Source organism: Piliocolobus tephrosceles, chromosome 18 (genome assembly GCF_002776525.5).
Source record: "Piliocolobus tephrosceles isolate RC106 chromosome 18, ASM277652v3, whole genome shotgun sequence".
Classification (NCBI taxonomy): Eukaryota; Metazoa; Chordata; class Mammalia; order Primates; family Cercopithecidae; genus Piliocolobus; species Piliocolobus tephrosceles.
The window spans coordinates 63,402,506-63,515,956 of record NC_045451.1 but is presented as its reverse complement, the minus strand read 5'-3'; the positions used below and the strand labels follow the sequence as shown (position 1 = coordinate 63,515,956).

General features: G+C 37.9%; 2 protein-coding genes, 1 long non-coding RNA gene, 1 other non-coding gene and 2 pseudogenes across 5 annotated transcripts in view; 3 read left to right on the top strand and 3 right to left on the bottom strand.

The window, feature by feature from the left end:
* Positions 1-7,811: 7,811 nt before the first annotated feature.
* Positions 7,812-51,590, bottom strand: NDC80 (NDC80 kinetochore complex component). The gene is made up of 17 exons (XM_023228471.1): positions 51,418-51,590; positions 50,021-50,130; positions 48,026-48,103; positions 45,220-45,343; positions 44,937-45,109; positions 44,047-44,149; positions 37,340-37,429; positions 33,375-33,468; positions 31,986-32,092; positions 31,140-31,284; positions 25,729-25,934; positions 22,781-22,933; positions 20,457-20,546; positions 15,638-15,730; positions 13,059-13,189; positions 11,020-11,122; positions 7,812-8,010 (listed from the first exon to the last, which is right to left on the bottom strand). The coding sequence occupies exons 2-17, from the start codon at positions 50,119-50,121 to the stop codon at positions 7,873-7,875; spliced, it is 1,929 nt and encodes a 642-aa protein (XP_023084239.1). The 5' UTR covers positions 50,122-50,130; positions 51,418-51,590; the 3' UTR covers positions 7,812-7,872.
* On the top strand, positions 26,470-27,642 carry LOC111553526 (annotated as a pseudogene).
* A 6-nt stretch (positions 51,591-51,596) lies between the features above and the next one.
* METTL4 (methyltransferase like 4) lies at positions 51,597-88,097 on the top strand. 2 transcript variants are annotated; one of them, XM_023228472.2, is made up of 9 exons: positions 51,597-51,975; positions 55,771-56,592; positions 59,283-59,345; positions 70,698-71,067; positions 73,022-73,091; positions 77,407-77,581; positions 80,199-80,305; positions 80,673-80,764; positions 86,452-88,097. In XM_023228472.2, exons 2-9 carry the CDS (start codon positions 56,197-56,199, stop codon positions 86,595-86,597), a joined length of 1,419 nt encoding a protein of 472 aa, XP_023084240.1. In that variant the 5' UTR covers positions 51,597-51,975; positions 55,771-56,196; the 3' UTR covers positions 86,598-88,097. The 2 variants fall into 2 exon arrangements, with proteins under 2 accessions (XP_023084240.1, XP_023084241.1); XM_023228473.3 differs by lacking the exon at positions 80,673-80,764 and having other exon boundaries at positions 86,452-86,530.
* On the bottom strand, positions 53,990-55,036 carry LOC111553563 (annotated as a pseudogene).
* Positions 70,239-70,373, bottom strand: LOC111553639. Its single transcript, XR_002735020.1, has one exon. It is a non-coding gene; the product is annotated as a small nucleolar RNA U109 (small nucleolar RNA).
* A 22,168-nt stretch (positions 88,098-110,265) lies between the features above and the next one.
* Positions 110,266-113,451, top strand: part of LOC111553564 — a 7,484-nt gene continuing 4,298 nt past the window's right edge. Inside the window, exon 1 of the long non-coding RNA XR_002734984.1 lies at positions 110,266-110,972. This is a non-coding gene — a long non-coding RNA (uncharacterized LOC111553564). The remainder of the gene's footprint in view (positions 110,973-113,451) is intronic.

Sequence of the window (113,451 nt, the reverse complement as noted above, 5' to 3'; positions counted from 1 at the left end):
TTTCTTTCTTTCTTTCTTTCTTTCTTTCTTTCTTTCTTTCTTTCTTTTTTTTTTTTTTAAAGTACAGATGAGGTCTCTGTGCCCAGGCTGGTCTCGAACTCCTGGGCTCAGGTAATCCTCCTGCCTCAGCCTCCCAAAATGCTGGAATTACAGGCATGAGCCACTCTGCTTGACCCAAATTTTGGTTTCTAAACATTATTGTCCCCTGAAAGGAACCAGGGATTGTTGGAGGATTGGCTGATTCCAGGGGTGGGTCATGGACAGTACGGGATGGGACTGGAACATCATATTGGGTCAGAGAGTAAGGAAATGCTCAAAGAATGATGGCAAAATGTCAAGAAAGGACACAGAAGCCAGCCTGATGGGCTCCCGCTGGCCAAATCTGGGATGATTTAAACATAAAAATAAATAGTGATAGTTACAGATTACAACCCATTGTTTGAAATAAGAATCCATAGGTCCATACTGACATAAATGAATAAATGGTGTGGAAGGGAAAGTTCTTCCTTTAGTAGAATGCCAACTAATAAGAAAGAATTATAGAAAGAATATAGACATTTAAAAAATCATTTTTTGGCAACCAACACAGTAATAACTCATTCAAGAGACACAGATGTTAAGTAAAAGCTTGAAGAGAAATATTATATTTACATGGTCTCAAAGTATCCTTCCTGTGAGATACTTATTAATTACAAAGGTGAAGATATTAACCTTACAGACACCACCACAATCAGCTGATTAAAGTTAACAAAACCATGTACCTTCTGGTAGGATGCACTGAAAAGAATGTGACATGACTTCTGTGGATATCCTATCGAATCATGAGATCCATTAGGCAAAAACGGAGAAATACTCTATAAATTACTATTCAAAAATACCAAAGTCATAAAAGTCAAAGTCAGAATGAGAAACTCATCCAGTGTAAAGGAGATTAAATAGATTTGGGCCAGGTGCGGTGGCTCATGACTGTAATCCCAGCACTTCGGGAGGCCGAGGTGGGCAGGTCACTTGAGGGCAGAAATTCAAGACCAGCCTGGCCAACATGGTGAAGCCTCTTCTCTATTAAAAACACAAAAATCAGTCAGGCGTCATGGCATGCATCTGTAATCCCCGCTACTTGGGAGGCTGAGGCAGGAGAATTGCTTGAACCCAGGAGGCGGAGGTTGCAGTGAGCCGAGATTGCACCATTGCACTCCAGCCTGGGTGAAAGTGAGACCGTCTCCAGCAAATAAATAAATAAATAAATAAATAAATAAATAAATAAATAAATAAATAAATAAAAGAAAAGATTTGACAACTAAATGCGATGTGTGTACTGGATTGGATCCTGCGCCAGGAAAAAAAAAATCCTAATAAAGAACATTTTGGGGTTAACTGGCAACATTTGAGTGCTTTCTATAGATTAAGTAGTAATGTACCAAAATTAATTTCCTGATTTTGATAATTATATTATGATTATATGAGACTGACATTGTTTTAAGGAAATACGTACTGAATTATTTAAAGTTAAAAAGGTATCATGTCTGCAACTTATAAGTGAGTCAAGATAAGAAAAAAGGCAATGCGCGGTGATGATGCCTTTAATCCTATCTCTTTGAGAGGTCAAGGCTAAAGGAATACTTGAGTCTAGGACTTTGAGACCAGCCCAGGCAGCATAGCTACACTCTGTCTCTGCAAAAAATAATACAAAAATTAGCTGCATGTGGTGGTGTACACCTGTAATTCCAGCTACCCAAAAGGCTGAGGCAGGAGGATTACATGAGCCCAGGAGTTTGAGGCTGCAGTGAGCCATGATCACACCATTGCATTCCAGCCAGGGCGATAGAGCAAGATCCTATCTCTAAAACAGATATTGATAAATAAATAGAAAGGAGAGGAGCGAGAATGATAAATAAATGTTTGTAGTGAAATATTAGTTAAGGAATTTGTATGAGGGGGACTATTGAATTACTTTTGCAACCTTTTAAAAAGTAAAATTCTTCCAAAATTTAAAATTAAATGAAATTTTAAAAAACACTTCCCACAGAAGAAAGACTTAAATAACAACCCTGAAAGTGAGGAAAAATGACAAAGAGATTAAAACAATTGGGAAATAATTGATTTAATCAAACATATAATCAAACATAAGATGGATTATAAAAAATAAAGATAATTGATGTCCCTCAATGGAATTAGAAAGCGTGATAACCCAACTACTCAGTGGTAAAAACATGGAACTAGAGAAGTTGCAAAGAAGCAGATTTTGGTCCAGTAGAAGACCAAACTTGATGACAAGCAGCATCCTCAAACATCAAATGTTTTAAAGTGATGAGCAGTTTGGAAGAAGTCCTGTCATACCAAGTGTCAGTCAGGATTCGGACCAGCTGGAACCCTCACTGCAGGCAGGACTATAGTATAGTATAACCATTTAGAAAACAAATATTTTGTGAGTTGTCTTCTCCTTTTCTTTCTTTCTTTCTTTCTTTCTTTCTTTCTTTCTTTCTTTCTTTCTTTCTTTCTTTCTTTCTTTCTTTCTTTCTCTCTCTTTCTTTCTTTCTCTCTTTTTTCCCTTTCTTTCGTTCTTCTTTCTTTCTCTCTTTTCTTTCTTTTTTCTTTCTCTTTTCTTTCTTTCTCTCTCTGTCTCTTTCTCCTTCTCTCTTTCTTTCCTTTTCTTTCTCTTTCTTTTCTCTTTCTTTCTTTTTTTTTCTTTCTCTCTCTTTTCTTTTTCTCCTTCCTTCCTTCCTTCTTTCTTTCTTTCTTTCTTTCTTTCTTTCTTTCTTTCTTTCTTTCTTTCTTTCTTTCTTTCTTTCTTTCTTTCTTTCTTTCTTTCTTCTTTTTTTTAGACTAGTCAAGTGTAGTAGTGAGAAGAGGGAAAGAGTAGAACAAGGAGTTTGATCTGTAACTGAATATGAACAATCAATTGAGATAATGTACTACCTTTGGACAAGCCAGTGATTTTTTTTTTTTTTTTTTTTTTCTGAGATGGAGTCTCACTCTGTCGCCCAGGCTGGAGTGTAATGGTATGATCTTGGTTCACTGCAACCTCCAACTCCTGGGTTCAAGCGACTCTCCTGCCTCACCCTCCCAAGTGGCTGGGATTACAGGCACCCACCATCATGCCTGGCTAATTTTTGTATTTCTGTAAAGACGGGGTTTCACCAGGTTGGCCAGGCTGGTCTTGAACTCCTGACCTCAGATGATCTACCCACCTCGGCCTCCCAAAGTGCTGGAATTACAGGTGTGAGCCACCATGCCTGGCCGCCAGTGAGTATCTTAAAAGTTAAGTTTGCATCTATGCTACATGGACTAGCTATTCCACTCCAAGGTTTCTAACTAAGAGTAATGAAAAAGCATGGGTCCATATGAACATTTATACATGAATGTTCATAATTGCTTTTTATTTGTAAGAGTCAAAAACTATAAACAACCCAATGACCATGAACAGGTGAATGGATGAACACACTCAGCATGTTCATATAATGGAATATTACTTGACAATAAAAAGGAATAAACTATTGATAGACTGAACATGTGTGAGTCTCAAAAGAATTATTCTGAGTGAAAGAAGCCATACAGAAGTATAATACTACATCATATATTTATGTAAAATTCTAGAAAATTGTAAATTTCTTTGTTATCAACTTACTGTTTTTGTTGCCCATTTACTAATTGGTCTGCAGTAACAGAAAGGTGACTGATCAGTGCTTTCCTGGAGATTGGTGTGATGTGGGGGGTGAGAGAATGTATGGCAAAGGGCTATAAGGAAACTCTTGGTGGTGATGGATATATTCATTAGCTTGATTGTGATGATGGTTTTACAGATATAGATGTCAACACTTATGAAAGTTTTAAATATGTAGTCTATGTTAATACACTATAAAAAGTATGGATTCTGATTCAGTAGGTTTGGGGTGGGATCAAGAGTATGCATTTCTGGACCAGGCACAGTGGCTTACACCTGCAATCCTAGAGTTTGGGAGGCCAAGCTGGGAGGATTGCTTGACTCCAGGAGTTTGAGACCAACCTGGACAACATAGTGAGACACTGTCTCTAAAAAAAAAAAAAAAAAAAAAAAAAAAAATTAGGCCAGGTGTGGTGGCTCATGCCTGTAATCCCAGCACTTTGGGTGGCTGAGGTGGGACAGATCACTTCAGGTCAGGAGTTCAAAACCAACCTAGCCAACATGGTGAAACCCCATCTCTACTAAAATACACAAATTAGCCGGGCTTGGTGGCGCATGCCTGTAATTCCAGCTACTTGGGAGGCTGAGGCATGAGAATTGCTTGAACCTGGGAGGCAGAGGTTAAGGTGAGCCAATATGGTACCACTGCACTCTAGCCTGGGTGATAGAGTGAGACTCTGTCAAAACAAAAACAAAAACAAAAACAAACACAAACAAAAAACACAACCAAATTAGATGTGGTGGCCTGAGCCTGTGGTCCTAGCTGCTTGGGAGGCTGAGATGGTGGAATTGCTTGAGACCAGGAGTTTGAAAGTGTAGTGAGCTATGATCACACCAGTGCACTCCAGACTGGGCGACAGAGCGAGACTCTGTCTCTTAAAACAGAGTCTGCGTTTCTAACAAGCTCACGGGTGATGGCGATGCTGCTGTTTCTGTACCAGGTTTTGAGTGGCAAAGATCTTGAGTCTTTTTATTTTTTAAACAATTTTATTTTAGATTCAAGGGTTACTTGTATGTTACATAGGTATACTGCATATTGGTGGGGCTTCCAGGTAAAATAGGTAATTTTTCAACCCTCGGCTCCTTTCCACCCTCCCCCACTTTTAGAGTCCCCAGTGTCTATTATTTCCATCTTTATGTCCATGTGTACATTTAACTCCCAGTTATAAATGAGAAATATGGTGTGTGGTTTATTTCTGAGTCAATTCACTTGCATGTTTAACTCCCAATTATAAATGAGAAAATATGGTATGTGGTTTCTTATTTCTGAGTCAGTTAACTCAGGATAATGGCCTCCAGCTCTATCAATATTGTTGCGAAGGATATGATTTCATTTATGACTGTGGCAGTTTTATTTTTTATTGATACATAATAGATGTGCATTATTTCTGGAGTACATGTGATATTTTGATGTTATTAATATAATGTATAATAACCAAATCAGGGTAAATGGAACATCCACCACCTTAAACATTTATCTTTTCTTTATGCTGGAAACATTTGAATTATTCTCTACTATTTTGAAATATACAATAGATGTTTGTTCACTATAGTCACTCTACTGACTTATCGAACACTAGGTCTATTTTTCTATCTACCTGTATTTTTTGTACCCATTTATTGACCTCTCTTCATCCCTTCATCCCCCCCCCCCCCCCCCCTCCCCCCCTCCCCCTACCCATTCCTGCCTCTGGTAACCACAAATCTTCATGAGATCCACATTCATAACTCCTACTTATGAGCGAGGACATGTGATATCTGTGTTTCTGTGCTTAGCTTACTTCACTTAAAAGTGACCTTCAGTTCCATCCATGTTGCTGCAAATAATAGGATTTCATTTTTTTTAATGATGGAATAGTCCATTGTGTATATATATCACAGTTTATCTGCTTACCCACTGAGGGGCACTTGGGTTGATTCCATATTTTGGTTATTGTGAGCAGTGCACCAATAAACATGGGTGTGCAGATATCTCTTCAATATATTGATTTCTTTTCTTTTGGATATATACCCAGCAGTGGGATTGCTGGAACATATGATAGTTCTATTTCTAATTTTTTCAGCAACCTCCAGTTTTCCACAGTGGCTGCGCTAATTTACATTCCCATCAACAGCGGAGGAGGGTTCCCTTTTGTCCACATCCTTGCCAGGAACCCTATTCCCTTTTTGATAAAAGCCATTTTAACTGGTGTGAGGTATGTCATTGTGGTTTTGATTTGCATTTCTCTGAATAGTGATGTTCAGCATTTTTTCACATACCCATTGGCCATTTGTATGTCTGATTTTGAGAAATGTCCATTCAGATCTTTGAGTCTCTTTCTTCATGTGTCACTTGAGTGCACATTAACTACATGTGGCTGGTACCACGCTGGATAGTGCAGATAGAACATTTCTATCAAAGAAAGTTCTATTAGATGTCAGAAGTCAAGATTTTTCAATACATTAGTAACTACTAATCTTGTCTTTTTTTTTTTTTGAGACTGAGTCTTGCTCTGCCACCCAGGCTGGAGTGCAGTGTCGCCATCTCGGCTCACTGCAAGCTCTGCCTCCCGGGTTCATGCCATCCTCCTGCCTCAGCCTCCCGAGTAGCTGGGACTACAGGCACCTGCCACCATGCCCGGCTAATTTTTTTTTTCTTTGTATTTTTTAGAGAAGATGGGGCTTCAGCGTGTTAGCCAGGATGGTCTTGATCTCCTGACCTCGTGATCCACTTGCCTCGGCCTCCCAAAGTGTTGGGATTACAGGCGTGAGCCACCGCGCCCGGCCTATTCTTGTCATTATTAGTTATCCCTAAACTGTAACCTCTTTTCATTCCACTGTAAATGCTCTTCTCTTCATAAAGCCTTGCTGTAATTCCATTCCAACTTTTTATCGTATATTACTTACATTTCTTTTTATGTTCTTCATTCTGACTCACATTTGAAAGAACAGAAATTTAAACCTCACATTCTAACATCCTGAATATTCATTTGTCATGGCTCCTGCGGCTGTAGCAGAATTGTGCACCAGCTCAAGTTAAGTTCCACTGTGGCTTCCAGCACTACTAAGAGGTGTAATCTGAAGGAAATCAGAGCTTCTCTAGACATAAACTCCCATCTCTAAAATGAGGGGGTTGAACTCTTTTATTATTTCTTATGTTTCTCACATTCTACATTCTTCGTTTCAGAGTAAAGATGGCATGAAGCCAGAAAGAACTTTATCTTCTTGGAAAACCACAGTGCTCTGGATTAGGAGTGGGTTGTACTATATGCCTAGAGTCATTAAAAAGTTTAGTTAGTACCAACCTTTGTATAATTTGTACAAGGGATGAGCAAACTTTCTGTAAAGGGCCAGAAAGTAAACATTTCTAAACATCTCTGGCTTTGTAGGCCACATGGTCTCTTTGGAATATACTCAACTCGGCCACTGGAGTAAGAAAGCAGTCATAGACAATACGCAAATAAATGGGTGCAACTGGATTTGGCCCACATGATGCAGGTTGAGAACATCTCTAATCCAAAATGTTTCAAAATCTGAAACTTTTCTTTTTTTCTTTTTTGGAGATAGGGTCTTGCTCTGCCACCCAGGCTGGTGTGCAGAACTGTGGCATGATCACAGTTCACTGCAGCCCCAACCTCCTGGGCTCAAGGTAGACTCCTACCTCAGTCTCCCCTGTAGCTGGGACTGCAGGTGTGTGCCACCACGCCTGGCTTATTTTTAAACTTTTTGTACGGTCTCACACCTTGGTCTCCCAAAGTGCTTGGATTACACGCATGAGCCACTGCAAACAGCCTAATATCTGAACTTTTTGAGCTCTGACATAATGCCAATTGGAAAATGCCACACTTGGCCCCATGAAGGATTGTAGTCAAACTTGTTTCATGCACATATTTATTAAAAATATTGTATAAAATAACCTTCAGCCTATGTTATGAGGTGTATAAATAAATCTCATGTTTAGACATGAGTCCTGTCCTCAAGATATCACAAAAATTCCAAAATCTGAAAACAAAACAAAACACCCAACCCCCAAAAATCCAATTTCAAAACAATTCTGGGCCCAAGCATTTTGGGCAAGGGATCCTCAACCTGTGTTTTGCCAACTTCTGGTTTAAATCATACTACCTTGTCTTGTCACCATTTGAAGTTAGTAAGAAATGAGAGAGAAAAATACACTTTACTGAGACAATTTTATTCATTATGGATATATATACATGATCAACATTTTATCTTCATTCTTCAGAAGACTTAATTAGAGCAGCTTTCTTCTCATACTTATCTCTAATCTCTTTAATATTTTCCGAGAGATCTTCTGACATGCATTCTTCATATTCTCTATCAGCTTTAGCAATCTGCTCCTCAAGATGTTTCTAGTGAAGATAATTAACAATTGTTAAAGTAAAAAAATATTAATTTCTTTAAAAATGGTTAATTGTAAAATTTACAAACAAGAGGATAACATTTTTAAGTTAAGAATAAAAAGGGCTGGGCGTGCTGGTTCACTCCTGTAATTCCAACACTTTATGAGGCTGAGGCGGGCGGATCACTTGAGGTCAGGAGTTTGAGACCTGCCTGACCAACATGGTGAAACACACTCTCTACTAAAAATACAAAAATTAGCCAGGTGTGGTGGTGTGTGCCTGTAATTCCAACTATGCAAAAGCTGAGACAGGAGGATCACCTGAGATTGGGACGTGGAGGTTGCAGTGGGCCAAGATTGGACCACTGCACTCCAACCTGGGTCACAGAGCAAGATGCCAGCTCAAAAAAAAAAAAAAAAAAAGTAAAAAGAATATATTTGTATTCACCACGTAGGCTCTCTTTCTGTGCCCTTTCCTAATTGTATCTTCTTTTTTCTCCCCAAGATATAACCTCTTGCCTGAATGGTGTTTTGCTTTTCTTTACATTATACCTTTATTACACACACACACACACAGAGATGAATGTATCTCTAAATAATATATTGATTTAATAGTACCTGGTTTTAACCTTCATATTTATCAAATGATATTAAATATAATGTTCTATGACTTTTTCATCCAGTATTTTAAAATTCATTCATGTTACTACATATGGCTGCAGTTTATTCAATGTACTGCTGCATAGTATTCTAGAATGAATATATCAACATTTACTTATTTTGCTGGTAATGAAGTTTTGTTTGTTCCCAGGTGTGGTAGGCTGAGTAACAGCCTTTCCAAAAATGTCCATGCCCTAATTCCAGAAAGGAACCTGTGACTGTTAGCTTGCATAGCAAAATAAACTGTAGATGTAACTAAGTTAAGGATCTTGAGAAAAGGAGATTATTCTGCAGTATCCAGGTGGGTCCTTAGAAGAGGAAATCACCAGCGTCAGAGTCAGAGAAGGAATTTAAGGGCAGCGGCAGAGGGCAGAGAGGAGAGAAGATGCCATGCATAAATTTTGCATACTGCAAAGTAAGTGCTTAGTGTTTGCTGAATTTGGTCTAATTTTCCCAATAACACCAAACTGTACAGAAACTAAAAAATAATAGTAACTTACCATTAGGTTTTCAATTCTAACTTTAACTGATTAAAACATTAATAACTGTGATTACTTTACAGAAATCTCTAGTGATAAGTTACTACTGAATTAACACAGAGGACAGACAGTAGAGCGGCAGATAATAGAAAATCACGGCCCAGCGCAGCGGCTCACGCTGCAATCCCAGCACTTTGGGAGGTCAAGGCAGGCAGATCACTTGAGGTCAGGAGTTTGAGACCAGCCTGGCCAACATGGTGAAACCCTGTCTCCACTAAAAATACAAATATTAGCTGGGCATGGTGGCAAGCCTGTAATCCCAGCTACTTGGGAGGCTGAGGCAGGAGAATCCCTTGAACCTGGGAGGCGAAGTTGCAGTGAGCCGAGATCGCGCCATTGCAGTCCTACCTGGCGACAGAATGAGGCTCTGTCTCAAAAAAAAAAAAAAAAAGAAAGAAAGAAAGAAAAGAAAGTCAGAGGTGCTAAGGATGTTCACAACTATTTAGCACAACTGCCTCATTTTTCCAGATGAAGAAACTAAAGACCCAAAGATGTAAAATGATATATACAAACAGGCTCTGTCAACCTAAGCCATCAATTGTATGCTATGAATAAACTTTTCTCTTATGCATCTAGAATAGAATTATTGTATACTATCCTTGGGAAAATGAAAACACACTCACTCAGATAATTTTTTGTCATATGGTTCAGATGAATAACACTGGATGAAAAGGATCAGGCAAGGTTATAGAACCACTAAGTGCTTGAATTAGAAAGTGGGTAGAACCCACGTTTTTTGACATAGTATCTAAGATGCTTTTCTTAGTTCTTCACACTAAAAAGTGAAGACCATTGACACCAAGAAAGCAGCAGTTCAATGTCTTTCAGGAGAGAGGATGGGTAGTAGGGTATCATATGCTCATGTTTTCAATAAATGGAAGTCTATTAATATGACAAAGTGAATTTTTTTCTTAAACTGGAAATATATTACCACCTAATACATTAACCAGGAATTTTATAGCTCAGCAATTTATCTTAGCTTCTGAGGCTTCGTGCAGCAGGTTGGAGGGATAGTTTTACTGGTGAACTTCAGCTGTGTGAAGAGTGAGGATAAGGTAAATAAACCTCATGCTTCTGAAATACTTTACTTTGTGCTTATATGAAATCACAGAAAGGAATAACAATCATCATAAGATATGCCCTTTCATCTTAAACTTAATGAAATCCTAAATGCATGAATGTAAATGTACTAATATGCTTCCAGTATGTAGAACATGGCCTGGCATAGCATCATCATACATTGTCGATGTAATACATAACATGATATGTTGTTTATGCAAATACAACAGATTACTTTATAAAATGCACAAGTGGGCTGGGCGCAGTGGCTCAAGTCTGTAATCCTAGCACTTTGGGAGGCGGAGAAGGGTGAATGGCCTGAGGTCAGGAATTTGAGACCAGCCTGGCCAACATGGTGAAACCCTGTCTCTACTAAAAATACAAAACTTAGCTGGGCGTGGTGACAGAATCCTGTAATTGCAGCTATTTGGGAGGCTGAGACAGGAGAATCACTTGAACCTGGGAGGTGGAGGTTGCAGTGAGTCAAGACCATGCCATTGGACTCTAGCCTGGGTGACGAGAGTTAAACTCTGTCTCAAAAAATAAATAAAAATAAATAAAAATAAATAAAATAAAATGCACAAATGTTCCCCTGCATCATGTTGCCATACCACTAGACAAGATTATTCTGATAAATTTTTGCTAGATCATACTTTAAATAGAAATAAAATTCATCATTCAATTTCTATGGAAGAAAGCAGAAATATATCAAACTTTTAAAAACCTTTCTTGGAATGTAGGAAAGACCATCACACACTTACCTCTACCGACCCGACATGTGTAGCAACCATCTCTAACAGACGTTGTAAGTTATTTCCCACTTTTCGTCTTTCTTCAGTCGTGGTTTGCACAACTAGTTGGTATCTGCAGAACAAAAACTCTTGTTTAAGGTGTCCAGGAAAAAAATGAATACATCAGTTCTACTTAGCTCACTTCCCATTTCCACATTCAATAAAACCAAACTGTGATGGATTTGTGTGCTGCATGCTATATGTATAATCTGTAGAGGTCCTATTATCAATCATTAAAAGAGAAATATAAACATTTTCAAAGATTCTTTGCAAGCAACAAAACAAAAGAGCGCCAAAACTTCATGTTTTAATGTATTTGGAGCGAAGGGTTGTAACTGAGTCTCCAAAGGGATTGTAAACTCAAATGCTTTCTGGGCAAGACAAAAATTTGCAAATAGGAGAGTAGAAGTCTTACTTGTAGGTATTCAAATTCAAATTAAAACCAATAAAATTGCAGGCCAAATAAATCTCAACTGAGTTTCCCACCCTTGGCCTACAAATCAAGAAGTGAAGAGAAATGACTTTCACAAGGCTTGTACTTGCAGTCTCAAAGTAGGAAATTTTTCAGTTTTTTGAGGGCAACTTAAGACTTAAAAAATGTATATTCTACATAAATGTACACAAAGCCTATGGATTAACTGTTCAGTATATTGATTTTATATAAGTTGCACAAGAGCATTATATACACAGAGACAGAATATTATTTAAAGAAAGGATGCCACTGTTTGTAGTTGTAGTTATTATATAGTGTGGCTAAAGTTTTTCCTTTGTAAGTTTTAAAAATTGTAAGGGAACCCGAGAATGAGGAGATCCTGACAATGTACAATTTGATTATAAAGTACTTCTAAGAAATACAACAAAATATATAGGCAGGCAGTTCTGTTATGTTTGTTTGGAAATATAAGCATAATCTGGCAAATTTCATGTTTGCTTATGCCAATTTCTTCCCTGAGAAATACTTGATGAATGCAGAAAACTGCACCCAGCTGAATCTGGATGCAAAGGAATACACAAACGTAAGCACACACATCAAATGTACACTAGCCACTCAGGGCAATGCATATGTAATGAGCCACATGCATCCACTACTGATGGTGCAATTTCCGTCCCACTTCAGATAACCCACTTTCTACCCTTTACAGTAACTCAGTCTGCCGCCTTCTGAATGCCCGTTTCTCAAATCAAACTAGAGGTCTTTTTAATACAAAGGGTCCCATATTGATCGTAGCATTATGTATTTCTTGACCATTAAATATGTGTATCATTGTGCTAACATTTTTGTTTGATTCTTATCTTTTGTTTATATGTGTCAGCGATGGAGTTTTAAATTTTTTTTTAGGATGGAGTCTTGCTATGGTGCCCAGGATGGCCTTGAACGTCTATGCTCAAGTGATTCTCCTGTCTCGGCCTTGTGAGTAGCTGGGACTACAGGTGTGTGCCACTGAGCCTGACCACTGATGAAATTTTTTAATGCTGTGCCTCAGTATCGGTTTTCCCATAGGTCCTGTGATTTTTATGGCATGATTTTGCATAGCACGGTAACTACTTAGAAGGCATATGTTGTGTTATAGTAGACTAACTATAATTTATAGTATAATTACATTTTATTATATAATATACATAATTTCTAGGAAATAAAAACATGAGCTCAGTGGAGTTTATTAAAGCTTAGTGAAATTTTATTAAAATTCACTAACAAATAGCCAAATTTATTTGAATTGATTTAAAATTTTTTATGTTGTTTTCAGGGATTAAAAGCCATGTATTAACTAGATCTAAAGATTAATGATTTCGTGGTAGACAGTAACTGTAATACTAACAGAATGTATCTGTTGATAGGGAAAGTTCTCAGGTTATAAGCAGTTGTACTTAAGTTCTATACACCATTCTTTCCATCCTAAATTCCTGTATACTATAAATTAAAGCAAATAAAAATAGATCTAATTTTACAGAACTGTTAAATTAATAATCTGAAAAGAAACGTATAAATCTTGGTGGTATAGACTTACTCCCGCTGAACAGCATCTAATTCATTCATAGCTTCACTGAGCCCCTGGTTAACAGTACTTTCTAGCAGGTGCTTGTGTTTCTCCAAGGACTCAAGTTCACTGGCACATTTTTCATCCTCTTCCTCTGCTTCCTATCAGGATAAAGTCATGGTTATGGGTTTCTTGATATTCACATTCTGTATACTCTAGATGGATTTAAAACAATTATAAAAAGCACTTAAGTAAAATCAGGTTGCATCACTTGTATTCTCAAGATGCTTACTGTTTTACACGCAAGAGACTTTAAAGTGCTCCTTTGGGAATTCCGTATTATAAAAACAAATGTGGCTGGGCGTGGTGGCTCATGCCCGTAATACCAGCACTTTGGGAGGCCGAGGTGGGAAGATCACTTGAAGTAAAGAGTTTGAGACCAGCCTGGCCAGCAGGGTGAGACCCCATCTCTACTGAAAACACAAAAATTAGTTGGGCATGGTGGCTTGTGCCTGTAATCCCAGTTACTCAGGAAGCTGAGGCATGAGAATCGCTTGAACCCAGGAGATGGAGGTTGCAGTGAGCTCAGACCGTGCCACTGCATTCCAGCCTGGGCGACAGAGAGAGACACTGTCTCAAAAAAAAGGCCGGGCACGGTGGCTCAAGCCTGTAATCCCAGCACTTCGGGAGGCCAAGACGGGCGGATCACGAGGTCAGGAGATCGAGACCATCCTGGCTAACACAGTGAAACCCCGTCTCTACTAAAATACAAAAAACTAGCTGGGCGAGATGGCGGGCACCTGTAGTCCCAGCTACTCGGGAGGCTGAGGCAGGAGAATGGCGTGAACCCGGGAGATGGAGCTTGCAGTGAGCTGAGATCCGGCCACTGCACTCCAATCTGGGTGACAGAGCGAGACTCCGTCTCAAAAAAGAAAAAAAAAAAAAAAAAGTGATTTTATTATTATTTTTAAATTTGAAAACATTTATTAAAATTTAAAATATATATAACCTTTAACTCAATGGTTCTGCTTCAGAAATTTATCAAAGGAAGGAATGGACAAATACGTAAAGATATACAAAGATATTCACAGCAACATTATTTGTCAGTTGAAAATTTAGGGAAAAAATTAATAAGGGGCTAGCTAAATAAGTTATATATATACTTATGTATATATGTAAAATAAAAACACAATAGAAGGATTGCTCTCTCTACATTTGTATGAAAAGGTATCCATAATATCTTTTCCTGAGAAAGACAGATTATGAAAAACTGCATAATTTGGTACCATTAAAAAAATATATGTTTGTATATCTGGAAGACACTCCCTAAACTTTAACCATTGTTTCTAGTGATGGCATTATGGTAGATTATAAGGTACATTTCAGTTCCCATTCTATACTTTTCTCTCTTGAGTCTCTACTGTTTGTAAGGAGCATTTATATTATGAACAAAAAATACTTTTTCCTTTAAAAAATTAAAAGTCATTTTATTCTCAAAGATGCAGAAACTAAATAAAATTGGTTCAGTTTTTAGGGTGCCAAGGTCAACTGGCTGGAATTTAGGAAGTGAAGTTTTTTAGTTTTTTGGTGAGTTGGAAGTATTTACCAAATGTGACCTTTTCAAAAAGCTTGCATAGGATTCATTCAGCAGTATTTTCCAGTTTGAACAACAGGAAATTTTATAATATTTTAATTAAGATTTTTTCTCAAGAGCTTCGAGGCCTTATCTAGGTCCTTATTTCACAGATGTATTAACTATGCACAGGCAAAGTAGCCCAAATTCATCATTTCTAAGGTTTGTGAAGATGAACTATCATAAAGCCTTTCATTTAAGTGCATCAGAGAGTAAACTCAAGCATTGTCATGGAGGATGTGTGAAAAAATAAAAATGATTACCAATGTCTTGTATTTCACATTTACATCATATTATGTGGTGTATTTTCTAAACATTTCACACTGTTTAAGAAAACAAATAGGTCCTAAATACAATACAGGCCAAGAGAAAAGTTTTCAGTTCCTCATACTTCGTTGACATAAGTAAAAAATATTGGCGTAGTTAAAATTTTCACATGAATTGTGTAAGTGGTAACAAATAGAGTCATCTGAATATTTTAAAATGCTGGTCAGACAGTAGAATGGTGGAGAGTCAGTCTTTTTATTTTACCCACCTTCTAGATTGCATGTAAACGGTCTTTGCAATGTGACCAGGATAGTCAATTTACAATGACTCTTGGCAAGCAACTACATATTCAAAAGACCTTATTGGGGTTCAGGCTTTAGCAGTACATAACCCTAAATCTCTATAAAAAGGTAGGAGAGATTCTGTTTAGTTTTGCAAGGATATTGAGTCACATATGAAAGTATAAAATATCAGATAAAGGAACAGTAAATGTGTTCTATGGTAAAATAGCTCTAATCCAGAAAAATGTCCTTTAAAGAAAATAAAATGACTCCTTACCATAAACTTTGGCAGAGAAAACTAACCTAAGATACAAGTTATAGGATGTATATAGCTTAAAGATTTTGGTTTTGATGTCAGAATACATGACTCATCAAGCAATCATGACATAGCTTTGGATAACCCACACAAACGGTAGCAAAGTTCTTACCTTAATTTTTTGTTGGTAAAGATCATCCAGCTTTTGAACTTCTTCTTTCAGAGTTCTCACACTTCTCTTACTTTCTGTTATCATTGCATTCAACTGGGGAAATAAAACCTTGGTTGAGAAATCTTAACTATACATCAAAGTTATTTTAACAAGTTATAGAGTTTTTATACTATCAATCAACTAACCGAACAATGTTATTTCTTCTAGTCCTTTTGGACTCTCACTTATCATTTGTCCAAAAATTTTATTATTCTCCAAAGAGAAATTAATTTCAAAGAAACCTCAAAGTTAAGGATGTTAATATCTGTTTTTCCACTAGTTGTTGTGTGAGTGCTTTTTAAGCTCTCATATATATTACATATATTATTAATATTGTTATATTACTTTATTCATATATAAATAATTTTTGCCTCTGGATTTGAAATCTAGCTTTATTTAGACTATATCTACTATAGCTATTTAGCTTTTCATTTTTATGTTCATTTTCTAAAATGTTCAAAAACAATTGTTTGTATTAATTTTATTAGACGTTTGCTATTAGTTATAGTCATGCTTTCCTTCAAAAAGTAATAAGGTAACCACATTTAATCTTGTTAAAGCTTGAACTTTAAGATCAGTTGAAACCAAAACTGAAAGAAAAAAGTGTTTTTCAAGTTCATTTCCTGTTGGCAAGTGCTGATACCAGTTGATGTCAGCAATTAATAGAGAATGTTCTTCAGCTATACCAAGAGGAAACTGTTTCCTGCAGGAAACATAAAATAGTAAAACGTATAAATAGCTGACTTTTTAAAAAAGGATAATTCTACACACATATGAAATTAAAAAAAAATCTAGGGGTTAAAATTTAGTGAAGCTATTGTTATTTGCTACAACACAGGGTAGTGACACATACAACTAGCATACACCCAGAACTCGAAACCAGATCTAACACCAAGGACTTTTTCTAAAGGTATGTTATATCTGCAGTAACTAACAAGTTAAACAAGTTGTTTTAAATTCACCTGTAATAACACCAACAGATACGCAAGCAACCAGAACTTCCACTGATCCTCATGGTTGGTCAAAACCATGTTCACTCATCTCTGAGCAGCTTCCACTTTCCATGTCAGCATTACTAAAGCTGCATCAATTACTTAAACATGTTTTTCTGATTCCCAAAGTACACATTTCCATTATACACACACACACACACACACACACACACACACACACACACAGCCCAGCTCCAATTACCTACTGGACATTCTCCACTTTGATGCCCCAGAGACCTGAAACTCAGCATATCCCAACCTACAATTCTCTCTTCTGTATGCTTCTCTTTTAATTCTCTATCAATCACCACATACTCATCTGCCAAAGATAAGACATCTGGGCATTCTCGGTTTCTTTCTTGACCTTCACATACAAACGGACAACCAAACTGTTGTTTCCATCTTTAAATCTCCTTTCTCCATCTTCACTGTAATAGCTTTGCTTTGGGTCCCTACCATTTATTATTCACTGTACAGGATATTGATACGTCTCTTAATTGCACGGTCCAGTCTCATGCACCTCTAATCTATTCTTCCAAAGGCCAACAGTGTGAAATCACTAAAATAATAATTATTGTTATTTCCTTACTTAAAAATCTTCAATGATCTCTACTGCCTATAGAATAAAAAAAATTTAATCACTAAGCAAGCCCCTTCATAATTAGGTTCTTGTCTCTCCAGGCTTCTCCCTTATCTCACTTACACTCATGATAATTTATTAATATGCTGTGCTCTTTGTTTTTTCTTTTTGGAGAAGGGGTCTCACTTTGTCACCTAGGCTGGAGTGCAGTGGCACAATCTCAGCTCACTGCAGCCTCCACCTCCAGGGCTCAAGCAATCCTCCCACCTCAGCCTCCGGAGGAAGTTGGGACTACAGGTGCATGCCACTACACCCAGTTAATTTTTATATTTTTTGTAGTGGCCGGGTTTTGCCATGTTGCCCGGCTGGTCTTGAACTCCTTGAGCTCAAGCAATCCACCTGCCTTGGCCTCCCAAAGTGCTAGGATTACAGGCGTGAGCCACCACGCCCGGTCCATGCTGTAGTATGTATGTGTGCATGCATGTGGATGAGCACGAGCATCCTTTGGTGTATCCATTGGCCAACTCCTACTTTTATTCACAACTCAGCTACGCTATCACTTCTCTCAGAAGGAGCCTGTACTTAAGTGTATTATGAGAATCCATAGTGTGCTGTATTCATATTACAAAAAGTTATGAGAGAAGAAATTGTTTTCATGCCTATCTTCCCACTTAAAATGAAGTTCACGGCCAGGCCCGGTGGCTCAAGCCTGTAGCCCGGTGGCTCAAGCCAGCACTTTGGGAGGCCGAGACGGGCGGATCACGAGGTCAGGAGATCGAGACCATCCTGGCTAACACGGTGAAACCCCGTCTCTACTAAAAAAAAAAAAAAATACAAAAAACTAGCCGGGCGTGGTGTGGGCACCTGTACTCCCAGCTACTCGGGAGGCTGAGGCGGGAGAATGGCGTAAACCCAGGAGGCGGAGCTTGCAGTGAGCTGAGATCTGGCCACTGCACTCCAGCCTGGGAGACAGAGTGAGACTCTGTCTCAAAAAAAAAAAAAAAAAAAGAAGTTCACAAAGGCAGATGCCACACTGTACTACAATCACCATCTATTCCGGTACTAGGCACATAAGCACTCAAAAAACATTTGCTGCATAAATTTCAGTTTCAAATATTTAACTTTAACCTTTATTTACATTCATATTCACAAGTGTGATTAGCTTAATTTCTTCTTTCTGTGATATCTTTGTCATGTTATAGCATGAGGCCTACATTAGCCTTATAAATGAATTCGGTCTCTTTATGCTCTATGATAATTTACATGTCACAGAAATCATCCAGTCTTCAGTATTTGAAAACACTGACCTGTGAAATTATCCATTATTGGAGTCTTTTGAAGAGCAAATTATTTTTTTTTACTTTGGTTTCTGGTTACTTTCATATTTTGACTTTCTTGGGATTTCTATTGTTCAGGTTATAATCCATTTCATCAAAAAATTTTAAATATAAATTTGTTTATACTATATTACTTCATAATTCAAATAAATTTCCACTATCTCTATAAACCATTTCTCATTTTATATTTTCCTGCTTTTTCTTAAATGGTTTTGGCAATTATTTTAAAATACTTTTCAGGTTAAATGTTTTGTTACTCTAATTCATTAATTTCTCTATAACCTTTATTATTTCCAGTTGCATTTTACCCCATCTCATCTTAACTTAGTTAAACTATTTGTCCAACAGGAAAAACAATTTTAGTTGTTAGTCTCTGTATGACATTACTGATCTCTCCCTTCTTGACAAGTTTTCCCTACTTTGGCTTATATATATTACATATACACATAAACATATTCTCTTCTGTTGTTTTCCAACTAACTTTGTCCACTTTTCTAAGAGTTTTTCCCAGAATCTCCTTCCTTTGCCAGTCTCTTAAATGTTGTTACTCTTTAGGATTCAATCCTCTGCCACTTTCCCCTCCACATTCATCCACATATATGGCTTCAACTATTCCATACGCTCTAATGACCCTCAGGTCTCTATTTTCAGCGCTGATCTCCTTCTTACACTCTGAATCTATAGCTTCTGCTTCCTCCTGGATATCCCACAGACGGCAAGCTCAACATCTCCAACACTGGCCCCACCACACCCTGCTCTCAGTTCTCCTCCTCTAGGTTAACAGCACTAAGATCCACTCAGCTGCCCACATCAAAAATATGGAGGGCATGTTGATATTTCTTTCTCCTCAAGCTTGCACATTCAGCCATGAAATCCTTGGGTTCTACCTCCTTAACATTTCCTAAACCGGTTTCCTTCCCTCTAGTTCTACTATACATTGGTTTAAGTCTCCCAACATTTTCAAGAAAGAAATCGAGAATGCCCAGGTAGTCTTATCTTTGGCAGATGGGTATGTGCATCCCCTCTAAGCTATGTTTTCCTGTAGCCCAAAGGGTTTTGTAAACCTAAAAATCTGATGAGCATAACTGTATCTATGTCAGCCTTTTTCTCTAAATGGGAGTGCCTGAAGGATGTATTTATCTTTAGGACACTAACATGGGGCCTAGTCTATAGTAGTCATTTTATAACTTTCCCCCATCTGTAGCCTTTAAAAAGTCCAAGTCAGTCTGAAAGATGTTTTGGACATGAAGTTCCTGTTGTTTGGAATTCATACCTTTTGAGAATCTCCAGGTTTTAGCACCCATTCCAACAAAAAACAGAAATCAAAATGAAGCAGGCTAAAGGAAGACTTCACTGCAAATCATCATCATTCCCAGGGTGCAGTCCAAATTCCTCATCTTTTCTCCATAGATATTTTAGAAACCTCAAATTACAGTAATAGTATGATGTGATGAAACTCTTCACTTATCTAATGTTACAAATTTTTCCATTTTTCTAAAAATTCTAATACAAACGAAGTCTTGATAGAATTTATTAACATTGGAAAAATGTCTTTCTGTGAGTTACTAGCATAATTATTTGTGAAATGCTACACGTTTTGTTTCCAGATGAGAAAAAATAAATAAGCTTCTCTTCTGAGAAAAAGTAAAATTTCATTTTATACCTTGAAGTCTATTAGCCAGATCATAGTAGTTCCTAAAGAGCTGAATTAACAAGGGGTTTCCTTTAACTGCTTGGTGTCCAATTCTCATTTTTTCATAGTTTTATTAAAAAATTAATTCCTTAGCAATCAGAAACCACAAATAACATTTAATTTTAGGTTTTAAAATCTAATTTTTGCTTTTTATGACTTTTTATGTTTTATTACTTACTTGTTCTAAAGTATCCTCCAAACCCATTTTTTTATTTCGAGCTTTATTAATTTCTTCTTCAGTTTCATTCAGGAGTTCCTTAAGAGGTACCTATAAAATACATAGGAATGTGGGTGACATAGAACATTTAATTACAAAATATCTGTTCTGAGGATTCTGCACATTGTGATAGGAGGAGTCACTTTTGGAGAAAAAGTGAAGCTACAACGTTTAAAATCTAACATACTGTCAAACAGAAAACAAAGCTAGTTTTTAATCAAATTAATCAAAGTGTAGACTATATCCTGCTTTTGGTTTCGAGTACTTGCAAAATTCGAGATTTGCTCATCTATCCTGGAAATTCATTGCTATTATTTAAACATTTTATAAGTACACTTAGCTTACTGCAGTATTTTTTTTGAAAAGAATTTATATGGAGGTTGTATTTTTATGCTATGCTATCCAGAAGTATCCATTTCTCTTAATCCTTTTCGACTGTTTAGTCTTAGGATTCTCTGCTTGTATTTCTTATGTTTATACTGTTCTACTGACTTTAACACAGCACTTCATTGCTTGTAATTTTTTTAAATTGAGGTGAAATTCACACTTTAAAATAGTTAAACAGAAATACTTAGGTTAAAATGACGTTAACATAAAATTAAACATACAACATAAAATAAACATAAAGTTCAACATAAAATTATAGTGTGTAATTCAGTGGCATTTAATACAGTAACCATCACATCACCTCTAGTTCCAAAACATTTCATTATGCTGAAAGAAAATCCCATATGCCATTATGTTTTAAGTAGGTCTTTTGAAGTTACTGCTGAGTTTTAATTTTGGCTTGCTCCTTTCAAAAGATGCAATGGCCTCTTTAATCTCTCTCTTTCTCTCTGTTTTTTTTTTTTTATTTTTGAGACGGAATCTCACTCTGTTGCCTGGGCTGGAGTGTAGTGGCATGATCTTGGCTCACTGCAACCTCTGTCTTCGGGTTCAAGCAGATTCCTCTGCCTCAGCCTCCCGAGTAGCTGGGACTACAGGTGCGTGCCACCACGCATGGCTAATTTTTGTATTTTTAGTAGAGATAGGGTTTCACCACATTGGTCAGGCTGCTCTCGGACTCCTGACCTCATGATCTGCCCACCTTGGCCTCCTAAAGTGCTGGGATTATAGGCCTGAGCCACCGTGCCCAGCCTCTTTAATCTGTTAAAGAACTTTTCACTAAGTACTACTTATAACACTTGGCTTTGTACCTTTTTGATTCTATTTTATTGTTCTATTATTATGTAAAACTATTTCTAGAGATGAAAGCAAAATTTCTCCTTGAACATATTCATTCTTCTTTTTGCATTGTGTAATCTTTTCTACAAGAATGTGATTCATGTAATTATTTTCTTGCATCAGCCATGTCAAACTACTCAAAACAGTGTTGAGCAAACTCTGCCTACCTATCTATAGATAGATTAGTAATAGACTAAATGTTTACTGTATGTATTTTTTCTATTGAAAATGAATATAGCTTGATTTAATCAATGTCTGTCCATTCACAAATTGTTATCTCTGGGAAAGCAGGGATGTATGTTTCTTGATATTTTATCTGTAACACGTACCTGGTCTGGAACATATTATATACTTAATAAATACTTGTTAAATGAATAATTCTCAAGGGAAAAATGTATAGCTTTTGACTTTAATATTCTTCTATTAAAAACTGAAGTATTTTGAAAACTGGCATTTTTAGGAGCAACTCAAATACTAAAATCTATAAATAACTGACAAGTTACAATAGAGCTATTTAAAAATTTTCTTCCCCAAATTACTGCCTTGGCCATATTTTAAAATTAGGCACGGATTTCTCCTTGTCGATTACCAGTGTTCTTAGTACTCTAACACATTTTATGCCTTCATGTGTGCCCTTGTGCCTGGAATTCTTTCTACAGACCATTCCCATAAATGTCTCATCTTTCAAGATTTCATTTCACGGTTACCATCTCCAAAGTCTTTTTTGCTACATGGGAAGAACTGATCTTTTCGTTACAACTTGTAAAGATTTCTCATGAAGCACATATATAGCATTTGATGTCTTTCTCCTCTGGGGGGATCATTAGCAACCTGACAATAAGGGTTAGGCCCTCTGTCTTTATAGTACTGGTATCTATTTTACATGTAATCAATTTTTTTTTACTGGATAGTTGAAGATTTCTGTGATCAAGAAGAAAGAAGATACAGCTTCAGTGTTTTATTCCTTTGTTTAGTACCGGGTTATGAACATGCCAAAGTTCAAATTCTAGAGATATCAATCATAGAATTAAAAAATCTTAAAAGTAGTCATGATTACTTACATAAACTTGAGCCCTGTATTTGACAAGGCAGTTGGCACCAGCCTCGGGATTAAACTTAATTTCAAAATCATAACCTTTGGAATTCTCAGCACCTTTAGGAATAAGTTTTAACTTTCTAGCCAATTTGTGATACTCTGCTAATTGTGTTTCAATCTGTAAGAAAAGAACACAAAAAGAAATGTTAAAGCAGCCCCATTCCATATGTTTTTTACAATTGGCATTTCTGCAAATTTTTTTTTTTGAGATGGAGTCTCGCTCTGTCGCCTAGGCTGGAGTGCAGTGGCCGGACCTCAGCTCATCGCAAGCTCCGCCTTCCGGGTTTAAGCCATTCGCTGCCTCAGCCTCCCGAGTAGCTGGGACTACAGGTGCTTGCCACCTCGCCCAGCTAGTTTTTTTTTTTTGTATTTTTTAGTAGAGACGGGGTTCCACTGGGTTAGTCAGGATGGTCTCGATCTCCTGACCTCGTGATTCGCCCGTCTCGGCCTCCCAAAGTGTTGGGATTACAGGCTTGAGCCACCACGCCCGGCCTCAATTGGCATTTCTGCAATTTTATACAAAACATATTACACCTATTTTTAGTAGTTTAGTAATTCAGTAATCTTCAGTAGTAAGAGTAGCAGTTTTAAAATATACAAAGAAGATAAGGTTTTAGTAACACTTAAATTTACAGAATAATTAAGACTATCAATTGGTGTGTAATATACTAGTATCTTCCATTTATCTGATAGCTTGGAATAAGAGTCCATATTTAGGTATTAACTAAAATTTACTTTTTTAAGTGCCAGATAAATTATGAAACCTGCAAAACAAACAACCTTAGTTTTGTCAATGTACAAATTAAATTTATTTCATGTATCCAAAATAAGTAGAAGGTAATCATTTATGTCTGAAAATGTTATTTTAACTCTATTGATAAAAATATTTTAGTAACATATTTCACATTTCCTGCTCTCCTTTCTTCTTCCTTCAGGGCTCTGTTCAAATAAGGTCATCGGAAAGGCTTTCTCCTAATATAACCCCCTAATTCTTCTAAATGCTTATTTTGTTCTATTTTTTTTCATCAATCATCACTACCTGACATATATTTGTTCATCTCCACTTCCTTAATATAAGTTCCATGAAAGCAGCTCTATCCTCAGCACCCAGAACAGTGCTTGGCATATAGTAGATACTTAATATTTGATCGAATAAATGAATTTGCAGAGTCTAGGCAACTTGTTTTTAATCTGCTTCCTCCATTAAACGCATACTTCGTTTCTCATTGTTATTACTCATCCATAAAAATCAATTTGAGTGAAGGAATGCAACGGTAAGAGGACACATTGGAACTTGCTTAACCAATTTGCAATTTCCAAAAATGCATTAGCTCTCAAAAGCAATATTACTTATACATTAAAATTTGGGCTTATTACTTATACATTAAACGTTGGCTAAATTGGTAATGTATTACCCATAACATTGAAATTAAGTTGAATAATTGGCTTCTCTCATGCCAAGGCCCAGACCCAAATATATAACAGCCTATTACCTATTTTCACTTAGACATGGATATAATACATCCATCCCCATTCCTGTCTCAAAACTTCTTCCTTCTCTTCTCTCCCTGAGTGAGTGGCACCTGCCCAGTTATCCAAGCCAGACAGGGCAACCACTTCCTCCCTCCTTCATCAAGTCTCATTCACTCTACCTCCTAAGTTGTCAGAATCTACTTACTTCTTTGAATTTTTACTATCTTTAACTTTTTTTTTTTTTTTTTTTGAGACAGAGTTTTGCTATTTTTGCCCAGGCTGGAGTGCAATAGTACGATCTTGGCTCACTGTAACTTCTGCCTCGTGGGTTCAAGTGATTCTCTGCCTCAGCCTCCCAAGTAGCTGGGATTACAGGCACGTGCCACCACACCTGGTTTCTTTTTGTATTTTTTGTAAAGACGGGGTTTCACCATGTTGGCCAGGCTGGTCTCGAATTCATAACTTCTGATGATCCACCTGCCTCGGCCTCCTAAAGTGCTGGGATTACAGGCGTGTGCCACTGCACCCGGCCCGGATCCTTACTATCTTTTAGAGGATGATAGTAATTTCTTACTAGATTGCTGCCACAGATTTTCACATTATCAGAAATAAGATCTTTCTAAGATGTAACCACATCTGTTTAAAAATTTTCAGGCCTTCTTAGAGCTTTCTGGATAAAGTCCAATCTTCTAAACAAGAAAAGACTCCTCATCCTCCGGTCTATTCTTATCTCTTGATTCTCATCTCTTGCTCTGTCCCACTTGCTATTAAGCTCCAGCTGTATGAAAAACTTACACATCAGACTGTTTTATCTCTGAACTTTCCCATACACAATTCTTCAGCAAATCCCCTACCTGTGCCATGCTAACCCTTCCCTATACTTCCCAATTCAGTTGTTTTTCCCTCTTTAAGAAATTCTCTTCTAAAAACCTCTCAGCCATCTCCCCATACCATGTACACTAAATTTGGTACCTTGTGCACCAAACATCTATTAAAGGTCTCATTTCATGGCAGTAAATGCAAACTCAGCTGGAAGTTTTTGAGGGGAAAGCCAATGTTTTATCTTTATTTCCTCTATGCCCAGCGCACGTGACACAAAGCAGATGTTCAATCTTAATGTTTAAGTAGTGAATAGGTGTATGAAGGACTCATTTCCTCTTCTACAGAGGAAAAGGAGTGGGACCTAAGAACATTATTTTCATAGTTTTAGACTTTTGCTTACTTTTTGGTTGAGTTATGAAATATAAGTTAACTTAAATTTGAGAGAAATTGGGATGTTACTGAATTGACATAAAGGGATGAGCGTTTCATTAAAATGCCAATGCTAATGTTTTACCTCTTAAGCCAATTTACTCTACCCACTGACTTCTTCTTAATTGGGACAGACCTTTAGAAAGGTCAGCTATGATGACTTGCCACTCTGGAAATGGTATGACATACCGCTTCTTTGCCTCTGGCATATTTTAACTCCTCATTCCACAACTTCTGTTGTTCAGCTTCCAGGTCCTTGGTTAATTTATTAATAGTCTGCTGCAATTCATTTCTTTCATGATTTATTCGCTCAATGTCTGCAACTGAGTACTTCTGGTTGTCAATAATATTCTGTAGTCGAGTGTTCTCCTGTTTTATTGTTTCACATTCTAGTTCTGTGTTGGAAAAAAACAAATTTTTAATGTATCTTCAATTACTACAAAGAAACAGATGCCATCATGTAATAGAGCTAAGATAGCTAAATTTCCAAATCATATATATGTGTGTATATATAATATACATATGTTTTTATATATACTTCACATATATATATAAATTTCCAAGTCTCATTTACAAATATATATATAAATTTCCAAGTCATATATATACATATATATGTATGTTCTCTTTTTAGGATAATTCTTTTTGATATTTCATAAAAGATTTGTTATAAACAAATGTTTTATTTGTTTATAACATTCTGGAAGATAGTAGAATTAAAGTTTTACGTTAAGAAACTTATTTCCCAATTAGCTTGCAATGGTTTTCAAAAAGTACTACATGAAAAAAAATGTGGCTTCATAAATAATGACTGTCATGAAGAATTCTGGGTTCATGCATGCATCTACATTTGAATGGCCCCGCCCGGGACCAAGGGACATTCTAGACTGAGGCTCCATGATACCACAAGGTGTCAATATTTAAGAGAATATGACACTTGAAACTCACAATGTGAACAAAATGAAACTTTCGTAATATCGAGGATCACTCCATTGACCTTCCTAGAAAAAGGATCTCTAATTTCACTAACAAAACATGAAGAAGGTTAAGAAATATCGAAAACAGCTGACTGCTTACATAAACAGAACAGTTGGACAAGGTGAAAAGTCCAGATGAAACCACATAAGGCAGTCTATTTCAGAAAGTTAAACATCCCTTTCTAAATTCTTGTTACAGAAAAAACAGTCCCCTAGAAGTGGGGATTGTGCCATGGCAAATAAGAAAATGAAGTGACTTGTGTAGGTTACCTGCCTGAAAAACTAAGCCATGACAGTTGAGTCACACATATTTGGTTAATCCCAGTGATTCCGGTTCTTCCCAAACAGAAAACTCATCATCAAAATATGTGGTTTTTTTTCCTAAGGTTTCTCAGGACCATGAAACAATGGCCAAAATTTTGTTCAGCAGGAAAACTTCTGATTTTTTTCTGAAAAGGCTCATTGAAGGTAGTTTTAACTTTCTGGAGAAAAAAAGTATAAGTGAAGAGCTTGGAGTTGCAGTAGATTGCCTTCCTGGGCTTACCAACAGTTTACAGAAGAAAGCCAGTACACTTGTTATTTCTAGTAAAGTCACTGCTTTAAAGCAAATTTGAAAAGTATGTAATAGTAGATTAAACTGGCTTCAGTGGCCAGGTGCAGTGGCTCATGCCTGTAATCCCAGCGCTTTGGGTAGCCCCGAGGCAGGTGGATCACCTGAGGTCAGGAGTTCGAGACCAGCCTGGCCAACATGGCGAAACCCTGTCTCTACTAAATTAGCTGGGCATGGTGGCACTTGCCTCTAATCCCAGCTACTCGGGTGGTTGAGGCACGTGAATCACTTGAATCTGGGAGGCGGAGGCTGCTGTGAGCCGAGATCGCGCCACTGCACGCCAGCCTGGGGGACAGAGTGAGACTCTGTCTTGGGAAAATAAAGTAAAATAAAATAAAATAAACTAGCTTCAAGCAGTCATAAAAAGGTTGTGGTCAGAATTATCACCCGAACAGAAATTATAAATGACAGAAATATTCTGATTTTAAAACAATTAAGTGGACTGTAGGAGATACGTAGGAAAATCATCTTACTTTGGTTCCAGGATATATGTATATGATGAGACGCCATAAATAAGAATCAGGATACAGATGCTTATTTATTACGGTCACGTTGAGAGATTTCATCTACTAAAGAGCATCTGGTTATTCAAAACGTAGTTAGACTATATGATTTACAAAAAAGGTTACTGTCTGAGAACTGTGAATTGTAGAATTGTCGAAACCATTTTTTCTTTAAAAGGACACATAATTAAACCCCTAATGAAACCTTAACAATCTACTTCACATTGAAGTGGAAAAATATAGTAAAGGAACAGCTTCAACTTCAATGAGATAAAAGTACACTGTGAAGACTGTCTGCCTTTGGGATATGTGGTTATTTGGTAACATTGTTTAAGAACTACTGGGTCTTAATGTCGTCCTGCATAATAATATGATTTATACTATGTGAAAAAATGAGATAAGACTTATTATGGCCGAGGCAGGTGGATCACCTGAGGTCAGGAGTTTGAGACCAGTCTGGCCAACATGGTGAAACCCTGTCTCCACTAAAAATACAAAATTAGCCAGGTATGGTGGCACATATCTGTTGTCCCAGCTACTTGGGAGGCTGAAGCAGGAGAATCGCTTGAACACAGGAGACAGAGGTTGCAGTGAGCTGAGATCGTGCCATTGCACTCCAGGCTGGGTGACAGAGTGAGACTCCAACTCAAAAAAAAAAAAAAAAATACACACACACACACACACACACCAGAGTTTATTCATATTTTACTGACATTTTCAGTGATAACTATACCAAACTGGTTAGGTTTTTGCGTTCTCTGTTTACCAATAGTGTTTTCCAACCTTCTGTGACTCATGACCTATATAGAATATGATAGCATTTTTATAGTAGGCTGGGACAAAAGGATGAAGATGACCAAGGGGTCAAGAGAGTCATCCTGAAGGTGGAGAGGATTGGTATTTTGGTATATTGGTTTCTTACAACCTATCTGCAGCACAGAGAGCTTAAAGTAAATTAATGGTTAAAGTCAAACTTTATGCATTGATCACAGGCATCTGCACAAAAAAATCCACAACATATGATACCTATAAAATTTATGGTTGGGCACGGTGGCTCATGCCTATAACCCCAGCACTTTGGGAGGCTGAGGCGGGCGGATCACCTGAAGTCAGGAGTTTGAGACCAGCTTGGTCAACATATAGTGAAACTCTGTCTCTACTAAAAAAGATGAAAATTAGCTGGGCCTGGTGGTGCATGCCTGTAGTCCCAGCTACCTGGGAAATTGAGGGAGGAGACTCGCTTGAACCCAGGAGGCAGGGGTTGCAGTGGGCCAAGATTGAGCCACTCTACTCCAGCCTGGGCGACAAAGTGACACTCTGTCTCTTAAACAAAACAAAACAAAAACAAAATAAAATTTAAATACGCCTCATCTACTCAAGCCATGAATGGCTTTACATAATCAAAAAAGTTAAAACACTCATAGGATAGAAACATCTTAGATTAACAGTTATAAAATTAATGTCTCAAACTAAATCACTCTGGAATGGCAAATGATTAAGTGTTTCTCTCTCACCTACTGAGTTTGCAGCTATCAGAAAAAGTTCTCACAAGAACAAGAAGGATATATGACAGTTCTCTTGATCATACGCTGACAAGACAGATAAAGTATTAGTATTAGAAAGTATTGATTAAAGGCCAGGTGCTGTGGCTCACGCCTGCAATCCCAGCACTTTGGGAGGCTGAGGTGGGCGGATCACGAGGTCAGGAGTTTGAGACCAGCATGGCCAGCATGGTGAAACACCGTCTCTACTAAAAATACAAAAAATTAGCCGGGCATGGTGGCACGTGCCTGTAATCCCAGCTACTTGGGAGGCTGAGGCAGGAGAATTATTTGAACCCGGGAGGCAGAGGTTACAGTGAGCCGAGATGGTGCCACTGCACTCCAGCCTGGGTGGCAGAGCAAGACCACATCTCAAAAAAAAAAAAAAAGAAAAAAAGAAAAAGTATTAATTGCATTATAAAAATTGTTATAATAATAATTTAGTACAAGCTTCTTTGTCATCATGGAGAATAAAAAAAGGACATGATGGGGTGAAGTGTAAAGTAGTTAATATATTTAAAGAGTTGGTTTAGAGCAAATCATATATATACATATAAATAAATCAGAGTTATTTGGGAAAAAAAAACAGAATCAGCAAATAACCCTGGTAATTACTAGTCTTGAGTTGACAATCAATACTCCATAGATTAAGAGTTAAATCAAATATCCTAAGGGCCATATATACAACTCCCACATGGGACAGACACAGCCTGCAAAATCCCAAAAGAAACAAACAGAAGTAGGCAAAGTCCCGGGAGAATAGTACAGTTGTCAATAAATTTATTTTGAAAACTACAGCCCAGTGGCTCTGTGACTTGTAGATACCTTTCTTTACTCTCCTTCAGGCACTGCAGAAGGATCAAACAACTGCATGTGCCACAGTGTTTTACAGAATTTTATGATTAAGATTGCTGTGTTTATGAAAATAAGCTTACAAGACATAAAAGAGCTTTCTCTAGTTGTTCTTTTCCCCAAGAACTGTAGTACCTGCAGCTTTAAATCAGTTTCAGCTGCTGAGCTGCTTAGGCGGAAGTGATGGAGGATAGCCAGTTACAGCCGACTGAGACAGGCAGAGATCAAGAATCTGGCTTATTAGAGCCAAGCACGGTGGAGCCCACCTATAGTCCCAGCTACGTGGGAGGCTGAAGTGGGGGGATTATTTGAACCCAGGAGTTCAAGATCGGCCTGGGCAAAATAACAAGACTTCATCTCAAAAAAACAAAAGAATTTGGTTTATCTGGTTTATTAATTACAACACGGAATACAGCATATATTTGTATAGAATATTTTATATATTTCTATATTCAGGCAGCATGTTTTCTTAGGTTAGGCCCTTCTTGGCTTCAAAAAGCCAAATGCTTGAAAACATGTAAGGAGTTGTAGGCTGAACAATGGCCACCTAAATATATAAAGTTGTGTCTCTGGCAACTGTGACATGACCTTATTTGAGAAAAGGGTCTTTGCAGATGTGATTAAGTATCTTGAGATAAAGAGATAGCCCTGTATTATTATCCAGGTGGGCCCTGAATCTCATCCTAAATGTCCTTGTAAGACAGAGGCAGAGGTAGATATTTCACACAGGTAGTAGAATACAAACACACAGAGGAGAAGGCAATATGAAGATGGAGGCAGAGATCGGAGTGATGTGAACATAGCTCAGTAATGCTGCCAGCCACTAAAAGCTGCAAGAGGCAAGGAATAGATCCTGAGTCATTGGAGGGATGCAGATCTGCTGGAACAGCCTCTAGAACTCTGTGAGAATACATTTCTGTGGTTTTAAGCCATCCAAACTTGCAGTCATTTGTGACAGCAGCCTTAGGAAACAAATATGAAACACACTGAAAACTTGGTAGCCTGCTCTAGGCATGTACCACAGAAGAACAAAAGATACGGATAACAAAGCTGTTTTGACACGTGGTAAATCCCACATGGGTTCGCATCCCAGTCTTTCAGCATTAGCTCGGCTTACCTACTCTAGCAATTTCCTCATTGAGACCATTTAATTTCTGGTCAAGAATGGCTGAATGAGACTCCAAATTGCTCATGTATGCCTGATACTTTTGAACATCTCCTTGTAAGGAAGCCTTCAGTTTTCTCAACGACTCTAGACGATTCTTTAAGAGAAAAGAATATCACTTCAGTTATTTTCAATAATCATTCCATATTTTATTTTAAAGTAAAGCAATATTATTTAAATTTATTTTAGAGAAAGGTAGATCTGAGTTTTCCTTTCACTTTTAGAGGGAGTCAAAATAACTAAAAGGGGACTATACTGTCAGTTTGAAATAGGAAAAAAAACAATGGCTACAGTTGAAAGAGCACAAACATTTAAAATCTGGTATTTTACAACAGCAGTTTGAGTGCTTCACTAATAATGCAGAAAATAAAGTTAGATATCTGGATATTAATATTTAGCTTTTAGAAAACTCAGGATATAATATACTATATAAACCCATTTATTAACCATTCCTTTTGCACTATCTCCAAAACTCAGGGCTTCTTGTGACTAATGCTCCCTAGAGGTATATAATACAGCGCCTTTATTCAAAAGTACTTTTGGTCTTATGTAAGTAGGTAAGAATCTTTCATCATATTCAGAGCACCATTACTCTAAGACTGATAGACCACAAGGGAAAACAAGGCTTCACAGATACCAAACATGTTTTCATTGGGAGTTCGCTATGTGAAAATTTAACTTTTAAGAAGCTTAATTTGTTAATCTATTTTTGAAAAATTTTGATAAAGACAGCTGATATCAAGGACACCCAAAAGTCTAAAGGAGCTTTCAAGTAAGTGTGTAAACATGTTTACTAACCGGTTCTTTTTCTCTTTCTTGTTCCAATCTTGCAATCTGTTCATTCAATGCTCTGTTTTTTGCTTCTAATGATTCCAGCTTAAAAGCATCCACATTAAATAAATCCTCTGGAGACAAAATTCAAAAGCTTTTTAAGACCTCAAATTTGCCTAGAACATTCCTACCCAAGTTTTCAGCATTATTCCCTCCCTCACTTCTTTCTGGTCTCTGCCCAAAACACTATTAGTGAAGTACATCCCATTCCTGCAAAATAGCAAATGCTTTCCATTACTTCACTGTACTTCGACTCTCCTTGTCCTGCTTGATTTTTCTCCAAAGCACTTATCAACATTTGACTTAAAGTTGCTCACTTCATTATTTTCCTCTTTCTGTCTACTAAAACGTAAGCTCATAAGGGCAGAGGTTTTTATCTTATTCATTACTGTATCCTCAGTGCCTAAATGGTGGCTGGTGCATAGTAGGTATACAATAAATATTTATTTGAATGAATGAATGCAGTTTTTATGCTTGGTTAATTATATACAGAGCTATCAAATTTCTCACTAGATGCTTGGATCACTCTAAATTTTCCTCTCTTCAAGCCATTTATTTTGCTCCCTTTCCCATGTGAACAAGCTGAAATTGTCCAGTTTACTCTTTAGGAAGATACAGATCCAGGGGACTATAAGGGAATGCTTTCAACCTTTTGTGCTAATACTGTGCAAGGTGATTGATTCCATTGCCTTTGGAGGAATAGCTTCACCTCCATTTATCTACTTTATCCTCCATTTTGGCATTTTATATACAAAACTATTTCAATAGAAAGAACGAAAATGTAAAATAATACCTCTGGAATGTTTTACAGTCAGCTAGTAAATACTGTATGTCACTAGGTTGTAAATGAGTAAAAAAAAAAAAAAAAAAAAAAAGATTTTCCTTACATATTTGGAAGTATAATGTCTTGTTAACTTTTGCCACAAATTTTGAAAGAGACCTTAGGTCTTTGGACTAATTGGTGCTTTAATTTCTCAAATAGTAAGCAAGGACAACATAGGGATATTATTCCCTAAGAGGAATAACATTTGCGAATTATCGTCTGTGCTTCTGGTAGCGTGTTTGGTACTTTATTACACTGACATCTACTGCTGCTAAACTTTGTCAGATAGGTCAAATATTTTATTAAGGCCTCACAGACAGTAAGAGGTTCTGCCTCAGGTCTGGCTCCAACACTAGTATTCTTTTAGCTTAACTTCTCTCCACCAAAGAAACCACAAAGATAAAAATCAGTAGGCATCGAGATACATTTAAAGTAAGTAACTCATGTGAACGTTGGATATGGTACATAAATTACCACTCCATGAGCTGAGTCAAATGACCAAAAGCAAGCACCCTAAGAACGAGATCACTTACTCAGTTTTGACTGCAACTCTGCATTCATCTCATCAAAGCTGTCGGCACCACTCATAAAACTCTCATAGCATTTTATGGTGTAGTCCAAAAACAACTATGGGGTTAAGCAGATTATAAAAACAAAGTCATGATTCTCTATTTGGTTTGTTTCACTTTTCTAGGTGGAAATTTAAATTTGAATTTAAAAAATAGTCAGAAATACTAAGTAGTCAGATGAACCTATAAATAAGAGACAAAAACCTAGGCTATATAATTATGCTATACAGATGTATTTAGTCTGCTACTTCTAAATATAAATAATGAGGATAAAATAACACTTAAATTTGGATAAAGGCAATATTTAAAAACCGTAAGCCAGACCTTCAGAGTTTTGAGAAGGTCAAACAAACAAGGAAGCTTATTAATACATGTAATTCAACATGAAATGCACAAACTTAATCATCTTTAGGAATAAAGCACCTGATGAAAAATTTAAACAAACTGCTGATCATCTAAGTCCAACTGAATTGAGGTCTAATTGTAAAAACCCAAATGTAATTAATGAAGGCTACAATTACATTGTAACTTCAGTCTACAAAATGAGTTGCACAATGAGTAGCAATCCAAACAGCACAATACTAGAATTCTTAACATTTATCCAAGAGAAAATAACACTATATTTTGCATTCATGAGATGTTTTGGTCACTGAGAATGTAGATTTTATGAGAAGGCAAGAATGGATGATCAGAATTTTCCATAGCCTAGATGAAGTAAATATCCCTTAAGACAAACCAATTCCCTTTTATGCTAATTTGTTGCTTTTTTTTTTTTTTTGAGATGGAGTCTCGCTCTGTCGCCCAGGCTGGAGTGCAGTGGCCGGATCTCAGCTCACTGCAAGCTCCGCCTCCCAGGTTTACGCCATTCTCCTGCCTCAGCCTCCCGAGTAGCTGGGACTACAGGCGCCCGCCACCTCGCCCGGCTAGTTTTTATATATATATATATATATTTTTAGTAGAGACGGGGTTTCACCGTGTTAACCAGGATGGTCTCGATCTCCTGACCTCGTGATCCGCCCGTCTCGGCCTCCCAAAGTGCTGGGATTACAGGCTTGAGCCACCGCGCCCAGCCTATTTGTTGCTTATTAAGGTGACTTTGAAGTGATCCTGAATAGGTAGTCTAAGTATTCCTGTAACTGGAAAGGTGTATCACTGATGGTAAATTAATACATTTTCATTCTCCTTCAGATCAGTTGCTGTGAATTTGGTAAGACTGAATCAGTTTCCTTAAGCTTGGTCAATTTTGATCTTATAGGTTTAAAAATATCGAGTTTGTGGACTCACAAAACTGAGTATCAGAATCTTGTGAAGACAGATACTCTGACAACTTTAATTACAAACAGTACTTCATAGTTTCCCATGTGCTGCTTTATATATTGTCATTTGAAATAATAGCTATAATAGCTCAGATAGCAAGAATAATTTTTAACCTTTAGGATGGATGTCAAGACATTTAATACTTTTTTTTTTTTTGAGATAGGGTCTCACTTTGTCCCTCAGGCTGGAGTACAGTGACATGATCTTGGCTCACTGTAGCCTTGACCTCCTGGGCTCAAGTGATCCTGCAGCCTCAGCCTCCCGAGTAGCTGGGACCACAGGTATGCACCACCATACCCGGTTAATTTTTGTAGTTTTTGTAGAGATGGGTTTTCGTCATATTGCCTAGGCTGGTCTTGAACTCCGGAGCTCAAGCAATCTGCCCACCTCGGCCTCCCAAAGTGCTAGAATTACAGGTGTGAGCCACTGTGTCTGGCAAGACATTTAATATTTATTTTGTTTTGTTTTTTTTTTGAGACGCAGTCCCGCTCTGTCGCCCAGGCTGGAGTGTAGTGGCCGGATCTCAGCTCACTGCAAGCTCCGCCTCCCGGGTTTAAGCCATTCTCCTGCCTCAGCCTCCCCAGCAGCTGGGACCACAGGCGCCTGCCACCTCGCCCGGCTAGTTTTTTGTATTTTTTAGTAGAAACGGGGTTTCACCGTGTTAGCCAGGATGGTCTCGATGTCCTGACTTCGCGATCCGCCCGTCTCGGCCTCCCAAAGTGCTGGGATTACAGGCTTGAGCCACCGCGCCCGGCCTGACATTTAATATTTAATAGATGTTGTAATGTACTTGGGTGAAAACTGAGGTGCAATTAGAGGCAGCCCAATGACACATATTGCAATGTGGGAGGATAATTTTCTCAAGGGTAGGATCAAAGTCTAGCTGGGATCATTGTTGAAGTAGTAAAGGTGTGTGTTTATTTTTTGTGAAAAAGAAAAAAGCAATGATGCCAACACTAGTCGGTTGATGTATCTTTGAACTATATCTCAGGCAGTCATAAAAGATGGGACTGAAATTATTCCCACTTTTCTTTTGTGACAAAAGTTTCAAAGAACGAAGGTTAGAATTAGAACAGAGAATAGTTTTTCTTCTAAGTGGCCTGTGTGATGACTGGTTTTTTATGTATGCTAGGAAATATTAATGTATAATCTTAATGTTTCTTTCTTTTTTTTTTTTTTTTTTTTGAGACGGAGTCTCGCTCTGTGGCCCAGGCTGGAGTGCAGTGGCCGGATCTCACCTCACTGCAAGCTCCGCCTCCCGGGTTCACGCCATTCTCCTGCCTCAGCCTCCCGAGTAGCTGGGACTACAGGCGCCCGCCACCTCGCCCAGCTAGTTTTTTGTATTTTTAGTAGAGATGGGGTTTCACCGTGTTAGCCAGGATGGTCTTGATCTCCTGACCTCGTGATCCGCCCGTCTGGGCCTCCCAAAGTGCTGGGATTACAGGCTTGAGCCACCGCGCCCGGCTTAATGTTTCTTTTATCTCAACCACTTTTGGAAGTGGTGACTCTGAGCTAAGTGGCAATATGACTAATGAAAAAGGTCAAAACAAAATAACCTACCCACGTGCAATATCTTAAGACTCAATCTATTATGTTTTGTATTGACAAAGAATTATATTAAAATAATGTTGCCATTATTGATATCTTCAGTCTACAACATAAAGGAGGAAAAGAAACATTACGTCTATAACATGTAACATGTTATGATTTAATTCAATCCTCTTCCATTTTTTACTTAGTTAACATTTTCAAATTTTTGTGCCTAGTTAATTTTAAGAAATTGTAATGTGATTCAAACAGATTCATTAATATTTAAAAAAATCAATGGCCGGGTGCGGTGGCTCAAGCCTGTAATCCCAGCACTTTGGGAGGCTGAGACGGGCGGATCACGAGGTCAGGAGATCGAGACCATCCTGGCTAACCCGGTGAAACCCCCTCTCTACTAAAAAATACAAAAAACTAGCCGGGCGAGGTGGCGGGTGCCTGTAGTCCCAGCTACTGGGGAGGCTGAGGCAAGAGAATGGCGTGAACCCGGGAGGTGGAGCTTGCAGTGAGCTGAGATCAGGCCACTGCACTCCAGCCTGGGAGACAGAGCAAGACTCCGTCTCAAAAAAAAAAAAAAAAAAAAAAAAAATCAAATTTAGAATGTTTTCAGGAAGCAAAAAGACAACTCTACAAATGAATATACAGACAATCCCTGACTTAACGATGGTTTGACTTCAGATTTTTCAGCTTTCTGATGGTTCAAAAGCAATGGAGTAGAAACCATCCTTCAAGTATCCATACAACCTTTTTGTTTTTCACTGTTAGTATAGTATTCAATAAATTACAAGAGCTATTCAATACTTTATTATAAAAATACACTTTGTGTTAGATAATTTTGCCCAACTGTAAGCTAGTTTAATTGTTCTGAGAATGTTTAAGGTAGGCTAGGCTAAGCTATGACGTTTGGCAGGGTAGGTGTATTAAATGCATTTTTGACATGATATTTTCACTTCATCATAGTCGGTTTATTACTCTATCATGAGTTGAGGGGCATCTGTATTAAATCTAATACTGATACAATAATATCAAGGCGATTCATCATTACAGTTTATGATAATACATGGTACCTTATTATGCATAATTCCATCTTCAGTTTCTTCTCCCCAAGGCTGCCCATCATCAAATAAAGGTGAACTTTCTTTCATGGCAGTATGTATCTAATTAGTACACAAGCAAGAAAAGCAAGTTGATTTGAAAAATGCAACTTTCATATTTTGGCAAATTCTGATTTTAGTGTCAATTTTAGAAGCATTTACATTATTGTGTAACTAAAAGTCTCTTTTGATAGGTCATTATATTGAACATTAACACTTTTGACTTTATTTTGAATAAAACAATTTGAAGGTATCCTTTTGATAATTTCAAAACCCTTTCGTTTAGTAACTAAACTCTTCAGGATCTACAAAGGACGGACTCTATATTTACTTCCGTTCTACAGGGAAAAATGTTGACCTTTATGCTGTTATTAACCCACTGAGAGCAAACAGACACATTTTAATGCAACTTTAAGAATCCAAAACAGAATTGTCACATAAAAGGTGAGCCAATAATAATTTTTCTCTTTGAGCTCAGTTTTGGTGCTCAAATGTTAATCAAGTAACCCATTCAGTATGTAAAATATGAACTTTAGATGAAATTTTATAATAGAAAATCTTTAGAAATACAATAGTTCCAATTGAAAGTGATAACATAAATTGTAGCAAAACATTCAGATGTTTAAAATTGACAAGCTAAAAGGAAAATAGTTAAAGCTTTTTAAGGCATAGAAATTCCATTTTGGAATGCCTGTTTTTATATCTTCTTTTAAAAATATAACATTTAAAGCATGAAAAAATAGAAAATTTAAATGAAATTGCTATAAATATACATAAATGTAGATATAAATACAGATATACTAGATATAAATATATCTATTAATATCTATTATTAACTTGATATATAGATATCTAGATATAAATATGTATTTTTTTTTTGAGACGGAGTCTCACTTTGTCACCCAGGATGGAGTGCAGTGATGCAATCTCAGCTCACTGCAACCTCTGCCTCCCAAGTTCAGGTGATTCTCCTGTCTCAGCCTCCGGAGTAGCTGGAATTACAGGCATGAGCCACCATGCCTGGCTAATTTTTATATTTGCAGTAGAGACGGGGTTTCACCATGTTGGCCAGGCTGGTCTCAAACTCCTGACCTCAGGTGATCCAACCGCCTTGGCCTCCCAAAGTACAGGGAATAACAACAATAACAAAAACTGGGAATAATACGGCACCTGGCCAAGATATAAATATGTATCTAATAGTATAATGAACACTAAGTATAAGAATACTAACTTCTAAGATAAGGATTATGCAGTAGGAGTACATAAAAGAAGAATGGGGTTTCGAAAAACAATTAAGTTTTGTCATCTTGGAACTCACATACAGGATTTCTCAGGGAGACAATGTCCTTAGCCTAGAGTTGTTTGCCCTGCTACCCCTTTCCTATTCTAAAGGCACTCAGAAGATCTAAGGTGGATGCAGAAGAGCTCTAACAACTGGGTCTTTTATCTTGTCTTTGTTTTGACAAGGCCTCAGGTGGCAGACAGATTTTTTTTTTGAGACAGAGTCTCCCTTTGTCGCCCACCCTGGAGTGCAGTGGCTGAGATCTTGGCTCACTGCAACCTCCGCCTCCTGGGTTCAAGCGATTCTTCTGCCTCAGCCTCCCGAGTAGCTGGGATTACAGGCACCCGTCGCCATGCCTACGTTTTGCATTTTTAGTAGAGATAGCGTTTCACTATATTGGCCAGGCTGGTCTCAAACTCCTGACCTCAGGTGATCCACCCACCTCGGCCTCCCAAAGTGCTGGGATTACAGGCATGAGCCACCGTGCCCGGCCAACACACAGATTTAATAAAGTCTGAAAGACATGTAGGGCAGAACCCAAGATAAGGAACAGAATCTTGTATCTTGTCATCAGGGTAAAGACAGTTTCTGTCACCTTGTCAAGGTCCTTATGAAAACTCTTGCTACTTTGCAAGATTCAAGGAGAGCCTTACACCGGGACATACAGGGACATACAGATCCCCAAGAGCTATAGAAAAGACTACTGAAAGGATTGAACAATTATGAACTAGGAAGACTGGTTGAAATAGTTTCAACCTATAATTGTAGATATAAAAAGTATAGATTTGGATCATGTTTTCAACTAAAGGTGGCATTTTCTACTATAACACCACTTCTTAATATTGTGAGACATCAGAGGAGGAAAAGGACACAGAGGGATCTGGGATAAGTCAGGCCCAAGTCCACTTTGATCACTAACCAAAAGGCTAACAAGACGCTCCTGAAGTGTATGCAACCCTCCTATTTATGGTCCTTAGTAGAGAAGACATGGTAACTTTGGCTAAATTATTATCACTTAGACACTGTAATAAGGACTGATTATTTGCCAAGTTCTGTGCAAGGAGGCATAGTGAGATAGGAAATCAAAGTTTATTTACAAAGCATGAACAAACAATTCAGGAGCATAACGAATAATAAACAATGAACAAATAGAGGTCATTAGGAAATCAACCTATTAGATCAACAGGTCAAGACAACAACAATAATTTCAATACATCCTGCAAAAGCATAGGATAACCTTCAAAGATCATTCTTGATAAAAGTGAATAAACTTCAACATGAAAAACATTATTTTCTACTGAATACATCATATTAAATGATAAAATGAAAAATATTTAATTTAAAAATAGTGGTCAGTAATAGAAATCAACTGAGAACAGTAGTTGTAATAAAGCAATTCAATAAGGGTAGTAAACACAAAAAACTCTTTTAGTAATAATCACCATAGAAATAGAACTAAAAAAAGAGAAACCTGTTCATCATAGTAACAAAACACATGGCATTGATTAAAAAATATGTTGTTTGATATTAAGAAAACTACATGGCCAGGTATGGTGACTCATGCCTGTAATCCCAGCACTTTGGGAAGCTGTGGCAGGTGGATCACCTTAGGTCAGGAGTTCAAGACCAGCCTGGCCAACATGGTGACACCCTGTCTCTACTGAAAATACAAAAATTAGCCGGGCATTGTGGTGGGCACCTGTAATCCTAGCTACTTGGGAGGCTGAGGCACGAGAATTGCTTGAACCTGGGAGGTGGAGGTTGCAGTGAGCTGAGATCACACCACTGCATTCCCGCCTGGGCGACAAAGCAAAACTCTGTCTCAAAACAAACAAACAAAAAAAAACCAAAATAAAAAAACCCCATAAAACGAAAAAACAAAAAACAAAAACAAAATCTTACTGAAGGAACAAAAGAGATGACTAAATGAGATTTAACACTTTCCCAAATGACAAGATTAAACACTGACAGGATGGAAATTTCCCCTTATATATCATGAATTCAATGTTATATCAATAATAACAAAATCACAAGATTTTGTTAAAATCTGAAAAAATAGAGAGTGAGGATATGACAATAACTAACACTGTGAAAAGAAGTAAGAATGTTCCTCCTCTAGATAAAATATATTAGAAAGTGACAGGAATTAGTGTGGTCATGAAGCAGGGATAGAAAAAAAAGAGCAGAGAAATAGGTTTAATTAAGAACATACTGGTGACAGTTCAAACTGTGGGGAAAATATCAGTTATTTATTTCTGAGATGGAGTTTTGCTGTGTTGCCTAGGCTGGAGGGCAGTGGTGTGATACTGGCTCACTGCAACCTCCACCTCCTGGGTTCAAATGATTCTCGTGCCTCAGCTTCCAAAGTAGCCGGGACTTCAGGCATGCACCATCACACCCGGCTAATAATTTTGTATTTTTAGTAGAGACGGGGTTTTGTCATGTTGACCAGGCTGGTCTCTAACTCCTGACCTCAGGTGATCTACCTGCCTCCATCTCCCAAAGTGCTGGGATTACAGGCATGAGACACAGCACCTGGCCAATATCAGTTATTCCATAAATGGGACTGAGATACATCAGTGAATCATTTAAAAAAGAAGGCCTTCTCTTTCTTATACTAACATCAATTGGAGATGAATTAAGATTTAAACACAGCACAAAGATTTACATACACATAAAAATACTAGGAGAAAATTTGAAAAATTGTGTTTTAAAAAACATTGGGGAGGAAAAGAGGCCTTCCTAAACGTGGCTAAATTTCTAGGCTTATGTTAAGTGAGAGAGAAAATTAGAAAAAGAAACCTGCAGTCTCTCATGGATTAATACATCACATCATGCAAAGCAATATAAAAGGGAGGGGATTCCAACTTAAATAATGGGCTTGGAGGGCCGGGCGCGGTGACTCACGCCATTTAATCAATGCCATGTTTAATCTCAGCACTTTGGGAGGCTGAGGTGGGCGGATCACAAGGTCAGGAGATTGAGACCAGCCTGGCTAACATGGTGAAACTCCATCTCTACTAAAAACACAAAAAATTAGCTGGATGTGATGGCGGGTGCCTATAATTGCTGCTACTCCGGAGGCTGAGGCAGAGAATTGCTTGAACCTGGGAGGCGAAGGTTGCAGTGAGCTGAGATTGCACCACTGCACTCTAACCTGGGCGAAAGAGTGAGACACGTCTCAAAAAAAAAAAAAAAAAAAAAAAAAAAGAGGGGCTTGGAGGTATCGCAAGAGGCCCCTCCCCAAGTGAAGCTACTGTAGGTAATCCACGAGCTCCACATGCTATCTCCCAACCACACAATATCATAAGCTGCTTAGGCAAACAAGGGTTAAGTGTTCTAGTGACAATGGGGATATCTGATGGTGAGAGCAAAAAAGTAGTTATCAAATGTCCATGGGCATCACTGGAGAGAAACAAGTTGAATGCATAAATGTTATATAAAAAGTCCAATGAAACTTGGATTTTTATTAATGGGCTATGGCATTGGAATTCTGCTGTCTTGACAATGGGTGGTACTAGATGTATCAGCATGGCTCTGGGGTCAAAATCCATACACCCAGTGCCTGACTTCATTTAGTTAAAGGCTTGCTGATGGCCAAGACAGTGTCAGGGGAATAGTATTAGCTTTAGGAATTCTAGCACTAAGTAGGACAGGAAACTCAGAAGCTACAACAGGAGAGACTGCATTAAATTAGATAAAAACTCACATTTCTGAACAGACAAAACAGCACATGAAATTAAAAAACAAAGAAAGAGAGAAAAAAATTACTTGCACCATATAGACGGGAGCTAATTTCTCTGACTCAACCATTTTTGACTTACAAAATGGCATTCTTGCAAATCAATACAAAAAGAGAAAAATATCAAGAGAGTACATATTGTAATAAATGTAAAAAATTCACCTTTAAAAACAAAAAATGTAAATAAGAAAAAATTAACTGTCAATTTTTTTTGCTTGTTGTGTTGCCAACTATTAAAACTATCAGTAAGTTTAATAAAGATTCAAATTCACAGCAAAAAGCAAATGGTGAAATATAAACTTGCCTAAAAAACCATGTACAAGCAAGTTAAAAGAAAAATAATGGTAAAAACATAAATTGTTTAAATATATATATACACACACACATATATACACATATACATACATATTTCTATATAAACAGCCATCTGTCACCTCCTAAACTGATAAAGGTTTGAAAACAGCAATGCTTATGGTTTGGAAAAATAGGTGTGTTCAAATATTGTTGAGCTTTTAATTGATACAAGTTTTCTAGAGAAAAATTTCTCAGTATATATCAAAAGTTTAAAAAATATACATAGAGTACTTTGCACAGCAATACACACTTTTAAAACTGTATCACAAGGGGCTGTTCATGGTGGCTCATGGCTGTAATCCCAGCACTTTGGGAAGCTGAGGTGGACAGATCACCTGAGGTCAGGAGTTTGAGACTAGCCTGGCTAACGAGGTGGAACCCTGTCCTCACTAAAAACACAAAATAAGCTGGGCGTGGTGGTGCATGCCTGTAATCCCAGCTACTCAGGAGGCTGAGGCAGGAGAATTTCTTGAACTTGGGAGGCGGAGGTTGCAGTGAGCTGAAATCATGCCACTGCCCTCCAGCCTGGGCAACAGAGTGAGACTCCGTCTCAAAAACAAAACAAAAGAAAACAAAGCAAAAAAAAACTATCACAAGGAAATGTTTTATGTTATTGTCTCTGAGTTTGGAGATTATGGTTATATCACTGCATTCTCCACACTTCTTGCAGTGAATATGGATTTTAATTAAAAAGGGTAAAAATGGGCCAGGCACGGTGGTTCACACTTGTAATCCCAGCACTTTGGGAGGCTGAGACGGGCGGATCACGAGGTCAGGAGATTGAGACCACCCTGACTAACACGGTGAAACCCCATCTCTACTAAAAAAAAAAAAAAAAAAAAAATTAGCCAGGCGTGGTGGTGGGCGCCTGTAGTCCCAGCTACTTGGGAGGCTGAGGCAGGAGAAGGGTGTGAACCCGGGAGGCAGAGGTTGCAGTGAGCCAAGATTGCACCACTGCACTCCAGCCTGGGTGGCAGAGCAAGACTGTCTCAAAAAAAAAAAAAAAAAAAAGGTGGGGGGTGAAAATGAATTTCATGAGGGAAAATAAATAATGAATTTCCTATTGATTCATTTTTTGAGTTGTAAAGCCTCATGATAATAAATAATCTCCTTGTCAATTTGGTACTTTCTTCCTTTTACCTCGTGATAATAGTTTGAAAAACTTAAAATTAAATGTGCTTTGAAAAATGAAAACTCTGAAACAGACTTTGAGAATACTGTCAAAAGACTGGGATATAAAAATATCTTTTTGAGGAAAAAACCCTTTCCCATGTATACATTTCAAAAGAACAAATCAAATACCTTGATGCAGTCTATTAGCCAAACTAAGGCTGCCACAATGTGAGGCCACGTATGAGGAGCCCCCACTGTATACATGGAGCTTTTGGATAGTGCAAAAGGATACCTATGAGAAATCAGAAAAACATAAGCTAATTTGATGTTACTATAATCTACTAAACATAATGGTTAATCAAGAAGCTACATTTAAACAATTCCACATATACACCCAGTCTTGACTTGTTTAGAGGTAAGATATGTTGGGATTCTATCCTTAGTCATCTTAATCTCTGTGTATTTCTCTGTAGATTACTTTGTACATCTATCCCCCAAGCTGCAGAACTTGATCTATACAACCAAAACGCTGGACTACTCTCCCAAAGGATCTTTTGTTCCCTCAAATTCAATATACCCCCCAATAAACAACAAGTATGTACACCTCCAAATCCATTCTTCCCTCTTTCAATTTCATCACACTCTGTTTTCACCAGGCGTGAATCCTGGTTTTTATTTTTTTTTGGCCTCTGTAAAATCTGTGGTATCCAGCCTGTCTTTTCTACTCTCTGTCACTTCAGCAGTTCAGGGCTTTATATTCTATCTTCTCTTGCTCTGTAATAACCTACGAGTAGTTTTTTTTTAACAAAGAAAAGTGTATTTAATCCATCTGTACCCATCATCAAACTTCATCAGTTACTAACAATTTGTTAATCCTTCCTGCTTCTACACCAGCAATTTTTATTTGTTTTTTTTTGTAAGCAGTTGTTTTTTTTCTCTTCAATTTATCCTACATATATTTTTCACAGTGGTCAACCTAAAACATATTATTTCTGTAACTCAAACTTTTTACAAATTGATTTAATTTGTTTCGTCTCTGTGTGCCAGTCACATCTCTAACTAATGAGAAATATACATACCCAAGGTCTTTAAAGATTCTTGGAACCTCTTCTTCAAACTTTGTGTCAGGAAGTTCGTATGAGGGACACAGGAAGCCATAAAGAAATGTGAAGATCTTCAGGAAGTCTTTAACAGAGGGAGCTTGTAGAGATTTCATGGACACATTATATGCATAACCATTTTCTGTAAGAAACTACAATAATTTTTATGAAACACCAAACATTTTGTAATGGAAAATTATTGGAAAATAATTTTCCAATAATTTTGACAACAATCACAGTTGAGATTAAAATCCTAAAGTACCTCACAGAGTTGTCGAATACATTGCTGAATGAATGCTTTGTCATTAAGTGGTCTCGGGTCCTTGATTTTCTCAGAACTGGAAAATATACCAAGTTGACTATTCCGGGATCCATGTCCACTAGTTCTGGAAATATATTTTTAAAAAGCCAGTTAAAACTATTTCCTTCTGTGATCAAGACTAAATTATTTCAAGGCAGTTTTGCATTTTAATATCAACATCAAACATTACATTCTTATAACTAAACAGATTTATCTCATTTAAAGCAGAGAAAAAGAGCAAATAATGAAGAGTAAAACATGAGGTTACAGCAGTTAAACATAAGGATATAAAACAAGGCAAGAATAAACACACACTTGGCTGGGCACAGTGGCTCATGCCTGTGATCCCAGCACTTTGGGAGGCCGACATGGGTGAATCATGAGGTCAGGAGTTTAAGACCAGTCTGGCCAAGATGGTGAAACCTCGTCTCTACTAAAAATACAAAGACATTAGCTGGATGTGTTGGCAGGTACCTGTAATCCTAGCTACTTGGGAGGTTGAGGCAGGAGAATTGCTTGAACCGGGGAGGTGGAGGTTGCAGTGAGCCAAGATCGCGCCACTGCATTCCAGCCTGGGCGACAGAGTGAGACTCCATCTCAAAAAAAAAAAAAAAAAAAAAAAAAATGCAGACAATATCACTATCTTCTCACAGGGCAGTTGTGAGGATTGATTGAAAGATTTCACATAGATAAAACACTTAATGTCTGGCCTATAGGAATGCTCCATAAATATTAGATTTCATTACTATCACCTCTAAAGTTTAGCTCTGAGATGAGTTACCTTACAAAAATACCTTAAGATTTTTTTATCAACTGAAATAAATACCAAAAATGGAAGTTTAAACCAATAAAACCAAATTGGTTTCACGGCAGAGACTTTTTTAAAAGGTGACAAGTACTTCACCTCTAAATATTTTCGAAACAATGGAAGAAACAGGTTTGTCTTAAAGTTTTGCTTTGGCGAGACAACAACATAATTTATCACCTTAATTTTGGGGTTGAACAATTTAAAAAAAATATCTATTTTATTGACATAATTTGTTGATAATAAAATGCACCTGTTTAAAGCATACAGTTTGATGAAGTTTGACAATATACGCATTTGTGTCACCTCTGCCAATCAAAATATGACCATTTCTATCATCCCCCAAAGTCTCCTTATGCCCATTAACAGTCAATCCTTCTCCAACCTGCAGCCTAGACAACTACGGACCTACTCCAGATACAGGGTTGTTCTCAAAGTGTTGTCTAGGGATCACTGAGAAGTCAAAACTAGTTTTATGATAAAACTAAGATGTTATTTGCTCTTTTCATTTTCAATCTTCCCTCATGAGCGTACAGTGGAGTTTTCCAAAGGCTGGTAACATGATGTATGATACTGTAACTGATTAAATGCAGAAGCAAGTATTAGAATCTAGCTGTCTGCTATTAAGCCGTAAGAGATCTGCAAAAACATAAAACAATGTCACTATTCTTACTGAAATTGTTATATTTTTCAAAATATGTTTTTTAAAAGTTGAAAAGATGCTATTTATGTTACCATGTAATGGACTGTTATTTTAAATTGAATATATATTTTAAATTTTTCTCAGTTTTACTTTCTACTACAGTTAATTTCGACAGATATAGCCCATAAAACAAAAGCTCTGTGGAGTTCTCATTAACCTTTTAGACTGTTAAAAAAAGACTAAAATGTTGGACTAGATGATGTTTTTTCATTTTACATTTATTTTTTTGAGACAGGGCGTTTCTCTGTTGCTGCCTAGGCTGGAGTGCAGTGGCACTAACAAGGCTCACTGGAGCCTCGACCTTCTGGGCTCAAGCAAACTTGCCTAAGCCTCTTGAGTAGCTAGGATTATAGCTGTGCGCTATGATGCTTGGCTAATTTTTAAATTAAAAAAAGTTTTTTTTTGAGACAGAGTTTCACTATCACCCAGGGTGGAGTTCACTGGTACGATCTCAGCTCACGGCACCCTCCGCCTCCTGGGTTCACATGATCCTCTTGCCTCAGCCTCCCAAGTAAATGGGATTACAGGCATGTGCCACTGCCCCCAGCTAATAATTGTATTTTTTGTAGAGACAGGGTTTCACCATGTTGCCCAGCTGGGTCTTGAACTCCTGAACTCAAGTGATCTGCCCGCCTTGGCCTCCCAAAGTGTTGGGATTACAGGTGTGAGCCACGACACCTGGCTAATTAAAAACAATTTTTTTTTGTAAAAACGGGGTCTTGCAATGTTGCCCAGGGTGGTCTTGAACTCTTGGACTCAAGATCATCTCAGCCTCCCATCTCAGCCTCCCAAAGTGCTGGGATTACAGGTGTGAGCCACTGTACCTGGTCTACATGCCTGCCTGGCTAATTAAAAAAATGTAGGGTCAGAGTCTTGTCATGTTGCCCAGGCTGGCCTTGGACTCTTGAACTCAAGCAATCCTCTCATCTCGGCCTCCCACAGTGCTGGGATTACAGGTGTGGCCACCATGCCTGGCCACTCCTTATTTTAAAATGCGATGACTCCATTGTGTCTGAAAGCTAGGTATAGAATTTTCGATCAACTATTTACTTGTAACAATGAAACAGTGGTCTGAATGTGTTAGCTATACTGTCTAAAGCAGATATGACCTAAAATTTTAACCATTTAAAATCAGAGGAAAACTAGATTATAACTTTTCTCTCGAAAGGAACCATGTCATCTAATGTATTTGTTCTCTGAGGGCAACAATGTATGGCTATAAGAATCCCTTTATTAGAGCTAATAAAAAATATAATTACCTTTTGCCAAATAGTGAGACTTTTCTTTCAGATGTTGGTTTGTTTATACTCAACTTTCCAAAGGTTGGTTTCTCTTTGCTTTCAAGAAAAATAGAAAACAACTCTTTAAAATAAAAATAAAAATTAACTTGAGAAACTTTCAGAAATATATTAGAATCAACAACTCTTCCCCACTACCTATAAAAATAATTCAAAAATCATAAAAATGTTTAGCAGTCATGAAAGCTGTTACAAACAGGATGGGCTACACACGGTACTATAAGTTATAATGCTTGTAATGTTGGGGGGACCAGCAGAGGTCCCTCTGGCGTATGTACCCTTTGGTAGATTTAGTCTTTGTTTTAACCTCAGCACGCTCTGTTTTACTCATCTCATTTTTAATAACTATCTAAACATTTTCTACCCTAAATTTGCATTTCCAAAGGGTAAAAACAAGGTGAAAAAACACCCCTGAAGGTAAAGAACAAGATAGAAAATTTGTAGCTCAGAGACACAGAACATACTTTCAGGCCTAAATATCATTATTATTATTACTTTCTAATTTTAAATTAACAGAAAAAACTAAAAATTGACACATAATTGTACCGATTTATGGGGTAGATAGTGATGCTGTGATACATATAATGTACAGTGATCAGATCAGGGTAATTACCATATCCATCATCTCAAACATTTATCATTTCTTTGTGTTGGGAACAGTCAATATTCTCCTAGCTATTTAAAACTATACAATATGTTATTGTTAACTATAGTCATTATACAGTGCTATAGAACAACAGAACTTATTCCTCCTATTTAGCTATAATTTTGTGTCCTTTTACAGATCTCTCCCTATTTCCCTCTTCTCTTTACCCTTCCCAGCCAGTAGCATCCATTTTATTTTTTACTTCTATGAGATAAACTTTTTTCAGCTTCTACCTATGAGAACATGTGCTGTTTAATTGTCTATTCCCGGCTTATTTCACTTATTTGCCAAGACAAAGAAAAGTGTAGGTAAGAAGTCCAGTTAAGACAAAATGGTCAAAGGTAAGGCTTGTTACACAGATTTAAGTCTTTGGCTTCTCTGCAGAACAAAAATCCTATCTACATTATGATTCCCACTATCTTAACCACATTTACATTTTTTTTTTCTTTTAGAACCTACTCTGTATCAGAATGTAGCTGCACTTATTACATTATCTAAACTGCAGGCAAAAAACATTGACAATGGTGACCTTTTAGCTTATAATACAATTAAAGGCATAATGTCTTTTTGGCATAAGTAACGTATAACAGCACAAAAATTTTCCTGGTTTACAGTATTCAAAAGGAAAAATATATAAATATTTCAAATTTCTAAAAGTAGCACAGGCTCATGTTATGTAAATCCAACTAATTTAAAAACAGTTAGCAAGTAATTTGTACCTCAGTCCTAGAGAAGAATTTACACAGCTCTACAATGGCTTACAGATAGCCTTCTCTTATCTGGAAGATAATCACTCATAATGAAAAACTATAGTTTTATGATAGCAAGTTCTTTCAGATATTTTTTCCAGCAGATCTTGAGGGATGAGTTTGGGGGAGTGGTGTTTTGTAGGCTGCTACTATATTATACGTTATTACGAGAGCAAATAATTTTGCTCTGATTTGATTGAAGCTTTGCTAATTGGAGATATCTCAGTGAACTCTAAGTTACAGCACAGAGTCTGCTTAAACAAGTAGCTCTAGAATAAAAGAGAAATATAAGAGAGTACTGAAGAAGAATTAACAGTCCTTTTAGGGGGTGCCTGGTAAAGCATTTGGCTTTGGGAATTTAAGAAATAAATGAGACACACAACACCTAGCAGAGTATCATGTCCACTTTTAGATTTCATTGATCTAAAATTAGGTACCCCTGGGAACAGACAAGATTCACCAAGACATCACTCATATTACATATTTGTATTAATTATTTTGATGATTTCTTTGCTTAAGATGATAAAGCATGCAAGCTGGAACCACAAGGGAAATACTCACGTTTGAGGGGTATAGAGGCCTTGTTTATTTACATCCTGGGATCTCAGCTCCTGCATGGAGAGGCGGCCAGCACCACCGGTGGACACTGAACTGCGCTTCATGCTGATGACCTACATTCACGAATTCAGTATTAAAAAAAAACTTTCCAGACAGAGATGGTACATTAAGCAACTATTTATCCTTAAACAGAAAAGCAGTCAGGTTTCATTGTTTCTTCAAGATCATCATCTTTCCCCTGGGGTATCTGTATTAGTCAATGAGCACTGAAGTTCTCATTTGCAGGGAACATCTATTTAATTCCATTTAAAAATATTCAACATAAACATTTATTAACTGCCCACTATGTGTAAGGGAGTGTGCTAGGCAATGCAGGAGAAGCAAAGATGAGTAAGTTACGGTTTTTGCCTTCACAAAGGTATCCGTGGTAGCTAAAGCCCTGTCTATTACCCACACCACATCACTGCTGTTGGCTGTGCCTACTTCAACAGGAAGACAAAAAAATTACCTCAAATTCTCTTTTTCACCTCAAAATGTTTCCTTTTCTTTGGTTTCAGAGAATGGAACTATTCTGTTTTCCTAATGTCAATCTCTCCTGCTCTATCCTTAACCCACTGTTTCCTCAATTACTGCCCTTTTGGCATGAATCTCCCCTTCAACAAGGATAAATCATCTGGTCCATAAAATGGTCTATAGGCTGCCTCCATTTACAAAGCACAATAACAGGTCACTCCCTTCACATCTGCTAAAAAGGTTGTCTCCTAGGATACACATGATTGACAAAACTTTTGATCCTGTCTCATCTCTGCACCCAGACTTCTCAGGTCCTGCCCTGGCTTTCAGGAAGGCGACAATCCTTTTACTTCTCTGGGTACTCCTTAGTCTTTTACACTGATTACACTCTTCTTGGTTTTGGCCGCCTATTCCTTCTTCAATGTGCGCTTTTTCATCTATTCAACTTTTCCACCCACACCTGTGTGTCCACGTTTAATCTCCACTTATAATGTGCTCTCATGATTTAAGATGAAGACTTCTACGCAATCCTACACGGCCACTAAGAAGCTACACTAGTATTAGGATGCAACCCATCCAACGGATCCTCTCTTGTCCGTCTCTTTCCGCCCCCTTCAATTCTTCCCCGTTTCCTCTCCCGAGCCTCCAATCCTCATCAGTGTCCCCCAGGGCCTCCCCTTTCCTCCTTGGGAAATCCTTGCCACCAGAAATTTAACGGACCCCGTGAAACCAGCGCCTCGCACAGTTTTGGCCTGGAGGCTTCTCTCAACAGCAAACAAACACCAAAACATTGCCCCAGGACCTCTAAATTGAAGTCATTTGCGCCATTACTTTCTTCATCCAGAACACTTCTGCAGAAACAAAGTTAATTCAATGTCATCAGTCACCTTTTATCCAGTTTCCTGATACGACCCAGGGACCAAATTTCTGTAAACCGTGCAAGTATCCGCTAGATAGGACAGCAGTCATCAAAACACCAGCTCCTTCCTCCGCCCGCCAAGGCCGTTCGAATTTGAAATTCTCCGCCGGCGCTGACGTCATTACGCACGACGCGCTCCGTAACTTTCATGCGACCGCCTGGTCGCTGGAAGTCTGTGTGCTGGTCGTGCCCCGCCGCCTCACCCAGGAACTGGTGTCTGTGGGCCAGTTTAAGCGTCCCTTCGAAATCGGATCCCGTCTTTAGGGCACGACCCCTAAAGTTTGGTCTGAAGACTCGTGAGCAGCCTGAGCGCCGAGGAGCGCCCTGAGCGCTCCAACTAGCCCTGGAAACGTTTTTCCGTACAGCAACATGGCGGCGCCCATGGACTCTTAGAAAAAGAGAGGTTTTTTCCTGTCTCTTTCTGAAGGACTGAAAGGGGAGTTTTTCTTGATCACTATTTAGATGGGTGCTGTTTTCATAAGGAGAGTCTGGGAAGGCGGCGTCCGCTTTTCTGACAAGGGAAGAGGTGAGGTGGGAGAGGGGCTGCGGAGTGAGGGCGGTGGGCTCCAAGGATTGCGTTAGTACGGCTGCCGCCGAAATTCGGGGTCAGTATTTGATCGCTTGTAGGAGTCTCATGGTCCTCTAGTGGTGGCTGACCTGTGAGAGGCTAGGAAGAATCCGAGTGGTTGGGGGCGGGCGGCGAGGGAGTGGATGTGAAGCAGAGACGCAGGAGAGGGGTACCCTGACAACGGTAACAGTAAATCACTTTGCTAAAATAGGATTTCCTCGCTGCTGTGAGTTTGAACCCAGAAACAGGCACTGCCCGGTACCTGGAGAGTGGTGGTGATGAAAGATCTCACAGCTCCAGGAAGTCTGGATACTTGGGTCTGGTAGCAATTGTGCCATTAACTAGCGTTGTTATTTTTGGGCAGGTTGCCTTTCTGCTCTGAGTTTCAATTTTCCCTTCTGAATTTCTGGCTCTCAGTAGCCATTCCAGGACTATTTGACATCAGCTGTGGCCTATGAAGGGGATGGGGAGGAACCAAGGATTATATTAATATAAAAATTATATTAAAATTAGGCAACAGTCCGATAATAGAAAGTCTCCTTGTGGAATACTGTTAGCTTAAACTTTACCTACAGATTGTTAAATCCTTAGCACTAATGTTTTCCCCAGAAAATATTAATGGAAACATCGTTTGCTTTTCAGACTAGATAGTTGTTGCTTCAAAAGGTGGTTTTACACAAATACGAAATTTAAAAAAACTTTAGTACAGAAAGAATTGCTTATATTTCGGTATACATCCACAGTTCAGCATTTAGTGGTCCTGGCAGCAATTTGCCAGGAAGTCAAGCCTGACAATTTCCTGATATTCCTGCTGTGCACCCCAAGTTCTTAATCACTGCTGAGGATCTTGAGAAGCAGCAGCACCAAAACCAAAGTAGGCACCAAATTCAAGGTTCTTTTGGTTCCAGTTGTCACATTTCAAGCTAGACTCCAATAGATTGCAAGGGTGATCAAATGAGAGCCCTTTTTAAAACTTCAATTTTTAAGAGCAAGCACAATTTCAGGAAAAGAAAACAATTCAGAGGGATCATGTGTGCTTATAGTTGTCTTCATGTGGCCTTTTCCCAGGTTTAACTACCAAGGACCCTGAGAGCCGGGGTGTCTGAATAACCCTGGTGACTCTTCTTTTCACCATATCAAAACCTGAGTTAAAAGGCTGATGATAACAGCAGAAAGTGGCAGGGCTGAGGACCCAATATTCATTTCCTAGGCTGGTGGAGAGTGAATAAATGTGCTAGCAACCTTACCTTATGGCTTCTGGTCAAAGCAAGGACGTGTTGGGTGGTGACAGTGCAAAAAGAGACTTGACGGGGAGGGAGCAGCATCTCTTGATAAAGGTGGGGAAGAGAAGATATGGGGAAAGCCCTGAATTCCTCATGGAAGGCCAATCTCAGAGGGGAGCAGAGTGGAGGGCTTATGATCTGTGCTTTGGCCAAGGTGGGAGTGGAAGAGGTGGGGACAGGACAGTGATTTGGAAGGAGTATCATTGAATGCTTAAACTGAGTGCCCGCACACTCAGCAGTGGTCCCACAGACTTCGATCTTGGCATCTACTCTAACAAGCCTCCCAGGCTAGAGGGCTGTTGCAGGGGGTGGGGGTGGGAGGCAGGGAGAGCGGTAAGGGGAGAAGGCAGAGACCCTAGGCCTTGTAAGGAGCAGCAAGGTGATTGTGTGATGTCTTTCCACACTTGAATTAGATGTACCTCACCAGTTATGATGGGGATCAATTTAAATATACTTTCTTGATCCTGTCGCTTGACAGGATGATGTGTTATAGCACAACTTACATATTTCAAATGGACAAAAGTTTGTATCATTCACAGTATCTTAAGATATATTTCTTTTGAATAGGAGCAGCCTTTCTAGTACTTTGAGGTCTACAAGATGTATCTAGAAAATTTACTACTGTTGAAAATGAAGACTGCTTAAATTGAATGGGGGTGGGGAAAAGGGACTGTGGTTTTTCTTTTTGATTAATTGCTGTAACACTGTCTTTCAGGCTGCTGAGGGAGTTTCATGTTTTCTTTAGATGTCATTAGGTGTCCAACTTCTTCTAAGACAACTTTGATGCTATGTGAATTCTACTATTTTGCTGGCACTGAAATGGCTCTTGAGCCCACCACTCCTTTAGAACAGCTAATTCCATATTAATTTTTGTTACACATCTTACAGAGGGGAGTGCTGCTGAGTATTTAGGTCCACATTCTATTTTTTTTTTTTTTTCGAGACGGAGTCCCGCTCTGTCGCCCAGGCTGGAGTGCAGTGGCCAGATCTCAGCTCACTGCAAGCTCCGCCTCCCGGGTTTACGCCATTCTCCTGCCTCAGCCTCCGGAGTAGCTGGGACTACAGGCGCCCGCCACCTCGCCCGGCTAGTTTTTTTGTATTTTTAGTAGAGACGGGGTTTCACCGTGTTAGCCAGGATGGTCTCGATCTCCTGATCTCGTGATCCGCCCGTCTCGGCCTCCCAAAGTGCTGGGATTACAGGCTTGAGCCACCGCGCCCGGCCACATTCTATTTTAAGGCTGCATATTCAGTTTTCGTAAATTGTTCTTGGAGGCCCAGTTATCATCCCTGTCCATTTGGTAAGGGTCATGTCTTTATCGTCTTCAAGACTCTAGCTAACTGTGCCATCTCATACTCCTTTTTTTTTTTTTGAAACGTAGTTTCACTCTTACTGCCCTGGCTGGAGTGTAGTGGTGCAATCTCGGCTCACTGCAACCTCTCCCTCCTGGGTTCAAGTGATTCTCATGCCTCAGCCTCCCAAGTAGCTGGGATTACAGGTGCATGCCGCCATGCCCAGCTAATTTTTGTACCATTAGTAGAGACAGGGTTTCACCACGTTGGCCAGGCTGGTCTCGAACTCCCAACATCAGGCCATCAGCCCGCCCCGGCCTCCCAAAGTGCTGGGATTACAGGCGTGAGCCACCATGCCTGGCCATCCCTTTCTAACCTTCTTCAGATTCTTCCAACAGTTGGAAATTGAGAGGTACTCCTACTCTTGAGCCTGTCGTGGCTGCCATCATGTGTCACTGTCACTCTTAGGCTGGCCCTTTCTTCCCTCTAATTTATTTCTGACACTATTTGTATCTTGAGATAGTGCACATCTCCCAGATTCATTGTATAGACATGAATGATTATATCATTGGTCAGTGGTGATCAACTCAGCCTCCATCCCTGCACTCAGTAAGGCTACAGGGGCTCTGAGCCAGGAACTGTGGATGAAAACCAATGTACATCACAATATCACTTATGGAGTTAGAAATTTGAATCTAAATGCTATGATTATTAATTGTGCCATTAGTCACTCATTTATTTATTATTCTGTCCCCTCTTAAGTTCTCTACCACACTGGATTTAGAAAGCAATATCTAGAACTCTAATCCATCTTTTGAACAAAGGTTGGTTCTGAGAAACCTAGTTATCCAAGTGGTATCGCTCAGAACCAATTACAGATCTAGACTCTTAACCTTGCAGTTTTGGTAGGGTTTAGTGCTTCTGATGTGCTGTTAAAATTGCATTTTCTCTGACTAGAACAATTTTTTCTTTTTACCTTATTACTCCATTGGTAGTAGTGATTAAGCAGGGCAGCTGATACTGGAGAGTGGGCTGACTTACTATGACAAGTGTAGTTTGAGAAAACGAGGGATTACCTGCTAACAGCACCTTCTGAAATTCTGTGCCCCTCTCTAGATAGGTTTATCTCATTAAAACGGGTGAATTCACATAGCTAATATAGTGTTCTTTGCTTTTACAGGATACTTTGTCCTTTTAAGGATTCAGTGACTTCCTGACTTGGAGGATAGTGGCTAGACCCAAGGACCAAAGCAAGAAGTCGTGGGGGCCCCAGAAAGACAGGAGGATCACATTGAGATTCCAGATATAAGATCAGGTTTTAACCCCCTTTGGCCAAATTTTGGCTGAAAATGTTGAATTATCAACTCTGAAATTAAAAAGAGTTTATATTAAAACATTGCAATTTTCCTTAGAATTTCTGTATATATTAACATATCATGAATGCTAAATTCTCTTCAATGTTCATGTCAGGTTTATGTACTTGTACATCACATCTTTGTGTATGAAGTGTATGTTTATTGAAATACAAGACATTGAAGAAGCTGATCTGGAAAGTTAGATTTTACTTCTAGTTCCTAATTCCCAGAGGCTTTTTTAAGGGAAGGGAATGTCTGTGGTACACCAGTTGTCAGCTGGGTGGTTACTGGATCATCTTTCTTTTATCAACAAGATAAACTATCAACTTCACCAGCATCATGAACCTTGTTGCAGTAAAAATGAGTTCACCACTTCTGTTCACTTTGAGTCTCTTCAAATGGATTCTGTGTCCTCTTCTGGAGCCTGTGCTGCATTTATTGCTTCTGACCCTACCACTAAGCCAGAGAATGATGATGGAGGAAATTACGAAAGGTTCACACAAAAATTTGTTTTTCGACCTGAACTGTTTGATGTCACCAAACCTTATATAACTCCAGCTGTTCACAAAGAATGCCAGCAAAGTAATGAAAAGGAAGATCTGATGAATGGTGTTAAAAAAGAAATCTCCATTTCTATTATTGGGAAGGTAGAATGTTTAAAGAAATATTTATTTTTCTGCAGAAAACATAATTGAGATTTATCATCTAAATGTCTTAAATATCTGGTGATTCATTAAGTATAAAGAAGAATAAGGCTTTAGCATATCCAAAATAATTTGTAGCTTTTTTCTAGCTTCAACTATTCTTAGAAGACCAAATTGCATAGCATTTCAAAAATAAGCAAAGTTGGCTGGGAAGTGAATTCTCTGTAAATTAAGCAAAGAAAATAAACCCAGAAAGCAAAAAAAAAAAAAAAAAAACCAAACAAAAAACTCCCAAAAAATCCTTTTCTTGATTAGGCATTTGTATTAATGAATATGTTTATAACTGTTTTTGCTTTAAAAAAAAAAAAGTTTTTCTGCAAAATTTCTAAGCCATAAGTGGTTTTTTGGAGGTTTTTAGAGAGCTATCCCTTGGAGATATGTAATACAAGTTTGTAAGAAGAGTGATTGTTTTAAAAATTTCTAGTGATACAAGTAGAAAGCTCCTGTGGTAAATATACCCGTTTGTAAAGTATATGTATTTGTATATCCACACTGGTGCAGTCTTTTAGTAGAGTTTTGAGAATGCCATACAGGATCAAATTAATTATGCTTTAATACTTCTTATATCTTTCAGGAGTTTAGAGGTGATTTTACAAAGTCCATTTTAGATAGATGATAATCAGCATTTTCTTTTTTTAAATTTTTTTTATTATACTTTATGTTCTAGGGTACATGTGCATTTTCTTTTTTAGTGATAGGATTAACATTCATTACTCAGGGAACAAACATTTGAGCTCTTTCGATGTGCCATTGTATGCATAGTGATAAAACAAGATGAACATAATCCCTCCCTCATGGATCTTATAATTAGGTGGAGAAGAAAGATATTAAATATGAAAGTTTGTTGAGAATTAGAATAAGGGAAGTAATAAGGAAAATACATTTTCTGAAGTAGAACTTTTTAATGTTGCGACTTTTGTGCATATTTTTCTTTTTTTAATTTTAATTTTAATTTTTAACTTTTAAGTTCACAGGTACATGTATAGGGTTGTTATATAGATAAACTTGTGTCATGGGGGTTCGTTGTACAAATTATTTCATCACCCAGGTGTTAAGCCTAGTACCCATTAGTTATTTGTCCTGATCCTTCCCCTCCTCCCATCCTCTGACCTTTACCCTCCAGTAGGCCCCAGTGTCTGTTGTTCCCCTGTATGTGTTCATGTGTTGATCCCCCCCTTTTTTTTTTGAGACGGAGTCTTGCTGCCAGGCTGGAGTGCAGTGGTGTGATCTCGGTTCACTAAAACCTCTGCCTACCAGGTTCAAGCAATTCTCCTCTCTCAGCCTCCCGAGTAGCTGGGATTACATGCGTCCACCACCATACCCGGCCAATTTTTTGTATTTTTAGTAGACACCTTGTTGGCCAGGCTGGTCTTGAACTCCTGATCTCTGGTGATCCACCTGCCTCGGCCTCCCAAAGTGCTGAGATTATAGGCGTGAGCCACCAGGCCCAGCCCCCTTTTTTCTCCCATCAAATATTTATTGGTCATCTACTGTGTGTCATGCACAGAAAAGAAAATATTTAGTGTTGTCTGAGCTCTTAGTAAAATAGTCTGTTGTGATATAAGTAATTCAGATAATAACAAGCCTTTGTAAAGGACTTTATAGTTTGCAGGGTATGGGCATTAATTTTTAATGTTTAATCTCTTAGGCTGGGTAAATTTCTCATAACATGGAAAAAAATAAATGAGCCTATGTAATAAATGTAATCTTGATGACACTGTCTGATATGCTAAAGCAAATTATACAATATTAAGTCAATTTATTTATTTAGCCAACAAACATTTATTGTTAGCTTGCTAAGAGTTTGACACAAGGTAAACACTGGGGTTTCAGCAGGACAAAGTACAAAGTCCTTACTCTATATTGCATGGCCTTATGTGTTCTTTTCTATGGAATTGTTAGATATAGAACAGTGTTAATATAAATCTGATTCATACCTAACCCTCAGATCAGTCATAAGTGCATTGGAATTTCTTTTGATAATAGCATCTGGCTAGTTCCTCTTCTCAGAAATGAAGGAAATTGAGAATAATTATACCATATAAAAAGTGATAGATGACACTAGTAACTTCATACAGTGTCATAGATTCCTTGTATTTCATGGGCGCTGAGGCTACACTTCATCATGTGGAACTAGTTCTTTTTTTTTTTTGAGACGGAGTCTCACACGCCATTCTCCTGCCTCAGCCTCCCAAGTAGCTGGGACTACAGGCGCCTAACACCACGCCCGGCTAATTTTTTTTTTTTTTTGTATTTTTAGTAGAGACGGGGTTTCACCATGTTAGCTGGGAAGGTCTTGATCTCCTGACCTTGTGATCCGCCTGCCTCGGCCTCCTAAAATGCTGGGATTACAGGTGTGAGACACTGCGCCCGGCCGGAACTACTTCTTATTAATAGCAGATAAAGCTGAGGTGACCTTTTACAATCCATTTTGTTTATGTCATTTTTAATTTACTTTGGGAAAGCTTGCCCCCTCAGTCTATACCCTTTGCATTGATTTTGACCTCAGTAGACAATTATTACTATTATTAATTATTATTAGACTGCGATATAAGACATAAATAATGTTACAATGAAAAAGCAAAATATCAACGGCAACATAACTTTTCCCCTGTAATTGATCTACCCTTTAGAAGCGTAAAAGATGTGTTGTTTTCAATCAAGGTGAATTGGATGCGATGGAATACCATACAAAGGTAAGTGTAAAATGTTCATTGATCACATTGGAAGATTAATATGAAGTAGTAGAGAATAAATGAACAACATAAATAAGGATTTTTTTCCAAAATCAAGCAATCATTTTGATCAGGCTTGGCATTTAATATATTTATTGTTAATTTTATAGTGATGAACACTTTAAACCAGTTTTGTCTGGTTTTTTTTTTTTTTTTTTTTTTTTTTTTGAGACAGTCTCATTTTGTTGCCCAGGCTGGGGTGGAGTGGTTGTGGTGCAATCTCAGCTCACTGTAGCCTCCGCCTCCTGGGATCAAGCAGTCTCATGCCTTGGCCTCCTGAGTAGCTGGGATTATAGGCATGTGCCACCATGCCCTGCTAATTTTTTGTATTTTTAGTAGAGGTGGTGTTTCACCGTGTTGGCCAGGCTGGTCTCGAACTCCTGAGCTCAGGCAATCTGCCAGCCTCAGCCTCCCAAAGTGCTAGGATTTTACAGGAGAGAGTGACTGCATCCAGCCTAAACCAGTTTTTATTGAAACTTCATGTACTTCTATTAGTTTAAATATTTAACAAAGTAAACTTATGCTATATTGGTTAAGTTTAGAGATTTTAGATATTATAAAATCCTATTGTCTATAGTATACACAACATATAGACAATATAATAAAACAATATAATATAAACAATATAAACAATATAATAAAGCAATATATTAAGATAGTGGCAGAAGAGAGCATGAGTAATGTGAAGGATATGTTTCTAGAACTTAGCGATAAATGAGATCAGATAGTTAAAGAAATGAGAAGAAACAGAATGAGCACAAATATTTTAAGCTTAATTTCTTTTTTTTTTTTTCCATGGGGCACCTTGGAAATGGCAAAATTCAATCTGGAGTTCCGTCTTGTTGAATTAATGTGATGGTAGAACACTGGGTTTTTTTTCCCTTTCTTTCTTGTAGTAGAATATACATAAAATTTTCCATTTTTAACCATTTTTAGGTGTAAAATTCTGTGGCATTAAATGCATTCACAATGTTGTACCACACCACTGCTGTTCATCTCTAGTACTTTTTCATCATCCCAAACTGGAACTCTACCATTATTTAATAACTCCCCCTTCCGCCTGTCCCCCAGCTGCTGGTATCCTTTATTCTACTCACTGTCTCTGTGAATTTGCCTATAGTAGGTATTTCATAAAAGTGGAATCATACAATGTTTATCTTTTTGTATCTAGCTAATTTCACTTAGCATAATGTCTTCAAGTTTCATCCATGTTGTAGCATTTATCAGAATTTCCTTTTCAGGGTGAGTAATATTTCATTGTTTGTATAGGCTACATTTTGTTTATTCATTTATTTGTTCATGGTCATTTGGGTTGTTTCCACAATTTGGCTATTATGAATAATGGTTTTGTGAACATTGGTGTACAGATGTCTGAGTCCCTGCTTTTTTTAGGTATATACCCAGAAGTGGAATTGTTGGATTAGCTTTTATGTTTAACTTTCGTTTTTTTCTTTTGAGACAGGGTCTCACTGTGTTCCCCAGGCTGCAGTGCAGTGGTGCAATCACAGCTCACTGCATCTTTAAACTCCTGGGCTCGAGTGATCCTCTTGCCTCAGCCTCCTGAATAGATGGGACTATAGGCATGTGCCACTACGCTTGGCTAATTTTTCATTTTTTGTGGAGATAAGGTCTTACTATGTTGCCCAGGCTGGTCTTGAACTCCTGGGCTCAGGCAGTCCTCCTGCCTCAGCCTCCCAAAGTGCTGGGAATACAGGCAAGAGCCACTGTATGCAGCCCCCTGCACCCCCTTTTTTTTTATTTTTAATCGTAGCCGTTATGATGGATATAAAGTGGTATCTTATTGTGGTTTTCGTAAAGACATTGGTTTTTAAATGTTCTGAAGACAGCTGAATATACAAATGTTAAATCCCTCAATGTGAGCGGTTTACTCTGTTAATTTTGGAAATATACCTATTTTTCTGGAAATGCCACTTGCAAGGTTAACGGCAGAAATATCAGGAAAGTCCAGGGTGTTTATATCTACAAAAAAATTAATAAGATTTACTTTCACTTTAAAGTTTACATAAAATTAGAGAATAGAATTTCTTGAATTCGTGTATATTCTAATTACTAAATACATGTGTTAATCATAAATACAAATTATGAAACGTGCTTCAAAATGGAATCAAACTCTTAAAAAGTAGTGGGATAGAATATTTGCTGAATCAGATTTAGAGCCCTTTTAGCTTCTGTACCAAATTTGAATGAAGGTGATATATGGCCATTTTATTGCCAATTAACAATATCAAAAATTAGAATCTTATTTGCTGTGATTTAGTATTCAGGAATTTATTAAAAGGGTTGGTATAAAGACTATTAATAATAAAAGACTATTAATATAAAGACTAATAATAATAAAATTTATAGGTGACTTTAAGGAGCATATATTAAGAAGAAACGTGGAGTACAACTTGCCTTATTTTCTTCCCTGAATCTGTCTTATCTGTGTGCCCCCACTTCCTTCCTATCTATTCATCTATATATTTCTACATTAATTAAATTAATTGAATTTACTGACACATATTCATTGAATACCAGCTGTATCCCAGACACCATGTCAGCTCCAGGACTTCATTAGAAGTTGAGATAGATAAAATCCTTATGATTTTGTGATTTTCTTGAAAAACACAGACAGTTGAACTAAATTACTAGGTAGCGTAAAAAGCACTATCATAGGAGAATTCTAGGAGACTATGGTGGCATACAGGACAGATCTTCCACTCATACTTGAGGATGGAGTATCAAGGACAGTTCTATGCAGGCAGTGATTTTGTTTAAGCTAGTCCTTACAGTAAGCATTAAGCATATGAAGAGGGTGATGAAGAGTGTTCGAGGCTTAGAAATAATAGCATTTCCTAAGTTCAGAAGCAAGATGGAAAAAGGCTTGTTGAAAGAACTGGAAAATGTTCAGGATGATCGGACTATGGAATGCAAATAAGAGAGTGGCTAGAGATGAAAGTGGGGAGATAAGAAGCAGCAGATCATGTAAGATTTTTATAAGCCCATCATACGACATTTAGATGTAATTTAAAGGGTAGTGGGAAGCTTTTTTTTTTTTTTTTTTTAAGAGATAGGGTCTTACTCTTTCACTCAGGCTGGGGTGCAGTGACACAGTCATAGCTGGCTGCAACCTTAAACTCCTGGGCTTTAGTGATCTTCCTGCCTCTGCCTCCCAATTAGCTGATACTACAGGCATGCACCACCGTGCCTGGCTAGTGGGAAGCTTTTGAAAGCACATGGCATGATCAGATTTACTTTTTATTTAATTTAATATTTATTTGTTTTTGGATAGATAATACATTTATGTAGTAAAGTTTAAAATGTGCAAAAACTATACAGTGAAATCTTCATCTAATCTCTATCCTTCAGTCACCAGTTTTCTCTTCCCAGTATATCTGTCCAATGTTGTACATATGTAAAAGACAGTGTGTATGTATTCTCCCCCTTTTTTTGTTTAGATGGTAGCATATTTCAAACACTTTTGCACCTTGTTCTTTTCCCTTAACTTAAACATACTTTCTTATTTTTATATCTCATTGTGTTTCATAGTTTTATTTACTTAATCTTTAACTGCTGACGTTAGGTGTATATGCACCTACCACTTTCCACATGTATATGTGTATCTGCAGGATAAATTTCAAGAAGTTGAATTGCTGGGTCAGAGGATACTGCTAAATTGCTGCTGTAAAGTTTTTGTTATCAGCTTATTGGCAACCAGAAATGTATAATTTTACCTGTTTTCCCACATCTTTACCATCATGGTGTGTCATCAATGCTTATGTCTTTGCCAACTGATAGCTTAAAAACATAATATTTCAGTATGGTTTTAATTTGCATTTCTCTTTTTATGAATGTAGGAGGCATTTTTACATATGTTTTAAAAACTATTTATATTTCTTTTTAGGTGAATTGTTTGTTTCTATCAGACATTGAAGAAGCTGGGTTGTTCTTTTCCTTACTGATTTATAAGACCTATTTATTTATTTGTTTGTTTGTTTGTTTAGAGACCAGGTCTTGCTTTGTCACCCAGGCTGGAGTGCAATAGTGCAAGGCTTACTGCAGCCTTGACCTTCCGGGCTCAAGTGATCTTCCCACCTCAGCTTCCTGAAGAGCTGGGACTAAAAGCACGCCACCATGCCTGGCTAATTCTTTTAAATTCTTTGATAGAGATAGGATCTTCCTGTGTTTCCCAGGCTGGTCTTGAAGTGCTGGGCTCCATCCATCCTCCTGCCTTGGCCTCTGAAAGTGCTAGGAGTACAGACATGAGCCTTTGTGCCTGGCCGGAGCCCTTTATATGCTAGGGAATTTGTCCTTTGTCTATGATACAAATTGCAAATATATTTTATTCAGTTTGTCACATAAATTTTAATTATGATTGGTTCTTTGCTTTTACCACACAGACAATATTATATTTTTATTTGGTTGAATTTATTAATTTTTTTCCCTTATGATTTCTGGATTTTGGAGTCATAATTAGAAAGATATTCCTTCTGCAAGGTTTTAAAAAATTTTTTTCTTCTGGAACATTTGTGGTTTTATTTTACATGTATATCACTGATCTATTTAGAGTTCTGGATAAAGTATGAGATATGAATCCAACTTTTTTTTTTTCTGGATGACTGTCGTTCATTTGTTCCACTATCATTTGAGTTTTTCCTTGCTGATATGAGATGCTAACTATGTAAAATTCACATATGTATTTGAGTTGATCTCTGGACTTTAAGACTTATTTGTCTCTATTTGCTAGTGTCTTGAGGTTTGGAGGTTTGACTGTCCGGTAATGCCAGTCCTGTCTGTTCCCATCCTTTTCTCATTATTCCTCTTTTTAATAAATTTGTTTTATTTCCCCATATAAATTTTAGGATCAATGATAATATCTAGTTAGAAAACGTATTGCTATTTTTATGGCATCAAGTTAAATTTCTAAATTAAGTTAGGTCATGTTGACATCTTTAAGATGTTGGTGATTCTGCCCCAAAACATGAATGTATTTTTCCATTTGTTCATGTTGTGTTGTGTCGTTGTGTAAAATTTTCTTTATAGAGGCCTTGAAGGTTTCTGGTTAAGCTGTAGTAATTTTTTGTTGTTGTATCTCTTGGATTTTCCAGATATATAACTCTTTCAAATAGTAGTAATTTTACTTATACCTTTCCAATTATCGTTATTTCTGATTTCTTCTCTAATTCTATAGGGTGGAAATTATAATACAATATTAGAGAATATTTGTGTGCATAATAAACATAAATAATATATGTGAGCATAGTTACTTTGTCTTGTCCTTGACAAGGGGGATAATTTCATCATTAAGCATAATACTGGGTTTCAAGTGAGTTGGAAATAACATGTTAGGCATATATGGAGATTGAATAGATTTTTTTTTTCCTTTTTAAAAAATTTTTTTCCATGAACCTATTAATCCTGTTGAAGGAGACTGAATAGATTTTTCCTATGATTCTTCCTCATATTAACCATCCTTGCATTTGCAGAATATATTCCAAATCATCATGATGTTACTATTTTTTAAATGTTCTACTGTTTTTTTTTTTTTTTTTTTTTGGGACGGAGTCTCACTCTCACCCAGGCTGGAGTGCAGTGGCATGATCTCGGCTCACTGCAAGCTCTGCCTCCCGGGTTCACGCCATTCTCCTGCCTCAGCCTCCTGAGTAGCTGGGACTACAGGCGCCTGCCACCACACCCGGCTAATGTTTTGCATTTTTTTTTAGTAGAGACGGGGTTTCACCATGTTAGTTGGATGGTCTCAATCTCCTGACCTCGTGATATGCCCACTTCGGCCTCCCAGAGTGCTGGGATTACAGGCGTGAGCCACCGCGCCCAGCCTCTACTGGATTTTATTTGCTAATACTTTATTTGGGACAGTCATAAGAGAGATTGGTCTGATATATTTGCTTCTTTGGCCTTATATATAATTATGTATGTAAATATGTAGGATGTTTGCACACTGGAGAACTTATTAGCCCTCTCGTGTTGAAAGCTAGAAGTTTTCCTTCTTTTTACTTTCCAATTTTCTGGAGCAATAGAAAAAGAATTGGGATAATTTATTCTATAAAAGTTTGATAAAGTTTGATAGAACCCCCTCTTTGTAACCATCTCAGTGTGTTGCTTTTTGTGGTGGATACTTTTTTGGCAGCTTTACATTTTTTCTCTTTTCTTTTTTCTTTATTTATTGATAGAAGAATTTAATGGTGAGGCTTTTTCTCTGGGCACTGCTTTAGCAACATCCTGTAAGTTCTGATGTGTTGTGTTTTAATTGTCATGGGGGAAGGTTTTTAGTAACAAAATCAGGTTTTTAAATAGAGAACAGGATTTTCAGGTTTTTTTGTTTCTGTTGATGTCAGTTTTCACAAGTTTTATTTTCTAAAAAGTGCGTCCATTTCAGGCCAGACATGGTGGTTCATGCCTGTAATCGCAGCACTTTGGGAGGCCAAGGCGGGCGGATCACTTGATGTTAGGAATTGGAGACCAGTCTGGCCAACATGGTGAAATCCCATCTCTACTAAAAATATAAAAAAATTAGCCAGGTGCATTAGTGGGCTCCTATAATCCCAGCTACTCGGGAGGCTGAGGGAGGAGAGTTGTTGGAACCTGGGAGACGGAGATTGCAGGGAGCCGAGATACTGCAACTCCATTCTAGCCTGGCTGACTGACAGACTCCCTCTCAAAAAAATAATAAACAAAAAACAGAAATGTGTTCATTTCATCCTAGTTGTTAAATTTGTTAACATGAAGTCATGTTATCTTCTGCTTTCTTTTAATGTCTGTAGGATCTGTGGCGATAATAACTTTTTCATTGCTTTTATTGGTAATCTGTGTTTTTTTTTAAATAGGTAAAATATACATATCATAAAATTTACTGTTTTAACCATTTTTAGATGTACAATTTAGTGGTACTAAGTACATTCAGAGTGTCATGCCATCATTACCACATCCATCTTCAGAACATGTTCATCATTCCAAACTGAAACTATACATTGAATAGTAACTCCCCACTCCCCCTTCCTTTGCTGCCTAGTAAGTAGTTTTCTACTTTCTGTCTCTCTGAATTTGCCTGTACCTCATATAAGTGAAATCACATAATACTTGTCCTTTTGCATCTAGCTGATTTCACTGTGTCTTCAAGGTTTGTCCATGTAGCATAAATCAGAATTTCCTTCCTTTTTAAGGCTGAAAAATATTCCATTTTATGTAAATATTACATTTTGTTTATCCATTTGTTTATGGACTTTTGGGTAGTTTCTACCTTTGGCTATTGTGAATAATGCTTCTCTGAAAATAGGTGTACAAATATATCTATTCTAGTTCTTGCTTTTAATTCTTTTGGATATATGCCCAGAAGTGGAATTGCTGGATTTTATCGTAATTCTGTGATTAATTTTTGGAGGAACCACCACGCTGCCTTCCGCAGTGGATCTGTCATTTCACATTCCTACCGGAAATACTCAAGGGCTCCAGTTTCTCCACATCCTTGCCAACACTGAATAGCTATCCCAGTAGGTGTGGAGTAGTATTTCATTGTGGTTTTGATTTGTATTTACCTAATGGTTAGTAATGTTGAGCATCTTTTTATGTGCTTGTTGGCCATTTGTATATTTTCTTGAGAGAAATGTCTGTTCGTATCCTTTGTTCATTTTACAATTGGGCTGTTTGTTTTTTTTTTTCTTGTTGAATTTTAGAAGTTCTTTATATATTCTGTATGTTACCCCCCTATCAAATATATGATTTACAAATATTGAAAGAACCAGCTTTTAATTTAGTTAATTTTCCTTATTATCTCTGTGTTTTCCATTTTATTGATTTCTGTTTTTTTGTTATTTCTTTTGGTTTACTTTGCTCTTCTTTTTCTAACTTTTTTAATTTTTAATTTCCTTGGGTATTTTCTTAAAGTGGAATGTTATGTCAGTTAACTTATATCTTTTTTCTTTTCTAACTTAAGCACTTGAAGCTGTAAGTTTTCCTCTAAATCACTGCTTTGGTTGCCTTCCACCTATTTTGATATTTTGTATTTTCACCTTGATTCAATAAAAAGTATTTTCTGATTGTCCTTACTATTTCATCTTTGACCTATATGAATTATTTAGAGTTGTTCTATTTCATTTCCAGATAATGAGTTTATCTCAGTGTCTTCTTGTTCTTGATTTCTAATTTAAATCCAATGGGGCATAGAGCATACTCTTAGGATTTCAGTCCTTTTACGTTTATCGACCTTGTTTTATGGCCCAGCATATGAGTTATCTTTGTGCCTGTGTTATATACTTTTGAGAAGAATATGTATTGTCTATACATATTCTTTCCAAAAATTGTTAGATGCAGTGTTCTATGAATGTCAGATGCAGTGTTAGATGCATTGTTCTATGAATGTCAGATAAAGTTAGTTGATAGTGTTTTTCAGGACTTCTGTGTCTTTAGAGACTTTTGCATTAATTAATCTCTCACTTGCTGGGTAGCTTTTTAAGGTTGGTTTAGAATAGTGTTTAAGGCTAATTATGCCCCTATACTGATGCAAGATCCATCTAATTACCCAATACCCCGTCAAGAACTGTGAAGTGTCTGCAATTTTACCCTATTTGGAAGCTAACAAGTTAGTTTGCCTTAGTTTCATGGATGCTTGCAGAAGATAGGAGACTCCTAGGTCAGGGACAAAGGACTTTATTGCTTCTGGCAAAGCATGTGCTTTATGCTCACAGGGTCCCTTTGCGCCCCATGTCCCCTGACAACAATGGCAATCAACCTAGTTGGATGCTGTGCATGCAGTGGGTTTGCTATGCATGGAGCGATTCTTTGGTTCACAGTTAAGGGATTCCAAGCTTAAGGAACTCTCGTCTTTTAAGTGGGTTGTGAACAAACCTGTCTGGCTTTTTGCCCCAGAGGGAGACTTTATTAACCTGGACAACATACAAGTCTGTCCTCTGCCTTGGGGAGGCACTACTCCATCTTCCATGTTGTATACATATCCTTGGAAATTTTTTCTGGAACAAGAGCTGTCAGTGCCTCTGCTCAGAGACTCAGGATGAATTGTCTCCTAATTGCCCTGTGAATCATGAGGTGTTCCCATCTGAGTGGTGGAAGCGGGCACTATTCTTGGCCCTAGGGAACATCAGACACTTTTAAAAAATTTTTTTATTTTTAAAATTTTTGGGGTACTCCTTTTCCCAGCTTCTGATAGTTCCTTCACACACTTGTACTGATCAGTACGTACGTAAATTTCTCTAGTGTGCCTACCTGCAGATCTCTTGAGTTCTCTCTCTGTGGAGCACTTTCCTCTCTGATAGTCTGTCCTGTGAACTATTTTTTTTTTTTTTTTTTTTGAGAGGAGTCTCCCTCTGTCGCCCAGGCTGGAGTGCAGTGACCGGATCTCAGCTCACTGCAAGCTCTGCCTCCCGGGTTCATGCCATTCTCCTGCCTCAGCCTCCTGAGTACCTGGGACTACAGGCGCCCGCCACCTCGCCCGGCTAGTTTTTTTGTATTTTTAGTAGAGACGGGGTTTCACTGTGTTAGCCAGGATGGTCTCGATCTCCTGACCTCGTGATCCGCCCGTCTCGGCCTCCCAAAGTGCTGGGATTACAGGCTTGAGCCACCGCGCCCGGCCTTCTCTATGTCACTTCTTTCTCTGCTCATTTTTTCCTTTACATCTTTGTAGATATGAATATAGTATAAATACTTGAATATCCTTTTCTACTTTTATTCCCAATATATTTATTTGGATTGCAAGTAAACGTACCTGACCTTTTCTACTAATTTTATCATCTGTGTCATTCCTATGTGTTTCCATTTGGTGATTTTGTTCCTTTTATAATAAATTTTTCTGCTTCTTTACGTTCCTGGTAATTTTAATTTTTTTGTAAGATATTTCTACTTTAGCTTTTTGGGTAGTTCATATTTTCATATTCCTGTAAATATTCTTGAGCTTTGTTCTCAGAAAACGTTTCTTTGCAACTGGTTGATCTTTCTGAAACTCTATGTGAGCTTATTTAGTTATGATCGGAGCAGACTTTGGTCTAGAGCTATTTTTTTTTTTCTCCCAGTTGCCAAGGCAATACCCTTGTGAACTGATGTTCTGTGAGTTATGAGGTTTTCCACTTTGGCGTTGGGGAGCACTAACTATTCTCAGCCCTGGGTGAGCCCTGGGCATTGTTTCCTCTAGTCATTTCTTCTGGTTCTTCCTTCCTTGGCGCTTGGTAGTTTCATCCCATGCATGTGTTGATCCTGAGTCGGCTGGAATTTTGGGCAGATCGCCTGCAGCTCTTAGAAGCTCTGTCTGTGCTCTCTCCTCTCTGACACCTTCCTTGGCCTTTCTAGACTCCAAGCTCCATCTCCTCAACTCAGAGAGACTGTTGGACTCTGCATGTGTCTTCCCTGTGCCTGGGAACTTTCTGAAGGCAGTAAGCTGGGGCAGTCCTTTGTTTTTGCTGTTTAGGGACCACTGTTCTACACTGCATGGCATCCGAAGTCTGAAAGCCTTTTTTTTTTTTTTTTTTTTAAACCAACCAACCAACCAACCAACCAGTCAACCACCCAACCAACCAACCAACCAAACAAACATATTCTGTGTCTTTAAAAAAAGTAATTTCAGTTGCAAGGGTAAATCTGATCCATGATACTCCTTCTTGTCCAGAAGGGTAACTTGGGTTTTATTTTTGTAATTATTTTAGTTGTATTTTTACAAACCTTTGTTTATATGTTTATTTTACAGAGTTATGTTTTTCTTTATAATTCAAACTATGTTTTATGAAAGAAAAGATATGTTTATTTTAAAATTAGATAACCAGAAAAATCTAAGATTAAATGTTGTGATTTAAACTCAATTCTCTCTATAGATTATTATTATTATTATTTTTCTTATATAGGAGTAACATACTACCACTCAACCTCTATTGAAACGTTGGCAGCCCTGAGACCTCCTTTTGTAATTTAGCATGTTATGGGTGTATTTCTGCTCCCAAAGGAATGAAGAGCAGATACTTCCTCATGCAATCCCCATAGAATAGAAGTCCCATTTTCTTCTAGAAACATTCAGATTATCAAATTTACCTTATACATGTTTGAGGATATATTTTCTTACATATATTGTTTCGTTGTTTAATTGTCAGTGAATTTGTGACGGTTGTTTCACTCTACAGTTGGAAAACAGCAGTTCAAAGGTGTGCTCACACATTATCTTTTCATTGTAATACAGAATTATTTTACCGTAAGCATTAAGGATATTGATTTCGATTTATAAACTCAGATATTCAAAGCACAGTCAATGTTCTTTTTTAATGTCAATATTCTTTTAACGTACTTAAAATTCTCTTTCAGATCAGGGAGCTGATTTTGGATGGATCTTTACAGTTAATCCAGGAAGGTCTCAAAAGTGGTTTTCTTTATCCACTTTTTGAAAAACAGGACAAGTGTAGTAAGCCCATTACTTTACCATTTGATACCTGCAACTTGCCAGAATTATGTGAAATGGCAAAACATTTGCCTTCTCTAAATGAAATGGAACATCAGACATTACAATTGCTGGAAGAGGATACATCTGTTGCAGAACAGGATTTATTTTTGCGAGTTGTTGAAAACAACTCTAGCTTTACAAAAGTGATTACTTTAATGGGACAAAAATACCTGCTACCACCGAAAAGCAGTTTTCTTTTATCTGACATTTGTTGTATGCAACCACTTCTGAACTGTAAGTAATTATTGTTTGTTGTTAGAAAAATATAATTTTTCTGTGGGCTGAAAGTTAAGAACTAGTTTGAAATTTGAATATGGGTCATCATTTATGAGGATAGGGTGAACACTTTTTCTTGTGTTATTTCTCTCTTAGGTTTAATTTTAAGGTGCTGACTTTTGCTTTTTTTAAAAATAAATTTTTATTATGAATAAAGAGTCAAAAGCTTATTTCAAAGAGAGCAAATATGGTTATTTCTCTGTAGTTAGGAGTTCAGTATGCAGTTGTGTTTAACCAAATCACTTTTTTTTAACTTCTTCATAGCAAAGTAGAAACGCTTCAGTTATGAATATCAATTCCCGAATCATTCCTAGCCTTGTATAAAGGATACATTTTAAGCTAGTGTTCAAGCTCATTGTCTAAAATTTCTTGAAACGTTTTCCTGTACAAAGTTAAAAAATTTACGTATTGAAGTCCACAGTCACACAGACCTGTATTTGACTTTACATCCTGAAACTTATTTAACTGTGAGTCTTAGGGGTATTCATTTCACAAAACTCAGCCCCAGTCTCCTAATCTATAAAATGGACCTGATAATACCTGCTTCTTAGGGTCATTTTGAGGTATATTGATCAAATTGAGGTAGATTGGTCAAATTGAATTTAATTTCCTGTTTATTGTTATTTGGACATTTTAAAGCAAAATTGTAAGTTATTCGGCAACTACAACACAACTTACTAATGGAAAGCTTCTTTTAATTGCTATCAAGCCTTCTTACACATGAGTGGTTATCTGTGTAGCAGTGCCATAAATTCTTCAGAGGAAATGACAGGATAACAAATTAATGAGAAAACCATGCTATGCATGAACATTTTTTCTCTTCTTTTTGGTCTTTGTTACTCTAATAGCTTAAAAAGTGTCACTTCTTTATTTTAATTTGCATTCTTTTGATTACTTATGAGATTGCACACATTTATAAAAACATACCTATGTTTATAAAAGGGGGAGAAAGGATAGCTCTTCCTTACAGTATTGGAATTATTCCTTACATAGTTGGAATTATTGATTCCAATTAATAAATTAATGGAATGATGGAGCTAGAGAATTTCCATTTGATAAACACCATAAGAAATGGATGTCAAAATAGTGGGTGAAAAGATGAGACAGGCTATTTTCATGGTCTTAAAGTATCTTCTCCCAAGATACTTGTTAATTACAAGGGAAAAACTGGTGGAACTCAGCAGATAACACTTTAACCAAAGACTTTTTAACATCCTTTACCTCCTGATATGTTGCACTGTTTGGGCATGGCAGGCATTACTTGGTGGTTCTCCTGCCAAAAACAAATACCCTAAATTTAGTCATGAGAAAATACTAGACCCAGATTGAGGGACATCCTATAAAATAATTGGTAGCATTTAAAAGTTTCAAAATCATGAAAGATGAAGAAAGACCGAGGAACTTTTTCAGGTTGGAGTAGAGTTAGGAGGGATGGCAGCTAAATGCAATGTTTGATCCTGGCTTTGATACTGAGTCTGAAAAAGTACATTAGTAAATAATTGGGGAAGTTTCATTATGGTCAATATGTCAGTTATAAAGGGTGAAATTGTTTTAAAATAAAAAGTAAAAAAAATGACCTAGATTTCTTAGGACTATATTAATGTGGCTGCCAAGATGCATAGGTAATTCACAGATCATCAGGTTCCGCTTACTGAGCTATGGTCATCTGCAGGTAGTCTCTGTAAAAATTGCAGTAGGTGAAAATTATGATACAATGCTAGAGGTCAGGGAAACATCTAGTATTTAATGGTAAATTACTCTGTTTGAATAAATGCTATGTATACAGATCCTTTCGGTGCATTCCATTGTATTCATGTCCATAGTTAAATCACTTGAGTTTTGAAGAACATGTTTAATTTTTAAAGTGATCACGTAGAGAAAGTATTTTCTGAAATTGTGTCTTTGTTTTCAGATAGGAAAGCATTTGATGTAATTGTGATAGATCCGCCATGGCAGAACAAATCAGTTAAAAGAAGTAATAGGTAAGTGGAAATGAATTAACTGTTAGAAGTGCTTTCTAAAAAGCCTGTAGTCCTTTGTACATAATAGTTTAATATACTATTGGTATTACTTCATGATATAGGTTATCTGAAACTCCTAAAATGCTTTCAATAGTTTTAACAGTTTAATTTCCTTAACTAGTTAATTCTCTTGAACTGTAACTATATATAAGTGTAACAACGTCAAAAGTAGTGCATTTATTAATCACCAGAAGCAGTTCAGGGCTGTTTCTGTTAACACCAAAGGACAACATATCTGTCTTCTTTAATATTAAATTCTAAAGTTTAGAAATATGTGCCAAAATATTTGTAGTTTTCCTTAATAATGTGTTATGAATGAATTTATCTAATTCATTCTTAAATTTGTTTTTATTTTTAATTTTTTAGTTTATATTACATCTTAGGGTGATAAGTTCAATTAGTTACTAAGATGATATTTCCTTTCAATAGCATTAAACATTTTTTTCCTTTCAATTTTTTTTTTTTTTTGAGACGGAGTCTCACTCTGTCGCCAGGCTGGAGTGCAGTGGTGCAATCTCAGCTTACTGGAACCATCTCCTAGGTTCAAGCCATTCTTCTGCGTCAACCTCCCGAGTAACTGGGACTACAGGCACATACCACCATGCCTGGCTTATTTTTGTTTTTTTAGTAGATATGGAGTTTCACTATATTGGCCAGGCTGGTCTCGAACTCCTGACCTCATGATCCGTCTGCCTCAGCCTCCCAAAGTGACTGGGATTACAGGCGTGAGCCGCCGCGCCTAGCCTTTTCCTTTCAATTTTAATGAATGTCTTCAGTTACGTTTTCTCTCACTTTTCAGTTTTCTAGACTGAAAAATTTGAATTTCCTTGACTTAAACTTCGTATGAAATTTCTTCTTCTCCACAGTGATCCTCACCTTTCTTATGCTTCTTATGAGCTGTGCCAGTAGGATTTGTTTCTTTTGTTTTCTTTTTCTTCTTCTTCTTCTTCTTTTTTTTTTTTTGAGATAGAGCCTCACTCCATTGCCCTTGCTGGAATGCAGTGGTGCAATCGCAGCTTACTGCAGCCTCAAACTTCTGGTTCAAATGTGCCTGCTGCCTCAGCCTCCTGAGTAGCTGGGACTGCAGGTGTGTGCCACTACACTTGGCTATTTAAAACATTTTTTTTGTAGAGACAGTGTCTTGCCATGTTGCCCAGGTTGGTCTTGAACTCCTAGTCTCAAACGATCCTCCTGCCTCAGCCTCCCATAGTGCTGAGACTACACATGTGAGCCATCATGCCTGGCCAGGTTTGTTTCTTTTAAAGTTGCAAGAATCATACAAAGAATTCATGTATCTGTTTTCTGTATGTGTAGATATCTATATCTTTATATAATTTTTTTGTGAGTCACTTGAGAATGGATTAAGAGAAAGGGTAAGTTACCCTTGAATATTTCAGTATGTATTTCCTAAAAACAAAGATAATTGTCTTACATAACGTAATTATCAAAATAGGTAATCAACATTGATAAATATTATGTACAGGTATTTTTCAGGTTACACTGATTGTCCCAGGAATGTTCTTTGTAGCAAATAAAATTCTGGATTATACATGTTCAGTTGTCATATTTCTTTAGTATCTTTTAACTCTCTTTCTTTGGCTGATTTTAATTTGTATCCTTACCTTTGAGAAATTGTAACTGAATATAAAAGCTTTCAGTAAGTTTTGTTCGTTTAGCAAATTTTTGATTCTGTGGGTCGCTTTGGAAACTACCTTAACTTGTAGTTGGTTTTTGAAGTAAGGTGTCTTGAGGACTGGGCCTTCGAACTTTGCAGTTTGGCTAACTCTGGGCAATACATTTTTATTAATAGTTCTCTTGGATGTGCACGTAGGAGTAGAATTACTGCACCATGTAATTGTATCTTTAAGTTTTTGAGGAGCTATCAAACTATTTTCTACAGTGCCTGCAGCATTTTATATTCCCACCAGCAATGAGGGGTCTAGTTTTTCTACATTCTCACCATTTTCTTTTTGTTTTTTGCATACTGTCCATTGCATCACATTAATATGCATGTTTTAGAATTTGCTCAGTGATTTCCATGAAATTAGAGCTAGAAGAGGCGATATGAATATTGCCTCTTTCTCCACACAAATCAACCCAATTAAATTAAGATAATCAAGGAATCTGCAGTTATTGAAACCAGGTAACTTTAAATGTTTCACCTGACGTTCTTCATACTGTAGCAAAATTAGTTCTTTCATCACTTTGACTATGAAGAGTACTTGTTTAGATGGCAGGAAACGTGGGTGCTTGAGATGTGAATTCCTTTGCTCTTTTTTTTGAGACAGAGTTTCGCTCTTGTCACCCTGAGGGAATTTCTCTTCTGTATTCTCTGTCCCCTTCTTTCTCCTCTCCTCCCCTCCACACCTTTTCCTCTCCTTTTCTTTCTCTTCCTATTTTCTCCATTCTCCTTTTCTCATCTTCTTTTCAAATGAGATGGGATAATCATAGGTTGATGGTAAAGAACTACTAGAGAAGTTGAAAATACAGAAGGAGAGGATGATTGGTATTACAAGTTACTAGTATACAGGAATAAGAGAATACAACTGGAGGGATAAGCTTTAATGGGTGAAATCATGCCATTTCCTTTAAGAGGAAATGTATGGAAATAGATAAGTAAAGGTGTATAAAGGAGAGGGGTTAGGGTTGGGTAATTGAAGGAGGTTGGTGGCCTTGTTGTGCTGATGTATGAGAGAGTTTGGGTAAGGGATCTGAACGGGGTGAGCATTTGTGGTACTTGACCAAGGATAAGTAAAGGAATTGCTGAGTAGTTTGAGATCTTGAGAGTGGATTTAATAAACTTTTAATACCCAGTTCTTCTGCATTTTCTTCACCTGATTTTCCCTATACAAACAAATTGAATAAAATTGTGATATTGATTTAAGATTGGAGGTTTGCAGGAACTGTGAGGTTGCAGGGTAAAGGGAGGATGGGAACTGAAGGTGCTAGTGAGAAGGCAATGAAGCGATTGGTGGTCCACGGGCAAGAAGAGTAAGTGTGGTCAGGAATAAACTGCTAGATAAGGTCAAAGAGTAGGTGAGGCATATGAAGTTATTGCCAAAGATTGATGTTTATGGTTTCAGAGAGGGAGCAAGTGTGAGTGATGATAGGGTCCAGGTTATGGCATTGGAGTGGATTATAGAAGTGGGATGAAGGCAGTTGTATTTGTTTAGGTGAAAAATAGTTGAAGTATGTACATTATATGAATTGTGCTTTGAAATTATTCAGAATAATGGCCAGTTTTGTGTTGGTGAGGTAGAGGGATCTCAGAGCTTAAGTTCTTATTGAATATGTTGAGGATGAAATGGATTCAATAAGCAACAGTAGAGGCTAACATAGCTGGATAGCATACCTCTCAAAGAGAAAGCGTTTTTTGCAAAGGTGGATGAGTTACACCCTAGAAACAGCCATGGGGGAGCCAGGAGAATAATGACTTCTCCCCTCCCACTGAATGTTGGAGAAAGGGCCATATTCATTTGATTGAATATTGTAGAGCAGGTAGTATTTTTGCAGGACAAACTAGACATTATACTCTATGGCCAGGAGGTACAAGATTATAGATTTTGTTTTACACAATGAAAACATGAGGGCTTCAGAGAACCCAGTGGAATTGGCTGGGAAGGCAGGAAGCGAGATGATAGATTGGGGGTTGTAAATGCAGTGGAATTGACTGGGAGGCAGAAAGCGAGATGGTAGGTGGGGGGTTGGAAATGCAGTGGGATGGAGATGAGGACGGGTGAGATGTTAGATGACACAGGGAGTCAGCATTTTGTGCAGGGTCTGAGGATTCTAGGGCTAGGAGAAGCTTCATTGGAATAGATTGGCTTTAGCATTACCAATTTTGCAACACTGATTTGGTGCCAGGTAAGGCTTGTAGGGTTTGACTTAGGTTATTGAGAGACTAGTTTCAAGACTCACTGTGACGGGGCTCCTGTGTAATACAGAGGATGGGATCTAAACAACAGTATTTGCTTAATTTTGAATTGGAAAAAGCGTATTGTAAATAGTAAAATTACAGAAAAGTAATGCATTTAGAAATGACTAAAAAAAAAAATACAGCCTGACGTTTTTAAACTAGTAAAAAAAAAAAGGTGATTTTTGACTTGTGTGTAATAATGTGTCCACTGGGTGGCACTGTGGCTTTATATTTTGCTACGCAAATAAATAGCAGTAAGAGCTTTGCATTTGTGGAGTCAGTGTTTTGCATGTCTTCTCCCTGCTTATTTTTCTTTTTTTGCAGTGAATTTTGCTCATTCTTTTTTCTGTTTATTTTTAGGTACAGTTATTTGTCACCCCTGCAAATAAAGCAAATACCTATCCGTAAATTGGCTGCTCCAAACTGTCTTCTTGTTACTTGGGTGACCAATAGACAGAAGCACCTACGTTTTATAAAGGAAGAACTTTATCCCTCTTGGTCTGTGGAGGTAGTTGCTGAGTGGCACTGGGTAAAAGTAAGTTCAGAAGTTAGCTTACTTGTTAATACAACTTGATAGAAGTCACGTAAAGGTAGCATCTATTTTGTAATGCTCAACATGTCACTCCTTCAACATGGGCTAAGTCAGACTTTTGCTTCGCTGCTTAGCACTTTTATTTTTTTATTCTCAAGGCTATTTTTTTTTTTTTTTGTATGTCTTTTTGTAATGGGGCCTCAAACTGCTGGCTTTGGGAAATCAGTCAGGAAGATATCAGGATGAAAATTTTAAAAGCTCTGATTATATCTTGTTTAAAAAACAACAAACAAAAACTTTGGGGAATTATGTGTCACCAAACATAGAAATAGTCTTACCCTTCATCTTCTTCCCCTTTATATACTCACAATTTCAACCACCCTTTGTGATTTCTTTTTCTTATTTCGTCAGGGATGAGGGCAAGGAATAGCAAAGTAACCCATTGTAGGGAAGTAACCCATAGCAAAGTAACCCATTGATGGGAAGATGCCAGAACCAAGAACCTTTTATGCTCTAAATCTTGTTAACTTAGGTCCTCAGTGCCTTTTATGCTGCTGTGCGTATTTTTGAAAGAAATGATTCAAACTCTAGAATTGGTTGAATGATCTTTAATATCTCTGCATGCTACAAGATTACCAAAAAATACAGAAAAATAAGGCATCAATTTAGAGTTCATCAGGCTTCCTTTTAAAGATACATTGACTATTTAGATGACCTATAAAAACCTTCCTAAATTTTGAAAAGATAAGCCAAGCTATTATTTTAGTGTTTAATGTTTATATTGCAGGCATATTCATTTTTAACACAGTGGAGTTGTACTTTTCATGGCTTTGTGTATACTTTTTCATCTACTGGAATATCTTCTAAAAGCTGTGTACAGTAGTTCTTCCTTATGCTTGGGGGATACATTCCAGGACCCCTAATGGATGCCTGAAACCATGGATGGTACTGAACCCCATACATAATTTTTTTTCTATAATACCTACCTATGAGAAAGTTTATTTATAAATGGAGAGATAAACAATAATAACTAATAATAAAATAGAATATTATAGCAATATACTGTAAATGTTATGTAAATGTGGTCTCTCTCTCTCAAAATATCTTACTGTCCTGTAGTTACCTATCTCTGGACTGCGGTTGACCATGAGTACCTGAAACCCTGGAAAGTGAAACTGTGGATAAGGGGGGACAAGTATATATTGTTTATACTTATGTTATGGGACTTGACAAAGACTTACAGTTGTATCTTTGTTTTCATGCTGTACTTTGGTCTTAGTGTTGGTTAATTTGGTATAGGACCATGATAGGAGTATACTACCCCATTCCGTCTTGCCTCTTATGATAGTTCTTTTATCGTCAGAACCTGGGACCAAAGTCAGGAGGAAGTCATCTTTTGAAATCAAACCCAGTAAAATGTTAATACATAAAAATAAGATTATTAATTTGTAGTAGTAATCAGTTCTAAGAGATGGTATAAGACCAGAATTCAAAACATAAATATTATCTATTATGTTATATGAAGCATTTATTAGGTAATTATACATATTGTTCTGATAGGAGGAGTAATGTGCATTGAGTATAAAGGCTACCCAATGTGCCAGTATTTATACAGCACTTTTTGTAGGAGATGCTGTGTCTGATTGGCCCTAGAGGAGATAAAAGACTTTCTGATTACTGATTGGGTTGTTTAGGTACATTGATATAGGATAAAGGGTTTCCCAGATAGCAGTGTTCTGACAGTGAAAATATATATTCCCCTGGTAAATTAATGAATTGATATTTTAAATTATTTTTGAGTTTGATTAGCTTAAATGAATCTTTGAGAGTATGATCATCCCAGGGTGAAATGATGAAATTGAATTTCTGAATTTATAATGCCCAGGGCCAGTCTCTGAACTAGGTATTGTCTATCAGCCACTCAGTTTCTATCCTTATTAATTTTGGCTTTGACAATGTTTAATGATACTATTTCCTATAACTAAAGGGAACTGTGTATTATGATCTACTTAGTCATATTGCTAATTCATTTATTAGTTCATTCATTAGTAATTCATTTGTTAGTTCATTTGCATGAACTAATAAATTACTGATGTCATGGTTTCCAGGAATCAATTTTAGTTAAGAGTAGAGATTGTTTTACGTGCAAGATGATAATGAAGTTATATTTGAAATATTTATATGATATTTAAAAAAATCTCTTATAGAAGCAATGTCTACTATGGTAGCCACTAACACATGTGACACTTCAGCACTTGAAATGTGGCTAGTCCAAACTGAAATGTACTGTTAAGTATAAACTATACTTTGGATTTCAGGCATAGTACAAACGAAAGAATGTAACATATCTCAATAACTTTTCTGAATTGATTACATATTGAAATGATAGTATTTCAGGTATGTTAGATTGAATTAAATATATAATTAAAATTGAGTTCATTGCATTTTTTTTTTTACTTCTTTAGGTGTTTCTGTTAGAAAATTTAAAATGATAAATGTGGCTCACATAATATTTGTACTGAACAGCACTAGCCTGGAGGTTTAATTTCTGTTGTGTGTGTGTGGAAGCTCTATAGTGATGGGAAAAAATAACCCTCTTTTGTTGGCTCCTTTCTATCAGATCACCAATTCAGGAGAGTTCGTGTTCCCATTAGATTCTCCACACAAAAAGCCTTATGAAGGTCTTATACTGGGGAGAGTTCAAGAAAAAACTGCTCTACCATTGAGGTAGGAAAGGCGATTTTTCAAAATTGTATACATGTATTAATTTTTACGCTTTTAAAAATGATCATCTTAGTAATCATTGACTTTTTAAAATTTTTATGTTTTTGAAAATCTGAAAATGGCCCAGTGTAGAAAAGAATGGGTGGTATGGCACAGGAAACTTTATATTTTATCTAGTGTGTACTTGTCATTATTATAGAAAATGAAATGATAAGAATGTCTCAATACTTAAATTGTTAATTTCTTTCATTGATTGTAAAATTTGTTTTAAAATCAGATACAGAAAGAGAAAGAAATCAATGCAGCTGTGGCTTATATATAAAAAATTGTTTTTGAAAATATAGTTTACTTTCTTGTTCTGTTTAATTAGGAATGCAGATGTAAACGCGCTCCCCATTCCAGACCACAAATTAATTGTCAGCGTGCCCTGTACTCTTCACTCACATAAGCCACCGCTTGCTGGTATGTTTTTATAAAATAGAATTGTTATCACTTTTGTCAAATTTGAAAAAAAGAGTACGTTTAGTATTTAAATGGCCTACAGATTCGGAAATTAAGTCAGATGTGGGTTAATGAATATTCTAAAACTATTTCTCTATCTCTATAGAATAGAGAATAGATTAGTTTTGTGTTACTCAGCTTTTCCAGTTATACCATTTTTCAGATTCCCCTTGCTATCAGTTGCTTCCCATCACTGGGCTGCCACAATGAATGCTGATGGGCATCTGACAACGTCGTTCAGATAGACCCTTTCTTTTACTACCAGGGCTCTATCTCTTGCTTGTCCTAAAACCAGGAACTCAGAATAGTAGTCAGAGGGATAGAAGTCCCTTGATATTTGGTTATGTGGTTAGTGGCTCTCACTTTTCCGTGTTTTCTAAAAGGTAGTGTTGCTTTTCTGGAACATTGACAGCTAATTGCTGCAGCGTGCAAATTCTCACTAGTCTTAATACTTTAGTATAATGTCAATCATTCAATGAAACTAAGCAGCAGGGAATAGTGGGGAGTTTGGCTTTAGAAATGGACTAACATGAGTTTGAATCCTGGCTTCGGGAGTTGGGCAAGTCACTCAAATATTTTTCTATATCGAAGTCCTCATTTAAAGAGGGAATAGTGATATTTAGTCTTCTAGAGTTGTGAGAATTAGTTATATTTAAAGTTCTGTAGCATGTGGTAGAAGCTTACTGAATGCTAAATTTTTCAAGTCAGAGTTTAAAAACATCGAAATGTAAAGTCCTTGAGACACACTGAATTTAATATTCAAAGTTTATATGAACAGATACTTCTCAAAAGAAGACATTTATGCAGCCAACAGACACATGAAAAAATGCTCATCATCACTAAGAAATGCAAATCAAAACCACAATGAGATACCATCTCACACCAGTTAAAATGGCGATCATTAAAAAGTCAGGAAACAACAGGTGCTGGAGAGGATGTGGAGAAATAGGAACACTTTTACACTGTTGGTGGGACTATAAACTAGTTCAACCATTGTGGAAGGCAGTGTGGTGATTCCTCAAGGATCTAGAACTAGAAATACCATTTGACCCAGGCATCCCATTACTAGATGTATACCCAAAGGATTATAAATCATGCTGTTACAAAGACACATGCACACGTGTGTTCATTGCAGCACTATTCACAATAGCAAAGACTTGGAACCAACCCAAATGTCCATCAATGACAGACTGGATTAAGAAAATGTGGCACATGTACACCATGGAATACTATGCAGCCATAAAAAAGGATGAGTTCATGTCCTTTGTAGGGACATGGATGCAGCTGGAAACCATCATTCTCAGCAAACTATCACAAGGACAGAAAACCAAACACTACATGTTCTCACTCATAGGTAGGAATTGAACAATGAGAACACTTGGACACAGGAAGGGGAACATCACACACTGGGGCCTGTTGTGGGGTCGGGGGAGGGAGGAGGGATAGCATTAGGAGATATACCTAATGTAAATGACGAGTTAATGGGTACAGCACACCAACATGGCACATGTATACATATGTAACAAACCTGCACATTGTGCACATGTGCCCTAGAACTTAAAGTATAATAAAAATAAATAAAAATAAAAAACAAAAAAAACTTCAGGAATATATATTTCGTTAGTTTGGTAATTTCTACCAACAACAACAACTACAAAACTCCTATAAGTTGCCACTCAGGAAAACTACAGGGAGCTTATGTTACCTTGCAGAATATGAGGCAGTTCATGAACTGGGATATGTAGAAAGTGAACACAAATTCCCAGAGAAGTTTTGTTGCTAGCACTTAGGATTTCTGTAATCTTAAATGGCTTATGCAGAAGGGTCTTCTTTTAATGTTTTTTTTTTGAAACAGAGTCTCACTCTGTCACATACAGTGTGGCCTGATCTTGGGTCACTGCAGCCTCCGCCTCCTGGTTTCAAGTGATTCTCCTGCCTCAGCCTCCTGAGAGGCTGGGCCTGCAGACATGTGCCACTATGCCTGGCTGATTTTCGTGTTTTTAGTAGAGATGAGGTTTCGCCATGTTGGCCAGGCTGGTCTCGAACTCCTGACCTCAAGTGATCCACCTGCCTCAGCCTCCAAAAGTGCTGGAATTACAGGCATGAGCCACTGCACCCAGCCTCTAGAAGGGTGTTTATAGTATTACTTCATTTGAGACATGTACAGATGTCTACCTGACAATCTGTTCTTTCACCTGATAATCTGTTCTTTGACTAAGAAGGATTCTCAGTGAATAATCGATTGCCTAACACTTTGTACTGTCATAGACCTTTAATGCTTTAATATATAACTCAAATGGAAAGTGAGATTGCATTGTTCCTTGTGAAAAAAAATTACACTTGGCACTAGTAATACCTGATTATATATGTATATGTATTCCTCTCATTTGAATTTTGTTTATCATTTGGTAACAAAGCTTAATTTAGTGTTTGTCTCAAACCTTATTTTTTTCTTTTAAAAATTCAAAAGCTAAGACCGTAAACTTTTCGTTCTGAAATGATTGTAAACTATGTATCAATTCCTTTAAAATAAAATAAAATTATATTTAAAGATGAGCCTCAGGAGACAGGTTTTAAAATAGTGAATAAAAATGAGTCTTGGCCTAAAGCGTTACAGCTTTTATCTTTGAGATGCAGTTCTTCCTCATTCCCTGTAGAGAGCAGCACAAACACACTTTTAGGATTGAAAACTTTTAAAAACAAAAGTTAGATTCTGGAGGAAACATCTGAATAACTCTCTCTATATAAAATCTTATGTTTTGGTTAAGTAGTGATAGGAAATATTGTAATATTTTATTTTTGAGTTCATGTTACTGTATGTATATTTAGTATAGTTCACCTTTCTATATATTTCAGAAAGCATCTCTCAGATTTCTGCAGTATATTTTACCCTGAAATCATAACTCTAGGAGTTTGGGATGTTATATATTCTGTATATAATGCTTACAACTTTTACATTTAAATGTTCTTAAACTGTTTTATGCAAATTCATAAAATGAAATGTTTTCTCTTTGGTATCTAGAAACACCCCGATTTTTTTTTTAAAGTTTAATTGGTTATTTCTGCTGCAAAATGTAGGAGACCACATTGGTAGCATATGGCATTTCAAAATGATACATTTGCATAAGTTTTGAAATTTTGTCCGATAGATTGAAAGATAAGCTATCAATAGCTATGGTTTACAACCTAACATTATACAGTGATATTGTTTGAAGATTTAAGGTAGGAAAATCATGAAATGAAATATTTAAATCAAAATTTTAGCTTTCACATTTTACCTTAGAGGAATTTCCACTTCTTTTTACTGCTTTACATACTGTTTCCATCTGAAGAGTGAAGTTTAGTTGACGGGATTATATGCACTGATGTTTGGGCCACCTCTCTCTTACTCCTGCCCCATGCTTTCAGAACAAAAAGGAAATGACTAGCTCTGCACGGATTGCATCCTCTCCATTGGTTAAAGTGTGTTTTACTAACTCCAGATATTTATGTAATTGTGAAAGTTTATGTGTCATACTCATGTTTAAATTTATACATTCACATTTATTTTTAAAGTAATAGTTAAAAACCGGAATAATACATTTTCATTAATTTGCCTTTATTTCTTCTACCTTATTTTGAAATAAAATAATTGTAGTTAACATTATAAAAACACAGTATTCTGGTTTAACTAGAAAGGAGAAGAACCATGCAAAAATTTATTACATTGAGAAAATAGGATGGTAGTAAATGGGTTTAGGTTGTATATATTTTTCCACTCCATCCAAGTACCTGGCCATCATTTTCTATTAGATTGTAAACGCTCATAAAACATGGATATTCTGCTTCTTTTGTTAAGTTTTATAAGACTGATTATAGTGGATGCTCAGAAAAGGAAACATTTTTTGACTGGCTGACTCCAGTTTAAATTTCTAAAATAGTGTTGCTAACCTCTTTGTACCAAAAATCTGAACAAATGAAACAAAAACAAACAAAACCTTTCTTAAATGTAACCTTAGAGCACATTAAAAGGGAATTGAGGCTGGTAAGACATTAAATTCATGGGAAGAAAATGGAAAAGTGATGTAGGGTTATTGTCCTCTAAGACTCTAGGGAAATCTTTCTTTCAAGGTTAGTAGCATTTAATTTATGTACTTTTGAAAGGGTTAGAAGCCTTCATGCCAGCATCTCCTAGAACCCATCAAAGCCCAAATTTGAGTTCACTTGAATTATAGACAGTGAACCTTTTAATTCTTCTTTGATTTTTGCTAAACAGGACCAGTGCTTTCTGACAGATGAACAAGTATTTTGCTGTGGGGAGTAACTGAAGAACATGATGAAACCTAAAATGATATATTCTCTTTTAAACCTTACCTATCTCTAGTATTCTTAAAGAACCCTTATCATTCCTAAAGGAAATTTGATAGGTTTCTTCCAAGCTCAATCTTACATAGCAATTATGAACCATATTTTACCTTTTCTAGTGATTTTTCTTATCTGAATTTTATACCAAATTCCTATTAGGTGGTTAGCATAGCTAACCAGCAGCATGATCAAGATTAAATTGATTTAAGTATTTGTCATCCAATTGGGTGAGAACATGTGCTTTTCAAAAGTTTCTGTGTCCTTCTTTTCTCTCTTTTAGCGTAGACAACAGCTCTTTAGCCTACAGCTCTTTCCCCAACAAAATACAATGTTCAGTAGTTATTAATACATTGAATAATACAAGGAATACTTAACTGTGGAAATACCATGATGAAATCTTAGGTAAAGCAGGATCTATGATTTGAAAATGAAGAAATGTTCTTAGTGCTACCAACTTATTGCTAAGGGGGCTAGTTATTTAAATGTTAGTTATTCTCAGTATTTCTGTTTATATCCAGCTCTTCATTTATTATTATTTTATTGAAGTTTATATTGCAGAGAGACTTTTATTTTATCTTGTTTTTTAAAAATGGGTTGTTTTTGAATTTTTGTAGAGCTCTTTTTCATGTATGGATTATATTTATTAAAAATAAATTGGCTGGGTGCAGTGGCTCCCGCCTGTAATCCTAGCACTTTGGGAGGCCGAGGCGAGTGGATTGCCTGAGCTCAGGAGTTTGAGACCAGCCTGGGGAACACCGTGAAACCCCTTCTCTACTAAAATACAAAAAATTAGCCAGGAGTGGCGATGTGTGCCTGTAATCTCAGCTACTTGGGAGGCTGAGATAGGAGAATTGCTTGAACCTGGGAGGTGGAGATTGCAGTGAGCTGAGATTGCACCATTGCACTCCAGCCTGGGTGACAGTGCGAGACTCTGTCTCAAAAAAAAAAAATAATAAAAATAAAAAATAAATAAATAAATAAAGTTAGTACTCAGGAGATATATCAGCAGTATCAGAAAACTGAAAAGTCACCTATGTAGGTGTTAAAGTCCTCATTTCTCATCTGCAAATGAAAACCAGTAAACTAGGACTATGGAAGTTCAGAGGGTATTTTTCCCATTCTCAAGTGTACTTATTTTAAATGGCTAACTATAAATAGTAAAGCCTGTGATGAAATCCTTGAAATTAATTTGCTGTCTTTTAAGAACAAAATGAAACATTTCTCCCTTTCTACTCTTAACTGCTAAAAGGAAATGCATTCCTTCCTCAATAATAATTTTTGTGTTTTTTCTCTTTTTTAAACAGAGGTTTTAAAAGACTACATCAAGCCAGATGGGGAATATTTGGAATTGTTTGCTCGAAATTTACAGCCAGGTTGGACTAGTTGGGGCAATGAAGTTCTCAAATTTCAGCATGTGGATTATTTTATTGCTCTGGAGTCTGGAAGCTGACTATGATCTTGATTAAAGTAGTGGTTTCTTCATTGTTTCCTCACCACTTTTCCCTTCATTCTAACTCACTTTTTTTATTTTGTTACTAACCCATATTCTTAAAATATAAACAGGGCTTTTTTTTTTTTCAGTAAGGGACCAGAAGTGACTAGCCTTCATGTAATTTTGAGATGAATTTTACTTGAGATGCACTAACATTCTATGTTGTTCTAGACTATACAAATTAAGTGGTAAGCAGTTACAAAGATGGCAAGACCATGCTATTGAAAAAGACCATGCTATTGAAAAAGAAAACATACACCGTGGACCAGAGGTCATAATCCTATCTATGGATGTGTTTTGTGTGGCCCATGTAGTGCTGTAAAAAACGTTTAGAACCATTATTCTAAAAAATGGGCATATTTCACATTAAAGTTCAGATTTCTGCTTCTTTTTTAAACATCAGAGACTCTGGCTACACCGAGGCCTCTGTACTTTCCTGGCATCAGTCTGCAGGACCTAGTGGTGCTGGCTCACTTGGAAAGAGCCTTGTGCTCTCCACTTTGCCACAGTACCACTGCCGCTGTACTGCTCACTTATGTCATCCACTTGGCCCTTGTATGACCTGAATTTGCAACCTTGGTATACTGTTAGGTATACTATAACGTTCTGGAAAAAATATTCAAAGACCTGCCAAGTACTGTATTAGTATTCTGAGTTTATACAGCATTTTTGTAGGGTTTTAAATTGTATTCAAGGTCACTTTCCAAGCACTTCTGGGTTTTGCTTTTCTAGAAGAAAATGAAAAGCTATTCCTTATAATAAACATGGAAGCAAGTAAACACTGTGATTGTGAAAAAAATATTATTTATAGATTTTCTACACATTAATATTTGTCTACCAAGTAAAATATTTTGACTGAAATTATTCTTTGAAATGCATATTGATTTATGTGTATTTTTAAAAAATTGAGGTATAATTTTCACAAAATTCTCCAATTTTCAGTGTCGAATTCAGTGAATTTTGAAAACAATATATACAGTTGTCTGTCTGCCACAGTGATCGTGATACAGAACACTTTCTTCACCCCGAAAACGTCTCATTTTTTCTTTTGCAGTCAATCCCCTGCTCCTATCCTTGGCCCCTGGCAAACAGTGGTTTGCTTTCTATCATTAGTTCTGCTGTTTGAGAATTTCATATAAATGGAATCATCCTGTAGTATGTCATCTATTGTGCCTGGCTTCTTTCACTTAGCATTTTGAGAAAAGCATTTATACTATTTACAGATTGTCGACAAATATTTATCCACTAAGTAAAATGTTAGACTGAAATGATTCTTTGACAAGCTTGCCAATTTTACTGATTTTGTCAAAGAAAAATATGTTATTTTTGAAGTTTGTTCATCCTTTGAGCGTGTGGAGTTTAGTATCAGAGGCTTAATTTTGTGTTTATGGAGCTATTCTAACTTGTTATTTAGAAGGGAAAAGGTATTAAACGTGAAGCAAACTTCTCACGATCTCATTTGAATTCTTTCCAGCTTCTTTTAATATTTATAGATTTTATATACTTTGTGGGAACAATTTATCCTCACCAAGTTTTTCGACTTTCATTTTTGTGTCATAAATACTGGTACTGAAAGGAAAAAGAGAGAGTCTTAATTCAATAGTCTGTCACTCACGTTGCAAGAGCTATAGTTTTAGCTCTGCTCCAAAGCTGTAAAACCTTTGGACCTTGTTTTAACACCAGTTTAATTATTGGACTCCTTTTTAAACAAAGGATGAGTCTGCAAATTTTAACAATAACACACCTTGTGAGAACAAAAATGAAGGAGTATGAACATCAAACTTTGACTTTATTATTACAGTTGGTTTAGCCAGCTGACCTGTTGGACTTACATATTTTAGAGCATTTTCATTCAGAGCTTCCTATATTATTTTTATAACTTGTAAGAATTTTGTGGGTTTTTTTTTCTATCACATTCTTTTCATAGGCTTAAAGTCTTTTAGGACTCTTGGTAATAATGCTTAGGCAAAGGGGTGCAGCTAACATTTGTTAAGTAGTATATGTTACTCTGTGCTATGCTTTTTACTTACTGCATATAATCCTTGCATAACCCTGAGAGATAGATACAACCTTCATTTAATAGTTGAGAAAGCTGAAGCCCAGGGAACTATTTTGTCTGTAAACACACAGCAAGTTTCAAAACTAGGATGCAGTTTGCTGACTCCATAGCCCATGCTGTATTTTATGTGAAAACATGGAAAACTGAGCAAATGACTAAGGATCTCTCAAGTGATAGGATTACACTCTAGCTTTCCCCATCGAGCTCTTTTGCCTTTGCGTGCTTAACTGCTAATACCACTCAAGAAACTGGGGGAATTGTGCCTCATGACGTCATATCCTTGGAATTCTTGGCCTTTCTCTGACACTCTTTCACCCTTCTACATGAGATCCAGTGGAGTAAAATCACAACACAAAACACAAAAAAGCACAACTACTCTTGGAAACAGATTCTCTTTAAAAAACTTAATCCTTTTTATCATTCGTCCTACTTTCTTCCTCAGCCTTTATTTGTGCCGTCTAGTCAAAGTTTGACCCAGTTTTTCTTTTGGCCACTGTAGACACAGGGTCTTTTTTGTACCTAAGTCACTAAGTTCAGTGTGGCACAGTCAGTGTAATCTAAAGCCAACTTGTGTAGGTTTGAACCCAACTGACTTGACTTTGAGCAAGTTAATTAAATCTTTAGGCCTTGGTGTCCATTCATGCATATAGGTGATAATAATACTACCTTATAGGGTTATTATGAGGATTAAATGAGTTAATACCTGCAAGGCACTTGTAATAGTGCTTGGAATGTTTTAAGCACTCCAAAAATGTGACACTTTTTTTTTTTTTTTTTAATTTCAGGTCAAAAAGTTCTTATCACAGTCTGGAATCTCATTCAGGGAACACACTGGAAGTTAAATGTTAGTTCCATCCCTTTGCCCGAGCATATTAAACTGCCCATACAGTTTTTCTGTCTAAACATCCTTTTTTTCTTACTCTGTTTCTTGTTCGTAACCTGCACCTGATTTCATACATGAGGAAGCTGTGAAATCTCCTCTCCCATTGTGGTCCTGCTTAAGAAACAAATTAAAACAAGGGCCACCATGTGGCTTTGGGCTTCGTGTTTTGATTGCCTCCTGCCATGTTGACCAAGCTGTGTAGCTAGTCTACATTGCTCTTTGTTGAATTCCACAGGTGCTAAATAGGTCGCCTTTTAGCGATGATGTTTCTTCCATGTTCAGAGACTTCAGGCCCATGCCACATAAATTTGGTTCAAAATAGATGTATTACACTTTGCTGCAGGTGTTAGGAAGTTGATCTTTATTTGCCACCCAGGGAATTTTCCAGTTGGTAAGGCACAGACCAAGTAAAGAAGGCCTATTTCTGCAGATGGTCTGAAAGGCACCAATGGGATAGGTTTCTTCTCTTGAATGCCAACCTTGGGCCAGTGGCCTTCAGCCTAGTCCATGACACTGGGGATATAAGTCTGGATCTAGATCTGGGTATAGCTTTAGTTCTGCCTTTGCTCTGTCCTTGCAGGAGGCTCTCTTTACCTTGTCCTGTTCTAGTCCTCTAAATACTATGATGCAAACTCATTCTCACAAGAGAATCGTGGGCTCCCAAATCTTACCGTCTCAGACTTACTACCCAAGAGACACATATCTTTTGAGCGTTTTTATGTATTCAGCTTCAGGCAGATGCTGGTTTTTCTCCTGATGGGATTGAGAGGATTATAATCACTTCAGAGGACCTTCCCTTCCCTGAAGATGCTGTCCGATTTACCTCATTTGATTCATGTCATGCACCATTGGCCTACCATACCTTGGTAAGCACCACAGCACTGTTGGCACTGTTCTGTGGTTACTAGAGTTCTTTTGCTTCAATTGTTTCACTTTATCTTCAAAACAATCTTACGAAGGTGTAGGTATAATGAGGGAATAGGTTCACAGAGGCTACTCATAAGGTTAATAACCAAGACTTGAAGTCTGTTCTGGTTCCTAAATTAAGGGACTTTTTGTTACATCATGTTTGCTGATGAACTTCAGATCTTAATAGTAGGTCCATCAACTACTAATCAGAGGTTCATTGTATGGCCTGGGGCAAATGTAGAATGGTTCATATGTAATCACCCAAACATACCTTTCTCAGTATACCACATCATCATTCTTGTGTTATTAACACAGTATTTTTTGTTAGAGATTTTAGTGACATTGGTTGAACTGATAGCCTCAGTCAACTCAGAATCACTCAGAATCTGACATAACCCTTTGACATAAGCCATAGGCATTTTTACCATGCCATTGTATTTAACAGCTCAATCAGATGAGCCATTTTAAGCTCACATTTTAAGGAAGCTCTTCTGCAAAATATTCAACTGGATTTGAGGCTGTATGGGTAGTTAGAAAAGGGAATAAGTAACACAAGTACAAGTGCAGATAATTTATGGTGATCTGATACCAGTGTTTGGATATATGGGCCAACTCATAACTCCAGATGGGGTCTTGATTAAATTCACAGCTCTATTGACCTGTCTGCACCAGGTTGAAAGTAAGTCAGAACTACCATGATAACTTCACAACCAGCCTTTTCCCCCTAAATATTCCTAGGGGGTTAACCTAGACCTCCTGGGACTTCTGTGAACTTGACTGGGACCTCTTAGATTTTTCAGTATCCATCCAAGTCCCTGGAGCCATATACAAGCACACTGATACCTAGTAGTGGAGAGCATTAGGAAAACTAATTTATTTTCTCAGATAAAATGTTGGCCTGGTTGTTGGGTAGCTGACAATGGGAAACCTTCAGACGATGGGTAAGGCAAACAGAGTGGTTGCAGTATTAAAACTGTTTTTAGTCAATATCATTAAAGAAAAACATGGTTCCCCACCTGCTTTTAAATTGCTTCTCCCAACACTGTCCACATGTACCCTGAATGTTAATCAGACTGGACTATATGCTGTTACCTGATTGAGGCCTCTGCTTTTGCTCATGGTACTTTCTCTGCCAGGAAAAAACTAGCTAGACTTTGAGATCAGCTAGATCTACATGTTGAATCTTGATATATTTAGCTTCTGAGTGACTTTCAGCAATTAAACTATATTATCTTGAACTTCCTTTTTCTAAGGAATAAGACGGCTAATCTTTGGGCCTTCTTATATCAAAATAATTATAGAATTATTTTGAGGATGAAATGAAATAATTGAATGTGATTAGCATAGGACCTAATAACCTAGCAGGTATTCCATATTTGCCCATTTAAAAAAAATTACAGTCTTCCTGGCAACACCTCTAATTTCATGACCCACTTAAAAAAAAAACCTTATTTTGGACTAGTTTTAGGCTTATGGAAAATATGCAAAAGTACCAAAGAGTTTCTAAATTATTTTTCACCTCTGTAACCTCTGTGAAACCTCCTATTTTATAGTCAGAGGTAATTATTATCAAAGTGAGCATTTTGCATGCTTCTTTTAGAATACGTAGAACAAATTTATATCTATATCATCGATATCTATATCTATACCTCTCTCTTCATTTGCCTCTCCTCCCTCCTCTCCCCCCTTCTTCCCTCCCTCCCTTCTTCCATTCCTCCCTTCCTCCTTTCTTTCTTTCTTCCCTTTTTCCTCCCTTAATAAATTATCGGAGGTAGGACTAATTATTATTTTTTCCTTATTCCGACGAAGAGTAGCAGAATATGCACCCCAAAATGTGCCACTTTGGTGTGAGGATTATTTTGAACTAAAGGCAATTGAGAAGGAGTAGATATAAGAAAATCTCTCTGTCCCCCCACCACCCATTTGCCTGAAAGCAAGACAAAAATTGACAAAGGTGTCCCTTCCTTCTCTACAAGGAAGGACAAATGTGAATCACCAGACTGTAGATCCTTATCCCAGAGACAGCACAGAGGAATCTATATGATAAACTTTACTAAGTAGCTGGTTATTTTTACAATTTTGTTTTTTTAAATTGACAGATAACATTGTACATTTTTATCCTTTTGCCATAAAAATGATAACTATATGAGGTACTGCATTTTTTTTAATTAGCTAGATTTAACCATTCTGCCTTTACCATTAGTTTCCCATTTATTTGCCTTTCAAGTTTCCTGCCTTGTGAGTCTCAAGGTCCTTTTCCTTTGTCTTTTCACTTGTCTAAAAATGTATTATTCTTTGTTGAAGATGCTGATCTGGTTTGGCTGTGTGTCCTCATCTAAATCTCACCTTGAATTGTAAACCCCATAATCCCCATAGGTCAAGGGTGGGACCAGGTGGAGGTAATTGAATCATGAGGGTGGTATCTCCCGTGCTGTTCTCATGATAATGAGCGAGTCTCATGCTATCTGATGGTTTTATAAGCCTGGCATTTCCCCTGCTTGTACTCATTCTCTCTCCTGCTGCCCTGTGAAGAGATGCTGTCCACCATGATTGTAAGTTTCCTGAGGCCTCCCCAGCCATGTGGAACTATGAGTCAATTAAACCTCTTTTCTTTATAAATTTCCCAGTCTCAGGTATTTCTTCCTAGCAGTGTGAGAATGGGCTAATACAGATGCTATATAAGCCAGGGTTCTAAGCCACCTCTTTGAGGATTACTAATTCCCTGGGTGTCTCCCATGTATATGATATATACATGTTAATAAGCTTCTGTTTGTTTTTCTTTTGTTAATCTGTCTTTCACTACGGGGTCCCAGCCAAGAACTTAGAAAGGTTGAGGGAAAATTACATTTTCCTGCCCTACACCAACATACCTGGAACTGCCAATATTTAATCAATGAATGAACTGATTCTTGGCCTTCAAGTATCTTAGAATTTAATTGAGTATACAAGGTTCCTGTAAGAAACAGGTAACAAGCCATGGAATACAGTCAAACACTGAGAGTTGTGAAATAGATGGAAAGCGATGCAGAAGTTTAGAGAAGCAGGTCACTTAGAGATTGTTAAGCAGTATGAGAAAAGGAGAGTGGGAACTGTGTCCTGATTAAATTTTCGTTGATTTCCTAACTGTAGGTAGTAGCCATATTGTTGTTACTAGACAGTAGGCAGCTAAAATATGCTGGTTCAGAAAAGTTGCAAAGGAAGAATTTTGTTCTCTAAAAAATCTGTTTCCTGGCTGGGCATGGTGGCTCACGCCTGTAATCCCAGCATTTTGGGAGGCCGAGGTGGGTGGATCACCTGAGGTCAGGAGTTCGAGACCAGCCTGGCCAACATGGCGAAACCCTGTCTCTACTAAAAAAAAATACAAAAATTAGCTGGGCATGGTGGTATGTGCCTGTAATCCCAGCTACTAGGGGGGCTGAGGCAGGAGGATTGCTTGAATCTGGGAGGCGGAGGTTGCAATGAGCAGAGACTGTGCCACTGCACTCCAGTCTGGGTAACAGAGCGAGACTCTAACTAAAAAAAAAAAAAAAAAATTGGGCCGGGCGCAGTGGCTCAAGCCTGTAATCCTAGCACTTTGGGAGGCTGAGATGGGTGGATCATGAGGTCAGGAGATCGAGACCATCCTGGCTAACATGGTGAAACCCCGTCTCTACTAAAAAATACAAAAAAAAAAAAAAAAACTAGCCAGGTGAGGTGGCGGGCGCCTGTAGTCCCAGCTACTCAGGAGGCTGAGACAGGAGAATGGCATGAACCTGGGAGGCAGAGCTTGCAGTGAGCTGAGATCCGGCCACTGCACTCCAGCCTGGGCAACAGAGCGAGACTCTGTCTCAAAAAAAAAAAAAGAAAAAAAAATTGTTTGCTGGAAATTTAGAAGGTATTAATGCATACAATTTGTTTTGTCAATATAACAGAACTAGGGATGAAATTAAGTGAGGTTTTTTTTTTTAACCTGCTTGTGTGCATTCTCCACTTTTTGAATGAAACTGGTATTTGGGTTTCTTCTCTACAGTCATCTAGGAGGCTTATTTTTTATTATTTTTACAGAGGTATAATTGATATATAATAAGTTGCACTTATTTAAAATGTACAGTTCAATGAGTTTTTACTTATGTGTATACCTTGTGAAACCACCATCACAAACAAAATAAACATTACCACTCAAAATTTTCTGATGATCTTTTATAATCCATCTCTCCCTAATTGCCTTTCCCTATCCCATCTCTAGGAAATTACTGATCTGCTTTCTGTACTAGAGTTTTGTGCATTTTCTAGGATTTTACATAGATGAAATTATATGGCATGCACTGTTTCTTGGGGCCTAACTTACAATTAGCATAATTATTTTGAGATCTTCTGTTTTGTGTATCAATAATTCATCCCTCTTTATTGGTGAGTAGTATTCAGTTGTATGGATGTGCCACATTTAATCTATTCATGTAGTACTCTTCTACTGCTGATATAACAAGTTACCACAATCATAATGGCTTAAAACAGCACCCATTAGTAGCTCACAGTTTTTAGGTCAGAAGTCCTGGGCAGTCTGGGCTGAGTTTTACTTCTTAGGATCTCACAAGGCCAAAGGTAAGGCATTGGCTGGGCTGGGCTCTTAAGTGGAGGCTCTGGCGAAGAATCTGTTTTCATGCTCTTTCACATTGATAGCAGAATGCAGTCCTGTGTGGTTGTAGGACTGAGGTGCCCAGTTCCTTCTGGCTGTTGACTGGGAGTCACTCTCAGCTCCTAGAGGCTGCTCTCCAGGCCTTGCCCATGGTGCTCTCCATCATCACAGCCTCAATAGCACTACTCGAGTCTTTCTTATCCTTTGAATTTCTCTGACTTCCCCTTATGTAACAATCTAGAGAAAACTCTCTACTTTTAGAGTTTTGTGATTAGATTGGGCCCACCTGAATAATCGCTCTTTTCTAATATAATGTAACATAATCACAGGAGTGATATTTCATCATATTTACAGGTTCCAAACACATTTATCAGGGAGAGGATTATACAAACATGAAGGACACTGGGAGCCATTCTTAGAATTTTACCTACCACTGCCTCATGTCTGGCTGCCAGTAATCCGTGTTCATCTCACACATGCAATACATTCAGTTTTCCCAAGGTTCTCAAGGGTATCATTCCTGCCATTACGGCATCAGTTCAAAATTCAGAATCTCATCAGCTCAAAAGTCCCAAATCTCATCATCTGAATCACCTAAGTTAGGTGAGAACAGAGGGTTTTGGTGTAATCCATTAAGTATAGCTCCTGGGAAAAATTCCTCTCCATTTGCAAGTGGTACCTGCCCCCAACATTCCTAAAATAACAATAGTGGAATAGGCATAGGATAAAAATTACAGCCATACCAATTAAAAAAGAGAAAATGGATGAAAAAAACCTCACTGGTTTGAAGCAATTTTTAAATCCAGCCAGGTAACTCCAGGCAGAATTCCTTGATTAGATTTCAAGGCCTGGCATTAATCCGTGACTCTTAGTTCTGCCCTTTGGTCTCTTGGCTTCATCTTTTGAACTCTTGGTTCAACCCTCTGGATGTTTGGTTCCATCCTCTGAGATATCCTTCCTTTTCTATGAAAGACAGCATATGCTTGCATCTGAGTTCTTTTTTCAACCTGTTTCCTGTATGTAGAGTTTTGGAGATCTGACAGCCTTCTTTTCATCTCATACTTTCTCTCCCTTTTAGGCCAAGTTTTCTGCTGTTCTACAATTCTCAAGGACCTTGTGGATCTTGCTTGGAATTCATTGGGATTCACACAATCAGACTAGAGCCGAATCCACAGATCTTTTCAAGATAATCCCTCTGTTCTTTGGGCTTCTGCTGAGATGGCTGAGGGCCAGTGCTCTTAAATTTCCTATAGGTCCTCTGTATTGATTGAGCAGATTTATTAGGAACACTTTTAATCTCTTGGAAGGATATTCTGTGAGGCTGAACACTCTGACCCTTTGGTTTTCCAAGGTGTCAGCGAAGGGTTGTACAGTCACATGGGGGACGGAGTCTCGCTCTGTCGCCCAGGCTGGAGTGCAGTGGTGCGATCTCGGCTCACTGCAAGCTCCGCCTCCCGGGTTCAGGCCATTCTCCTGCCTCAGACTCCTGAGTAGCTGGGACTACAGGCGCTCGCCACCGCGCCCAGCTAATTTTTTGTATTATTATTTTTAGTGGAGACGGGATTTCACCGTGTTAGCCAGCATGGTCTCCATCTCCTGACATCGTGACCCGCCCGCCTTGGCCTCCCACAGTGCTGGGATCACAGGTGTGAACCACCGTGCCCGACCCATTCACAGAATAAATATTTTAATTTCAATGAAGTCCAATTCATAAATGTTTCCTTTTATTGATTATATTTTTGGTGTTAAGTCTAAGAACTCTTTGCCCATCCCTAGGTCATGAATATTTTCTCCTATTTTATAAAAACGTTTCATGTTTTGTATTTGAGTCCATCATAATTTTGATTTTTTTTTTATGAGGTGTGAGGTTTAAGTCTAGGTTCTCTTGTTTTTGTATTTTTTGAGATGGAGTTTCGCTCTTGTAGCCCAGGCTGGAGTGCAATGGCACAATCTCAGCTCACCACAGCCTCCATCCCCCAGGTTCAAGGGATTCTTCTGCCTCAGCTTCCCCGAGTAGCTGGGATTACAGGCATGCACCACCATGCCTGGCTAATTTTGTATTTTTAGTAGAGATGGGGTTTCTCCATGTTGGTAAGGCTGGTCTCGAACTCCCGACCTCAGGTGATCCGCCTGCCTTGGCCACCCAAAGTGCTGGGATTATAGGTGTGAGCCACCGCGCCCGGCCTCATTTTCTTATTTTCTCTGAGTCCTTTAGCTCTTGCATTTTGTTGTCACTTCATTCTTTCTCATTTGCCATACCATCTCAATGACCTTTTCCTTTTTTGAGTGCCTTAGATTGATGGAAACTTTAAAGACAGTATATTCTAAATTGAAGAAAACCTTTTTAATTGAAAAATTGAAGCAGACGTATGAGCCTAGGGAACTTCAGTGCTGAAAATGAGATTCTGATTCACCTGAGTGGATTAGCTTTGCTTTTGCATTATCTGCAATGACATGTAAATTAATAATTTTACATTGATATGAGAATTGAAATTGATTGTCTTGAGGCCAAAATATTGATGATAGATGCAAAAAAATTCCTGTGTTTCAGTCTTCAGCTTGATTAAGATCACCACGATTATTGATATACGCATATATATTTGAAGGCTATTCTTTTTTTTTTTTTTTTTTTTGTTTTTTATATTTATTTTCGTTTTTTAAGTTCTGGGGTACATGTGCAGGACGTCCAGGTTTGTCACATAGGTAAACATGTGCCATGGTGGTTTGCTGTACCTATCAACCCATCACCTAGGTATTAAGCCCAGCATGCCTTAGCTCTTTTCCCTAATTCTCTCCCTCTGCATTCCCTCCCACAGCAGGCCACAGTGTATGTTGTTCCCCTCCCTGTATCCATGTGTTCTCATTGTTCAGCTCCCACTTATAAGTGAGAACATGTGGTGTTTGTTTTTCTGTTCCTGTACTGGTTTGCTGAAGATAATGGCTTTCCAGTGAGGGCTTTTCTTTGGAATTAACTGATAAGCAGTTCTTGACTGAGTTTGGGAGGTCTTTAACGCAAGTTAAGGATAATGATAATGACAAAATCAGCACTATCAGCTGTCATGTATCAGACACTGATTAAGAACTTTTATTCAGGAAATAATTTAATCTTTATAACATTTGTGAAGCAATGTTGTTAGCCTGCTTTACAGAGGTAATAAGAAATTAAATGACTTGCCCAAGGCCACAGTTGAGATTTTGGTTAAATTTCAAGCATAAATTTAAATCTCTTTTAAAATTCATTGAGACTTATTTTATCACCCAGCATATGGTTTATTTTGGTGACTATTTCATATGTATTTAGAAAAATAGTATTCTGCTGTTGTTAGTTGGAATGTTCTGTAAAAGTCTAATAGGTAAAATTGGTTTTTACCTATTAGTAATGGTGTCCAAATCACAAGGGCTTTATGGGACATTAAAAAGATTTTGGGAGATGGAAAGCCAGAAGAGGCTACAATTAAGTTATTGACTCGATTGTGTCAGCTGAGGACTAGTAGGGCAAACACAGTTGTTGCATGCCTTATTTTGGGAGATTAATTCGGTAGTGTTTGCTGCGTTATACTGTGTAACAGTAAACCACTTCAAAATCTCAGTGGTTTACATTAACATGATTTATTTCTCACTCTATATGTTTGTAGGTGCGGGTTGGCTGGCATGGTTCTGCTTCAGATCACAGGTCAGATTCAGACACTATGTACATCTTCTCATTCAGTGTCTCAGGCCAGAGGAACAGCCTTGAATAGGACATGACTTTCTCATGGCAGAAGGCACGGGAGTAAGAGCCCAGTTGAACTCATACTTGCCCCTTCCTCCCTCCCAGAGAAAAGAAGCTTGATCTAGAATGAAGTCCTCAGGTCCATGTATCCACACCATGGGGTGGAACTTGGCATAAAGTGGAAAGTTTCAGAGGGAAGTATGAAGAAGCTAAAAGTGCTTTTCTTCACATGTTACGTTTTGGGGGTGGCCATTTACTTTTGGATCTTTTCCTTTCTCCTTTCTTTTCCTTCTCTTTCTTTCTGTTTCCCTCTTGTCTCTTCTCTCCAATGGCTAGAAAGAAGGGCCCAGGGGTACCTCTTTCACTTGGGAGGGTGCCTTGGAAAGCCCAGCAGGCAATATGGCAGGGCCCAGAGGACACATGGACAGGCCAGCCCAAGCCTAACTCTAGACAAAGTGGTCTTTGCATTACGCTTGATCTGTCCAAGCTTACAACAGACAAGGTTCTAAAACTCACTCTTGGACCTATGATGGAGTTGGGCAGTCCATGGAGGAATCAGGGCCTTGAGACTCTGTCAACCTTTCCATTTGTTAAGACTGAGAAATATACTATATTTGGCATTATATCACACTACGATTTTAAACATATTGATAGGACAGATGGTTTATTGTCTCTGAGGACACAATGTTCTTTTTTTTTTTTTTTTTTTTTTTGAGAAGGAGTCTCGCTCTGTGGCCCAGGCTGGAGTGCAGTGGCCGGATCTCAGCTCACTGCAAGCTCCACCTCCCGGGTTTACACCATTCTCCTGCCTCAGCCTCCCGAGTAGCTGGGACTACAGGCGCCACCACCTCGCCCGGCTAATTTTTTGTATTTTTCAGTAGAGACGGGGTTTCACCGTGTTAGCCAGGATGGTCTCGATCTCCCGACCTCGTGATCCACCCGTCTCGGCCTCCCAAAGTGCTGGGATTACAGGCTTGAGCCACCGCGCCCGGCCGAGGACACAATGTTCTATCGTAAGCTTGGTACTCTAAAAGCTTTTAATTTCAGAAAATAGATGTTTGCTCTCTTGAAATTTCTGAAAGTTATTAAGTAAAAGAACATAAAGAGAGAAAAAACTCTCAAAGTCAAGCATTTTTATTATGCTTGTACACAACATGTCTCAAGGTTGTTCTATTCTGTTACACACAATGGGATAGCTGAGCTCATGCAGTTTTCAGCCTCCTCCCTGACTCTTCCCTTTTGGATCTTTAGCTCCTAGCACCGTGCTTCATGCATGGTAGGAACTTGAGAAAGATGTGTTTAATGCTGGATTGGAAATGTTTGTATTAAAGTTGAAGGTTAATGTAGGGAAGGGAAGTTTTTGATGGAGTGAGTGGAAATTTTAGTTGCCAGACATAATGCATTAGTGTGTTTGTACAGTTGTGCAGTTTACAAAGGACTTCTACATGCAGTATCTTATTTGTCCTCACAACTCTGTGGGGCAGACATTATTTACATTATTATACATCCCTCTTTTACAAATGAGGCCCGGAGGGGTTAAGTGACTTGTCTACCGTTTTACCCACAGTGACGGTCAGGTCTCAACCCTCTTCTCCTTTCTCCCAAATGGAAGTAAGAGTTTTCCAGAAGGTGGGGATTAATAGAGGATTCAGACCTATAGAAATATTTAAGAAAATGTAATATTGCAATAATGTTCATAACTTTCCTAAGAAACAGGCATGTCAGTGGAATAGAAAGATTGGAAGACAGTTGACTGGGCACAGTGGCTCACACCTGTAGTCCCAGCAGTTTTGGAGGCCGAGGCAGGCGGATCATGAGGTCAGGAGATCGAGACCATCTTGGCCAACATGCTGAAACCCTGTCTCTACTAAAAATACAAAAATTAGCCAGATATGGTGGTGCGTGCCTGTAGTCCCAGCTACTCGGGAGGCTGAGGCAGGAGAGTCACTTGAACTCGGGAGGCAGAGGTTGCAGTGAGCCGAGATCATGCCACTGCACTCCAGCCTGGCGACAGAGCAAGACTCCATCTCAAAAAATAAAAAAAATACAAAAAAGGAAGATTGGAAGACAGTTAAAGATAGGCTGGTTCCTAAAAAAGTGGATACTCATGCTTTCTTCATGGGGGGAAATCTTTTCTTAAGTAGAATGATTTTCTTCCATATTTATTAACTAGAGAAAGTGAATGATTTCAATAACCCCACAAGCTATTCTATAATATTAGCTCAGTTGTAAATGTATGGTTTTCAAATAATTTAGAGTTGCTAAAGTGGTACAACTTACAATACTAAGAGAACATTGTCAGTTGTTTTGCACATAGAAATAATTATTTTCTGTAGTGTTTAAGGACTACAAATCTGTGCCCTGATTCTCTAAAGTATTCATAAGCATTTTATAAAATACATATATTGGTAAGAATGGCTATTATGCAACATTTATTTTAATTAGGATCTTACTGAATTTCTTATATCATTCAGGCTTTTCATGTCATTTTTTTTTCAGTGTTCCATAGTTTAATGATGGAATACCTGTGGAAATAAATGTGTTAGAAAACTTTCTCCTATAAATATCAAGACGATTTTTTTTTTTTTTTTGAGACAGGGTCTTTCTCTGTTGCCCAAGTGGGAGTGCATTGGGGGTGATTATGGCTCACTGCAGCCTCAACCTCCCAGGCTTAAGGAACCCTCCCACCTCTCAGTCTCCCAAGTAGCTGGGGCTACAGGTGCATGCCACCACACACCACACATGGCTAATTTATGTATTTTTGTAGAGAATGGATCTCATCATGTTACCCAGGCTGATCTCGAACTGTACCAAGACAATTTTGTTAAAAATTATACAACTACTATTGTTCTGATAGTCATATACCATCCCATGTCTGCACAAATATAGTGAAGAGTGCATTCACATGATAGAAACATAGTGCCCACAGGGATGCATATCTGAAGCTTGTCTCCACCTCACTGAGACCCAGGGGATTTTGCGTATTGATAGACTTTATTTTTACAACATTCTCAGTATTCTACTTGTCATTTCAAATGTTGGAGTTCACTTTATATTTTTTTTTTTTTTTTTTGAGATGGGGTCTTGCTCTGTCACCCAGGCTGGAGTGCAGTGGCACAATCTCGACTCACTGCAATCTCTGCCTCCTGGGTTCAAGCGATTCTCCTGCCTCAGCCTCCTGAGTAGCTGGGACTACAGGTGCGTGCCACCACACCTGGCTAATTTTTGTATTTTTAATAGAGATGGGGTTTCACCATATTGGTCAGGCTGGTCTTGAACTCCTGACCTTGGTGATCCACCTACCTCGGTCTCCCAAAGTGCTGGGATTACAGCTGTGAGCCACTGCGCCTGGCCCACTTTAAATTTTTAATCTGTGACATAATTGTTTTGTACATACCCAAGAAAAAGGATCAAAATATGACATGGGAATATTTTAGAAGTTTTTAGCTTTTTAGTGCATCTTGATAGAGTGGAAGATATGATGATAAAGTATTTGGCACTCGGGTCAACAATCTAGTTTCTTCAGTAGCTGAGCATATATTTTAAATATATCTACTTAGCACATAGTCCAAGGGGATGTAGTGTGGAACAAGACAGACACGGTCCTTGGCCTCCTGGGTTTACAATTTATAATTGCTGGATTACAGAGTATAGAATAGTAACAAAATGATAGAAAACTTAAGTGTAAAAGATAAAAGTGCAACAGGAGGCATGTGAGTTTGAGTGTGAGGACAGATAGCATGGCCATGGTGGCATTTTGCTTTGCCTTCTTCTTAAAAGGTCACTGGAAGTTGGTTACTTCCATTCTGATATAGGCCTCACCCTCCCCTGGCAACCCAGTCCACTAACACCTGTATTTTGCTGAAGCATAAAACCTTTAAGCCAATGTTCCCGTCAGAGCCCAGACAGCCCTCTGCGGGTTGGAGAGCTCTTCCTGGATTGCACTAACAAAGGCTAATCTGTTTCGGGCAGCTCTCGACACTTTCCTCTGTGTCAGCACAGTCACCTGGAATGTGTTCCAGCCACAGCTGTGACTAGATAATCTCCCTCTGTCTCTTAGCCCTGCCATCGTCCACACCCCTGAAGTGTCGGTCTCTGTAGGCCTCTGTCCTTTCCGGCGAGGCTATTCCAGCAAGGCTTCAGGCCTGCAGCCCCTTCTCAAGCCATCCCCTTCATTGTCTGACATTTTTGCCAGGCCTTCTGCTGTGTGCTTTGGACTTCCTACAGGCATGCATTCTATAGATTAACAGGGATGCTCATCCTGGCTAAGGATTCCACAGGTTCAAAACCAAGCTCGTTGGAGTTCGAGGTATTAATTCTCATAATTAGTCGTATGTAAGTTTACTGCTGCTGGAAGTGAAGCTGAGACCAAGAAGTGAAGTGCCTGATGCAGAGACAAAATGATTATATATAGATGAGGGAGATAGACCTTGAGAAAATCTGCTGCGTGGGACTGGACACTCAGGAAACGATATTTCCTTCTCATGGAAAGCAGATGGGATGCCTAGAGATAATTGTGACCTGCAGTGCTTACGTGATGTAAACTTGGTCCTTTGTGCCCCTTCCCAGAGGTGGGAACATGAGAAAATGTGGAAAGTCTACTCATCTCCTGCTAAAAGCTCTTACATTTCATAATCATGATTATTTGCTTTATATATGTTTCCTTCAGTAGCCCATGGAAGGTAAGAGAAAATTACCGGTAGACTCACAGCTGGAATCATAACTTCTTGGCTGAGTGAAACAGCTAAAGGGATGGGGACACTCTTCTCTCCCTACCCCTACTTCCACCTCTGCCCTACCTGCACAAGACCGCCTGGTCACACATACAGATGCCTGATTGTCAAGGTCAAGCACCGTCCCTCTATCACTCACCCAAGAAACTCATTGCTGAGGGAGTGTCGCTGCCTCTCACGTCCGGGACGTGTAGGTGGTCGTAGAATCTCACCTTTCAGGCGGAAGTGTAGGAATTGCGCGGGCGAAACTACTAGGCCCTGCATTTGGTAGGAAATAAAGACTAAAGTCTTTGGACAAATTTGATCACTTATATAATTTCTGTTTCATTGGGAGCAAAACAAGCGACACAAAATCGTGGCCAGAGAAAGAAGGTATTCCTGGACCGGGCACGATGGCTCACGCCTGTAATCCCAGCACTTTGGGAGGCCAAGGTGGGTGGATCACCTGAGGTCAGGAGTTGGAGACCAGCCTGCCAACATGGTGAAACCGCGCCTCTACTAAAATACAAAAGATAACAGGGTATGGTCGCCTGCCTGTAGTCCCAGCTACTGGGGAGGCTGAGGCAGGAGAATTGCTTGAACCCGGGAGGTGGAGGCTGCCGTGAGCCGAGATCGCGCCACTGCACTCCAGCCTGGGTGGTAGTTATGGTATATTCTGACATACACATACTTACATTTTCATTTTATCAGATCATTTTTCTCTTCCTTTTTATGTTCAGAAACTCTGTGAAACTCCAAATACTACAATGTTGGGTTTCTTAATACAGCCAGGGACTCTAGCATACAGCACCCTCCATTCCTGCTCTGGAAGTGCTTTTCATCTGTAGCTATTAGAGTTCTCAGCTGAAAACAACAGAAACCAACTTTGGTTAACTTAAACATAAAAGGAATTGATTGCAAGGAAACCCAATAATAAGAAGGCTTGAGAATCAGGGTCGGAAGATGGGCAGGAGACAAGTGAGGCTATGCAGGTGCAGCTGGAATCACGGCCCGGGCCTGGCACAGGGTCAGTTTGTTGTGGGGCCTGCTGCTGGGTCACCACCTCTGTCACTGCCATCACTGAGCTCTTGGCTATCTGTGTTCTGTAGTTTAATAATAAAATATATGTAAATTAGTATTTTAGAGTTAAAAATTACCGTGACACTGTATTATTAAAAATTCTACTAACCTCTGTTTTCAAATTGTCTTCTCCCCATTTCCCCCAAATTGTCACATGAGAACAGACAATAGACTACATCACATGACAGAAAGTGGTGCTTTTAGGGCGGAAGTGAGTATTGGAAGTCCTTTTCTGCCCTACTGAAGCCCCTAATAACAATAGTAGGTATGGCATGTTTAATGTTACAATACACCTCATGTCCTAATGAGTCATGGGACCGTCAGTTGAATTGCTGCTTGTGCTGTGAAAAATTTCTCAAGTTCACCGTGCCCTTACACAACTGTCTCAAGGTCCAGGGCGGGACATGGAGATGGCAGAACCTAAGTCATGTGCCAGTGCCTTCTTTGTAAGGCTTCCCAAAAGTGTGCCCTGCCCCCACTTCCTCTGGGATTTCCCCCACAATAGAAAGGGGGTTTGGATGCTGGAGAGTCAAAACAGAAGACTTCGTAGTGCACTTGTTTGCCCTTGCCGATACCCAGTGTTCTCCCACCCGCTTCACATCCTGGCCAAGTGACTGCTGCTGCTCTCCAGTCTCCATGAACAGATCTGGACAGGGGTGAGGTCAGCGTTCATTTTGTCCTAACTTCTATTTCAAAACCTTTGTTTCCTCCTCATGTTAGATCTTTCTGGAGGCTTATGCCATCTGGTATAAAGAATGTCCTTTATACCATTGTAGTTGGGGTTATTTATTAATTTGTCTCTTCCACGTTCATTAGAAATGTCATCTAGCTCCCCTTTCTGGTTCTATCTTTGTCCTGAGTGTGACTTTAATATATTTATGCCTTAATCATCTAACATTTGACTTTATAATAAAAGTTGATCTTATAGTTGGCTTTACAGTATGCGTTGGCCTCCATTTCAATCCTACAGACAACTTTAACACTAAACTGAATTTATCATCTATCCATTCCAAACCTGCCTCTATTCCTGAATTCTTAGTTAACAGCATGACTATCCTCCAAGTTTCCCAAGCCAGGAAACAGTGAGTCATTCTGAATCCTCTTCCTTTCTGGGCATCTAATACCCAATCTAGTTACTGTAGATACCACATCCTTAAAAATCTCGAATCCATTTCTTGTCTCTATTTGTCTTAACCATTGCCTTAGTACAAGTTTAGATTTCTTTTCATGTGGATAACTGTAATATCCTTCTAACTTGTGTCTATTTTTAAAATGCATTCTCTTCAATCTATTCCCATATGCCAAAGTAATCTTCCTAAAACAAATCTGATCATCTCATTCTTTTTCTGAAATCCTTTTGTGGCCCCCTTTGGTCTCAGAATAAAAATAAAATTCATCCCTTTAAATAAAAGTCTGACCTTGATATGACCTTTGACTATTTTTATGATTCAACTACTGTATTTCCTGTTAGGTGAATTTTGTTCCACACAAATATAGAATTCTCCAAAGTGGTGTTTTACTCTCTTTGCTTCTTTTCTATGTTTATTCCTATTAGTAGTTTATTTTGTTTTTTGTTTTTATTTTTATTTTTTTGAGTCTCGCACCCTGTTGCCCAGTCTGGAGTGCAGTGGTGTGATCACGGCTCACTGCAACCTCTGCCTCCCGGGTTCAAGCGATTCTCATGCCTCAGCCTCCAGAGTTGCTGGGGTTACAGGCATGTGCCACCACACCTGGCTAAGTTTTGTATTTTTGGTAGAGACGGAGTTTTGCCATATTGGCTAGGCTGGTCATGAACTCCTGACCTCAAGTGATCCACCCTCCTTGGCCTCCCAAAGTGTTGGAATTACAGGCGTGAGCCACCGTGCCCAGTCCTCCTATTAACATTTAAAAACTCAATTAATTTTTGAGTGATATATTATAGGCAGGTAATATTTTTGAGATTTTCAGCATGGGCTTGTGATCCAACTTGGAGCCAGCAGAGGCATTATCTGGAACTTTTCTCCTGAAGGAGCAGGAAAAGCCATATTTTGCCTTTCAGGATAGGGTACTGTAAAGATGTGAACTTGGGATTCCTACCACTTGGAGTAGGAACTCACAGAGTAGGGCACTCATGACAGAAAGAGAGACATCCATGTCTAGAGGGAAGCAGAGATAAGGACTAGCACAAGGGAGTATAAGAGTAAGAAACCAAGTCTCGGTGACATTATTTGGGTCCTGGATCTGTTGTGCTTCGTGTGAGATCTATTCTGGTCCTTTCTAGCTATTTGCTGATTAAATCCATTCCTCCACTTTTCACTCCAGCTAGAATGATTTAGCTTTTATCACTTGAGATCAAAAAAGTCCGTGGAAATTCAATAGAATCAAAGAATTAACATTCTTTATAATTGTAGTTTTTAACATGTTGGTTCTAGCTAGTATAATTTTGACAGATGGTTTTCATGGGAAACCTAGAGGCTTGTGTATATGTATGTGTTAACTTTTAAGTCTACATAAAGAGGGCTGTACTAAAGAGTAACTCAGACTTTGCCTGAATTAGCACTGGAAGTATAAAGAGGGAAAATGTGTCTTTTTAGAAAGCTTATATGTAATTTTATATCATTTAGCCTAATGGTTCTCAACTCAGGCTGTACATTACATGCATCTAATAATTTTTTTTTTTTTTTGAGAGGGATGTCCCAATATGTTGCCCAGGCTGATCTTCAACTCTTGGGCTCAAGGGATCCTCCGGTTTCAGCCTCCTGAATAGCTGGTATTTTAAGTGTGCACCACTGTCCCGGCAATGCCTGTGACTCTCCCAGACAAAGTAAATAGAAGGTCTGGGGATGGGAGACAAGCAATGGTTTTTTTTTTTTGAATCTTCTCAGCTTTCTACTTTCAACAAGGGTTGAGAACCACTGATCTAACATAATATTTTTCCTCTTTCCTTTGAGGAGTTCAGGTTACTCACACATGGCATTTGTTGGCCTCTTTTGCGCAATGTAATGTTCCCCATAGTGAGCATAACATTAGAAACTCAGTTGCTGGCTTTCATGTTGTTTTCTAGGTTGACGTTACTTTCTGCAAAACTGGCCAGGAACATGTGATTGAGCACGCCAACCTTTATTTCTTAACGTAATAATGTGGCTATAAATGCAAATCTCTATAATCTAAGTTACCCTAAATTGTCTTGCTTAGATTTGTATTTTCCGAGATTTATCTTGATAAGAGCTTTCTTTAAAAAAGTGACACTAGAGGTAAGGAGAAGATAACTTTCAGGAATAAAACTGATGCAAAAGAAAACCATTGGAATGATACTAAAATCAACTCAACTCATGTAATTATGTGTTTAATCTGTGGACAAAAATGTTCCTTAGATTCAGATGTACATTTTAGTCTATTTTCCCTAAGAGTTCACCAACATTTCCATATTAAAAGCAGTTTCTGTCCAAAGTTAAAAGTATATTCGGTTCAGTTTTTGATGATGTATCTGGTTAAAGACAGATATGTATATGTGTGTGTATGTGAATATATATATATATATATATATATATTTTTTTTTTTTTTTGAAACGGAGTCTCACTGTTACCCAGGCTCTAGTGCAGTGGCACCGTCTAGGCTCACTGCAACATTCTGCCACCAAGGCTCAAGTGATTCTCGTGCCTCAGCCTCCCTAGTGGCTGGGATTACAGGCACCCAGCACCACACCCAGCTAATTTTTTTATTTTTAGTAGAGATGGGGTTTCACCATGTTGGCCAGGCTGGTCTTGAACTCTTGCCTCAAGTGATATACTGCCTTGGCCCCTTAAAGGGCTGGGATTACAGACCTGAGCCACTGCACCCTGCCAAAGGCAGATACATTTTTCTTAATTCCCAGTTTATGACAGCTACTAGTTGCCTTCAGGTGTTATATGTACATAGACACATACACATACATATATTTGTTTACTCTAATTCCAATAGCGTTTAAATAAATCCACAGAAAATGATGGCTAGAAAGAAAACAATAGAGAAATGTAGAAATTAATTAAATTTACTTAATTAATCATACAAGCATTTAACAGCATGCTGGCAGCGTGCAATGGCTCATGCCTGTAATCCCAGCACTTTGGGAGGCCCATGTGGGAAGATTGCTTGAGGCCAGAAGGTCAAAATTAGCCTGGGCAACATAGGAAGACCCCCTCTCTACAAAAAAATTTAAAAATTAGCCAGGTGTTGTGGTGTGTGCCTATAGTCCCAGCAACTCAGGAGGTTGGGCAGGAGGATCACTCAAGCCTAGGAGCTCGAGGCTGCAGTGAGCTATGATCACGCCACTGCACTCCAGCCTGGGCAATAGCGTGGGACTTGGTCACAAACAAACATCCAACACGCCTTCTTTGTGCCCCACATGGCCTTCAGGCTGAGAAGAATACAATGCTCATCATCTGGAATTTATAATCTAATTGGAATGAGAAGACATAACAGAAAAATTAAATAAACTTACAGGAAGTATGTGATTGAATGTCAGTCTGAATGGTAATGACAATATGTACTGCATCTCAGATAAGAGATATGTACAAAATAAGCTTCCTAAAAGATGTGAAATGAGAAAGACTTTTTGGATTTTCTCTGTAGGCTTCAATTCCCTGTGGTGGGTTTTTAGTTTCATATTTTTGACAAGACCCAAATCAGAAGCAAGTTCCCTTGGTAGTCAACTTTTTGTTTTCACAGTCTACCTTTTTTAGAACATTGCTTAGAAAGTTATATATTGAGGGGTGAGCTGACATTATTTCACTAGATGTCCAAAATTTAAAATATGTAGGTTATAGTTTTAAAAATGTGGATTGAATTTTGTTTATTCCTATTTCTTCTGTTATAGTAGACGGTTGTGTGAGCTCATAGAGAAATCTTGGCTGTTGGTCTGGAAGGTTGTTAGTGAGTAACAGGGCTGAGATCCACAGAGCCTTTGGGGAATGGCTAATTATTTTAACCCAGGGACTCTCATGAGCTTATTGACAAGTAGTCAGACACTCTGGCCTTCCCTAGGCATTTCCAGTTGCCCTTTCTAGTTTATCGTACCTCTGCTCAGTAATAGTAGCAACTAGAGGTGTCTCAATCATTCTGAATAATTAATGATTGACTTTTCCCACCCATTAGATTGCCTGTCCCACACAGATGGCACAGTCACATGTGACAATTCTAGAGTGGAATAGAAAGAAATGAAATGTGGTGAACAGTTGCACCTATCTAATATGCTAGGTTTTTTGTGTTTGTAAGGGTGTGTCTAAATGGAAACATTATTTGCCACATGTGTCTTGGTGGGCAAAAAGGTATAAAACAATTGCTCTAGCATAAGGATAGAGGTATTTCTCTATCCGTGTACTTACTGGGAAAGAAAGTTCCCCTCCATTTTTTTTTGTCTAGGTCTAAATCTACTTTTTGGTGGCTGGTCAAAATTGCTTTCCTTTCAGCCACTTGAATGCTGGTTCAATTAGGCCCTTTCTCCTCAGGGCACATAACTCTTGTAAAAAATCACCTAAGTTGCCCTTGATGTTTAACGATGCCATCCACTTTTAATGGCTTCTTGCTGTTTTTTTTTTTTTTTCTCCTGAAATTCTCTGACTTTCTTTACATATTTGCCTCTTTGCTTTCATTCATGGTGGCTTTTTATTTTGATTCCTCCTCTGAGCGTCAACTTCTGGTCCACTATCTCAAATAAATTCTAGTATATCTACCAACTAATTACATTTCAGTCCCTACAATGTTAGGTACCTTGGGCTTTTTCAGATTACTTTTGATTTGGGGAAAGAATTTTAAAAAATGTTTCCACTGCAATTATTTAATGATTCAACCTTCCTAGAAACTTAAACTTCAGAGGAGCAAATAGCCTCAACAGAGGACTAATTAAGCTTCTTGTTACCCTGGTGAAGTAGGGAGAATAAGTACGCAGTGAGGCTGCAATCATTTCCTCTGAAGTTCGATTAAAAGCCAAGTTTTAAAATGTTAGACCAGTGCTAATCTGCATGAGTGCTTCGGGTTTCATTTGAGAAAGAATTGTGGTTGCAAACATTAACACTAAAATATGTGAATCTATTTCCATAATCAGGGTCCTACGGGATGGAGCCTAGATTTAATATGGCTTTGGCGCTTACATGTTTTCTAGTACATTGATTAATACTGTCCTGTCATGTGGAACCCAATCAGGGGCAACCTGCCAGAGGACTATTTTCTATAAATTTAAGCTGAACTAATATCTGTGGAAATCTTAAGACTAAAGAAGAGTTGATGAATATACTACAATTAAAGTTGCCTTGTGAATTGAAGAATGAAGCAAAGGATAATGAACATATTGAAATGATTCCACATGTTTTATGCATGACACATTTGTAATTAAAACAGATCCTGAAGGTAAGTTTGTATATACTCACATAATCATTGCAAAAAAGCAGAGTGTGTTATTAAATATCTCCAGGGCATATTTCCCAAATGCAGAATGTGAAAATTGGGTGCATTTCACTTCCTCAACAGTTGCTTATTAGAAACTAAGGATTGGGTGCACTGGCAAAACATACTTGTTAGGAAATTTGTCAATATTAATCAAATATATGCATATTATATAGTCATCTATTGGTTCATTCCCAATATATAACTTTCTAAACAATGTTTTAGAATAACTTTAATTTCAGGCCGGGCGCGGTGGCTCAAGCCTGTAATCCCAGCACTTTGGGAAGCCGAGACGGGTGGATCACGAGGTCAGGAGATCGAGACCATCCTGGCTAACACGGTGAAACCCCCTCTCTACTAAAAAAATACAAAAACTAGCCCAGCGAGGTGGCAGGCGCCTGTAGTCCCAGCTACTCGGGAGGCTGAGGCAGGAGAATGGCGTAAACTCGGGAGGCGGAGCTTGCGGTGAGCTGAGATCCGGCCACTGCACTCTAGCCTGGGCGACAGAGTGAGACTCCGTCTCAAAAAAAAAAAAAAAAGAATAACTTTAATTTTAATAACTCAATTAAATATTAGCATTTGTCAGCTAGGTGTGGTGGCTCATGCCTGTAATCCCAGCACTTTGGGAGGTGGAGGCTGGCAGATCACCTGAGGTCAGGAGTTTGAGACCAGCCTGGCCAACATGGTGAAACCTGGTCTCTATTATGTGAAGAAAAAAAATAAATAAATAACATTTGTCAAAATCGCTCAATCTTACCAGAATCCTTCGAAATCTTTAACAACTCAATGGTTATTATCTGTAGCAGCTCAATGCTGCATGACTATTACAGCCTGAGCCACCTCAGGATTTAATAATGATAACAAATGCTAATAATGATTTACATTTGCAAAATATATCAATCCCTTTGCAGTTTTTAAAATATCGTTACAACTTGTTTGATCATTTGATCTTTAAAATGTAGGAATAAATATTCTCTTGCAAATGAGGGATATGGAGGCAAACTACATGTTCCATAGACTCTCATTTTTAGATTATAAGTAAGAACTAGTTCCAATAATCTTTTGAATGAGTTATTAAAGTTGACTAAAATTTGGTTTCATAAATGAAAATTAGCAGGTAACTAGGGATTCTAATTCAGTATCTTTTGGCTAAAGCATCTGGCTATCATGTAGTTGTTGTCAAGTTTGCAAAACTCTTATTATGCTTGTTCACATTTAGACAAATGCAATTCCCACAATATCAAAGAGAAATTCTTATCCTTAAATCATTCCTGGTTTTTTGAGTATGGTGTTATTTTTAGTTGTTGCTCTTTTGCTTTGTAATTTTAAGTTAGTGTTGTGAGTTGTTTGGTTACAGTGTAGAGCATTGCATATTTGCAACAACTGTATTCTTGGCCCTACTTTTCATCAAAAGTAGATTTTTAGCTGTGTGTGGCAACTTCTAAACCACTAAGTTGTGTGGATGCACAGGTATAAACCAGAATGTTTCTGTATTGAGTGAAGCAGATTGTTACCACAGCGAGAATGGGTGGGGATGAGAAGGTCTTGGGGTCTTTGACTTTCCTTAAGTGGACTGTGTTAAAAAGTGAGAACTACTTGTCTTCAGGAGTCCTGAGTTGGAGAATTACAAGTACCTACTTGCTTGGCATGTGGTTACAGAGGCTCTACATAGACACCTCCAATTTTCATAAAGACCATGCTGATGTCATGTGTTTGTAAGAAGGAGGGGTAGGTCTGCTTGCATTGAATCCAGGCTTTTGCTACACGACTATGAATAAATAGAATCACAATTGCATGGGCCAGAGCCACCGTTAAACTTTATATATACAACGTGTAAAAGTATTATTCTAGTTTTTTCCCTGAAGCCATGATTTCTTACATATGCCTAACTAAAACTCTAAAATTAGAGGGAAACGGACAGATTTGCCAGTCTAACTTTCTTATTTTTTGAAGGGAAAAAATGAGCCACAGAGAAATGCAGTGATTCAAGATCACAGAGGCTGAGATAGAATCAGTGATCAGAGTTCAAGTGTCATTTTATTTTCAATTTTTAAATTTATTTTTTGCATATGAAATATAGTCACGATTCAAAATTACAATAAGGCTTGTAAATTTCCCTTCCATCCCATTCATCAGCCAAGCAGTCTTCTCTCTTTATAAGGAAACAATGCTATGAGTTTTGTAAACATGCTTCCAGAACTAGTTTATGTATAGGCCAACAAACACGTAAGCAGACAGTCTTTTCATACAAATGGTAACATACTCTTTACATGGTTTTGTACTTTGTGTTTTTTTAACTTAACATTTGAAATTATTTTATATTGTTACAAAAAAAGCATTGTCATTAATTTAAATGGCTGTAGGATCTTTCTTTCCCCTTCCTTCCTTCCTTCCTTCCTTCCTTCCTTCCTTCCTTCCTTCCTTCCTTCCTTCCTTCCTTCCT

Bases quoted from the DNA above. Each gene is read 5' to 3' on its own strand.
- METTL4 (XM_023228472.2), top strand. From the start codon at position 56,197: ATGTCTGTGGTACACCAGTTGTCAGCTGGGTGGTTACTGGATCATCTT. The intron at 59,346-70,697 runs GTAAGTGTAAAA...ATTCTCTTTCAG, and splicing joins CGATGGAATACCATACAAAG to ATCAGGGAGCTGATTTTGGA. The intron at 80,306-80,672 runs GTAGGAAAGGCG...CTGTTTAATTAG, and splicing joins AAAACTGCTCTACCATTGAG to GAATGCAGATGTAAACGCGC.
- NDC80 (XM_023228471.1), bottom strand. From the start codon at position 50,121: ATGAAGCGCAGTTCAGTGTCCACCGGTGGTGCTGGCCGCCTCTCCATG. The intron at 44,150-44,936 runs GTATGTATATTT...GATTTCTCATAG, and splicing joins AGAATCTTTAAAGACCTTGG to GTATCCTTTTGCACTATCCA. The intron at 20,547-22,780 runs GTAAGTAATCAT...TGTATTTTATAG, and splicing joins AATACAGGGCTCAAGTTTAT to GTACCTCTTAAGGAACTCCT.